At 43.2% G+C, this 144179-nt stretch overlaps 6 protein-coding genes across 12 annotated transcripts in view; 5 read left to right on the top strand and 1 right to left on the bottom strand.

The window, feature by feature from the left end:
- The window catches only part of pard3ba (par-3 family cell polarity regulator beta a), a 136398-nt gene extending 125022 nt beyond the window's left edge, over nucleotides 1-11376 (bottom strand). Inside the window, exons 1-3 of the mRNA XM_070930426.1 lie at nucleotides 11260-11376; nucleotides 10955-10957; nucleotides 3874-3975 (exon numbers count right to left, since the gene is read on the bottom strand). Coding sequence (XP_070786527.1) covers nucleotides 3874-3975; nucleotides 10955-10957; nucleotides 11260-11376 — 222 coding nt within the window. The remainder of the gene's footprint in view (nucleotides 1-3873; nucleotides 3976-10954; nucleotides 10958-11259) is intronic.
- A 23969-nt stretch (nucleotides 11377-35345) lies between these two features.
- On the top strand, nucleotides 35346-40597 carry LOC139306691 (zona pellucida sperm-binding protein 3-like). Its single transcript, XM_070930637.1, has 11 exons — nucleotides 35346-35795; nucleotides 35869-35974; nucleotides 36401-36519; nucleotides 36602-36720; nucleotides 37277-37380; nucleotides 38061-38238; nucleotides 38488-38605; nucleotides 39370-39461; nucleotides 39624-39718; nucleotides 40179-40328; nucleotides 40470-40597. The coding sequence occupies exons 1-11, from the start codon at nucleotides 35346-35348 to the stop codon at nucleotides 40595-40597; spliced, it is 1659 nt and encodes a 552-aa protein (XP_070786738.1).
- Nucleotides 40598-55175: 14578 nt separating this feature from the next.
- On the top strand, nucleotides 55176-105861 carry LOC139306896 (muscleblind-like protein 2a). 7 transcript variants are annotated; one of them, XM_070930860.1, is made up of 10 exons: nucleotides 55176-55381; nucleotides 64855-65765; nucleotides 87624-87788; nucleotides 88672-88875; nucleotides 90765-91025; nucleotides 94214-94267; nucleotides 94709-94859; nucleotides 96574-96609; nucleotides 97806-97858; nucleotides 101973-102117. In XM_070930860.1, exons 2-10 carry the CDS (start codon nucleotides 65592-65594, stop codon nucleotides 101985-101987), a joined length of 1113 nt encoding a protein of 370 aa, XP_070786961.1. In that variant the 5' UTR covers nucleotides 55176-55381; nucleotides 64855-65591; the 3' UTR covers nucleotides 101988-102117. The 7 variants fall into 7 exon arrangements, with proteins under 7 accessions (XP_070786961.1, XP_070786959.1, XP_070786958.1 ...); XM_070930858.1 differs by having other exon boundaries at nucleotides 97764-97858; XM_070930857.1 differs by lacking the exon at nucleotides 97806-97858 and having other exon boundaries at nucleotides 101973-105861.
- Nucleotides 105862-107018: 1157 nt separating this feature from the next.
- Nucleotides 107019-117229, top strand: LOC139306451 (ras-related protein Rap-2a-like). The gene is made up of 2 exons (XM_070930309.1): nucleotides 107019-107649; nucleotides 115991-117229. Exons 1-2 carry the CDS (start codon nucleotides 107336-107338, stop codon nucleotides 116226-116228), a joined length of 552 nt encoding a protein of 183 aa, XP_070786410.1. The 5' UTR covers nucleotides 107019-107335; the 3' UTR covers nucleotides 116229-117229.
- A 1367-nt stretch (nucleotides 117230-118596) lies between these two features.
- mrpl39 (mitochondrial ribosomal protein L39) lies at nucleotides 118597-125391 on the top strand. The gene is made up of 10 exons (XM_070930308.1): nucleotides 118597-118766; nucleotides 119253-119459; nucleotides 119671-119810; nucleotides 120986-121085; nucleotides 121342-121409; nucleotides 121805-121917; nucleotides 122091-122156; nucleotides 122302-122455; nucleotides 122910-122957; nucleotides 125261-125391. Exons 1-10 carry the CDS (start codon nucleotides 118730-118732, stop codon nucleotides 125309-125311), a joined length of 984 nt encoding a protein of 327 aa, XP_070786409.1. The 5' UTR covers nucleotides 118597-118729; the 3' UTR covers nucleotides 125312-125391.
- A 2762-nt stretch (nucleotides 125392-128153) lies between these two features.
- Nucleotides 128154-140163, top strand: jam2a (junctional adhesion molecule 2a). The gene is made up of 13 exons (XM_070930740.1): nucleotides 128154-128202; nucleotides 132445-132510; nucleotides 132690-132800; nucleotides 134067-134216; nucleotides 134324-134511; nucleotides 134607-134709; nucleotides 135165-135272; nucleotides 135397-135412; nucleotides 137403-137474; nucleotides 138060-138093; nucleotides 138318-138398; nucleotides 138771-138875; nucleotides 139813-140163. Exons 1-11 carry the CDS (start codon nucleotides 128154-128156, stop codon nucleotides 138354-138356), a joined length of 936 nt encoding a protein of 311 aa, XP_070786841.1. The 3' UTR covers nucleotides 138357-138398; nucleotides 138771-138875; nucleotides 139813-140163.
- The last annotated feature ends 4016 nt before the right edge of the window (nucleotides 140164-144179 follow it).

Raw genomic sequence — 144179 nt, 5'->3', positions numbered from 1 at the left:
CATGACACATTTCCATGCAAGCGATTCATTTTTCCAGCACTGCGTCCTCCACTGTGACATGCAAGCCGAAGAGATGGGTGATGGGAGATGGCCTCGTAATCAAGCTTTGACATTTCAGATGGAGATCAGCTGGGATATGCACCCTTACCATTTACATTCCAGCAACCAGAGACTGCACAGGAGGTTCACGGCTGCCTTGTAGGCGCAGTGATTAAAAAGGGCTAATTAAAGAGAGATGGAGGAAATCATTCCATTTTTTTTTTTTACATTAAATTTCCCATGAAATTAGATTTCTCGTTTGGCTACATGGGATGTAAGGTTGAGATTTTTATGTGTTTTTTCCCCCCTCGAAAACGAGGCCCGTGCGGAGTAATGTATATGTGTGTCTGTGCACATGGAATGAGGAGTGACAGTCCACTTATGAGGAGACGTTATGCTCCCTGAGTTTAATTCCAATTCTGGAGGAGATCGGCGTGACAAGAGAGGACACTCACACATGTTGAACATTCAAATTTCAGCTGCATGTGGCTGAAGGAGAGGAACAATGAGAAGGTCTCCTAATGAAGCATTTCGTTTCATTTATGTCACTATGCAGCATTCTGAAGCAAAAACTCTGTTCACTACACAACAAAGTCTCTCCAATGAACACAGGAAACAGCAGCAGCCATGTATAATATGGCATATATGTGGGGGGGGGACCTAGTGTACAGCTAGTATGTTAATGGCATGCTGGCATTGGACAGCCTGCCTGACAGCTCCTGTGTGCCGCGGAGACATATGGGAGTAATGGCTGCGGCTAATGTAGGATCCCAAAGGACTGTGAAGGGGAGAGAATGACAGTTCTGGAAGCGGTAAAGAGGCGAATGTGTAGAGGTAAAGCACTACATCTGTTAATAACAGCTTTTGAAAATAGGGAGAGGGAGGGGATGGAGGAGCGGGGGTGAGATGGGGAAAGAGGAAAGGAAAGGAAGGTAAAAGTCAAACAACAGATGGAAATTTTTGGCAGATTGAATTCCAAATACTTCATCACACGGACGCAAAAATCCAGCCGATCCAATATTTCCAATGACGGTTGACAATTTTCTATCGTCTCATGACCCTATCCTCATGTTGCCCGACCCTACAACCACATAGTCCATGATGCGCGTGAAAAAAGCAGAGACGGACTGATAGAGGATAAAGAGGATAAAGCAGGTTAACTAGTAAACTGCAGCCATTTGACCAAAACGGCGTGACAAAAGAGGAAGAGACGGAAAAGCTCTTACGTCTGCCACCATTAACAAAGTAGTGAGGTTTCTGACAGGTCAATGATTCTAACCGCCATGCCTCCAACTGTCATCTGAAAGCTGCAGGGCACACATAACACACCCACAGTAAAGGGTCAAAGAGGAGGAGAGATTCAGAGTATAATTGACTGAACCAAGACCTGCAGTGCGCTCTTTATACTGTGGTCTTTTGTGTCTGTGAGTGTGTACTGTGTATATGTGGTCACACCTAAGCCAACACCCCATGGCCTTCTTCACATTCATCAGATTGATATTAATATTCATGAGGAGGCTGGTGGCCGGTGTCTCGAGATGGGGTGCTAATGAACTGAGTGTGTGTGCGTGTTGGTGTGTACGTGTGTGCGCGCATGTTACAGATGCAGGGGGCAGAACTGTAATCAAATCACAGCCGCCCCCTCATCTCCGCCCTCATCAACCACCAGTGGCGCTCCTTCCGTACACGCTAATGCTAACATGCTACACTACACGCCTGCCTGTGGTTCGGCGCAGGCGGTAGGGACAGCAGATATGTGTGTGCGTGAGTGTGTGTGTTGAATAATGGTCGGGGGCTGGTCCAGATAAAGAGGTCTGGACTTGCGGCTAAGCTAACCACTAGGCGTACAAATAGCTTACCATTATCTCTCATTAGCATCCGTGGCTAACACAGGGCCCATGCTGTGCGGTGGAGGGCCCTCACAATGGGACCACTTCTGTATGATTGATGGTGAAACAGCGTCGGCCACAATAACAGAACAAAAAAGAGAAGCACTAAAGATAGAATCTGTTGGCGGCGGCGAGGTAATACAAACGTAGACAAACAAAAGGAAGTCAGACTAATCAAGAATGCCAGGCACAGCTCATTAATCTATGAGAGCCGACACTGTTTGGGGGCCCGGAGATAAGTCGGATGACTGGCACTTTATGAAAATCACGTGCGCTCGTCCTATTCCGTCTGCTATCTTTTCATCAGCAGCAAAAACAAAAGGATAAAATGAGAAGTGAGATGAAAGCGGGGAGGGCGTTTGGAGAATTGGGTGAAAGCTGAGAGAGTTAAGAAACAAAAGGTAAATAGGACAGTTCCTGCACGGTGCAGGTTCTAGTGAAGCGTTTGCTCAGCAGAGCCTGTAATCACAGAAAGAACCACAGCTAGGAAAAGAGAGCCGACGTCAGGGTAACTTGTTAGTGAAAGAATTTGATCAAATGCTGGAGCGGGATTTGATCTGTGACACTTCCATCATCACTCTGACTCGGGTGCTGAGAGAAAGCAGGTTTAGGTTGGGAAATGAGTCATTAAAATCTATGACTCACTCTCTTATGCACAAATAAGACGCAGATCTTATGATTACAATTCCATCCTCCCAGAAAATGAAGCCTCTGTTCTCTGTGATTGCAAAAACTTTTTTTCTTTTTCCTCCGTTGAAGATTCCCACTGAGTTTACACATCTATTATTTAATTGTGTCCCCTTTTTCACAAAGAGTATTTTGCCAAACTTGCAGTCCTACATGCACATGACACAGTGCATAAACGCGCACACACACACACACACACACACTATTGTTAATGCAGCTTAAAACACCAATTGTTATTGCGTGGTACAGGGTCGGCTGAATATTCCATTTCCATTTAATTTGGCCTTCTTGCTGACTAAGTGTTGATAATTCATCATTCGTCTGGGCCCAGGGCTTATGAATATGGATGTCGGGCAGTTTATTAGCACATCTTAGGAATGCATTATGGGAAATTAGCAAGAGGAATGAAATTTGCTCTTTATAGAAATTGGGCCACTGTCTGTTTGTGTGTGTGTGTGTGTGTGTGTGTGTGTGTGTATAAAATGCAGTGAACTTCAACTCCCAACCCAATTCTGTGAAGTTGCATCACTGCTGTTTCAGAGAACTTCCCTCTTCACATGGCTGATTTGTTTTAAATCTGAAATGGCGTCCTTTCATCTGTCTCAGTAAAAATGAACATGACAGCTAAATCACACGGCACCGTCACCACTCCTATTTCTTCGCTTTCTGAAGAACGGCAGGGAAGGAGCGAAGGGAAGAGGAGAGGAGGAAATACGTCCACTTCCTTACCAAGCTCTTATGCAGCGAATGAAGATGCCAACAAATCCAATCAGAGTTTGTTTTCTTTGGTCAGAACCATAGCAGAAAAACTCATTTTGTCAGATTTGGTGTTTCGCTGGTTTAGACTCCAAACAACCAGTGACAAGCTAACCAAGGTTTGGATTTACAAATACCTTGTTTATTGGACATCCTGTCATCCTGCCAGGCTGGAGACTTTACGAAGAGAGTCAAAATAAATCCACTACCAGACTCTAAGCACGGCTAAGGATGACGGATTCTCTGCTGTAATTTACTGTACCTCTCACCAGGTAAGAACAATCAAGAAATAGCTTGCCATTCGCATCAAGGCTCATTTTGTTATGCTAAGCTGTCCAACCATGAGGGACCGCTGTCTATCAAATGTCAACATGTCTATGTGCTGAAGGGGGGACAAGAACAAGGACAGGACAAACCACTGGGAGCCTAGATGAACCAAATGCAGAAATATAACAAGGCACAGCACACCATACATACACCCTGTGCATCGACTCATCCTCACCTTGTCTCTGTCTTCCACTAGATCACTCAGCAGGTCGTCCATGTCCAGGATCCCTCCTTCAATGTACTCCAGGTGGTGGGTCTTCACTGCCCTCCCTCCATGCTGGACACAAAGACACCAGTAAGCAAAAATTAGAAATTCACATTAGGGCTAGACTATAAACTGAACCTAAATTGACTCATAATCCCTAATTGAAATCAATTGTTAGAATCCTGCACAATTAAACTGCGAATAGCATCTGAGTGGGAGTTTCAACCAATCAGCTTACAGTCTAGTTCAGATGTACAGAATCTTTAACTGTCATACTGTAATTAATTAGAACGTGAGGCAACCATAATGTCACCAAAATAAACAAGCTGAACAATGAAAAGACATTTTTCACAAAAGGTTCTATAAACATAAAATGTCCAGAGGGGGCTAACTAGCAGCCACTGCAGTGCAATAGAGGGAACAAAGCCAACAACTATACATACCATATATTCAAAGTATGGGAGGCATATAAGCCGTTTCATGAGATACAATAGCTACATTTGTAGAGCAATGCTTACAATAACTGCCATAGGCTGCCTGGCCAAATGAAGAAGACATCCCGGTTGTGTGTACACTGTACAGTAACAAGGCCCACCCCAACACTGGCCATGTGCTAAAGATTCTTCTCTATTGGGGAAGTCTGGCAGCATTTTCCCCTGTAAGATTATTTTATAATAACCATAGGTTTTAGAAAGATCTACACCCCACATTTGCTTCTTTCTTAAATTTACACTATTTTGATGACCTGGAACAAACAGTAAAAAAAAAACAACATTTTCCTATACTGTTTATATTGAGGTATCTGTCCTTTAACATCCTGCTAGTTGTTGGCATCCTGATGGAAGGTGATTTTTGCTTTAGTGTGATTAAGTAGGCATACCTCCACTCCTACTACAAACATACAGTATCATGAAATACTTGATTTACGTAATTCACTCAGGCTTCTGCACATTTTTAATTTCAAACTTTTCTGTCTTTTACAGACCTTTGTTTGAAGATTTTAGTGTGTAAAGTACAGTAAAACTCAACTTGGCCATTTTATTCCACTATGAATTCCACAGCAACAAATGTAAACCAATACTGACAGTCAGTCAACAAAAGAAGCATGTGTATATCCAGACACAACAGCAGGCTTCCCAGTTTGTTTGGCAGGTACAGTAGGAACAGATGACCTACATTACACTGTACATGCACAACACTGGGTTTACACAGTACAGTTTGTACAGCAGAATGAGGTGGGGGAGGAGAGGAAAACTTTTCCAGTTTCACTGGTCTGTGGGGAACAGTGGTGGGCACATTCCAGGCCGGTTTCACTGTCACCATGAAGACAGAGGTCAGAGTGAACACACCCCACAGAGCAGGAACTACTCCGAGCCTGGCGCTCCATCCATTGACAAAGGGAACAAGGACTTTTGACTAAGCTGCAATCTGAAATCTGTGTGCTATTTACACAACAAAATGAACAGAGAAGTACACGAACAATAGCATCTTCCCCTTTTTGTGACCAGTACACAGAGTTTATTGTGGTGATGCAGATCTCCAAGAGAAAGTGCATCTGTGGACCATTTCAGACGAGGCGGAGGATGAATTGCGTAAATTATGAATACAAAGTGAAACAGAATGTAATCCCGACCTCCTGGATGGTTTAAATTTAGTCTTGTTAAATAAATATCTGCTATTTTTTCTATTAAACGTAATTTCTAGACTAAGAAAAGAAATCTTGACGAGCCTTATCGTTCCTAACAATGTGTGCAGTAAAAAATGGCCCATTAGGAACTGCCCATACCAATAAGCAATCTGTCAAGAGCAACACAAGACTACATTACCAGCCAAATTAACAGCTATAGGCTATAAGCCCCGGAGGCTGGAATGAGTTTGGCTGAGACCCAGCGAGCGGCTTCTGCTGTATCACTGAGCCCCGTCGTGAATGGGCTCGTTCTTGCTCCGCTGCATCCGAATGTGAATTACAGGGCACACACACACAAAAAAAAGAGGGTGTCTGCCTTTCACAATGGGCCAAGTCCATTCTCTTAAAACAAATGGCTGGGAGAGCCTGGGATTTCAATCACAGGAATAAAGCCAGAACCTCCCTTTCTTCAGAAGTGCCCATAATACCAGCGCCAGAGCTGTGAGAGATGGAGCGAGCAGAGCAATCTGCAACAACAACTAGCGTACAAAAATACATCGCAGTTTGCAACAGCATTGTGTGATATGCAAACAGGCATGCAATCCGATGATCCAGAGCCCAGAGAAGTCTGTCACTGTGAAAAATAGTTGTACCAACATAAGAATATGAGTGAGGCCTCACAAAGAAAGACTACGGATCTTCATTATACAGAATAACTTACATAGTAACTCACAGGAGGAATCTAGCAAGTGGACCTTAAGTAAAGATTGTTATTAATTATGTTCATTATTGCTTTCACTTGTCACAGAAAGAAGACAGTGTGACTGACCTGAGACACATACTGGATGTAAAAAGTCAGACAACTAGCCTGATGGTTCAAAAGTTCAAAACTCAAATTCAGAAGTTTAGAATTCTAACCCAAATAAAATGCATGCTGGGAATAATGTGTCTAAACAACTTCATTTGATGAGTTAAGTTGGACATTAAGTTAACTAATAATTGCCAATACAGACATATATAACTTCACAATTGGTTGAGTTTTATTTGAGAATGTTTACTATCGGGCAGCACATGTGGGATGGAGATGTTGAAACCAGCGGAGTATACAGCTGTAGCAGACACGTCAGGGCAAAAGCATTTACACCTCGCCAGAAAAACCGCTCCAACCTGAACGACTGCCGGCATTCTTCTGCCTCTCGCTGATACTGTTTATATGTGTGTGAGAGAGTGTGTGTGTAAGACAGCAACAGCAAAGGCAAGGAAAGACGGTAATTGGCTCTTTTGCACTGACATCACCAGCATTAAGACACACGTCTAAATGAAATAAGTGTGATTTTCGGGGCAAGGGGTTAATCCCCATCAGTGGATTAGAGCACAACAATGCCTTAGTGTTAATTAGCATCACCTCTGCAGGCCGTGCTTAAACACACCTGGCGTACTTGTGCTTCCGTTTCCTCAGCCAAAACACAAGGCTCGAGGAAACACACTTCCCTCTCTTTCTACCTGGTGATGAAAAGGGATGAATGTATGACACTTCAGAGGGAAAGTGATCTATAGAGAGGAGAGAGGGGGGTAAAAAAAACTCTTCTGAAGTCCCTCATTGTCAATCCCTGGTAATTCCCCTTTGTATCCTGAACTCTTCCCATGAAATAAAAAAACAAAAGGAGTCGGGAGTCAGTCAGTCAACAGCGGAGGAGAATTACCGTGACAGTTAGAGGAGTAAATTCCCTGCAAATTACACCATTAAGTCCCCCACCATTTAAAGCGATATATCTCTCTCTACACCCCACCCCCCACCCCCCTCTCTGGTGAGCAAACACGACACCAGTCGAGAGCGGTGGAGTGCTGGGGCGATTAGTGAAGCTAAATTCAGTGAGGCTGCAGCGGTGGTGGTGGTGGTGGTGGTTTTGGGGGTGCTATTTCACACTTTGATCCTCAGAAGAATGTGTAATTACACACATGCAGGAAGACGGTGTGGATTTAGCCGTGACAAAAAAGAAAAGGTCTTTAATGAACGTGTCAATAAGGAGGTGTCTTCGAGTCGGATCCGTCGGTGCGAGTGAGAGGACGGAAAAAGGAAAGCTGTAAAGAGCTTTCGCTCTGAAGGAAGAAGACAGCCAGAATGGAGACAGCTTGACCTTTGCCTCCATTCTGCTGTAATCAAGGGCCAAACTTACCCCATGTAGTCAAATGGTGACACTTTACTTTAACCGTCCGCATTCAGCATTTAGAAGCAGTAAAATATCAGAAGTGGTATATAACAAATGGTTGATAAGGCACTGTTATGTGTACAGTATAATGCCTTAATACATGCTTTATTACAGTTAAAGTTATTTTTCTTTATTTTACTTAGATGATCAGTTATTTACAGAGGGACTTGAAGGACTTGTAATTTCAAAATATCAAAATTACTGCTGTTTATGAACCATTTATTTATTGTTTATATACTGCTTATAAATGCTCAAATTGCTTTTAAAGATGAATGACAAATTTGATCTATTTTATTTTCTCCTGAAAAAGCTGGTAGGGTGGCACAACGACAGAAAAACAGACGTCTCTGTAACTGAAAACTGATACAGAATCACATGCTTCATCACTGCTTTGTACTGCCGTGATGTCTGGGATATCAAAGTTTAAAGTCACATGCCAGCGGGCATCTGTCCTGCTACAGTGCCCTTCAGCTAAACAGTGAACACCTTCTAGCCTCAGGATGTTGCTCTGTAGCTACAGTTACTTGAACTGGGGGAGCATTTTCCTTCAGGGATTGACAGAGTTAACACGATATCCGCAATCCAATGACACAAACAACCTAAGGAAGAGAAGCAGGTTTGAACAGTTACATTAAACTTTAATAATGCCTTTTGCATACCTGAGTTTTACGCACATACCAACGCACACTGGACAACTCCTCTCACTCCTACATACTTGAGAGGGAGAGCAAAGTGTTTTCAGCTTGTTTAGTGAGCTGTCAGGTGTCAGCACAGACACAGGTATAGGGGCTGTAATCTGAACCGAACCTGCACAGACTAACCATGACACGGAGAGAGACAGCTACAGTGCCTGGGCTGTCTCCCCTGAGAACTCACAACACCCACAGTCTCCATGCTGGTCCCCCAGGCTATAGTCCTATACTAATACAGTGATCGAGAAAAACAAAGGTCAGTCAGCTGTTATTGAGACTCTTCACTCCTGCCGGTTCCAGTGGCTCAAGCGTGACAATTTGCTGTTTAAAATCTTCCGATTTTGTACAGTCAGTTGGATACAACAAGTCATTTCAGACATCAGTTTGGGAAATACTGATGGCATTTTATAGACTAAACATCTAATTGAAAAACGTGAAAATAGTTGTTCGCAGCCCTAGAAGAGATTAAGGATGGATGACAGTTGGAGGCAAGTTAAGATTTAATTTGAAAAGAAACAAATATATCGACTGTAACATGTAAATCTTAACACCTTAGGTGCAAATCTTTACACAACTCCCACAAGCTTGTACTTCCATAATCACACGCCACAATAGCAGTGATTGAACAATGTGTGGAAACTATATGGGGAAATCTTTTATCACCATCACGACAGCACGTACACTGATATTTTACAAATCGCACTGTATAACGAGCAGCAATGTTCTGTGTGCAGTTTGTTAGAGGCTCTGTGGGTTAACAGAACTGTTTTCTCAACAGCAGAGATGAAAGCTGCTGAACACGTACAGAGTCACAGCTGAGATCACATTAAAACAAACTGCTAATTAAGAAGGTCTACAGTGCATGCCATTACTGCAATGCTCAGTGAGACTTTGCAGGATCCTGTTCGCAATGCACACGCTACAAACCAACACACACACACACACACCCTCAGTGATTAAACCCAGGTTTTTGACACTGTCCCTGCTGTCAGCGGTGAGGCCGGAGAGTGGAGAAATGTGCGGTTAACGTGGGCGCTAAGTGGACTCTGCTGGCAGGAGCAGCCAGCTCATCCGGTCACATCTATTCGGTCCTCTCTGGCAGCTACAGAGCTGGACTGTCCTCATGATGATCTGCCTCTGTTAGGAGAAGGCAACAGACTGCTGAGTCAGCGTCTAGCAGCGGCTCCTAATTAACATGCTCTGTGAGAAGCAATCAGGGGCCCGGTGCATTCTAATCACACACTCACATTTAGCCTTCTTCAGCTTGTGCACCGCAGCGTGACTCGCTGAGAATCAACAGGGGCCGCTGGGCGGAGTGGGCATGGTTGTGGCTGTCAGCGAAGCACAGACATGACGGCTCAGGGGACACCGAGCAAGATGAGCTCCTCTATGTGTGTGTGTGTGTGTGTGTGTGGCCATCTAGGTGTTTGTGCGTGCTCCTTCACTGAGTGGAAGCAATCCATCCAGCCATCCAGCCACCCAATCGGTCCTTCCATCCCTGCTTCCACGGCCTCTCGCATCTCCACATGCCAGCCTCTCGCCTCGCCGAGGGGGAGGGTGCGTGGGCGGGCTGCAGAGAGGGACCAGCCAACCGATAAGACCGGGGGCCTGTCACCAATCCTAATCCCCAATCACTCACAGGACAAAGCCTCCTGTCCGCGGCGCACATCCCTGACTGCGGCCACATTGAGGACATCAAACAGTAAACTTCCACCTGCCCGCGGAGATACCAGGGCTTTAACAGGGAGCCATTGTACAGGTAGACAGCCGAAGCCGCAGCCAGCGCCATTTACATCCACACAGAGACGAAACACACATCAGCACCCTATCATGCTGGGACAGCATGCACACACAAAGCTGCTGATTAATAAAAAGGTCAGTTCGGCAGAATGATTTATGTTCAAGTGATTGCAACCTCAGGGAGCAGAAAGCTGGGGGTTTGTATCTTTGTGTATACGAGGGACATTCAAAACAACACAGGAAAACTACACCAGTGGTTCCTTAAGTCTTATTACACCATTAGTTATTATCAGTTAGGTTTGGGATGTTCAGTGCATGCCAGGGGATATTTTCTGATGATATGTTGAGTTTTGGTTTCTCCACATGTGGCAGTCACACCCCTTTCCCATAATCCAAAATGTCCTGTAGCTGCATTGCATTCTGGTCTATTGAGGCAAGTTGGTCTATTTTCTGCCATTGGTCTTATATTAACTGAACCGTTAAGTTTACCACTTATGTCTCTGCAGCACCAAAAGAAAGTAGAACCATAAATAAAACACATTACAATTAGCTGTGTGTTGTGTGTGTCACCTTTTAAATGTTTAAGGTGGATTCATCCTTCGATAAAAGGAGGTTTCAGCAAAATAAGTTTTATTGTTGTTTTTTCAGTGAGAGCCGCCACAAGGAGAAGCTGTATGAGGATGTTACGATGAAGAGTTGAAGGCTTCCCACTTGTAGCCTCTCCTGCCACAGCATAAGTCAGCAACAACAAAACAACTCAAACTGAATGATGATACTTGTACTTGCTTGACAAGTTCAGTAAACCAAACTCAACAGACAAAAACAACAAAATAAACAAACAAACAAAATGAATCATTGGCTCAATGCAAAGAATATGACTTCTTCTGTCTCATTTTCACTAGTAGCTATCTCCAATGTTGTGATAATCATAGCTACAGCATAGTCACGTGACACACACCTCAGCCAGGTTATGGGAGCTAACTCCAACACAAAATGTCAAGCATGAGCGGAATGAAACAACATTTTCTGTGGGCACAATTACTGCCGAGGACCTGAAAGTATAAGCGACGGTTTTAGGCGGCTTTACCTGCTCCAAAATCCTGTGGTATCTCCGCGTGGCTTGGTCGATTAAATCTCGGACGGTCCATCCAACTTTACAGGGAACCACAACTGCGGTGTCCCTGAACGTTACTGTAACTTTCATATTAGCCGTAAGTTCAAATGTTTCTTTTTATTAAATAGTGTAGAAATGAATCCAAGTTTCGGTTGTCTCTCGCCCCGGAGCTGCTCCCTGTTTGAGACGAAGAAAGTGGCACCTGTCCGTCGAAACCGGAGCTACAGGTGTCTCGGGTCAGGATGAAATCACGGTGAAGTCACTGCCCGCCTTTACCGAGCGACGCTGGTGTGAGAAACCTCGGGTGACATCTTCTTTTCAGCCAAGCCGTCATATAAGTTGGAGAAAGGCAGAAACTACAGCCGCGGAGAGTGAGTTTCTGTCATGTTGAGCTGTCGGCTGATACACCCAATCAATACAAAGTGAGCGAGGAACCCGGAAGAAATCACAGCGACTCTGGTACTCCAGGAAATTACATTCCCACTGCACCACTCCAATAATACTGTATTTAAGTGAACTGCTTTATTAATGTATGTAATTAAAGCGATATTATTTATATTCGTATTGAAAGCAGTTTCAAAAGTTTTATATGTTTCATATAGTTTAAATAGAAACAAATGTTCGACATTTTTCATTAAATGAAACTAAAAGACTTTTTTTTTGTACCTGCTTTTTCCTATGTTCCCTCAGTCAGTATTGATGGTTGTATATTTTTATATTTTAGATAAACGTAATTTTACATATAAAAATGGGAATACAAGTTGTGTGGAATCAGTGCAAATTTGAATCTTTTTTAATTCACTGACTTGGAAAATACATATATTATTATTATTATTATTATTACATTATATAAATAATTTTTAATAGGTCATAGTTTGACATTGACGGTGGTCATTCTCATCCATATGGAGGAGGCTTACTTTTACTTTTAACACTTTAAGTTATATCATGTGTGTCTACATGCTCCTGTAGAGTCATATTATTATATAGGACAGACAGAAGGACTATTAGGTAAACTGTCCACATGAATTTGCAGAGAAATGCATTAGTGAAACTCCTTCCCTACACTAATCCCCCTGCACACACACACAGACCACCACACCTCTACTCACACACACATCACACATAATAATTACCTAACCGTTATTGTCTGTCATTTTGTGTCATTAGGTGTGTTGTGAAATTGCCTTTATGGATATTAATGGCCGCTGACACGCTCCCGTGCCTTATTCCCTCGCATTGTTTGGTATTGCTCTCGGGAATTTCCTCCCCATCAAATCAGAAAGCCACCATGGCAGATGGATTCATAATTGGGACAAGCAATTATTTCCACTGCCACTGTAATTCATCCGAAATGTTCGGAACAATGACGGGCTGACAGCCCTCTTTGCCTCTTGTTTCATCTCACTCCTATCGTCCCCAATAAACAAGGTGAGCATGGGGGGGGGGGGGGGGGGGGTGCAAGGAGTGAGGACAGAGAGCAAATAGAGAGATGGAAAGAAAGAGATGATCTCTAATTATCAAATCCTACAGTGACTGCGTCCTTCGTCCATTATCCCTGGGCTCTGGTTTTTAGGAGAAAACATCATTTCATACCTGGTTTAACGCAGTGTTTGCAGATCCGCTGAGAGTTTATGATGCTGGTTATGTTCCCCCAGTGTGATTATGGCAGCTGCTGACTCATCAGTTGCTGCGACTTTGTTGTTGCCAGCACTTGGCTGCACTCATACTCAGTCAGCAGAGGAACATGTGTGTTTCCATACAACATTAAAACCCTGTGAGCTGGGGAAATTAGACATAAGGCTGTGTGGTGTTAGTGTTTTATTTGAGAGAGGATCAGTTTTTCTTTATTCAAGGAGGACACCCTGCCTTGCCTTTGTCCCTATTGTTAAGACTCTCGCTCAGTTGTTGTTGTTGTTGGATAAGAAATCGGCGCTCTTTAACTTTCCAAATTCACCTGTTGGCCTGTTCCAGGTTCTCAGAGCTCCACTTGGCAACTTTGCACTCCGGCTGCTGTAAGTGGCGATGAGAGATTGCTGGTTGAAATTTTTGAAAGTTTGGAGGACTTCATTACCCAGAAATCATGTAAAGTGGCAGCAGAAAACTGCACACTTCTCTGACCTAAGTGTAGTCTTTGTAACAGCAGGTGTGGAGAGATTTTTGGATGATGTTGTCTTGATTGTGAATGGAGTGCCTCTGCAGTGCTTTGTAGACACACAAGAACACACTGCACTTTTATTGCAATCAGGGTTATTCTGATGCACCCATGCACTTTTTGTATGATTGTGGCACAAACTGTTTTATTGTTTTGTTTTTGTTCCCTGATCCAGGCAAAGCAAAGTCTCATCTCAGAACAATATTCAAAACTCTTGACCATATCACACAGCCTTCTGACCTGTGTAGTAGAGTTCAGTATAGGTCATGGTAATGACTGACTCCTGGTCGATGTTGTCTGATGTTCATAGAAAGCACACTGAGTTTAGAATATCATAGATATGTTTTAAAATGCTGTTATTGCAAAGAAGTTGTACATACTGTAGCCATGCGGTACATTTCTCAAAAGACCACATGCGGGATTGCTGCATAGAGAAGCTTTTCTGTTTGTTCAAGGTGTCTCCTACCTATCTGCACAGTTCCCAGTTGAGTTTATGTTAGAGAAAAACAATATGACATGACAGAGGCCTCAGTCTGTGTTCATGTTGTTGCATGTGAAAAGAACATGTGTCAGTGTCAGAAATGGTGAGTGTTGTAACACACAGGCAGGGAGAGTTTGATTCTATCTATTCCCACATGAGGAAGGAAAGGAGCTGCTGTCTGACCTGAGAGCAGACAAGTTTGACGACAATTCTGTTTGCACAACATTACCGCTGTCGATTGATGACTCTGTGATGTCACTTCCTCTATTAATAGAGCGGTATGCGCTTTACTAAGCCTCCACCTGTGGTGGTGTTGAGCAATAGGTGTTGCAAAAGCAGGGCAGAGAGTAAAAGAGTTTGTTGCTGTTGTTCATCAGAATTGAAAAAGGTTTACAGTCATCTCTGAGCAACAACGCTGTTACAAAGTGCATACTGTATGTGTTCGAACGGTCTATCAAGCCTTTCTTTTGAGTCCTTTCAATCTTATCCTCGTCTGGAAGTAAGGCGTGCAAGCCAAAGTGTTGGCCGTCAATAAAAGCCCAGTGATGGTTTTTGTTGTTTTGTTCGTCTCTCTGAGTGCAATTTACAGGGTTGGGTTGTCTGGGTCGATAGCCGTGTTGATTTGCTTTCAGTCTTCAAGCAGTGCCCCTTTTCTAAAGAGCAAAATTGACATGTTCTCAGCAGCAGTGCCACCACCCCTGTGTTTTAGCTCAGTGTGAGACTGAAGCCGGTCAATAGCTGAGACTTGCTTCACTTCCTGCTGCGCTGCTTACAATTACAGGCCCTGAATCAGTTGCAAGGATTACTCATAAAAACCTGCCCTCGCTCTCCATGAGTGTGAGTGAGTGTGTGTGTGTGTGTGTGTGTGTGTGTGCGCAAGCAGGGCAGGAGAGATAGTGTTCGCAATCACAAAATATGACTTTCATTCAGCACGAGGATTTCATTTCAGACCTCAGGTATAATATTCATGCTGCAAAATTGCATTTCTTTTGTGTGTGACTGCTGAAAAGCTCCAATCGAATAGCTGAAGGCGCTCGCCTGTGAATTACAAGTGTTGCCAAAGTTACCCGAATTGTTGTCTGGAATTATCACAGTTATTCAAAGGAAAACAGCTATCACCAGGCGCTATGATCTATGGACACACAGAGGTGCATATTGTACTTTGGAGCTTAAACTTCTACAATTTAGGAGGATCTTTGTGAAGCACTGCTGGCAGTCCACGTCCTTATGGATTTAAAAAAAAAAGACTGCAGGTACAGCATAAAGGAGTGAACTGAGAAGTTTACAGGATTGTAAATGTAAGAGGAAGTTGGACTCTTTGATGTTCTCGACACCTATAAACCCACATGGTGAATGTATGGGTATATTGTTACAGCTACAGACAATGCAGACAGGCGTACACAGTTTGAGTAGATACAGTATAATCACTCCTGTCCTCACGGTCAGAGGAGTTTGTCTGCAGCCTGCTGGCAGCGATCTCTTTGACCCCTTTCATATTGGACAAGTGACCCAGGAAATACTCTGCTTTCAGTGTTAACCCCGGTCGGCAGAACTCGTGGCCAAAATCAGGGCTCAGTGCCGGGTCAAGCTCAGTTCAGCTGAGTGTTTAACCAGTCTGGAGAGCACTGCTGTGCACAATGTTTAACACAGAACACTATCGTACGGGCTTTAAAAGGAAGAGTCTTACACCATTTGATATCATTAGTGGGGTGTTAAATGCATTTCAGGACTTAATTTGTATCCTCTTTACCTTAATCCTCAGGAATTGTGCCTGAAGTGTTTCAACTTGGTCTTCAGCTGGCCTATGTGTAACTCCTTGTGCACTAGGTGCCTTACTTTATCTTACATGTGGATATTTTATATGGCGTATTTCATCCATTTGATTTGTATGAGTTGCTCTTCTTCTTCTGACATTTACAATAAAACATGTAAGAGTTCATCCTTTCAGTCCAAGTTTACGCTGCATGACTTACTGCATGTAGCTCTTGGAAACATCCAACTGGATATCTTATAAAACCTTCCCACATAGAACTTCCACCTTTTATGCAGAGGGACCTCCTGTGTGAGATAAAGGCAGACAATAGAGAAACACTTATCAGGGTTTTATTTTGTGGAGTTCAATTCCACGTGAAATGTTTGGAAAGTCCATAGAAAGACAGGAACCTAACAAAATGTGCATTGTAGCTCATATTTTCTTCTTTGTAATAAATTCTTTTGAGTCTTTGGAATGCTGTTAAACCAGGAAGTCCTATTCTGCCATTGCAAACATTGAAAACTTCAAAATAAGAGCCCTAGCTAGATTCCCAAAATGTCAAAATGATGTTCAGTTGCATGTCACCATCCCTCTCAACACATTGGAAACGTCTGTGATCTATCTGCTGTGTGTGTGTGTGTGTGTGTGTGCGCGTGTGTGTGACATTTTTGGAGCGAGGACACAAAACCCTTGGCAGTTGAATGACATGCATTTATTTGAAGAAACGCATCCTTTTCTTTGATCGAAACACTCCAGGAAAGCTGTTGTCGGAGTGCCAGAGGACTGACTGGCTGAATGTATCTTGTTACGCAAGCGGATGAGTGAGGTTTTCTGTTAATCATTGACTTTTTGGAGCAGCTCCATTGGAAAGGAACCATGGGATGAGTTATTATGTCATCAGCGGCATAAAAGATCATAGAGCAGGTGAAGAAAAAGGAAATCAGGCTACAGTCGATCGCAGTCAGAGGCAGAATGTGGATTTGTCGATTACATCAACGCGTCTGCACATATTTTCACGCTCTTTTCAAGGGAGGAGCATATTTTCTCACTTCTCTCAGCGAGGAAGCCACAAAGGGGAAGTCATCCCATCTTTGACTGTTGCACACGCCTAATTAGACTAATTAGATTTTTCTCAGCTGAAGACTGGAGTTTAACAAGACACGACTCTCGCCCTTTGCACCATGCTCCTTGATGGGTGAGAATGAGACTTTATATATTCACTAGGCAGGTAGCACATCACACACTCCCTCTCTCTCTCACACACACACACACACCCCTTAATGGATCAAATTAGCGCTCTGGCACATAAACCCTGTTTTCCACCCGTTCTTTCACCCCCTCGCTTGTTCTCACTCCGCTTTCTTCTCTTTTTTTCTCCTCGTTTCCTTCTGTCGGAGACAATCGCCGGGTAATTAAAATCTACATTGAGACAAAAGTTGCTTTAATTTAAGTTCATTATACCATGTCAGTCTCTGGCTTCGCAGGAGATCTTTTTTAGAAATCCGCTGCCTTGAAACCATGGCAACTGCCGCATAACCTCATTTTCCGCCTAATCACAGCGAGAGAGGCTGCTAAACATCGATTTGGACAATTATGGGGGGCTACATTTGCAACAAAAGCAAACAAGGCAGAGGCAATGGTTGGGAAAGGTGAAGTGGGGAGGGGGCGCCGGGTGAGACTTAAGTGCTTACAGGAGGGGAAACGAAAGAGAGAGCAGAGCAGAGGGGGCAGCGTGGTGAGGCTACATATCTAGATAGTCTAAAATGGCACCTTTTCCTCTGTCTGCAGCTCCTAAATGTTCCAGTGATGTCATTCTTTTCAATCTGACTGACATCCTGTGGCTCATCTACACGGCTCCGCCTCATGAACTTTTCTTCTGTGCTTGTTCAACGCGGTAATTTGACCATGAGCACATTTCTATTTGCTGAAGGCACCATCCCAGTCTCATCGTTTATCACCATTTGTCTCCACGGTCATCTACTGTGCAACCAGGATTACATACCGTAGTTTATGTGTTGCTGCCATAGACAGTGATGTCACCCATTGGTTTGTGGACTGGCATTTAGGCTGTCGCCATCTTGTTTTTCTGGAACCAGAAGTGACCATAGTTGGACGAGAGGGTGGAGCTGGGGATCCCGAAGACAACATGCATGCCCACCTACACCAGCAACCTGACTGCACCTGCCTCCTGGCTACACCATGCAAAGTAGCTGCTAAGTTAGCTTGTAAATGTACTTATCAGAAAAAATGACCAGCCGACTCCAAGAGTGTCTTTTAGTACAACCTAACGCCGCTATCCTGGCACCATAATTTACAAAATGAACATCATGCTGTATTGAAGAAGACTTGAAACTAGTGATTGAGACCATAAAGTTTTTCTTTAAAGATTTCTTTTTGCAACCAGTGGAGTCGCCCCCTGCTGCCCACTAGAAAGAATGCAGGTTTAATGCAATTCCACATTGGCTTCACTTCTCAGACCCGGAGGTTGGTGCTTGGTTTCTGCTTTTAAAGCTCATCCAAGCTTACCATGTGAGGTATCTAGCTGTGGAGACAGTATGTATGGCTACATTACCACACAGGTACAGTACATGGAGCGTGTATTTTTGTGATTTGGGTGAACTTACCCTTTAAACCTGGCCTGTTAGCCCATGATAAAAGGCTTCAAGCAAGCAAACAACCTGGGTTAAATTACAAGCAGGAGGGGCCATCTGATTGGTTGTGGCCTCAAAGGTCAAAGAGTCAAAAAGTTGAGGAAGGCTTTACTGTAATAACACGACCTCATTACAGGGTATCATTACCTTTCCAGCAGGGTCAGGCGTTTGTTTTGGCTGACCTGGCTTCAAAGGGACACGACCCCCCCCCCCCCCTCGGGTCAAAGTGTGGGGATTCTGGGTAATGGTGATTATGACTGGGTTCATATTGAGAAGAACAAAGTGCTGCTGTGTTGTCTCTGTGCATGCATAGGTATGCGAGGGCGCCGTCATCGCAACTCTTCCCTGCATGTGCCGGCGGAGATGGAAGGACTAATGACAATCCATCGACCAAACACACTCAATTAAGTTATGCAAATGCCTAATTGCAAATGCATAGCGGTCCTGCCTCATCACTTAACCCTTGGTAACCTGTTTAAAGGTTTCCATACCAGCTTACAGTTTGGCTCGCAAGATGGATTCGTCTGGGGCATTCAATAGTGGATGAATAAAGGGTGGGTTTGATGGGAAGATAGCGTGGGAAGGAAGGAGGGTGTGTGTGTGTGTGTGTTATTGCATGTACATGTGCAGGGGAAAAGAAGAAAAGAGAGATCAAAATTGCCCCTCTGCCAATCAAAAAACCCAATTATCATCCTCAATCAGCACTGGAAAGACACAAAGAGCCGCTCTCGTACAATGGCTCAGTGGTCTAGACCAGAACAATTACTGCATAATTAGTTCATCAGACAATCCCAGATTGATCCAACTTTGATTTGCATGCAGACACGGGCTGGAAAAAAGCCTGGCTTTGAGCATCCACAAGACGCTCCCATCATGCCGACCAAAGCTCAGGCTGTGCTGGCGACTGAAAAATAGTTAGAAGTGTCGGAGAGAGGAGCAGTTCAACAAGGCAGAAATGACACAGTGAGAAAAAGTGTCTCGGTCGAAAAAATTGAGCTCCATCACCCTGTTAGACACGTTATTGGAACTTTTGCACTGCCTCGTACTTTTGGGGAAAGATGGAGGATCAGGGAGTGGAGAAATGACTTTTGTGTCCCTTCAGCGAGCACAGTGTGGAGTGATGAAACTCTTTTTAACCCAAATGCCCTTAATCTGAATCTTCCTCCATAAGTGAACATTTTGGTGATGAGAGCGTCTCTCCCGTCATTACTGGGCAGACTCAGTGCATGATTGCGAGACAGAGGGTGATATTCACTTGACCCTTCACTGGGCCTGATTCTATAGAGGTGGAGGCGCTCGGTGTGGTGGAAGGAGCCCCGATCAATGACAAGGTGGATGTGGAAGGAGAAGAAAGTGGTCTGAACTTGTCACGGGGAAAGCGCCACACTGCGTTTCTTTCAAAATCGCGGCTCGATCACTTTCTGGGAGAGAAAAGGCGCCCTGCTTTCTGCAGACTGTGAATAGACTGTGATTGCCTGTGATACAAAGGGACGAGGGTACAGGTAATGACTGTGTGGTTTTGACAGACACCACCCAGCAGCAGCTACATAGCTAGCTGCTCCGCCATTTGATTAGGGATAACCGTTGCCAAGGCGACCACAGTAGTTGATTGGCGCCCTGCTTTTTTTTGGGGGGGGGCGGGTGATTTACATACAGCATTTTCCTGATTCTGGGGAAAGTACAATTTAATGGCTAAAAGGCTCATACACTGTGAACCTTATTTAACGGAGCAGAGGTGAATCCAGAATGAACATAGTGATTCAACTTAAAAGTGAAATTGTGCCGAATAAAACATTAAATGGGTGTGTTAATATCTTGAGACAATTTTTGATTACAACAATCTCATCCTGGACCTTCTTTTCAGAGCCGAATCTGTTTTAATTTAAAAATGTGGTACAGACAGGAAAAGATCTTGGTCAAATATTAAAAAAGGAAACAAGTCCTGTCTTGCGCTTCAAGTCACTGTTGACTTTTTCAGTATTTAACCAAGGCCACGATCTTAACCTAAACCATAAAAATGATTTAGTTGCTATGAGCAGGGGAAAAAAAGTGTTTTGCAGATTTGCAACTATTCAGATTCATTCATGGAGACATCTCCTAATGATTTCAAGTGGATTCATTGGGTGATTCCAGTAGTTTTGGGCTCATTGCATTAAATGTGACCCTATTTCAGTCGACAGAAATGTGAATAAAGGATTCAGTATCCCTCCACCAGAATTTTGTTCTCAGCAGCGTGGAGAGGGCTTTGAAACAACATTTAGATCATCATATTGGGAAATAAAATTTAAAAACCAAATAAATGAAATATGAAAAATCCCAAGTACAGACCTGCTTCTTTTCCCAAAGTCAAGTCTCTAATCCCAGGCCCATGTATCCCCATTAATTCAACAATATACTGTCTTGTATCTTTTTTTTTCTCATCTTGCTAAATCCAGACTACACTTTCCCAAGGAATAGTATAAATATGGATCGAGTAACACAGTCAGAGCATGGAAATAAACCCGCGCTGTCTCGGCTCTCAGGTCGATCGCGGGGCTAAGTCCAGGCTTACAGCTGCTTCATCTAGACTACACCAAGGTTGAGGATGAAAGGAAGAGCTATTTCTGTCCAGCTCTCCTTTGTAATTAGGGAGGAATCCATACAGCAAAGTTCCTCAACCAAGTCTACAATTCCGCCGAACCATAATTCACTTAATTACTCAGAGACGCCTCTTTGATTCAGTCAATATCAAAAAGAGCTTTTCTGGAGGAGAGGTAGGGAATGATAGTAATTTTGAGGCAGTTTGGCTCCCATTCGCTGCTGTGAGGAGCCCTGCTTTTTTTCCCTTGTGAGCAATAAACTGATTATAGATGAGAGGTTGTCAGATATGTCTGTTGTGCCTTTTTCACTCGATGACAGAGTGATTTTTAAAGTGAGGACTTCGGTAAAAGTACACTTTAAATCCCATAATAGTAGAAATAGCTATATTGATCCCGTCTTTCTGCCTGCTTAATATCCTTCAGCCATTGTGTAGCTCCCTGAGATGGGAGCAATTAACTTTAAATTCATTTGATTCAGAAGGTACATTGGAAATAAAATTCAGACCGCTTCAGAGTGTGATAATGCTTTTACAGAAAAATACACCAAGTTCTTGAAACCAAGCTGAAAGTGGATTTCACCCAACACACACAAAAATAAATCCCATGACAACTCCGCCGGAGTTAGGTGAACCTTAGGGATTTGTAAGACCTCTATAGGATCCTTGAGGCGACAAAAGGCGGGATGCCACTTACCTGCTGGAAACCCTGCAAGTATTTTTTCCCCCTAACCAGGGAGGGAAAACGCCAGGCCTTTACTTGAAAGCCTCTCTCTGCAGGGCTGAGATTAGAGGACATTCCTCTCTGTTTCCACTCGTGTAGGGAGCGAGTCAGTGGTCACCACCGCCCTGATGTAACACGCGGTCTCCAGCGTCTTTGAAGTGGCTGGATAAGCCGGCCTTGGACGCGGGCGAGTTCAAAAGGGCCCACGGAGGGATTTTGAAACAGAGGAAGGAATCCGGCTCTTCCTCAGATCATTTCCAGCCTCATTTCCCACCGTGTCAGCGAACACTCGCAGAGGGGGGAGAAAGAAAAAATCCTGGAAGGTTTGGAGGCGACTGAGTGACTCAGACATTTGGGTTGCTTCATTCTGGGAGGGCAGACAGAGAAAGGAAGGAGAGACAAACCTCTGAACAGTTTCTGCATTTTGACATCTTTGTGTCTTCGAATCAGAAAGATTTACAGTTAGTGAGCAAAAACGTGGTGAGTAAAAGGTTATGATATCCAACAGAAATGACGGCCAAAACTATGAATATAAAGAGTGTACAGCCACGCTCGCAGCTCTATGAGGTTGTACTTTGAGCTAAATGTTAACATCAGCATGCAAATATGGTTGTAATGACAATGCTATAATGCTAATGTAGCAGGTATAATTCTTATGATGTTCACCATCTTATTTTAGCATGTTAGCATGCTAATATTTGTTAATTATCACGAAACACAAATTACACTAATGTTAACCTCATGGTTGTGCCAAAGCAAAAGTCAGAAGATCACCAAAGTCATTAGGATTCATCCTTTGAGAACCATGAACTTCGTACAAAATGTTTATAGCATATGTTGAAAAATTTAACTGGATAAGTGGAAATTCTGAGATTACCAAAGTCAGGAGGAGACATCCTGTGGGGGCCATGGATGTGAGCACAAAAGTTCATGGCAATCCATTCAGTAGTTGAGATATTTCACTCGAGACCGAAGTGGTGCCACAAAGTTAAAAACCATGAATTTCCAAAGAGGACAAATCTGACTCTGACCTTGACCTCAGGGAGACGGGAAGTCATCAGCCATGTTTCCAGCTCTGCACAAGCTTGACAGGCTTTTGGCTCTGGATTGAAAATAGTCTTCTGTTTCCCTTCAAAGGTAAAAAAAGAAAAACATGTCCTGTATGTGCTGCATATCACAAAAAGGCTAGTGAAACATTCAAACCCAGGAGACCTACGTGCACATGGCTGCCAAAAGTGAAAATTCTACATGTCTTGTGTCATTGTACTCACGTTTCACTGTAATTCAGCTTGACATGGTATCTTTGGAAGCTTCAGGATCTTGACTAGAATTCAAAATGAAGTTCAGCGGGTTTGAAGAAAGCTTGGCTGCTCACCACGTGCTTGAACGACGGACCCACCGGTGGATCTGTGTGGGCTGAAGAGGTTAAGCCGCAGCTGAGCTGGCAGTTCTTCTCTGCTGGAAACTAAACATTACAATAATCACACAAGTGTTATTTTTGGGAAGGTTTAGGCACATGAATAATGTGCAAGCCCTGGTTAAAGCTCCGGTTCATACCGCAGTCAGGACAATGATTGTATCTGTGATGAAGAATGGGCTTGTGATTTACAGTTCAGGTATTGTATCAACCACAGAGGCATGGGTTATTATTTAAAGAAGCAGTCTCCTTTTAGATAAAGTTGAGATACAGCACTTTCTATGGACAAATCTCCTACAGTTGTCATCCATTAAACAAACAGTAATAAAGTACTTTTAAAGGGCCAGTTCAAGAAAAACAAACAAACCTACTACTTACCTCTAATGTGTTATCCACAGATGTAATTTTTGAACAGTTTTAAACATTTGGTACAGGAAGTTCACTCCAGTATACTTTCTTCACATAAGTACACCCCCAGTAATTACTGTCAAATGATCCCAATACACTCCAATTAGGTCTACATCAGAGCACGTGCCGAAAGTGAACTCTAACGTGCGAGTTCCATCTGGAAAGTTTTGGCAGTGTGGGTGAGTGTCGGCGGCACAGTGAACGCTAATGACAAACCAGAGCTGGAAGAGCCTCCTGTGTCATTCAGAGCTCTCGTTTGGGCGCATTAAGGTTTCCTCGTATTACAGCGACACTGATTTGCTAGCTGACAAAAATTCACAGTCGTCAGATGGAAATGAGAAGGCTGCTTTTGTTCACTGTCTGTGTGAAATCAAAGGCAGATCACCACTAATTTCCCTGCTGGCTCTAATGCTCAATGACATTTAATATAAATATGTTGCACTGCAGCTTTTACTTGTACTTATATTTAAGAATACACAGGTTAGAGTTTGTAATAAGGATGGAGCATTATGAACGCATTGATATTTGTGGAGTTACAGCCCAGAATATATTACTTTTTTGACACTTGGTTGCACCGATGCTTTAAACAACAGGGATTTCTGCTCCTTTCCTATTAATTCCTGCTCAGAAATAGCGTGAAGCATGAAGCAAAGTAACAGTAACATTAACAGCACATTTCAAGATATATGTTGGGGGGGGGGGGGGGGTAGAAGTGAGTGACATTAAGTTCCTGTGGCTGCTGTGGCCAACAAGTTGCAAATCCAAGTTGCCCTGAGCTGGCTGCCCCTAAGCAAAAAACCTGCTCCAGGTGAGGTCTGATCCCTCAGTGTTGCTCTAGTGGTTAGCACACCACACACTGACCACCTGCACCAGTGGAGCTTGTACTGTGCTTTTATGCATTTTAGACAGCATACATTTCGTCCTCTCCACAGCCTCTCTGTGCTGCTCTTCACTGGCCTGTCAAATTGCCTGTTGCAGGAAAAGATGGTGGAGCCTGAGCTTCTTTAAAGATTTTTTTTTTTAAAAACACGGACAAAAAAGAACCCGCAGGTTGTCTGTCCATGTCTAAGTGACAGGTGTCCAAGCCCGAGTGTGTGCGTATGTGTGTGTGTGTCTGGTCAGACGACAGATCCTGCTAATCCTGTCCATCCCAGAGGACAGGCAGTGTGACTGGGTAATTGGCCACTGACTGGGCAAGACCACTCTGGAGGCACTGCTTATTGAACCACTGTCAGAGAGAGGGAGAGAGAGAGAGAGAGAGAGAGAGAGAGAGGGACAGAGGCATAACGAGACTGGAGAGGGATGGAGGAAGAAGATGGAAAGAAAGAGAGGACAAAATCAAGAGAATATACGAGGGGGGCAAACAGGAGTGATACAGATTGAAATAAATAAAGAAGGAACAGGAAGGAGGGATGGAGAGAGCGTGGGTGGGTGGACGAGGTGGAGGAGAGAGAAAAAGAATAAAAGTCAGAGTGAAGAGTAGAGAATTTTAGAGTGACCCTGAAGCCACCGTTCCCTCTTCTCTCAGCTGAAATGTGACACTTTCATGATTACACTGGACCCCCTCTTTTTGGGAGGGCTGGCTTAATCTTAAAAGGATGAGCGGGTGAGGGGAAGCAAGGCATGGGGGAGAGTAGGAAGAGAGGCATGGTAATGGAAGTCTAGGTTAATACTTCCCTCCTCCAGCTGGCCACCTAACAAATTGCCTTGTAAAAGCAGAAGCGATGGATAAATAAAGAATGGAATAAAAAAAAGTATATCCCTCCAGCAAATTGGCTGTCATTGGATTATCCCCTATAAAGCAGGATTTGTGTGTGTGTGTGTGTGTGTGTGTGGGTAGACATTGGGGTATATGTGTGACCACCTTCTTGCATCACATAGATGTTGTGTGTGTGTGTGTGTGTGTGTGTGTGTGTGTGTGTGTGTGTGTGTATGTGTTAAGAGATGGCTTGGTAGTATCAGGCCCAGGCAGAAAGGGTAGAAGGCGAGAAAGGATTGGATGAGCGATCATTGCTTCATCGGCTCCATTAAACACACCAATGGCCTGTAAATCAGGCTGTCACAGCAACACACATAAACACACACACACACACATCCACAAGGCCCAGTGACGGGTGACATCATGATATCAGCGAGTTGACAAAGTTATATGCCAGCAAGTTTAAGTTGTATTTACAATTTATATTGTTGTTTTTATATATTTTATATATAAAAAAGTATAGGATACGACCTCAGCTAGTTTGCAGCCCCTGTGTCTACATATATCTTTTATAAGATTATACATGTATTGTAAAAAATGAAAACATACACAACTAAGTGCCATAAAAGTAGATAAAATCCTAATGAGGACTACACGACTACATCCCTGCTCGTTCTTAAGGTTTAGGAAAGTGTAAGTTAAGGCTGCAGCCGGCAGACGTGGAGCGACATAAACATTTACCTGGAGTCCACCATCCACCCTCCTGTTTGCTGTGCTGTGGTCTTACAAACTAATAACAGATAGAATAACAACCGGGTTTAGGCACTTTAACGTTTGGTGACATTTAGGCAACTACAAATATTCGCCACATTTTTGAGATAGGCCTTTGACATAATTACATAAGAAATCCTTCAGCATGAGTCATTGAACCCAGAACTTTCCACCGAACCATGCCATGCCGCTACCTGAGAGTTTTTGGTAATGTGTCCTCCACTGGGAACATATAGTCCCTCCAAAAACAGAGAAACAGAGAGAGAAAAAGGCCGGTGAAAACATTAAAAGATAAGAGAACGATCAAGAAAAAAAGAGTATGGGAGGTCGTCGAGTGGTCAGAGGGGGAACATGTTGTCCGAGCAGGAAAATCAATAAGCGCTTGAGAGTCAACAGCGCGTGGGTGGTCAATGGCATGATCCAAGCTCATTAGCACAGCATTTGACTTGAGTGTGTGACCTTATACCCGACCGTCCCACTCGTACAGATTTTGGCCTGTAAGCTGAAACTTCTGACAGATAATGAGCTATGCAGAAATTGCTCAGTTGAGCGGACTCATCTGTTAATTAAGGCCGTTTTTTGACACACTCGACTGCAGTATAGCAAATCAAACTTGACAGGACTTCAAAGAAAACAGGAAAAACAAACATCGTCGTCATTACATTACAGTGAATCAAGCAAAACTGAAGCTCAGTCATTACTCGGGTTTATTCAGTATCGCTTCAGGGTGGAGATTTACTTTGTTTTTCTGTTGCTCCTCTCCAATATCCTTCGGAGGAAAAGCGATATTCTGTCAAACAAAGAAATGTCCCTGTCAGTTTTACATCCTTCCTTACAGTCATTTAAAATTAAATTAAAATGACTGATGGCAACCAATCAATGGTGGTAATTTCGGCAAATGATGCAGCACAGTTTCAAACTGTAGTAAAGTATTGATTCAGCTGCAGCCCGCAGTAAGCCATTTATCTTCCATTAAAAACAATCTCTTGTAATTACCTTAAACTGCTTTTTAGTATCATGGAAGGGGAAATTAGCTGGAGCTACTGTGTGCAACAAATTACACGTCATTAAAATAAAATATATTAATGTATGCACTCATCTTGGGCTCCTGGAGGTTTTGAATAAAATACAGTAATGTATGCACTCATTTGGAATTCCCTGAGGTTCTTCTTGATCACAGCAATCATAAAGATTTGACTGTTGGGCTGCAGCGTGTCTTAGTTAAAGCCCTGCACTCAAAGCTGCAGCAGGAACCTGCCCCACTGAAGTGTCCTTGAGCATGACACTCAAATGCAGTTTATACCTGTCACCTTGTGCATTTAAGTTCGTACCTGCAAACTCTGTTTTGAAAGTTCATTCAGTACAGCCTCACGAAGCCGCTAGCATTTGTTCTGTTCTAGAGCGGAGGAGGCCGTCACTTGAAACTGTTTAGTCCTAATGCACAATGTATGAAAACAGCGGTAAATAAATTCCTCGTCAAACAAAGATCTGTCAGCTCCTGGTTTGACCTCTTGATGCCTTCAGAAAGTGCCGCCTGCCTCAGAGGCGTCTGGCTCTCTGATAAACTCAAGTCATTTAAATTCAGCTCAGTTCAAAATGTTGTTCTGTAACGAGGCCACTTGGTTTGCTTTGAAGACAGATTTACAGTGAGAACCTATAATCAAAGTGTGTGTCAAATCACCACAATATAAAACGACTGCTGATAAGACCCCGCATGGGGGATAATTACAAAACAAGTCTCATGGTGTCAATATAAAGTTCTTATATAAGCATGAGGAGTCTTTTTGTGTTGCGGTAATGAGTCCCTTGTTGTTTAAAGAATCAGTTCAAACTGCCTTTAAGTGGTTGACCTGTGCAGATGAGAACGCCATCAGCCTCTTCGCAGCAATCTCATCACCGCTGCATCCTAATATCGATTCAGCTGTCCAACATCTTCTGACCAACATGTGAATTATGCTTCAGGCTGGATTTCTGCTTTGATAAGGAAATCACAGACTCTCTGATGACCACTACGGGTGCCCCCGGCCGGTTCGAGGTAGAGGCTGAGATCTTCTGACAAGGTTAACAGATGATCAGTAAAGAGTGGCTCCCCGTGGCCCCCCTGCTCCTTCCTTCCTTCCTTCCCCCTCAGTTTCAATCAATACCTGTTAACAAAAGCTCTGCGGGGCTCCTCTCCACTCTCTGCACTCTTATTCATATTTCAGGATGTTATTAGAGCGTGCAGCGAAATGTCAAGATCTTTACAAGGTAAATATCTCTCCGAATGTCACAGGGAGAGTCGAGGGGGGGTGAAACTACTTTTCCTCTCCGCTCTGTTTTTCACTGTCAGACCTGCGAGCTGCCGACATTAGGGCAAGAATGATTTCTCTGCCAGCGGCTATTTCACAAAGTCGTTTGTTTCTGCCGTGTTGTCAATGATCATATTGGCGTGGGTGTTTGCATTTTAATGCTGGCTGCACAGGCGGAGCTGCTAGTTTTTAATGCCAGGAAGGGACCTTTAAGATAAATACAAGGAATATCAGCTGGTCAGACAGCGGGGGAGAGAAGTGTAACTGTGTGAAATGTTGGTGCACGTATGCCATAATGCTTTTCCACATGGCTACTACAATTGCCCGAGGACAACTTCCTCCTTGCAGCGCCTTTGTTGACCTCAGCTGCCACAGTGGCAGAAATGAACACCTCGAGGCCGCCTCTTTCCCATCTACACACTGCCTCGCACAAGTCTTTCTCGTCTCTGCAGCCGGTAAATCAAGTGGATGACGGTCGTGTCTGGCAAAATATAGATCTGATCAAAGGGCTGTGATGGGAATGGCCAGCCTGCAGGTAGGGAAGCATTCATAGCAAGTTCAGAGGCTCAGATTTAGAGCTCATTTCAAGTCGTGTGAGGCGGGCTCAGCTGCACGAGAGGCCTGTTGATCAGACGACGATAAGAGCCGGACTCTGGCGAGACATGCCTTCATCTCTTCTCTGTTTTACACATCAGCAGTGACAACAACAATAGCCTCACCCAGGACATGAAATGTGTATTTCTACCGGGGATCATGTCTATTTTTGAGTTGTTTGTTGTTGGGTTTTTTTTTCCTTGCCGAACATCTGTGTGATGCTCCCGAGCGACAGCTTCGCCCGCCTGATCAGCGGAGCGGAAAGACAAGGAGGAGATGGAGAGAGATAGAGAGAGAGAAATGGTGGCGTTTCAGGTGATGACAACATCCTAGTCAACCTCTGGGATTGTGGGTAATGAGGCTCTCATGGGAAAGCTGGGCGCTGTTGCCAGCTTGGTGATGTCACAGTGCCAAGATGAACAAGCACAATCAAAGATTCATTTGACAGGAAGCAAGGAAGCACAAGAGTGCGGTTGTTGCTGTTTCCATCACATCTCTCCTTCCTCTCTTCTTCGTCGGTGACAACACGAGTGGCGACAGCTCCTGACTGACCTCATTCGTCGCCTCTGTAAGGAAGTTGTCGTCTTTTTTCAACATCTGACAACCTCTCGTCACATGTACCAGCTGCTTTTCCCACCGCAGCTTTTCACTTTTTGCCACACACACACACACACACGCAGGCCATCCGGGTAATTGCGAGGTACGGCTAACAAAGCGACCTCTCTCTTTTTATTTACCTCTCAGCTTGTTGACAGCACAGACGAGTTCTGTCTACTCGCACAGATGAATGTTTTTCATGCATAATCACTGTCTAATATTGTAACTGCTCTCATTTCACTTATAGCACCTGGTGCGTCAAAGGATGCAATTGTTCACGGTAATTGCAGGAACCTTTGCGCCAGAGAAAATCTCCCAATTATTCTGTCCATTTAACTCCTTACCTCAGATCCTAAACTGATCCTTTTGGCATCTTCGAGGCGTTCACTCGCTGGGCTGCTGTGGTTTGGAATAAACCGTGCCGTTCTGTCTCCTCCGGCTTTGTGCCGAAGAGCGCTAAGCAGGGATGAGGAAGAGCCGAACTTCAAGAAGCAGAACAACACTCATTTTCCCCCATCACCCTGCACTTACTGGGTTGTACTTTGGGTTTGTTCTTCTCTAAGCTGCTGCAGCCTCAAGCAAGGACTGTGCGGGAACTTTTGGTCCCACAGTGCCACCTATTGATGAAAACAAGTTCAAGAAATCACAGCAAGATATGCAGGAGGTCATTGAAGCCCAGCATTGTCTTTTTCAAGCTTTTGATATCCAAATTAGCCTGGTTAATATTTTATACGCTTGCCACACAAAGTCAATTCTTGCACTATTTCCTGTCTAGAGTTAAGAAAGAGGTTTTATCCACAAAACAAAGAAAAACAAGACATTCAATTCCGCCTTTAAATCTGTCCCGATTTGCTGTAAAATGGCAGAATTAAGTTATTTAGCCCATTTTACCAAGAAAACTAGCCAATTTGTCTGCGATGAAAATGTTCAAATGTTGGCGAGGTCACCAGAGGAGGACTTTAAAGGAAAAAAGGGGGAGTTGGGTCAGAGCAAAGCAGAACAAAACTATTAAATCTTTCATCATTTCCCCCTCTCCTGTAACCTTGTTGCACTGGTGGAGCTGAGGTCTAGACATCATGGAAAGACAATAGCCATCCATCATGTCCGATTATGCCGTTTAGATGTAATTGCAAACCCTTAAGGATTGTTCCTCCATCCTCATCCCTGCACACATAGACATGCACGTGCACTCACGTACCACACGGCGAGCACACAAACACACACACCTGCAGGGGAAAGAAAGGGTAGAATATCATGGTTGGTTCTGCAGACAGAGAGAGAGAGAGAGACAGAGAGCAGGCAGCCACCTCCATACACATTTCACAGACAATCAAATTAGAGCTGGCGTTCAATACATCACTGACAAATTGTTTATTAAACAAAAGGCTTGAATTGCAGCATAACTGAGAAAGATTCAAGCGAGGAGAGAGAAGCGGGGGCCGCGAGACTTTTATTTGTGTGACTGTGCACACGTATTATGTGCCCATGTAAGGAAGACAGGTTTTCACGTTACCCTCAAACACACCATTTATGTCCTTTTCTACGACAGCAGCCCCAGCTATCATTTTAAAACTGTGAGCATATAAACACTAGAATAAAACAATGTCAATGAGGTCCCGAGTGGAGCATGGCACTGGCACTGTTAGTGTATGATTCCCAACGGGGCCACCCACGTTCAAAGTGGCACTGTAAAGCACTTTGGTTAAAAGCGCCCGCCATATGGTATGTTAATGTGCTCCGATCATTTGTTTCCTGCCATCTCCTGCTTTTAACAGAGAGGAACCCACAGGTCATATAGAGGCAGAATTCAGACATCTTATTATAGAACAGGCATGTTGAAGTGGAGAAACTCCACCCAGAAGAGGTTGATGTGTGCTGAGATGCCCGTCATACACACATTTAGCATTTCATACTTCATATTCTGAAAAGGCATCACAGTGGAGATCTGAAAAGAAGTAGCTTTCTCCCTCATGGAGTATAGTCAGCTTCGCTGCTGTTGCAATAAATTCCAAAGGCAACAAAAAAAATGCAGTTTGAAAATAATGCTATTTATAACACAGATCGGAGCTGTGAGGAGGTAATAGAGAGGATTATGCTGCATGGTAACTCAGAGGAAAAGGATTCACAGGAAAAGTGTCAGAAAGTATAAAAACATATGATCTCAACATGGTTTTCCACAAAAAAGTTAAATTGCCTTGTTAAAAAATTCTTCCATTCTAATATTATATATATTTTTTTTTATTATAATTATATCTATTTATTCTCCATCATTAAAATGCTCATTTCAAAAGTCTCCTACCTGACCGCACCGTGACTTGAAGTAAAGAACTCAATTCATGTGATAACAAGTGGCTGTATATTAGATTAGTATTACAGATTTATGCAGCGTTAAGTAGACGTTATAGCACAATAGAAGTTAATCTTCCAAGTGGAGCATCAAGATGTGGATCAGATTCAAACATTACTCAAGGTGACGCCATATCCCTCTGCTTTGTCAGTGAATTTACTACTTTAAATTTCCCCTCTGTATGAAATGTGTTATATAAATAAAGTTGCCTTTGAAATTTTGGCACAACGATAAAAAGTTCGACTCAGTTCCCTTCGTTCGTACCAAAGAGCCGCTGAAAAGAATCAGAGGGAAACATCAATACTTGACAGAGACTTTGGGGCCCATGATGTAGGGCAGTAGGAGGTTAAAGGTCAGCTCCCCATTCTCCAACCGCTGCATTGTTCCTGTAGAGGGGGGGGCGATGACACCTGTCAATCAACCCACGCTGAAGACCTTTATACCACGACAAAGGCGGTTGGCGGGCTATTGAGCGAGACGTCGATCCCCTCATGAGAAATGTCATGGATGTTGTGATAAAAATGAGGTCGGCGTGTGAGGAGAGAGTGTTATTTGGCTGATGTCAAAGCCCGCCACTGGAGCAGGAGTGTGTTTGTGTCATTGTGGCCTCGCCGTGTCACCGCGGCTTTTTTGCTAAATGATACATCAACTGTTATTGCACTGCCGGGAGATCATTATCCCACTGGAGTGTGTGGAAGCGATGTGCAGATGTGTGCGTGGCTTTGTGTGTGGTCGGTAGGTGACGTGGTGTGATGCATGTCTTTAATAACAGTCCATTAGCTCTCTGCATGTGTGTTTGTGTGTGTCTCCTTTGTATATGGGCTAGTGCCTGTGCCTAGGCGTGCTTGTGTGTGTTTGTGCATGTTCCCGTGTGTGTGGACACAGAATGTGTGCAGACGTGTTGGAAATGGCCTCTGACGGGCCGTGAATCAGATCTCAGCGTGCTGTTATTTCATGTTGCTCCCACCGGGACGGGCCGAGCACCAGCCGGGCTGCTGTCTGTTATCCCTCACCCCGAGGTTCACTGACCCCAACCATATTTTTCTCCTTTCCCTTCTTTGTTTTCACTCTCTCTTCCCTTCCCCCTCATACTGCGACTCCTTCCTTCTTTCCTTCTCACACCTATTCTCCCTTTTTCATCTCCTGCTTCACCCTCTTGACAGATGCACACATTTGCTTGATAGTTTTAAGCAGTGGCACCACAACTGATGCCAGCGCCTGAAAACACATGCCAGTACATGTTGGAAGGCAAAATTTCCCTCAGAAATATCTCCCTGTCCCACGCAAATCTATTCGCTGACAAAACGCATAGAAAATTCGCTGATCTTGAACGCTGCTCGCCCACCACAACAGCAGGCTATAACTAATCCATCTCCCACTACATGTTTTTAATGAGCCTCCATAACCGTTATCCGTATGCTGCAGTGCGGCGCCGGCCAAATCGAGCTGTTTCCATGACTTTGTGCTGTCAGCAGAACGTGACAAGGGACGCGTGTGTGTACATATGTGTGTGTTACTGTCACTGAGCATCTGCGGCGTCGGTGTGCCATCCTGGTTGACGATTTTCCATCTGGTAGAAGTTGGATGTGTGTGTGTTTATTGTCTAAATAGAGGATCGGCCTATTTACCTGCATCATCCTGCCCTTGTCTCAAAACGCACCAGGATTATTGGAAACAGAAGCTGATGGGAGTGGCAGCAGTGTGTGTGTGTGTGTGTGTGTGTGTGCGTGTAGAGGTAGAAGCTGCCAGGCCCCTTTCAGAAGCCCCCACGGGGGCCACATTAGGGCCCTCCGGGGGCCAAATTAGAGGCAGCTAACCAAGTTAGAGATCGGCAGCAGAGGGGGCCTGACTGGCAGGGATGGACTGATTTCACTCCAGCCCCCTGAACTAACACACACACACACACACACACACACCTCCTCTCTTTGTTTTGCCGCTGATCAGCAAAAGATAAAAGCCAGTTCCTGACAATAGCAGCCTCTCTGTTGGGGAGTCTGCAGGGAGAACCTGACAGAGAGGAAGAGCTATAATGTATTCCTGTAGGTCAGCCTGGATTAGTGTGTCTGTATCAGGGGGAAGTGATTTAAAGTCATTTAGCATTTAGAACGGGAGTTTCTTTAAATTAAATCTTATTATTATTTTTTTTTTTTATCCATATGTTCTTACTGGGAAAAGGATGGCTGTGGATGATGAGAAATGTTGATTTACTTTAGAGACGTCTGTCTGGATCTTTTTATAGAATAAGGCTGCCAATATTTATATTTATCTTATTGTCAACAAATCCCACGAAAAGACTGAAGCTAACAATGAATTAATGAAATGAATAACAACTGTTAGCCAAACGCTGATATATCGTATTCCTCTGTGCCATGGAGCGCCATTGTTGTCCGAAAACTATTAAAACACATCAATGAGCCACACTGTTGCAGTCACATGTTCCTTTATTATCAGGGACACACACACTAGTTTATTTTGAGTTAATCCCACATCCACTGTCCTGCTGCTGTAAATACTCAAAAGCACCAAATGTGTATTAATCTGTGGCTGAAAATAGTCCCCAACAAATACATTGTTGATAACAATAAAGTATATCTAGCTACATACAATTATATCATACTGAATTATAAAAAGTGTATAAAAAGATGCACGTAACATCTAGAGTATTTACATTTGATGTAATAGAGCTGTCAAATACTGTAACTCCAGTGCCAGAACAAGCACGTCTAGAATCCACAGTATAATCTCATATAGTGTAGAAAACTTTTCTTTCTAAATTTAAAGAAATTTAAGTCGAATTTTTGTAGCGAAAAAAAGAGTTTAAGAGTTTAAACAGACCCTAAAGCATCGCTGTGCTGTCGTTACTGAATGTCTCACCTCTGCAAGATTTACATATGTCAACATGTGATTGACAGGCTCGCTGGTACAGGTTCAAGACACGCCCCCTGCTTCCTGTCTCATTTCACATACACACACAGTCTCGCAGAGGATGATCATAAATCTCAGCTTTATGAGCAGCTCGGGCTGAACTCTGCCGACTGCTGACCGCATCGCCTTGACATTCAAGACCACGCAGCTAAAAGAAGAACCCGGGGTTCCAACTCCCTGAGAACGTTGATTGATTTGCCTCGTGGGGGCAGTGAACGCCACTCACTGTTAGGGTCACGATTGTTTCTGTTTCTAAAAGTCTTCATTACCATCACGATTCGCCTTTAAAAAATTTAGAGAACGCACAATATTTCATGTCTTTTCGTGGTTTTCATCACTAGAAGTGCACACATGATTACTTTCATTAAATAATTTCTTTATGAAATGACTCTTTGACATAATCACAGGGTTGAAGCTGACTAAACTGGCTGTAAATGTGACCTTTGGAGTGCACAGCCAGGCAGCTATCATCTAATCTGCAGGTCTATTTAGTGGAAAGGAGGAGCGGAAAGGAAAGCTTCACAGTGAATCCTCCAGGCTGGATTCCAATCAAGTCATTAGAAGTAGGTGGAGCCGGAGCCAAGTTCCCACAACTTGGTTTTGGTCAAAAGACAAAAGCAGCAGAGCTCTCTGAAAACACCCAACAACTCAGGGGTTTTGTGTGATAAGTTGTGATGGGGTTCAGAGAGGCGGCTTTGTTAGGGTTTGTGCTTCTCCTCTCAGGTGCAGATCTTTGTGCTGCCACACAGAACTGGTTTAACTTTAGCACCAATGAGACCCTGAACCAAATCCCACAACAGCAAGTGACAACAAGCCTACAGCTGCCAAGATCACCGCAGACAGCAGATCATCAGTCAAACCGGACGGAGCACAGCGATCCCGTCCATCCTCCCGTCAGCTACCGGCTCAGGAGCTTCCGGCTCAGGAACCCAGCTGTCGCCAAACACAAACCACTCCAGCCTCTTGTGGAGCTGACGCAAACTCTTCAAAACCTGCAGAGATCGGAGGGCAGAAAGCTGACCTCAGAGCAGCTGGAGCTGAGGGAAACTGTCCAAGCTCAAGAGTTGTTAAAGTTGCCCATTAGAGGCCCAGATCTGAACCCACCTGTCAAGCAGGAATCAAAGGTACTTTAACAACCTTTGTAGAACTTCTGCACCATTTTAAGATCAGTGTCATTAAACGTGAGTGATATTGTAGGTGCTGATGCTGGTGTTTGAGCAGCGGGTGCCTGTGCCAGCTGCCAGCGTGGCAGTGCGCTGTGGCGAAGGAGAGGTCACCATCGAGGTCAAGCAGAACTTCTTAGGTAATGGCTGCCGGTTACTTGTTTGAATTGATCGTTCGGGGGGGGGGTGGGGGGTTTGTCCACAGTGGCATCGGCACAGGCCCATTTAACATGCCTCCTGCTCTGATGGCCAGGTTAGAGGCCCGAATTTGGAAATTGAATGGAGCGGTGAAGATGGGACACTCAGTGCTGATTACTGTAAATGGCACAGACGATGGACTCGGCGATCAATATTACGTTTCCGTATTTCTTCACTCCGAGAAGCAGATTTCTGCATGGCCATTCGGAGCTCAAATGCTGACTTTACAGTGATACATTAAGAAACCTTTTTATTTGTCCTGTGGCTGAACCTCCTCTTTGCCGTGAGTGTTATTGACTGGACCAGGAAAAGAAATGGCTTCGGCTAATGGTCCTGGTTTTAAGCTGTGCTTTCCTCTTTGTTCTTAGGAAACGGTCAGTTGATCCGTGCAAGTGATCTGACCTTAGGAGGCTGCGCTGCACGAGACGCCGCTGACAGCATCCTACAGTTCCAGACGGAGTTACAGGGCTGCGGCAGCACAATGACGGTGTGTGGCTTTCTGCCTCCTGTAGTGTCCGTCCACTCTTGTGTGTTTTGAAGTCGCTGTAGCTGCTTTGTGTTTCCCTCAGATGACTGAAGAGGCCCTCATCTACTCCTTTTCTCTGACGTATTCCCCAACACCCATTGGCAACACCTTCATTTTAAAGACCAACCCTGCTGAGGTGGTAATTGAATGCCACTATCGAAGGTAAAGCCTCATTATTCGGCATTTTCCCCCTCCAATTCTCTCCCTGCTGTTACACAGATTATTCAGGACATCTGCAGGTGTTAGTCTTACAAAGCATGGAATTCACTTTCCACAAAAAGTAACTTTATTTACAAAGGTCTTAGATATTTGTCCTTGCTTGCCATAGGCAGCAACGTTACTTCTAAAATGTTTCAGTGTGTTGTTGCAGGCTGTTGAGCAGTGAGCACCATCAGACCTGTAGCCACTACTGTCACCACTGCTGCTAGCTACAGCAGCTACTGTAGGAGGTTCATTGTCTCATATGGGCAAAAACCATGGAATCATTAGGGAAGTACTGAAAAAAAGTGATAAAATAAAAAACAATTCTAGGCCATATCATCTCTGCCGGTTATTGGTATTAAAAAGGTCTTTAAAGTCTTGACTTTAACCCTGTTGTCATCATGTTTACCTGTCTCTCTCCTCCTGTCTTTCCTTGTGAGTGAGGTTCACATCCTCCCTCCTCGATGAGCTTCTCTCTCCAGTGACATGCCCGTCCTTCCTGTAATTGTCCTCACAGGAGGCATTACGTGAGCAGCCACGCCGTGAGGCCTACCTGGAAGCCGTTCGCCTCCAACATGTTGGCAGAGCAGCAGCTGCACTTCTCCCTGCGTCTCATGACAGGTGGGGCCACATCAGAAAAAGAACCGACAAACTTAGAGCTGATGTTGTTCTGCAGTCAAAACTTTGATTTGCGCCAGACGGTTTGGCTAATTTCCCCTGCGACGGGTGTAATTGCAATCACTCAAGGCCTTTGCAGACTTCGCTGTGTCTGTTTAAAGATGCTAAACAGTGTCTTGATAAACAGGAGTGAAACTTTTTGATGCATGGTGATGAGCTGAAATTACATGCCTTGTAGGCTGCAGCTGACCCAACGGGGTCACTCACACAATACAGTGATCAATAAGCAGCTGATTATGTTTTCTAATTAATTCCAAGCTGCAGATAGTGACGGCAGCAAATTGTGATTCATCTTAAAAGTCAGCCTCACAGAACTCTCTCCTGTGATTTACTTATTGTAAAATGTGCATGTCTGTATAAAGGAAATTATGAAAGTTTTAAACTAGTTTTTGCCGGCACAGACCCTCATCTGTTTCTTATCCAGGTTAATGATGATGCTACATCTGTAATTCATTTATTACTTCTTTTAAAGAACTTTTCTCTAATTGTTACAGTACCTGCTGCTGCACTGACCCGCTCTCCCCCCCGGGCATTATTTCAGTTTGATCTAATCAGATTGGTGGCCCCGGCATTACTTATATTACACTTATATATTATATTTCTCTTCTTCTGTATTTGATTAGAGGACTGGCAGTCACAGAGGCCTTCCAGTGTCTACTTCCTGAGTGATGTGATGCACATCGAGGCGGCGGTCCTCCAGGGTCACCATGTTCCGCAGAGGGTCTATGTGGACAGCTGCGTGGCCACCATGAACCCCGACCCCAACTCTCAACCCAGATACCCCTTTGTCAACAACCACGGGTGAGAAGCGGTGGTGAGAAGCTGCACAGTTCATGTGAACAAGCCAGAATCTGATGCCAAATATAAACATTCAGGTGGTTTTATTTGTCTAAAAGAAGTCAGCAAGTCATAATACTCACGATTTAGATTTGAAGGATACAGTTGCATATCATACTGTACCTATTAAGAGCACTTGTTGTCCTGTGAGGAGTTGGAATGGCCCTCCATTTCTGTGTTTATGAATCCTGTGCCTGTATGTTGCCATATAAGGTGTTTAACTGATGCTAAGCTGACAGGAGCCAGGTCTTACTTCATGCAGAGGAGCCAGGAGGATAAACTTCATTTCCAGCTGAAAGCCTTCAGGTTCCTCCAAGATCACAGGAATTCAGTAAGTACAGCTAGTGCGAGATGTGTTTATACAGTTAAGAAGCACTGATCATGTATCATATAGTCAGACATTTGACTTTTCAGGCCCTTTTTTTTTTCTCCCCTGCGTTTGCTTCCATTTTCTGTTCGAGCTGCAGGGAGGTGTGTCTCGATGTGACGAGCTAACTTGCGCCAGCCAAGGTGTCACTTTAGCATTTATTTTCAGCTGTTCTGTTAGTCTCTTACATGCTAAGTTGGCACATAATGTATACATTTAGTAGGTGTTGTTTGAAGGCCATAACACTCTCATGTTGCTATCTGTGCTTACCTCAAATACTTTCCAGCTGAGGAAATGAATAGCCCTCTCAGGTAACATTAAACTCAGCAACTATAAAAAGGTCAGGCCAGGACGGCGCTGAGCTATAAATGAAAGCCAGTATCAACAAACAATGTGACATACGACACCAAGTTATACACTATATATTATAAGTTTTCACACCAAAAGCAGCAGAATTGAATCTGGTGTGAGCGGTTTCAACTCTCAAGATCTCAGATTTCAGGATACTGTATTTCTCCCGTAAATGCCAACGTCTGAGCAATTCCAAAAAAAACATGCGTGTGCAAATGTTGCAAGTTTCAATAGCACACATGTTGGGTCTACCAATGAGAACATCTTGGAAGGATTTTAATTAGTGGGGGTGCAATATTTTGATTAGCAGTAATCCACGTTTAATACTGCGCATACTGAATATCAGTGTCTTTTACTGTCCTGTAACTTCCTCACAGCTCTACATCACGTGTCATCTGAGAGCAACAAGAGTCTCCGTTCCCATCGACTCGCAACACAAAGCGTGTTCATTCTTAACTGAAGCGAACAGGTCAGTTCCAGAGATAATTCAGTGAAACATAACAAATGAGTTTCTGTTTCTGTTTATTTTATACACACAGACATTCACCCCTTTTCCACATTACCATGACTCTAATGCTATAAAGAGATTTATTCAGCCTCTGTAACAGAATAGATTTTTGGCTCTGGACAGATGGGTGGCATCAGGTGGAGACAATAAGGTGTGTAGCTGCTGTGAGACCAGCTGCAGCAAGCGGAGACAGACAAGAAGTCTTGCAGCAGATGCTGGTACAGTTTACGGACGCAACACTACATTACACTCCGATGAATCCTGAACACTTGACACTGGCCCAGGGGAGGAATTCTGATACCATCTCCAGCGTTGTCATAACAAAGCATCCACATATGCAATGTTTCAGTAGAAAGATATCACAAAAGGTTCTAAAGTAGCAAGCCTCACCCACTCATATTAGAAATGAACCAGAATCATTGCTAGCAACAAGGAGTGAACTATAATCAGCCACAGACTAACAGACAAGCAGAGCTTCCACCCATATTTAGACAAGCTAACTTGCTTTCACTTGGCACACATGCTGTTTGTGCATCTTTGGAGGATTGATTCTGAGCTAATCTCTTTTAATTGTCCAACCAATCAGTCGTAGCGTGAATGGTTGAATCAGCTGGTTAAATGTGCAAAGTAGATTTGTTTTTTTTCCCCCCCTCAATCCTCCCAATATTGGACTTGCAGGGCTTCCTCCAGAGGTGCACTGGGAGGGGACGGCCGCTCTGGGCCCCATCCTACTGGAGGAGAACATCCTGCAAGAGGAGCTGACTGAGCTGGCTGAGCTTTTTCCAGAGCCGGCCTCTCTGCTCCAAACTCAGGAAGTGACTCGAGCAGGTGAAGTGGTTTTCACACGTATAACAACCTAACTGGAAAATGCATACAAATTCACCTTTTCTGCTCTCGTCTCTTAATCACTAATGCTAAGTGTTGTAACTAATGGAGCCGATAATGTTTGTCTTCATCCTTCCTCCTCAGCCTCCTATTCCCCAATAGCCCTCCTGTGTGGAGTGGGTGCAGCGCTGGCTGTGGTGTTGCTAATTTTCATGGGGGCCGTCATTTGCAGTAGACTACGCAAGCCAACTGGACATGCTGTGTGTACCTGATTTAAGACAATAAAATATTTATCACCAAGTCTTATTTTAACTTTTTCTTTCTCTTGAGCCGAGACAGAGGAACATGGGTTTGTTTTTTCTGTTTTTCACCATCCTTAAATCTCAAGAAACAAGCACACATTAATCTGACAGTTTTTCTGCTTTTGAGAATTGTTTTTAGTGTTAAACTTACAGTATTTCTCTGCAGGACACGGCTTTACTTGGTTGCTTCTGTGCAGTATGTGGCTCAGGTGCCTCTGCACTGTACTCCAGGTCAAGTGTTATAAACTTGCCAGGGTTAAAAGGGGTTAGGCTGTAGTGTCCAGCCTTGCAGAAAACAACCTGGCCATAAAATGTATGCTGTGTACACAATGAGGGACTGTATATTGCTCTATCAATCAGCTAGCTTTAATACCAGGCAGGGTTTTTGCACTGTTTTTGATGCATGAGGCAAGAAATGAATGTCTTGCTGAATATGGTTATGGTTATGGTTTTCATAATGTGCAGGGGCGTGTCCAGAACATTTTAAATGGGGTCCAGGTGGGGGTGGCCGGTGAGCGACCTTTATGTACACATAGTGTGAATATACAAATACTGTACAAAGACAAAAGGCGAGTGTGCAAGCTATGAATTGACCCAAAGTGCCGGCCTTTATGTTTAATTCATGCATGGATGATTTGTGTGGTTAATTTTTAGGGAGCCTGCAGCTAGTCCAGCCATTGGCCTGATCTCGGGGAGATAATTTAATACACACCATTACAACTAAGCTGCCATGTAATTCACCGGAACTGCGTGAGATTTTTCCATCTTTGTACCAATCCACATTTAGAATAAAGAAAACCGTCAAAAAAAAAAAAAAAAGGAAAAGAAATGAAAAGCAGCGCTATTGGCTCCATGCTGTGAGGTAAAATATAAAATACCATCTCAGTAACAATAGTCATATTTTAGCTTCAGGCCATTTTCGGCTTTTCCCTTTAATTCGCCCCCTCCAGCTTTCTGCCAGTGGTGGCGTATTCGTGAAATGGGGCTCATCATGAACTGTTGCTCACAAGCCCAGGAAGACGAATAGACATAATTAAAAAGCCCATAAAGGCGAGAGCAGGGGCTTTTATTACAGTAATATGTGAAGGCCTTGGTTTAATGGGGTGTTTGTTCCCGTGTGCAGGGCTGATGGCTGCGCTAGTTTACTGCTGGAGCGATGCTGACCCCCCCCCCCTCCATCTCCAACACACCAGGGGCTAATAAAAAGCCATACCTAACGATGCACCAGCAGGACGCATGACAGCGACAAGCGTGCACACTCAGAGACACAGCGATAGACACGCACCCACAAGCCTCTCCCTAAAAGGAAGCATTGAGGATGTGGGGAAAGGATCTTATAGAGAGGAACAAAGAGACGAGAACAATGAAATGAAATGATCAGCTGTTAAAATGCTTTACTGATGAGGAAGCATGATTTTCTCAACACCCACTAAACACATTTGACTGCATTAATTGATTATTTTGGCCACTTTGGGGCAGCAGAACAAGCTATAAAGACAACATTGACATACTGTCACCTTATAAAGAAAGTTTACTCATCTAGCAGCCAGGGAGCAACATTAGCATTCATTTGGAGTCTTGTTTCATGGCCACCTGATAAATGTAAGTCCAATATGCACTTTCTTTTGGCTCTGTTTTGCTCTCCACAAACTCCTGAGAGAAATATGGGTTTTTAGCTGCTAAGTGCTCCACTATGCTAACCACAAGTTGCTAACTTTGTCTGTCAGCTGGTGGTGCAGGGCGGCGTAGTGTACAGTCTGAAAACAGCTGCCTGCTGTGGTGGCTGGACCCAATGTTGACAAGAACAGTGGAACCAAAACTTTAAAGTTGCAAGCAGTAAAACCAAAACAATGAGCTGAAAGCTGCTAAAACGCCCTGTAGAGCTGATAATTCTCTGTGGGTTTGTCACTAGTAACCGCTTTCACATTACACATAGTTATTTGACCCACTGTTACTATAAAAAGCTGCAGCTTTAAAGCTACAAGCTAGCTTATATGCTAATTTCACATATTGGAAGTCTCAGTCAGAGGCAAGCATTTGAAGAGATGGCACCAAAAAACACAGAACCAGTAAAAGTTAATGATGGTTAACAACAACCAGACTGACTTGTGTACACTAAAGCATACTGAGGGAACAGGCGTATCACTTCTTGTCAGCGCAGCCGGCCAAATCCTCTCTACACTCCTGCTTAATGTGCACCAAAAACATTCCCAGCACAATTTGATATCTTTCTGGAGGGGTGATGCTTGTTTTCTTTACACCCTGACTTTGGTAAGCAGGCTGCTAAGACAAGTGTGTTGGGGTTTTTTTTTTACAAACAAAACTCACCTGCAGCTTTAAGAGGAGTCAAGAGAGTGTAAAAGGTGTTATTGTGTTGTTATGGCCGCAGAGGATGATCATCAACATCATCATCATCATCATCATCATACTGAGTGACTGTCGCCCGCCCACAGATGTCTAACGGTTATGGCGGCATGGACCCAAGTTGACAAGCAAAATGGCAGAGACTCCTGAATCAGCCATTTTCCCCAACAGGATGTGTGACCCTGAGGGCACACACACAGAGCACACATGCGCCTTTACTCTCATGCACACACACGCAGGCGGGCCATCAAAAGTAATGGTGTGTGTCCAGTGGCAGGCAGGGAGAGTCCTCTCATGTCTGGCAGCCATAACAATATTATTGCTGCATAGAGCGTGCTTGGGAATATTGTTCCACACCATTGGTATGCTGCAGACGTCCACCTGTATCACACACGGGTGGTGATGACAGAAATCGGCATTAACACCAGACTTGCTGGTTGATGCTTTTGACAAGAAACCACAACATGTGGGTTCCTCCTCGAGACAAGAAAACGGCAGTTATTTTCAACTGGAGAGAGGATTTACATGCTATTTTCCCCCAACAAACAGACACAGGTGATCATTATCAAAGAGATGCCGCTGTGTTATTACTCCGAGCCTTTGAAACTCAAGGCAACTCTATAATTTACTAGAGATACTATCTGACATAAAACATTCACTCCTTTGAATTCAAATAAATATCAAACGCTGTTTAATTTAAGCCGTGGATGCCCATTGTGTTATTATACACCTGTACAGATTCCAATATTACATCTGGATCTGGTCTAGAGGAGGCACGTGCACACAAACATGCACGCAGCCTCTGTCCAGGCCCATAATTAACCCTCTTAATTAAGGGAGAAAAAAAAGTTGCTAACGAAGGAAATGGATTTAATTAGCCTGGTCTTAGCCCAGGCACATGTGCACGCCGTAAAGCACCACACGTGCACCCACACGCGCACACACAAAACAATTAAGCCTCTTTTATCCTGGCTAATGGCTTCAGTGACTCAGAGCCTTTCTCATTAAGACTATCAATAATATGCTGATTACATGCATCCAGCGGTCTCCTTTATCGGGGCACAAAGGGACGAGTGTGTGTCTCGGAGGTTTCAGGGGTGGGGCAGTCTGTCTGCGCTACGTTATCTGCTAAAATAGACGTTTGGATTGTTTGGCTGGAGAAGCTAAAAGAGGCCTCGCTTTTGCCATGTCTTTATTTTCTGCAGCTTATCTTATCACCCACGTGCGTCTTTCACAGGGAGGAAATGCCCATGAAGTTGTACTGCTGAGGGCTTTATTGGGGCGAGATAATAGATTGAGGAGTGATGGCGACTGTTGGGCTGTAGATCTGTCTGCTTGTCTGACTGTCAGCCACCAACCCCTGCTGGCTTTCAGTCAAATAAGTTCCTGTTTGCCCATGGAACTGTTGCTCTGTCATCTGTGTTTCAATATCGTTTAATCATATTCAAGCACATATGTTGCTTATATTTCACATTTAACATTATCAAAATTGACAAGCAGTCCTGTAAGTTAGATTCAGGTACAGTCCCGGAAAGACATCCTCATTAAAGTCAATAAAGTTACCAATGAAGAACTTTTGTATCTATACATCACTACCTTTTAGTGTCTAGTTACCTGTCTTTCTCTTCTCCACCCCATACGTTGAGGTGTGTGTAAGTGTGTGTTGTAGACAGAGATAGTAAAGTGAGATAGACAGGCGTCTGCCACACAGGCAGGAAGACAATAGGTCTGGGCTTTGACCTTCAGTCTCTTCCTGTTGTAACAGACACTGGCGTCCCTCCCAGAGGAGGAGAGAGGAAAGCGGTGGCTTGACCTGCAGAGCCACACCTTCACCCCCCCCCCCCGACTCCATCCCTAAACATCCCCAATGGGGGCTGTCATGCTCCCTCTGATCTCCACTGTTTTCCACTTGATGCTATTGTGAGATTTGTTTTTCATCCAAGTTGTAAGGGTCTCATGTGGCCACCTATGGAGCTAACAGACGGACCTTTGTTTGGTTCCCAGCCTCCTTTTTTACATCTTGAGTACAAAATCACAACAGATTGTGATAGATAGAGCATATTGTGATGATTTGAACACTTCCAAAAAGTTGTCTGACTCACAAGGGTAAAATGGTGAAAATGTATGCGACAAAGGCCGAGATATTCCGACTTTTAGCCGCTAGTTTGGATCCTTCTCCCTCCTACATTTACACATAATGCAACCAAAATCATAAACATGAAAGCTCAGTCTTGGAAATAGTAGTCTGACAAAAAATATCAACTGAAGTCCACTTGCTGGCTTTTTCTGAAACATCTTCAAGCTCCAAATCTGCTGATGAAGACCATGTGATGCAGTTGAGAGTTCTGGGGGCAAAAAGTGGACCTTGAGGTAAGATCAGTGTTATTTTCACAGATTTGCAAAGCTCCTCCAAAGCCACAGATGACATTATACGGCTGTTTTCACCTTTAGTGAGTGACCTTTATGTGTAAAATTGGCAGAGGTTCCCTTTAATATTGCGATTCTGACTTCAGCCATATTGCCCAGCCCGTCATGTAGGTGTTAAATAAATCATTGCAAAGTAATAAACAGGAAAAGGTAGGGGTTGCCTATTTACATGTAGCTATAATAGAATGTGTTACTTGGTGTGGGACTAATGCATTAGAAAGGAGAACGAATCTGAGCCAGTCTTCATGAAAAAAGCTTTTAAAAAGCTTGTAATCCATTGATTTGTTTCAATAAGCAGGATTACAAACTTTGGCCTTAAAATATGACACCGCAGCCTGCATGCAGACCTCAGGATGTCAATGTGCTACCTCTGGATGACCTTTCAGAGCCAAAGATTGCAAAATAGAAAGAGCTCAGGAAGGATTTATTCACTGAAACCTTTTCTTAAAGTTGTGTTGTTCCAAAGCAGCATTCTTCTGTAGATGTGCCACATGAGCCAAGTGCAACAGCTCCCAAAATGAAAATAAAGTATTTCTTGGAGGCCTGCGTTCCCATGGATCCCCATCAGCTGTGCCAACAGCCTCTCCGGCCCAAACACCCACGGTACGAGATAAATAAATCACCATGCTGGGAAGCATCTGCACCAGGGAAGTTAACGCGGATGTGACTTACTGTAGAACAGATGTCATCTCTGACTGAAATAACATCAGATCCATCCCATAGTGAACCCAACACCTTCCTTTTAACCACCGGGAGGATAACCACAACAAAAGGCCCCCCTTCCGTTTATTCCCGCTTTAGATGTGGGGTTTTTTCAGTAGACAATGGTTCAAAATATTCTGGCCTTCGTGTTTGATGTGGACTTTTTTTTTCTTCTGCTGTTTTTTATGTGCTTTAACAGGAATGTGCTGAACAATGTTTGACCGCAGCTCTCAGGTGCACGAAGGAGGAACAAGGCCGCAGACAAAAGGGATCAGAGAAATGAAGAAACTCACACCTCTCATTTGTGGATTCTAATATACACATATTTGTCCTACAGACCACGACCTTTAATCCTGATTGGCACACTGAAAGTGGATGAACACACGGCACACACAAACACCTTCCTTTATCATTCAAAGTGCACCAGAGCTATCAACCTGAATAAATAAATGCCCTTCTTATCTCACACTGCAAAACTGGATAAGCGCTCCCACCGGGTCTGGCTGGAGGAAGCCGTCAGCACCTCTATTTTGGTTTGCCTTCGCCTCATACAGAGACAGAATCCTGTTTTTCTCTCCAATCCATCCTCCTGGTTTTCAATCCCCCGGAGAGTCGTTTCCCTCCATGTGCGTGAGACATATGCGTCCCGCCACACCGTCCATACATGATCCCTCTTTCCTGCTTATCTTCGGGCCTGGGCCTATATCTTTCAGCAGTTGATAAATCCGCGGCGCTGCAGAAATTTCCGGGGGTTAGGAGGGAAGAAAAGAAAACAGGATTTTCCACGTTGTCAGCCTTTAAACCTGTTTGCGAGATATATTTGCCGTTACTCGTCTCCACACCATTGCCTTCCTATATCACACCCATGTCTGTTTTGGCACCTGTAGCTGCTGTGAACAGAAGAGCCTAGTTTTATCTGTAGCCCATATTTCAAGAACCTAGATCTCGCTATTATGGATTTATAATGTTTTTGTGTATTGGATTTAGTTTATCTAAAAACAAGATTCTGGACTTATAAATAATGCAAAATAAGAAATGTATATGCTACATCATGCTAAATTCCTACATCTCTGTTGGATAATAACTGCCATTCTACTGACATGATTTCTAGTCTACACAGGGTGAGACCAATTTGTCAAAAATAATGGCTGTTACCCTTTGATGATGTGTGCCTCCAGAAAGTCTCTATTCTACAGGTTTTTTCCATTCATCAAAAGAAACCAAATAAAACTCACCAAAGGGAGGCAATAGCCGACAGTGTGTAGTTCAGCTCTCCTGCAGAGCAACATTGCCACCTGCAGCAAATAGAAGTCAATAAACTACTTAAAGGGACATTCACATGGCTTGTCAGGCATGATCAATCAAAGGCAGAAAAAGTCTTTGGAAGGATATGAGGAGATTTTTTTAACCTGATCCAAGTGGAGTGTGTGGAGATCCAACTTTTGTCTAAATAGTATACAAACAAACAGAATAAGTATATATTTTTGAAAACCACACCAGCGTCTTTTGACCTCCAAGCATGATGCAGAGTAGACCTCCTGCAAGTCACATGTCCCCATGAAGCAACTGTTTTTCTTTTCTTACCTGTCACTGTGCCTGTCATTTTCTCTATTGCCTGTATGCAAGTTAGATCCATCTATCCATTATTGTGCTGCTAGTCGTGTATGTGTCAGTGAATGACGTGTTTCACTATGACTGTGTGAGATGGAGGCCATTCCCTTTGCTATGCTGCACTCGTGTGGAGGTCTAGGGTAGGACATGTGATGAAATGGATGGGGTGCCTGGGTTAGAGAGGGCTCATGTTGTTTAATGTTTGTGCTTTTGTTAGCTATGCTTCTATGTGTCCCTTTTTATGGCTTTCAGGGCCCCTGGGTGTCAAGTTCATTCAGATGGTGGACAGAGGCTTTGCAGGAGTGAAAGCTAAGATTCAGATTAGAGCACATTTAGTTTACTCATCATGAGCAGTACAACACATCTGTATGTTATCTTCTGTGGCTCTAGAGGGAGCTTTCCAAAGTTAGAAAAAATAACCCTGATGATGCCATCAGTCTAATGAAAGATGCTACTGAGTTTGACCGTGCAATTGCTTGATGTAGATTCGGTTGTTGAGGTACAATAGTATATCTACGTGTTAATCAGCTTTTCTCTGGTTGACTTCAGTGTGGAGCGTATGTGTAACCTCTCTGTCATACAACCTTACATTAAAACAAATGGAATACCTGCAATCATTGTATTAATAAATGAAAAAGCTTTACTTTTCACTTCCCAGAGCAGTCAATATACGTTGGACCATAAAGCTCTTGTAAATATGTGACATTAATTTGCATTTACATGAACTCTCAAAAAGGTGTCAACTAAACTTACAGGTGCAGTTTACGGCACTACTCCACTAGATGGCGCAGTCAAACCATTATTGGAGTTCAGCAACTTCAATGGGTGTCAGCTTTAGTAATACTGATACACTGCTGAACACTTAATAGAATAAAAATAGACAATTTAGCAGAATAATTAAGTCAGAGGATTTTTAATACATGCGTATTTGCATATCTCTGAGCTAGAGATGCTTTTATTGGCAGAAAGAACCAACTTAACCTTTACTTCCCAATAAATTATCTGGAAATAGCAACATATTATTATTTTTCAGCATATTATATTCTGCGTTGGCGGGCCTTACATGACTGTATCTGATCTGGGTTTTAGTCAGAACTGTGCTGATAGTTCGGAGGTCAAGGCATGTGCATGTGTGTGTGTGCACGCGCAAGGGTGTGCTGGCAAGGTACTTAATTGATTTAGCCACTGGCACACCGCTCGGGCACAAGCACACACTCACTGATCCTCCGCCCACTCTCATCCATAAATACATTTCCACTGCAAATCACACAGCAAATAAATCACCATGGTTACAGTAATATGATAATTGCTGTACTTGAAGGAGGCTCTGACTGATGATGCTTGCAAGGCCACTTAGAAATCGATAATTACAGAGAAAATATGGCCTGCGTGATTCATTTAGCAGCAGAATGAATGTGTGAATTCCTGTTTGATCCGCTGAGCAGGACGGAGTGCAGAAAGCAGAGCGAGTAGATGTGAATATCAGGAAATAAGAATGAAGTGAGTGTGACCGTGTGTGTGTGTGTATCTCTTGCTCTTCTCAGCTCACATAATCACTGTATTGTTGTTTCTGAGGCCTCCATGTCACTGTTATCTACATCATGTCATCATCTTTTTAGAAGCTGCTTTCCAAGCCAGACTTCACTGAAAAGTGTCTCAATTTAAGGTCACTGATCATTTTCAAAATCCTCACTTTGTGATCTTGTTTTAAAATGTAGTAAGATCAGACGAATGATCTCAGTTATGTGCTTGTGATTTGAGGGAATTTAAACACTGGATTATCAATTGGGCAAGCAGGCTGCTCAAGGCCCCCTGATTCTCAGGGGCCGAGAGGGCTCCAGGGTTACCTTGTGGTAATTAGTTCTTAGTGATTTAATTAACTCAAAGTTGTTTTATTATATGAACCAAAAACTAATTATAAACTAAAATGTATACAGGGAGTGGGAGAAATAGAGGGTCAACAGGGACCTACAGCTAATTTTTTCCCCGAGGCCCCTAGTGGGCCAATTCAGCCCTGATTTCAGTGCAACTTGTTGTTTATTTTAAATTTTTTTATTTAATTTTGTACAGTGAAATAACAATGTGAAAAGTACAAAACGTTGACATAAAAGATGACACTCACACAAGAGAATTACAGTGGTATAGATAAAGGAAGCGAACAGTGAAGTGTTACATTGACCGGGGAATTGTTGTGCATGTGAATGGCAGGACTGTGTTTGTGTGTATGCGTGACAGTGTGTTATGTGTACATTGAGAAATTTGTTGCAGACCACCTGAACGTACCATTAGCTTCAAAACGGATGAAATTGGAAAATGGAAAATGTTCCAATTTAGTCCCTTTCTAACACTATATTCATGTGAATCTTTCATCACGCATGCTTAAAAAGATGTAAATTCTTGTATTAAAATGGAAAATTCCTATTACAGAACGAGACAGAAAGACGTAACCAGGGCCAGACCTAGACAGAGGCGGGGCGTCCATGGTTTGTTACACAGTCTAGGAGGTCAGCATCTCTTCGCTAATGGAGGGGGTTGCCTGCTCTTCTATGAGGCATTGGAAGTGTCCTTGTAACCTGCTGCAGCAGCCAGCTGCATTAATATTTCAAGCTGATGGGTCGCCTTGAGATAGGTTATTATTGTCTCTTACACTGAGAAAAACACATGCACACCAACATTTTGTCTCATTGTTGCCTCCAACATCCTTCACATATACAGAAACAGAATAACATGTCATCACAGGCAAAATCCATCCACACATCAGCTTGTCAGAGTGCAAAGTACTTAATTACTACCTCCTAATTCACTCTGTGTTTATGAGTGTTTGTGTGTGTGAGAGAGAAACAGAGAGCGAGTGTGTGTGTGTGTGTGTGTGTGTGTGTGTGTGTGTGTGTGTGTGTGAACATAATTAGCTGACTTCTCTCTGATCCTTAATGCATTATTGAATATTTCAAAGGAGTCTCAATCCTTTGGGCTAAGTGACTGCCAAGTCGGGATCACAGGGCGGGTTCGGCCGTGATGAAGGGCGGTTCAGCCATTAAGGAGTCTGGACCGAGCTGCTGACCTTGTGTGAACCAGGAGCTCATGAATAATATAAATTCCTTTACTGTATTTGGAAGCACTTTGGACTGTGGGGGGGGGGGGGGGGTTGCTGATGACGCCACATTGATTGTCGGTCGCGCAATTTCAGGGAACAAGTAAATTCAATTTTAGTGGTGAATAATGGCTTGTGGAAAATAGACGATTTATTTGAAATTCCTGATGGAGAACAACAGTCAGAGTCTCTTTTACGTTGCCGATGAACTCCACGCACCACAACCTTGACAAGACAATAGCTGTGTTGTCATGGTAATATGCCATTTCTCCTGACATTTCCAAGATTTTCATCTCTCACAATTACTGCCAGTCTGTTTTCTTGTCTGAAATGCCACCATTCATTATTAGATGTACTCTGCTGCTGTGGGACGGGATCTTACAATTATGAAATACTTAAAACACGAGACGGTTGTAGTAAAAATGAAATCCTAATTCTGTTGGGCTGAATAATGATGAAGTATTTTGATATTATCTTTCATTATTCCTGTGAGTTTGCAAGGGAGGTATCTAATTGAAAAAGTAGTCCAAACAAAGGATTAATAGTACTCCATTATACCTAGTTCTGACACTTTATCTTAGGCCCTTGGTTAACAACAGTCTGCTTCTACAGACTGGAACACACATTTCCAAAACACTGGCTAATGTATGTCTTTCCTATAATCTACACACTATATTTTGGTCATAAACTCACACAAAAGGAGCATCTATCATCGGTATATTTTATGGATCTACGTGCCAGGGTTGACGTTTTAAATATGAGCCACTGTTCAATCTATCAGTCTAACTAAGGTTTGGTTTTTGTATGGATTAAACGAACAACATATACCATGTTAATAAGTTAGCTTCAGAGGTGCTGGTAGGTGGAATTTGTTACCTTTGAACAGAGCCCGGCTAACTGTTTCCCCCTGTTTCCAGTCTTTATGCTAAGCTAAGCTAATGGATTTCTATCTATCCCTTTAACTCAAGGTTAACTTACCAGCTTTTCCACTACTTTCAACCACATCTCACAAGCTGATAATACTGACATACTTTTATTATAATGAAGTATTTACACATTGTACTTAAGTAAAGGATCTGACACAGACTGAGTGGAAATTCTTATATCTGAACAACAGACAAATTATTAAACGATTGCAGCACGTCTGTAGAGAGTCAGATGTTTCCGTTTCTTTTGAATCGACTCACATATGATTCAATATAGATTTTACAGTATCTTCCTTTATGCTGAAATGAATCCTGCAGGAATGGATGAAGCATTATGAACATACAGCTGCAGCACATGATTTATGGCGATGCTATAACTAGTCTTTCCTCAGCGGACAAATGAGTCTGTCTCAAAATGGATCCTCTCAGCGTTGTGAATAAGCTCTCCCGGTGCCGTGTGCACGCATTTGGGGATCAGTTTGTTTAATGACAGTGGGACCGTCTTCAATCCATCATTACTTAGGCCTTGTGATTAGTAAAATGCTCATCAAAGTCATAGTGGGAGTAAAATGCCCAGGTGGTCTCCCTACAATCAATCAAATTGAACCACAATGAAGGTGCACACACACAAACACACACACACAAACACACACATTCACTCCCTCTGCTGAGCTTTGTGTCAGCCATAAGCTCTTTCCATTAAACCTGCGCTGCATTAAGCATTTGGGTTAAAAGCTTTCATAATCAGGTGCGTTCTCATTTAGTGTGCAGAGATTTCCAAGATCAATACTGTCCTTGACGTGAGAGCTTTGCCCACTTGTGTGTAGGTGTGCGTGTGGGTGTGCATGTGTGTGTGCAGAAGGACCTCAGAGTCAGAGCTTTGGCCCTAGTGTGTGTATGTGTATATGTGTTCATGTAGTTGCCTGTCTGAGTGTGTGTTTACTGTCTTCTGTCTGCGGGGGAAAACTGTTTCCTACTGTGATCTCTTCATTCTGTGTTTGAGTAACAGTGGTTTTCTGTAGATACTGCGGTTGTTTTTCTGCCTGACACCCCCTCAGTTGATCCCGAGGTCCACTCTACAGACTCCTACTGCAACAAATGCAGAGTCAAAACTCATTAATGAGCACAGCGCACACACAGACATCTGCTTTGGTTCGCTTTTCTTTGCTCGTGTGTGAATGTTTGAAATGCAGTTTGTGCTTGAATGTGTAAATGGCCTTTTCTTCTTAACGTTGCTGTTGAGGTGTGTTTGTTCTGTATATAAATCAACTTGTTTTTAAGAGTTGTTATGAATCCAGTGATGTTGTCTTTGCAGAAGAAGAGGGATCTATCTGTCCTTCAAAATAATGCCACCTGTTTCCAGATAAACCTTTTAAAAATGATGCCCAAAAGAATGCTGCTCACACTCAAAACACTGTCTTCAGACTAAATGGCTTCGTCTTGTATAAAACAGGGAGGAAAAAAATGAGACAAATGTTTCAACCCTACGCCTACCTCGGTGCATCAACCTCAAACAACTGTCTTGTTAAATTGATATTTTTTTGCAGCGTGTACTGTATGTATGTGTGTGTTTTTTAGTGTGTGAGCCCAGTGTGTGCTTGTGCGCTTGCTTGTAAGTGTGTGGGCGTTCAGGGACTTTTAGAGAAGTATGCCGGCAGCAGCGTTTTTGCAAATGCCTCCTCTGCATTGAGATCAATACGTTAGGCCTTGGGGGGATGAGCTTGACCCATGTGAGCAGTTTTTCATAATCACTTACATCTTGAAAATACTGTTTTCTCCCATAGTGGTGCTGCTTTGAATGTGTTGTATTTTAGTTTTCCACTCTCTATACTCGGATGAAAAACATGCCATATGGACAGATAAAAAAAATGAATAATGGCTCTGACATTTTTCAATTAAATGCTGAAAAGAACATGAGCAGCCTGGGACAACATCAGCATTAAAAGCAAAAATAAAGAGACCTTTACTGTCGGTCTGCCTGAGATAATGTTTAGTAAACTTGAACTTGCCTCCAGTGTGATGCATGTCAAGTGTCACATGATGAATTATGCTGCGAGTCTGACACACAAGGCGGTAACATATGTCACCAGTCTGACCCCAGATAGATTCTCTGTCTTTGAATTTCAACATGATAAATGTTAAATTGAACCCATAAATTCCTGTGCTTCAGACAACTGTTGTTTTCTTTATGAAACATTACAGTTAACGTCAATCCATTGCCGACTAATAACGTCTTCATCCCTGACACTGCCAAAGGCCTGTGTCCTGACAAACTGTGATGCCTTAATTCCCAGTAGCATTCCACTGAAGCAGGCCTTGGCCCTGACAGAGCAGTCTGTGATGGCTATGTTCATTGTTCATGTGCTCAATAGGCAGCACATGGCGTGGGCAGCAGTCAGTGGGGCTAAATTTGTGCCTCTCTGCTCATTCCGGGGATATTTGTGACTTGCTCCTTGTTGACTCGTTGCGCTTCTTGCTGACAACGGGTCTCTGTGTGTCACAGACTGCTAAATCCAGCCAGCTGTATGCAATTAGGCTGCAAAATGCTGGGGACGTGTGTGCTCCTCTGCAAAGCATCAAGTGGTGACGATGTGCTGATTTAGAGTCTATGATCAGCTGAAAAATCAAATGAAATGGCTTTCATGCTGTCATTTTTTCTGCTAGATTTATTTTGGTTTGGACAAGTTTGAAATAGTAATAACAACATTTAACAGGTCAAGACATCACCATCTATATCACGTTATGTTATAAGAACAAGACATATCCTTTGCATAATGGCTGATTTAGGTTGTCACAACAGAAATCTAGATGTCTAATCAGGAAAATAATTTTAGCCAAATCAATAAATAAATAAATTAAAATGATAAAAAAAAATACATATACATTTTCAATAATTATCTGAAAAGGTTACTTCGTCAAATAAAAGTGTGTATTTATGGGGATTAACACAGTATCTCACAGAATTAATTGCAGTAGGTTTTGTCACATGTTTTTAATGTTTCCATCTTGACGACGGCAGACTACTTTGACAGACAGACAGGCACTGGTTCATAAATCAGTGGCCACATCTTTTTCCCCAGGGAGATTCACTGTTGTTTCCTAGGTAACAAGCACCCCCCTCCCTTTCCCCTTGGTTCCTCTGGACTGTACCACCTCTACTGTAGGGTGGGAATTGTGTTGTTTATCGAATAGAACTACATGTCCGTGTTTAAATTGATCAACATGTACCAGTGCATTACAATTATGCACCACCTGTGTTTCAGTTGCAGCTCATAATATCTCAAATAGTTATAATAAATGCGTTATTCATGTTTCGACCTTTGCACTAACTCCCCCTAGCGAGGCACATTCAACATTTCATCGAACTGTCAAAATCGCTTGTTGCTTCCTATCCTAGCCTTAAAAGTAGTTAGCGAGCTAGCGTGTAGCGAGTGATAGCTTACTTCTGCCTTTCTCTGAAATATATTTCGAAAGGGAAAAAGTTTGCTGCTAAAAAGAAAAGTCTCAGTCGAAGAACATTTTTGCCGTCCTGTTCCGAACATTGGGTCCTGTTCCAACCGAAATAGCGCTCTCGAGAAGCGGCGGCGGCGGCGACGGCTGAAGTGCAGCTGGATGTGACAGGTTCGTCATCAGGTAAGCTGCAGGTAGTTAGCTTAGCAGCTAGCGCCCTTTGGCTGTGGCATTGTTTTTACACACTTGTTACGGCGTTATGGTGAACATAGCGGCTTGTTGGACAGTAGAGGTGGCTAAAAATGATTCTAATGATGCTACTCCACTATCATAAACATCATGCGCTGATGTCTGGATTGCTATGCTAGCTCATAATCACTGCCCAGATAGCTAATGAAAACAAGTGAAAGCAGCTTCATAAGAACAGATTAAATCAGCATGCATTACGTCGTAGTGGTGCCTGTGTGTATCTCCTGCACGGTTCAATGTAATGCTTTCTGGGACATGCTATTAGTGAAGTAGCTAATGACTATAACGAAATCACTCGGGGATAGGTTTGATAATAATTCATTTATTGTTGATACCATCTATGTTAGACAGTCACCAGTGTTAAACAATGACGTTGTTGTCATTGTCACTAGTTGCACCCATATTCCAGTTTACAACGAACTAACTATTGTATGCTATTACTTTCAGATGTAAATGTACAAACACAATAAATGTAATGGCACCTTGATTAATGGATTGTTAGATTTAATTGCTGTGTACAAGAAGTTCTAATGAGACGTAAGTGGAGGCACATTTTAATCTACTGCAGGTTAGCTGAGCAAGCGCCTTCACACCTGGGTGAGGTTAACAAGTTGTGATCGGGCTAGCAGCTAGGTCATGTACAGTAATTGGTACTTCTTAAAATACAAATTCACATCTCAGAACAGAATTGCACCAAATGGAAGCATGGTGCAGAGAGGAGGCAGGTATTGAGTTCTAATGAGCTATCAGTATAACAATGGAAAAAAGCCTTTGGCTTGCTATTTGTATGAAATATATTGTGTTCATTAAGGCTATTACGGCAATGATACACTTGAGTAAGACATAGCAATCCACAGTGTGCTATGATTGTTTGGAAATGAGCTTGGTATAATCAGCAGTATGAAAAATTGGTCAATAACGTTATATAGGGTCAAATTAGCATCAGATACATTTTTGCAAAAATATAAAACATTTATCCTTGTGCCAGTAAGAATTTTAATGTCGTGAAACCAGCACTTCCTGGTTGATTCTGATCGTATTTTTCTCTCTTTGTTTTTGAACACAGTCTCAATGCACAGCCTTGAACTTGCTCCAAAACACACTGGCTGACCACTTGCCGATGCATCCATTAGGCATTTGTTTATTCTCAATCATCATGTGGACTTGGTGTGTGACAGACTCACCAGAATGGGTTTCAAGCGGAAGGAAGCCGCTTGATATTTGATTACGGCTAATAATAGAAAAAGACAGCTGCCTTTTCATTGATCTGTCTTCGGTGCCCTATTTCTAAGCCCAGCTTTTTTTTTCCTCTGTCGTTGAACTATCCAGTAGTAATAACAGAATACAATGTTCTGTGCTGGGGAGCATTTTCAAACACAGTTTTAACCCATCAATCTTCATTTGCTGTAATTAGCCATTGTTTCAGAATACTCCTTTTGTATTTAGAAATGAAGCCGCTTTGGGCCTCAGAATCTGGTTGTGTGTGAGTGAGCCAAGCCATTTGGGGTCAAACAGGACAGGGATAATAAGAGGGGAGGGGATACCATGTGGGAAGGAAGTGGCTCAGCTTGTTTGTCTGCCAGGCTTTTGTTTGTTTTCCTGTCGGACAAATCTGTTTAGGAGGTAGGCTGCCGGTGGAAATTAGCTACAAGCAGGGCTTGTTATACAGTTATTGACAGTTATTCAGTAATGTGGTTATTGAGAAGTTGGTTGCTGCCAAATGACAAATTGATAAGCTTCATCAGTAATGGTGTAGCAGGCTGGCTTGTACAACTGTTGTTTTTCTAGATGAATCTTAACATATCGAGTTGTTTTTTGTTCTTTACATACCAGTCAAGTTTCATCCTGTAGTAATATACAGTTGTTGCCATCTATGAGCATTCCTGCTCCTCAAATCTCTGTTTACATGATATAGCATAGTGAGACTACATTCATGGAAGGTGTAAGGTGACGCTTTTGCTTTTGACAAAGGCTGATATCCCCCGCCTTCCTGTTCGTGCCTCATGTAATGGCAGAGTGATGGCTGTGTTATTTCATTACAGGTGCCCTTATGCTTAAGATGACGTCAGTATTCAGTACCTATTTGCTGAGGTAGACAATTTTTCATACGAGAGAGATGAATCCCTCCAACACCCATTTCCCCAAAAAACATTTGACAGATCTATTTCCTGTGGAACATCAGATTATATGTAGCTATTAAAGGATAATCAGACAGTAAATAGGTTTGTTTATCATGGAACTGTAAAGCGTGTTTAGCCTCATCGATGTCAACGAAACACCCAGGCTGCCGCGTCATTCACAGCCTTTGTACGAGACAGAGGCAGAGAGAGAGAGAGAGAGAGCGAGACAGACACAGGGAGAGACAGAGACACAGAGAGACAGACGGTACAGCTGTTCTATTGAATCTGGATCGAAAAGTCATGAAGCTGGATCTCTGACTCATCAGTTCTGTGACGCTCCGGTTTCACGGCTCATATGATGCCAACCAGCATGTCATCAGCTGGGTGGAGGGGAGAGGAATGGTGGGGGAGGAGACAGATCACAGTCACCACCAATTTTTTTTTCCCAAGCAAATTCTAATGCAATAACAATAACAGAAATGTTCACTACTGTGCAATTTTCCAGTCCGGTAAACTCAGGAATTAAATGAAATAGAGCTTGAAAGATAGCTTTGAGAAATGGGGAAAACATACCAGTGAGGGATGAGGAGAGGTCGGGAGGGAGAGAGAAAAGAGATGTGTAAGAGAAGGGGAGGAGAGGAGTGTCTGGATGGTGGGGTAGATGACTTTAGAGGACGGATGCTGAGAGGAGGTAAAGGAAAGTCATGAGGGGGAGGAGGTGCAGTGCTCTTGTTTCCTGGGGGGATGGTGTTAAATGTGATGATAGAACATAGACAAGGACAGGGCTGATCTTCATTATGCGACTGCAGCAACTCTTTGATTATTGCTTACTGGTATTGCTTTGTTGTATGAGAAACAAGTCTAGACTTTATATTGTTGAGCTTGTTTCCTATTAGAAAACAATTCTGGTGGTGCTGATTTGACCACCAGGAGTAGGATGGGCCAAGAATAAATAATGTGACAGCTCTTGAGTAGGGCATGAAATTGGGGAAATACCTTTTAAGATCAGCATTCAGAGGTTGTTACTGTAAGCACAGTTTTCGCCCCATCACTTAGTGTACTCTGTTCCAATTGAGAGGCACAGAAAGCTGTGATTCACAGTAGCTGCCCTACTATTGGCTGGAGCTCTTAAGGGGCAGGGCCTTGCCACAGGCTGGTGGGCAGGAAGAGGCTGGCTTTAGGGGTGTGTGTGTGTGGGGGGGGGGGGGTTGGCTGGAAGTGTTTCAGCCAGATAGTTGGAGTAGACACTCTTCTGCTTCCTGCCTGCCTGCCTGCCTCGCTCGCTTGCTCCGTGGCTGAGAGAGAGAGAGAGAGAGAGACATCGAGAGAAAATCCCTGTCTAGGCATGGACCTCCGGCTGCAGCACTCGGCAGCTCGCGAGGAATGACAACAGTTCACATGGTCATTAACTCCAGTCGCTGAGGCTGAAGGGAGAGCTGTACTGAAGCTCAGTGTCACAGAAGCAGCGGGTGCCTCCTATGTTCGGGACAGCAGACAGACAGAGGCACACAGCAGAGAGCTACGGGACACAGTGAAACGAGGTGGGAAAGAACCGTCATATTGGCTGGCTTTTTCTTTTTTTCTTTTTTCTTTTTTTTTTTTAAAGATTTCTTTCGGGAGTTTGCTGCAGTGTGCTGCATACCAGTCTGGGTGGGGAGGGAGGAGAGGGAATGTTTTATCTGTGCGAGAGAAAGAGTGCGAGGCTGGAAATGAGGGAAGAAAGGGGAAGGAAATAGAGTGTGTGGGATAAATGCACTGGAGCACTGGGAGCTTGCAGCCAGGCAGTAACTACCCTTATTGCAGTTTTCAGCACTATAATGGACTTTCTCTTTTGACTCCTGAGGGAGAGGCATTATCACAGCAGTTGACTTGCCCCTTCCTCAGTGCAAATGTCAGGAGCTCTCTTTTGCCACATGGGCTACATATTTTTCACTCTGGAGGAAAACTTGTCATGTTGTGTGGCATCTGCCGTGTCAGTGCTTCCTTTGTGTTGTTCTCACAAAGTTTTTCTCGTAACTCTTGTGTGTGCAAATGATTCACGTAACAAGGACAAAGATTGTTTGTTCAGAACAGGGTCTTATGTTTTGATATATTTATGTATGTAGACACAATTAGGTGATGGCCTGAATAAGCTGGAACTTCACAGTTCTAATAAGGCCCACATCATAATTAACCTTTTGAGTTAGATGGGGCACGGTTGACGTGTCCCTAGCTTTCCACTGTCTATCTAGATTTAGTTGTGCGCTAGACGCTGGCCCTGGTGCGGTCAAGTTGTGGACATCATCGCCTGCATGGAAAAGGCCAGGGTGGTGTCATAATGTCTGGCAGTGGATCAAGGGGAAGTGGGTGTTTTCTAAAATGGAACATCAGTTCAGCCCTTCCTGTTGAGAAAATAATGGGATCAGTCTCAGACAAGCACCAAGACCTAACTGCAAGACCCTGTCAGCCAGAAATCGCCTTTCTCTGAATTGACCCTCGTGCAAATTGCACCTCGCGATGGTATTAAAAGGATTTAGTAGTTGGTAGGTTTTTCAGACATCTTCTGCATGAAAGAAGGAGACTGATTGCTCTGTGACACGAGGGTGAGATTGCTGAATCATCCAGCTCTTATGTTTTCAAGTGCTGTAATTTGAAGGCTTAAGATTTCCATTCATTCGATGTGTTTCACTTAATAATTCCATGTACAAGAGCTTTAATCTAACCTCGTATTTTCTATCCTTGATTCTATATTAAGTGTCAGTGGAACTTGCAGTAGGTACAGACTTTTAGATCAAGTAAGCTTGGGTATCCTGTTAATCATCATGATTATCTGAACAGCAGTGTTCACCTCTGGCTGCCAACTATACTGTAATTAGCTGATGACTTGCCTGAGTCCCATGGCTAAGCAGGGAAAAGACAAGAACACTTGCACAGTAAACAAGTCCATTTACTGAGTGTCAGGTTTGATATCAATCCCAGATACTAACACTCGCTCTGATGGAAAAGGTACATCATGTGGTCTGTGTTACGAACTGGGCCACTGATCAAGAGAGAAAAGCCCAGTCCCATATCATGAGCAGGGCCATTCGGGTCACTGTGGTTTAGCTAAGGCTATTATGATATGGGGCACACCTATCTGCTGACTCTGTGAAATGCTTCTTGTGTTGCCTCCGAACAGTAGCTTAGTCCTGGTATAGCCTCTGCTGAGCTCACTCACCCGTCCTTATCGCTAATGGTATTTGATGATATTGAACTCAAGGAGCTGTAGCTTATGCCAAAGACAATTTCATAAGCATCATAACATCCATAGTATTAAATACGAATTAGGCTGCAGGGTATATCCCTGCTCTGATCCTCTCTGGAAGATGCAAAGGAACATTTTGCAAGCCAACAAGCTGATGATGTCACACTGAAAGCTCAGTTGGGTTTGTTAGGGATAGAGGACATTTTGATAAAACCTGTGCTATACTCACTCATTTTCCATTACTCACTGGAAAGTGAACATTTTCCTATTTCCCCTCTACAATGAGGCCCTCTCTCCACAGCCTTGAAAAACATTGACCACTTGTTCCTCTTGGCCATGCAAATGACCATAGAACCAGCATAAAATGGTAATAAATGGAAATGCAGCCACTCAGGTACGCAGCTCATGTGCTTGTCTGTCACAGTCATTTGTATATCTGCTTTATTTTGCTGGCAACACCTGGCTGATGCCACAGTAAACGTTGTCACAAGGCTTATGACCAATGGAAACCAGGTAGCTTATCGTCTCTGCTGAACAAATACAAGCAGCTGAGATAAACTGCGCTGCACAGACAGAGCGCACAGATACCAGACTAATGGGTTACATGCATGGTATTCAGAGGTCAAGCCAATGACTTTCACTCGAGACGCCCCAGTCCCGCTGACTCTCATTCAATTAAGCAGACTGACCAAGATAATGCCCCTGCCAGCTGGCCTTAGTAAGCGTCAGTAATCCATAAAGTCTAGTACTGTGGTGCTTTTCTTCACATCACTGCCCTGCTTTATCGGGTCACCCTATCTGTCCACTGTTTGTACTGAGGACACAGAGGGGACAAAGCCTCCTTGCAGGAACTCAGGAACTAAAGATAAACGGGATATACTCTGATGTGCAGGATTGGCTCTTCAGGTTTTGTTTAAAATGTGATCCTGAATAGCTGAAAACATAAGGGATGACACTATCATCCATTTCATTACAATAACATGACAAGTCCTTGACTCAGACTCTATCTCTGTTACATGTTAATCTTCAAATTTTTGTCCCTGGAAGGACACTGCAGAAACAGAACCTGGTTCAGTCATGCAGGTGTACAGGAGGGCTAATCTCTGAGGTCAAAACATTGGGTGCTGTGTGGTCCCTTCCTACCTGCTGACCATCTGTCTTTCCCTCCCTTTATATAATAGCATTGTGGTTGAAGCACAACCGCTAAGCTCAGCGTAAACTAAGCCAGGCTGCATGTACTGTAGGTGTAATGCACTAGCAGAAGCTAAGCTAGCCTAAGCCAAGCCAGAGGCACACTGTCCAAGGACACGTTAAACCAGACTAAACCAAAACTGCATTCACTGCCTCTGAGCCCAGCTAGAGTTTTCCAAAGCAGTCATTACTGCAAAGCATTTTTATTCCACTGTGTTTGAGTTTCTCATGCTCTTAAGATGGGATGTTGTTAAGACAAAGGTAGCAGTTTCCCCCCAGGATGACAGTTTGCTTTCCAGCAGGGGATTTGGTATGTTTAAAGACTGTAAGAGGGCTCTGTTGTCTCTGCTAAACACAGGCTAGCATCAGCAAACATGCTAAGGCAGCATCATTTCACTATTACACATCCGTCTCTTTAAAGCTAGTTTGGTATAGCACATGCAACACATTGCAAATTATAAATGGTTATGTCCTCAGTTTGCAGTACACTTATCTGCATCTTATTTTCACTGTTGATAAGTCTAATCTCTTGACTTTTTAAAGATTTTTTTTTCTTGGCAGAAACACAGAAAGTATTGATGTCATAATATAATTTGTGTTCTTACTTTGATAATTCACTGAAAGATTGAATTGATTACCAAAATTGTAATTTGTAATTGTAATTATAATTGTTTAATCAGTTGTCTATGCAGTTAAGCCTAGTCTCAATGCGGATTGTGCTTGGACAGCAGTTAAATTCCCTTGACAAATTGCACAAACATACAATACAGTATGGGAACAGACTTGCAGTCATGTTCCTGCATGATCTTTATTGTGCCATTATCCACATGAGGGTCTTTTTCATCTTCAGTCCTCCCCTTTTGTTTTGAATATCTTTCATGACAAACATTGTTTGAATGTCGCCTGCTGAGTCCCCTGTGAGCTTTTCAGATGACCCCAACCACCCTTGTCCACACTGTCTGCCTACTCAATTTTATGAACGCTTTCAGGGCTGTTCCTCCACAAAAATAAAAATGCTCCATCATTTGAGGCCAAGTCATTTTTCACAGGGAAATGGCACCATCGTCCCTTCACACATTCTGACAAAGTAGGTTAGCTTGATCACAGACTTCTTATGGCTTCTAAAAATAAGAAGGGATTAATTGTTAAAGGTCAGATCTGACATGATTCTTACCTGACTTTCTCTTCTGCAGCGATTGGCTCTCTCCCTGGGGAGATGGTGTGAAATTAAATCCTGCCTTGGAGAGTGGAGCCTGGGCGTCAGTACGATCGGGCGAGGTAGCTTCTCATCTCATTTCACATGATCAGCACTAAAGTGGGACAATATGATTAGCTAGACAATGGTCTGGATTCAGGCTTGGAACAGTATAGTGTTTCAAAGGGAAGCATCTTTCTGTTACTAGTTGTATAAGGAGAATTTACCTATCTTTGTAACCAGCAAAAAAAGAAATCAAGCACAGTCTGGAAGTCTTCGTTTTGGATATATGGTGGTCTCATCCTCATGGTCTTTTTGACTTTCTCTCTTTCATATACCAGACTTTAAACAAAACTACAAACAGAATTCAGAAGTCTCTAATTAGAGAGACCAAGATCAGCTAACAGACAAAGACAAAGGATGATGTTAAGGTCTACACAAAAATATGGGGCTTAACCCAAATCTGACAAGACCTGAAGGATTGTACACCTGTACAGCCAACTGTCTCAGGGTTTCTATCTATGAAGGGAATTTGTGAAGGGATTTCTTCTTTCCTTTAACAGTAGTATAGATGGTTTGAGTACAAGTCTCAACTTGCCTTCATTAACGCCAAGTGGAGCTTGTCATATGCCTTTAGAGGTTGTTTAAGATACTGTTCTCACAGTATTTAACATATTTTGCTCCTGGTCTTGTCTGTTTTCCATGGATATGGTTAGAACAGTAAAGGGGGAATCTTTTAACCAGAGCTATAGGTTTTTTTTACAACCCTTCTCCTCCCTCAGTCTGGTGTCCTCAGCCCCCTTTCCCTGCCCCCAGTTAGCAGAAAAACATTTCCAGATGTGCCAAGAAAAGAGCTCCCTGCGCAGTAGCGTAGTAATGGATTTTGTACTCTCAAGCTAAAGGTAACTTCCTCAGATTGTTGCTCCATCAATTGTTCCTCGTCTATCCCTAGACAACAAACAGACACAGGGACCAGCGCCTTTACAGGACGAGGCAGGGAGCACACACTCACATTCCCCCCATGAATGTAAATTGACAGGCTGCTGTCAATGAGCCGGTATCTAATTTGGACGGTGGGAGACCAGTGAATATTGCAGGACACTGGGCAGCGTCATAATCGTGTCTGGCAGTGGCATATGCATCTGTCTCGGCCCCTCTGTGGCTGCTGGATGGCTGCCCGGAATAGTGCTGCGCTGCGCGGTTTTCTATTGGCTCCACCATCCCGCCGTGCATGGCTCTACAGGGCGGGTTGGACCCTGGGGCTTTTTTCTATCTCTTCTATGACTCGATGCTCTTGTCCACTGTCTCATAGCACAGAGGCTTTTGCCATTCACCGCTTTGTATGCAATATGTTGGAGACCTAGTGGGCTTGTAGTCACCCTGTACAATGGCACACGGCAGTGATTGGGGGACTTAAACTCAAGTGGCTTCTGAATAACCTCACAACTGCCTTTTCTCTGGTTCAGCAGCCCCGTACCCGTTAGAGCTAGCACCCATCTGGGTCAACATGCACACAAATTCAGATTGACATGCATACACAAACACTGTTAGCGCCTGTTGAGGCCTGTTAGATAAAGAGTTGCCCATCATATTTAGCAAGCCATTTTGTCACTCTGAAACAACCTCACTGTTTGTTTCACGTCTCTCTCTGTCTGTCTCTTTCTGTTGTCCTTTTCAGATCACTGACAGAAAGTGCCTTGTGAGACAACATTCCTTCCTGAAGAAGATCCCTGGATGTTTCTGAAGAGCTCCAGATTTTTCCTTCTGCAGTCGTGACAGTACATAGCTCAGCCACAAACAACCCTGATCTTTTTATTTGTCCTTACCTGAGCTCAGTGTGAATGAACCCCAAGTGGTGAAGAGGTGGACTGCACTGCTGGCCAAGGTGCCAAAACTCAGAGAGAGTAGGTACTGAAGACTTTTAAACAATAGAGAGCCACAAACTTTGTGTTGCCCCAAACCATTGCATCTCAAAATAGCACCCCTTTTGCTCCCCAACATCCCCCCTTGCACTGATTTCATCACTTATACAAAGGACATTTTGGGGACATTGGCACAACCAGTAGAGCTTGGCTCTGAGCATGCCCCCTCTGCCTTGTCAGAGGTCTGCACCTGAGACTTACTGATTGATGAACAATTAGCTGTTTGACTGACAAACTTCACAACAGCAGCGCAGTCCCATGCTCCAGTCACAGAGACTTTGCCAGTCCATTACCTCCACTTTCCTGTCTGCAAGGACAAACCTCATCCGCTGAGCTGAAGCAGATCATTTATAGCTACATGTTCCATCAGTTTTAGTTGTTGTGTGTTTTATTTTTTTTACTGGAACACTCTGAAACACCTCCTCAGAGGATACCCTCCTCCTTAATCCAAGTGGCTCCACTCCACCCCAGCTCCACAGCCAGTGCTGCTGACATGGCTCTAAACATTGCCTCGATACGGGACACAAAATGGCTGACCCTGGAAGTGTGCCGGCAGTTTCAGAGAGGGACTTGTTCACGCAGCGATGAGGAATGCAAATTTGCCCACCCACCCAAAAGCTGTCAGGTGGAGAATGGGAGGGTGATTGCCTGCTTTGACTCGTTAAAGGTAAGGACTTTTAAATACAGTAGGTAACTGCTGTATTCTGTTGGGATTTTAAGAATTTTACTCTACCCCTATTCCTTTTTTCCCTAGAGATCTATACCTATATACCTATTTGGACCTTTTGAAGAAGTTAATTTGAATGCCTGGCATACAGGTAACACTGCAGAAATCATCATGGATTCTACCGGTTTATTTATTTCTCTTTACACAACCTCATGGAACTGTCACAGGATGTAAAGCAAATATGAATAATTGGATTACATCCCTGCAGTACCAATATAGCATCTGACGTAAAGTGTTACAGCTTTGTGGTTCGTAATGGTCGGTGGGTGTAGGTTGTCTACTCAAATTAGCATGTGTGTCAGGTCTCCATGCTGCGCTGCAGTTAGCAGACCAGCCTGACCTATGAAGCTAAAGGCCAGAGAGGTCTGTTGTCATGTTCACCGTCACCACAGGTGTGTGTGTGAGATTTTGTGTGTGTGTGTGTGTGTGTGTGTGTGTGGGTGTGTGTGTTTTTATACGTTAAGTTCTTCTAATATTACCATGCCTTGTCCATCATCTTTACTTGCGGGTGAACATCTGATCGCCTTAAGTCATTCCGGGGCTTCTATTCCTGGGTGCATGTCAGCTGCCACACACAACCAACCAACAACATAAACAGCCAGAGCTTGTTTTATAATGTTTGGTTCTCACAGATCCAAGAAGATGTATAAGTATTGCATTTTCAAGATGTGGCTAGTCTTATTTTTTGTTAACTTGAGACCAAAATCTCAATTTTAAATGGATATAATTGTTATTATTGACTACATTTGATTAATTAGGCCTGTAGTTTATTTGTTGACCCCTTTGTTATATTTGTTATGTTCAATAATTATTGCACAGTTTGTTTTTTCTTAATGTTAGATAGTGCTACATTAGCTTAACACAAGGCACTTTGAAAGTCTCCCCAATTATAACAAGGTTGCTTCACACAAGCCCCCACATGCTGCAAATAAGATGACTGCGTTCAAGAGCAACCCATTATTTTCATGCTGTGGGGAGAAAAAAAACAACAAAAAAAACCAGATGTGACAATGATAAATAGCCAAAGAAACTAGAGCAGAACACTGGAACTGTGAGGAGTTTTTTTCTTTTTTAAGTGTGAACTGTAGCTGCGTTTCACATATACAGCAGTGCAGTAGAGAGTGCATGTCACATTTTTCAAGGTTGTTGACGAGGTCAGTGACAAAGGAGACTACATTCACACAATGCAAAGAGCTGTCTTCATTTTCCTTTAACTATTGTTAAACTTTCCACACTTTCAAATTTTTCGTACATAAAATCTATTAAGGTCTTTGGAGTGTGTGAAAGCCCTCTTCATTACAAGTTTCTCATGGTCAATTATTTATGTGGCACTATGAAAACAAGCTGCCTTTATGGTGCTATCAGCTGCTTTCTTGGCTAAGTCTTAGCTCATGCTGAGGCTCGCTGGGTTATTGCTTGCAGCCAGTCATTGAGTGACATTCCTTCCCGGCTGCCAGGTTCTTGCGAGCTGTTATGCCGTTGTGGTTTAATGAGCAAACAGCTGACTCAAATCAGGATCGATTTGTTGCTGAACCATGCAAGGGAAGGCCTGACATGGATCCTCTGCACATGACATGATTTTGCTGTCCCTTGAAAACTCCAACCAGTCATCTCTGACTGAGGAAACTAAATGACCGGAGCACTCAACCTTACACTAGTGCCACCTTTCATTTACACTATTCTCAATGACGTTTCCTCTAAAACATACTGGCTTTGAGGCAATCCACTGGCAATTCATGTATCATCTGTACTGTAATGTACAGAATGAAGGAAAAGCCTGTGCCTGCAGTGTGCACTCATGTCTCTCAGAGGCAGCTGTAAAGCCTAGAAGTTATTTATCCTGTAACCCTTGTTCTCTGATAACATGAATGAGGTATCTCACTATAAGAAATGCTCTCTGCAAGGGATACTTGACCACAGTGGACAAAAGGGTCATCTTCCTGTCGTCTGACATGAAGTGTTCTGACACTCCTCTAATGGATTTGAGAAGGAGGTCTTTGGTAGCCTCTTGAACATTACCATGGCAATTTCACAGCTGTTGTCAGCATCATCTGTTAAGCAACAGAGTCCATCTTATCTACCCAGCACTACTGGGGGGTGGGGATGACTTGATGTAATCTATGGGCACCTCCGACAGGTGACTGGTTGAAAGGCTAACCTGGTGGGCGGTGTTACGTGGTGGCAGACGAGCATGGTGCACAGTAGTCCTTCCTCCACTTGCTTGTTCAACAGTTGTTCCCGGCCAGATGTGAAATTATCCATTTTACATGTATAAATGTATAGACAGATCTATCTCTTTCTCTTTCTCTCTCCCTCTCTCCCTCCCCCTCTTTTCACCATACAGCCCAGTGACAAAACGAGAATACAGGATTCTCTGTACTTTAAACTCCAACTCGCCCCCTCTCTCTCACAAAGACTCTCCCCGTGACAGCTAAGAGAATGAATGCTTTATTATGCATTAGGAAATGTGTTTCGCTCCACGGCAGGCTGACTTCCACTCCATTACGCCCGTATCGTCTTCCTGGGTCTTCTCGTCCAATAGGGTTATCATGCCAGGGTTGTGTGCTGCCAGGCGCGACTTGGCCAATGATCAGAGCGGCCCTTTTCATAAACACGTGAAAGGTACGGCTCAGGAGAGGAGTAGAGTAGGAGGTGTAACTCTGTTGTTGCACTTGTCAGGCAGTGGTAGGCAAGCATGCCAACTCAGTGGAGAATTTGACTGTTCTGGTTGTTTTGTCTGGTTGGTAAAAACACTCCTGCGATGACAATGGCTCGATGGTTGAACTCCCTTATTGCTAAATCTTGTCGCCCATTGCCAAAATGCAATCATTTGTTTCTTGTCTTTGCACCCAGGTTTATTTTAGATGTGTTTTGACATGATTTATAATCTTGATCCAGAGATCAAGAAGTTGTAATATAATTTGTATTTAAACTGTGCCAAGCAGAGCCACATAATCACGAGGCTTATTATTTTTTTTGGCCTGTGATTTATTAGTTGTTTGGCTGCACAAAAATATATTGTAGATGATAAATTTTAGGTAAATCTTTAGTAAATTATAGGTGTCTCTGACTGGCAATCATCTTCTACAACGCAGATTTTAAAAGCTGTTATTAATTTTAAACACAATGCAGTGGGACTAGTCAGAAAGGTTGCTGCCATTGCTCGTGGCAAGCAATAGAGAACAGATAAGTGCCTCATATAATTTTGCTGGGTATAAATGACATTTGAAAGTATAATTCAGTTATTGCTCTTGTGGGTGCATCCAGCCTTATAGATGAGACCTGGAGAACAGCCAGGCCTTTCAGATTTCTGATCAGGCAGTGAAGGCGGACGCCAAGGATATGGACAGGTGTTGTGGGGTTTGGGAGCAGCCAGACAGTGGCCACTTGCACAAGTTCCATTCATCTGGAGCAGAGTAATGACCTGGGAAGACACCGGCGACAGAAATAAAAATGGTTTTGCATTTTCTGCTTTGCATTGGATGAATGACGACGAGGAATCATTCCTGCGAGTTTTGCTCCTGCTTTCTCCGTCATAAAGCTTGCAGCATCCCGACTCCACTGCGTTGCTCGCAGCATTTCTATAGTGTATATATAGTGTAATGTCTCGGGGATTATTTTTTGTCCTCCTGCTCTACACTGTGGGCTTCAGAAATAGTCTCTCTATGCTACATTTGTCATCTCTCAAAATAGGACAGACTGCTTCATCTGTGTCCAACTATAGCTGTATTCACATTTGGTTGGTAGACATGATATATCTTACCAGGTATCATTCATTTCCATTGAGACATGACGTGAACATTTGACAGGAATAGCAGTGGGAAATGTTCAGATATGTCAACACTTTTTTTTTATTCACACATGTTAATGGAGCGTGTCACAGTTCAGCTCTTCTCTTTAAATCCAGAATAATCCAAATCAAGAGTGTTATTCTGTTTATTTTGTGACTTTCCCACACATTTGAGGTTTGTCTCTGCTTTATCTTTTGAATTAGGAAAATTCCATCAAAACTAAACATGTGCAGACAGGTTTGGTGGCTGCGCAATGTGGCATTTAAATGTGTCAGATTGTAGTTGTTTAAACAGTGTTGCAACAGGTAGATGATTTAAACACGTGAAGACACATCGCCATTAGTTAATCAAACAAAGGACATGATAAATGTCATACAGTTGTGCTTGCAGAGCAAAATGGCATTGACGCTATAGCTCAGCAAACACAGCTCAGGTTTGTGAAGGCTCATGTGTAATAACTGATATCTCACCATTAAAACAGTATTTCTGTAGCTGCTGCACATCGTTTTGAACCACAAGTAAAATCAAGCAGACTGGACTCTGACAGTCTAAATCTGTTCCCTTGAGAGATTGAAACATCATCCATATTTGGGCCTACTTTAACATCATTCACTGCAGAAGGTGAGAGATAATCAATACAGGCAGCACTGCTTCTCCAGCAGTGTCACAAACGATGTGTCATGGTTGAAGCCATTTCCTTTAAGCTCTTTGATACTTGTTGCGCCGTGACCATGGAAACCATGACAAAGTGGCAGCAGGGAGGAGGGGGCCGTAGGAAATGAGTGAGAATACCTACATAACGGGGTAAATGCAGTCACACCAGTCATGTGATGATGTCACATTGGCTGTGCCTCTGACAGTAGCCTTTTGTTGAGTTCTCTGCTTTTCCACTTTTTTCTCTGTAGTGCTGTCTCTGACCGTCCTGACTGGGTCATATTTCTTCCCTCTGCAGTAAAAGACTATTCATGTCCAAAGCGTTTGTCTCAATTTGTTTTTGACTGCTTGTCGTTGCACAAATATGACATAACACATGTAGGCAGATTTCAAATAAAGCAGACTAAAAATAAGCAGCTCATGGAGAGATTGTTATTTAAACACCTATTTTTCCATACTGCAGAAATTGTATTTCACGCATACATACTAGAGAGTATTTTTAGCTGTGTCAAGGTGTCTACTTTGGAAAACACAAGGCCTTCAAGCCTTTACACAGCAGATCAGATGCCTGATAACATGATCTGTTCTGAAGATTTTCTTCCCCACATTTTTCTTTTTTGTACCAGTAAATTTTTTCCAGGTGACCTCCACGCCTGACTGAGCCTCAATAGTCTGAGAGGTGGGGGGTATAGTCTGGTGCATCCTGGCGCTATCATGTTTCGTCAAGTTGCGGTTTTCAAAAAGAAAGTTGTGAAGCAGGAGAAACAATAGAAGCTACTTTCAGGTGTGTGGAGGGTTTTCTCATTTGTGTCGCAGACTCGCCGCAGTCCTCCCTGGGGGTGAGGTGCCCTGGTTTCCCTCACTTAGTAAGAACATCTTAATCCGGACTCTGCTTCCAAAGAGCAGAAGTGTTTTTCGGGGGCGTGGGATGGCTGAAACAGGTAAATAAAGAAGCGAGGGAACTGGGAAAGAAGGGAAGGTGTTAATATTTGAATAGCTAAGAGGATAAAGGCAGGAGTGAAGAAATCAAGGCAGGAGGAAGTGACAGGTCAGCCAGGCAGGGAACCAGAGCAACCAATTATCAAAGATTTTTATTAAGGTTCAGTAGGAAAGTGCCTGCGACATTGAGTTAATCTGTTACTCCACAGCTACCAGTCCAGACAGTGAAACTTAAACACACGGTTACAACGTTTTTTCCAAGAGATTCCTCTGACTTAACTGTAACTTCCTCCCTCTGGGCTTATTGCATTTGCATTTTTTGGGGATCTTTAGGAAGCTTCAGTGAACATGAACTTTATGCACATGGCCTCAACCCCCCCTCTCCTCTCTTGTTTTAAAAGATGGGCTCGGCTGCATTCCTCAGCGTAATCCTCTCGAACCGGGCCACACCCTGGGCAGAGCAAACATGCGGAGGGGAATGCATGCAGCGCAGCGGGAGTTGGTGTTCCCCAAGGGTCATTCACACAGACACAATGAGGCACTGACTTGAGCTTAACGTGGGGCTGCAGTGGACGCGGCATGCTTTGATGAGCCCCTAGGAGACCCCCACCCCACAGCGTTCCTTAAACAGGCCTCCCCGTACGCAGACACATGCACGCACACTCGCTGTCTTCCCAGTGCAAACCATGCCAAATTTCATTTGATCGATGTGATTTCACCCCCTACACCCCACCGCCCCAGTCTAGCTGATCTGAAAAAAAAGTTCCAAAGATAGGAAGAGATAAGAGGGAGGGAGGGAGGAGGAAGTCAGATCAGCTCTCTGTTCAAGTCTCATGACCCATGTCCAGTTAGTCAGTCAGTACTATGTAGTGAAGGAGACCACAAAACGTAACATTTTCATGTTAGTGTTGTCTATTTGACAGGACATATGTTAATCATGTGTGTGTGGTAATTAGGTTCATAGTCCTGTGATGTAACATTTCATGTTCGTGTCGTCAATTTGAATACATTTATTTTACTTGGGATAAATATTTACAAAGGTTATTAATGTTGCTACAGACTTACAGCATTGCACTGCGCCACTGTTGATCAGAGAAGTTGATACAGTAGGGTACATGCTGGCATTTTAATTGGGCCACTGCTCTGACCCACATCTGTGTGTCAGTGTGTGTGTGAGAGAGAGAGAGTGCTGTGATCCCCACATTTCACTATCTCCCTCTGGGTGTAGCTGCAGAACTGGATGAAGCCAACTCTAGACACTAGTATTCTAAGAATAATCAGACGTTACAGGAAATGAGTAAAATGCAGTGCCACTGTAATACTTGTGGACTCCACAAAATCAGTTCTATATTTCTTGTTTCCTGCTTTTGAACTGCTTTATGAGTCCTGTTGCTTCTGCTGGTTTACCATTTTTAGACTCATTTTTGGTAGCAAAGCTAGCAGCAGGGAATTTTGTTGAACAATGTTGCCCTTTAATGTGGGCAGCCAAACTAAAAATAAAAACACGGAGATGACTGAGAATAGATAGGCAGTTTTGTGTCTAATATCAAGTGAATATCAGAAAGAGGAAAACGAGTGTCAAACTCAGGCATGAGTTAGACCTAACATATTACTTTAACGCTTCTTCCATACTACTATTGATAATAATAATAATAATATTATCAATGTGACTCATGTCATTTGAGTCAAAATATTGGTGTAGTTACAGATCCCTGCCCTTTGTATTCAGGCTGTATTGCTTGGAGACACCACAGCAGTCCTATATTGCGATTCAGGCCATACATATGGAGGGCGACCTGCCTACTCTCTATACCACTCTGCTTATACACAGCCTTTGTTATATCATATAATGGAGCTCTACTTTTGAACTTGAACTCCATTATGTCTTCTCTATAAAACAGAAAATGTATGGCACTACTGCCGGACATGTCAGATTGAATAGTAGGTGTTCGTCACCCAATGAGCCGCCTGCAACATGATGGAGAGACTGAGCACTGAAAATCTGCCCATCTGCTGTACCAGTGTCTCACCTGGTCTCAATCCACCCACTACCTCTGAGTCATCCTCTTTTTCCATCTCTCTCTGCTGCCCACAGTGCTGATAAAGTACTAGATTCTCTGCAAAAAAGAGTTTTCTGTGTGTGTGTGTAAAAAACCCCCAGCAACTTAAATCAGTACTGCAGAATCAATGCCATCCTCACATTTGGTGATTTCAAAGCCAGCTGGACTCAAACTCCCTTACTGCTGCAGTAGTCGTTGCTGTTGTGAGCACCTCTGCAGTAAAGCTAAAGGCAGATCTATGGCGAGTCAGGCAGAAGGCTTGCTGCGTGACCTTTAGTATTGGTCTCATTAATTATTGATATGTAGTTTCATCATCACTCATCAGAGACAGACTAGAATATAATTCCTACTGAGAGTAGCATTTATTTGTCTGCTTTCTTCAGCCGAATCTTCAACATTATTTCATTTAAAAATGCATATCATGCTTGAAAAAAAAAAATCAATATTATGTTTTTTTTTCCTGGAAAGGAAAAGCTAGCCACAGTATGTTCCTTGTATTGCCAGTATACTGAAGCATATGGTGTTTGCTGTGGCCCACATTAAACACAGAAATTAATCGTTGCTCAGGAAATGTGTTGACTGCTCCCCGAGGCTTCTTTTAATTTTCCTGTGATTATAAAATGGACAAACTCACAAAGACACGGGGCTAAGATGCTTACCACCTCCACCTCTCTCTCTCTCTCTCTCTCACACACACACACACACACCTCGGGAGCTACAAACAGTTAGACAGACAGGCCCAGCTGTCTCCCAGGGGCCAGCCTTTATAATGAGACAGAGATCTTCTTAATTGGCTCCATCTAATGAGGCAACAGAAATGCAATCTTTAGGGGCCCTACACCAGAATGGGTTCCCTCCACTTTTTTGTCTAAATGACTATGGGTTTGTGTCAAACAAGCTGTTGTGAACCAGGCCTAGCATGACATCCCAATCCCATGTGAAGATGTGTCAGCGCAGGAAATGTCTAAGCTTATGTATTGGTATGTTAGTATCAAAATTATTCTGCGTTAATAAAGCGAGGAGTACAAACTGTGCTGACAGTGATTGACATGGGCCTGCCTTCTAAAAAAGCATGTTAAAGTGACAATGGAGTGTTCCCTGTGCAAACTCCTTCTCCTAAAAGTGTTCTCGTTCTGACTCATATCCCATTCGGGTTGACGACTGGCAGTGATGGACTGCGCTGCAAAAGCAGAGCCTGCCATAATTTCTTGTGAGATGCTCCCTATGCTGTGCTGCAAATAGTGATGAGCTGAATGGAGACCACCATCTCAAAACCTTAGAAGCTGGTGCTTTCGTCCTGCACACTGGCTTTAAATTCGAATTTGCATCACCCGACATAATGAAGAAGAGCTTCATTTACCTCATTAGAATGAGGATGTGCATTGAATCAGAGTGATAAAATAATGTAGGTGTGCCTCTGTTTGGTCTAAAATGGCTGATTACCCAAAGCAATCCTGCCATTCCAGTCAGGTTACTGTAGACAATTTATTCAAGCCCAATCTAACTTTCCTCAGAAACATCAGGTTTAATAGGCTGGAGTATAGCTGCTCCAAATTGGGGTATGAGGATGAAAGTCTTGGAGTCAGTGTAAATGACTGTTGTATTAGTGAATGAAAGGCTTACAGCTGTCTAGTTAGAGGGAGAGCTGGGTATTGTAAGTGTTTTCATACCAACACACGCTCTGCTAATTCCGATTTGATTCTGGTTCTTAAATGATGCTTTATTGATGCCTCTTTTGTTCAGCTGAGCTCAGTATAAATTCCCACAACAACAATAAAACTTGATTTCTATTATTAAAGCTTCAATCCAGTTTATTGCTACTTGAGTCTTATTTCCGTAGTTTTTTTTGTCACTCCTTTGGGAATAATAACATTGTACTCTCCAAGTTTATTTCTGAGATCTGGGAATGTGGTGACGTGACTACAAAGAATAAGAATACAAGCTGTCAAAGCTTTTGAATATCTTTTGATACCCCAAAACATGCATGGTAATGTGTACTATTCTAGTAGGGATAGTCTTGTAATACCCAGTGCAAGCTAGAGGTATCATTTGTATCCCACCCTTTCCCCTCACCCCTACCACACAGGGTGGCCATACCATAAAGGTCAACTTTGGGTCATCGCGGCATATCTGTGTGTTTGTGTGTGTGTGTGTGCGTGTGCGTGTTTGGGCACACGGGGGCCATGCAAAGTTCATGGACGAAAGTGAGATGGCCAATTTCACACCCAGCAGATGCCTCCACCAGTGACCTGCGGCGACAGGTGGGGGACACTAATTGGCAGCACGCACCGTCACAGAGTAGGGTGAACCCATGGTGGGTGAGGGATTGAAGGAGGGAGGGGAGGATGAGACGGAAAGAGAAGTGGCACCAGTGGGGGGCATGAATTGGCACCACATTTGCTGTTGCAAGGTTTAATGATCGCATGTCTCAAGCACACACAGTACTGGTACCAATGTATTCATGCTTTCTTTTTTACCAAAAAAGGCAGTTCATGGTTGATAAACAAACAGATGTTGCCACTGAAAACTACTCTCTAATCCCATTCTGTTTGCGTTTCCTCTCTTTCTGACTCATTGACTCCACAGAGCCATGGCTCACCGTTGACAAAACAGGAAAAAGAGCAGGGTGATGACATGGGTGAATAGTGAGATCAATATGTTTACCTGCATCTGACGATTTTAAGATAAAAAAACATGCTGCAGCTCAAAGGCTGTTTGAGTCACTGTACCCTGGTTTATTGATCTCATCTCTTTGAACAAAGGGCACTCATTACTTTAACCAAGCATACGCACTCGTAAGCCCTCTCTACCTCAGTGTTCCCAGTCTTATGAGGACTGTTTTCATCATCTCCATGTGGGCTTAGAGTCTCCTCAGCCCAGAGGAGAGAGCTTCCTCAGAGGCCTCATCATCACAACCAACAAACAACATGCCGATCCGGGCAATGCTGCACCTTATTCCACTTTTGGTTGCATTATATAGCAAAATGAAATTGCACAAGCCTCTGTTTGAAAGCTATAGACATTTGTGGTTTCCCATTTATTACCAGGTCTTTGCTGTATGATGTATGTGATTAGTTAGTCAGTATGACTTGTTTCTCTCATGATGGATACAGGTTTATTAATAACTGAGGCATTATATCCCGAATATGATCAAAGACAAGGTAAGATTCATAAGTGGAGTACTAGTGTGCTTCTGAATACTTACTGGAGGAACTGGGCTCTCCAGTTTCTCTGTAGCTTGAATTATAAAACTATGCCTCTCAACTTTTTTTGTCAGCAACCAAAGCTTTAATCTCCAAACTGGAGAGTAAGCATCCACGCAACATTTCTGCCCCTATCTGCTGAGTGTGTTAGAAAGAGGCTTTGATGAATAGATCTGCTCTCTCCCTTCCATCTCATTATCCTCCTTTATCTGTTTTATGGATTTACACAACTCCTCAACAATCAATCAATAGTGTCAGTGGGGAAAGAAGATGTAGGCTAGCCTTTTTTTTTCTCAAATTGTTTGTTTAATTTCTCTTATTAGCATTTGTAGCGGGTTTGTGTTATTTTTAGGACGTGGCAGAGTAGTAGCAGCTTTGATCACTCGAGAGTGAAATTGAGGTATCTATTAACAAATTTAAAATTAGGAAATTGAAATAAGGCCTACTGGCTTTCTGCTGTTTCCTCTTGGGGCAGTGGCACAGTTCTTCTCAAACTAGGGCATCAACATCATGTAACCTATTTCTATGAAATCTTTCATTGGCATGGCTAGTTGAAGTTCCAGTCGGCTATAGGACTGCTGTCATATCAGTGCAAAGCTGACGAGATCTGTCTTCTCAGCATAGGGAAACGACAGCTTGTCAAAAGCAGGCTAATGCCTCAGTCTTTTAGCTGTGACTCACCTATCAACAGACTGAGAGGTGGCATTGTCATAGCTGAGCCTTTCTTGAGGGTGTGTATTTGTAGAAGTGTGTATGTGAGACAGTTGCTTCACTTCAAATGTGCTGTGTGGATGCGAGTGAGCACATGCAGGCATGAGTGTTTGTGTGTGTACCTGTCAACTACATGCCTGTGTTCTTGCATGTGTGTGTGTGTGTGCGCGCACAGATTAGAGGAGCTCTGGAGGGTGGGTTTCATGTCTCAGCAGGTCACAGATGATCAGATTAACTGAAGCAGGGCTCCAGCCTCCAGCTGGATTAGCAGCAGGGAACTGGACTCTGCAGGTGCCTCACAACGGTGCCGCTGCAGCCGCACTTTGACCATCACCTCCCCAAAAAACGGTTACAACTGACGACACATGCAAATCCAGCGTGGGTAGTTACCACAGGCCTGATAACCTTAATTTGTGGCTGGTACTTTTAAATTGCCTGTTCCTTTTTTTTCTACTGCACGACTACATGAAAGCGCCTTTGTTGGAATCCTTCAACCGCTGTGACAGATGAACAAAAACTTGTTTCATAACCTGCACAAAGTATATATCACAGCTCTTAAAGGAATACTATCCATACTCTGCAGACAATTTATGTTCACTAGTACAGAAAACCACCATAGAGCGTAGTGAATACTGGCTCATTAGAGTGCCCTCTCAATTGATTGCAGTGGACTTTTCAATGTTTTTTTGATTGAGGCTATAGTAAAGAATAAATCATGTTCTTTCTCTCTCTTCTCTTTCACGTACAATCAGCCTGGTATTCAGTACCAACGCTAACATCATGGCCTTGGTGTAACATTTACAAATAGCACGGCTCTAATTATCACTTTGAGTATAGACAAACAGCTTTCACATCTCCTGGAACCGCCTGAGCTGCAGTGTGAGCTAGCTGATCACTAGCCAGTGCTGCATAGTGACAACAACTAGCATGTGATTTTCAGCTGATGCACAACACGGCAACTATTCCGAAGCGTCACCACAATGACTTGCAAGGAAACAATGTGAGCCAAAGGAAAGACTGATGAAATGCCAAAATGGTGGTAGGTTAAAATAAATGGTCACGGTTCGGTTGCTTAAGACGGGCATGGACACATGATCAGCACAGACAGCCTTTATCACACATGTCACATGGAGGTGGGAGTGTTTGCTTTTGGGGTAAACATTATTTATCCCACTCTCCCCCTGTCTGAGTGTATCTCCTTCTAGCTCTCCTCCTCTCTCTCTCCTTGGGTAATCTCAGGCGTGTCAGCAGCAGTACAACTCCTCCATTTGTGGGATTACAGCTGGTGAAACAAAGGCACTTAATTACTGCTGAGGCAACACAGTCTTACGTCTGTACGTGTGTGTGTGTGTGTGTGTGTGCGCACGCGTGCGTGCGTGTGAAAAAAGAAAGCAGACTATTGTTTCTAAATTACCTGGTCTTTGTCCTTTGCACTAAGGGTACTTTCTTGTTTGCATTCACTCACATTACCACTAATTGTACTGCAGTCTAATAGCCAGGCCAAATATACCTGATCACAACACAATCAGAGCTGAAAAGGATTTGGGAGCCAGGATACCTCTACAGTTTTACATTTAAATGACTTTTTCACTGTTTACCATTGATTCACGTACTCCATTACCAGCCCAAATGTAAGCAAAAAGCCTTTGGCTATCATTTCATAATGGATTTTCAGTGTTTCCTGCTGTCCTGGAGCCTCACTGCTTCAAACAGATCCATTAGTCCAAACGGATCCATTAGAGCCCCAAAACAAAACAGGATCCTTAAGAGGGAGCATTCTCTGTTTTTTAAAGGATGAAGGGAAGCCCTGTCCATGTGCATCCAGTGCCTCGATACTCTACCGGGTGCTAGGATCACTGGTTCTGCTGTAGTGCCTGTCTTGTTGGTGTCTTATAGCTGGGGGCTTTCACAGAGGTGGCTTCCTTGTGAGCTGTTACAGGCTGACCCATAACCAGCTGTTAGTGCCCCTGGAAAAGAGACTCTTTCGGGCCAAACTGAGAAAGAAAGACTGGCGTTGTGAAGAAGCAGAAAAACTCTTTTCTTTATTCACGCCCTAGAAAAAGGCAAAACGTGCAGCAAATTGTGGTCAAACTGAAATGTTAAGATTGAAACTTCCTGGAACCAATCACTCCAGGATCAGTTCCAGTAGTCCCTGCAAGCCAAGAGATGCTCTTATTTGGGTATTTATAGCCTCAAATAGGAATACCTGGAAACAAAACGCCCCGCCAAAGGATGAGCATGTGCCTCGCATATTTATCAACAATGCAAATGACATCGCATCATGGCAGGATGTAAATGCCACACGGCGAGGACAAGGCGCTGAGGGAGAAAGAAAAGATAGAGATATGAGGAAACATTGAGAGACAAGGACAAAGAGCAAGCGCCTGTCCACCCCCCTGCCTTCGCTGGTCAGCGGCGATACAACAGGTTCTTCAGCTATGCTCTAAGGGGATTACACATATCACAGGCTTCATGTCAGAAAAATTAGTGTCAGTTTCTCACAGCGGCCCTCCTCCTCTCAAGCTGAGAAGGACAATCGGATAAACGGGGAGGGAGAAGACTTTGTTGTAGTTTCTCTGTAGGACACAGCCATCCAAAGATTTACTGTACCAGCCAAATCACTAGAAACAAAACCTGTGGGTATTTTACTGTAAGTCTCTCCCTTTGAGGAATTTGTTGTGTTTTTTCAGCTTCACTCTCATTTCACAGCCCATTTTTCTGACCTTTGGGGGGCCTCCACAGCCTTGACGGTGCGTTCAGCCGTCACAAGTAGCCACTTTCTGTCTTGTGCTGACCCTACATCTTTTAAGCTCCTCCCTGATTGTTTTTTTTTCTGCATTGTAGTCAGCCAATACTGCCAGCCACGCTGCCATTGATTACGTCACTGAACGCTGCGTTAGCATCAGAAAGACATCATGAGGGCTCCGATATGTAAAAAGCCTAAAGGAGGATAAAGCCTCCCCAGCTTCTCTGTGCTGCTGGAGGAAAGGGGGGCTTAATGGAGAAACGCATGCACACACACACATCCCAGATTCCCAAGATTCTGCACTAATTCATCGATATTGTTTCTGGGTTTGAAGTGTTGATGGGGGAAAGAAAAGCAATGGCTCATTTCGAGTGTATCCATCTTGGATAAGCACTAGATCCCTTATTAAGGGCGATTGGATCCACAGGAATGTAATCTAGTCGCCTTTACGAGGACATTTACAGCTCCTCTGTCGGCTGCAGTCTATAGGCGGCCACTCTCTGTCTCCAGCAGGCCCGAGGATAGAGCGCCCATTGAGGGCAAAATGCAAATGTTACAGTGGTGAAAGGGGGGGGGCACAACTGAAGCGCTATTCTGCAGAGGGGGTGGAAGACTGGCCCTCTGTGTCTGTGCCACCCACAGACACACAACAGTCATCACTCTGACCATTCAGCCGGGCTGATGAAGGAGGCGGGGGGTCGGAGAAAGGGTTTCTGCCACTGATGAAGATGGCAGCATAAAGCCCAGGCAGGGGACGCTAATGCCAGTTCTTCATGGACCATTTGGGCCAGTTTTCCCTGTAAATGTGTTATAATCTGGGGGGCTACCTATCTTTCTCAGGGCTAGTTCTAAGAGTTGTTGCAGTTAAATATTGGCTCTTGTTTTAATGTATTGCTGTAATTGCAGTAGTATTTATCATAGGAATAATGCTTTTGATTTTGCCTTCTGTCAGATTGCTCATGCTTTAAAGGAAATATCACAGCCTGAATCATGCTCTCACAGGGTACACGAGACATACTCCCTGTCCGTCTGTGTCTGGTTAACATTATTAACATATTCATTCTTAAAATGTCGTCTGCGGAAAGTGGAAAAACAACCAGACATCCAGACATTGAAAACATTATTAGAGGGAACAGAATTACTACAAGGAAGTGGGTCACAGGCAGTTCACAATGTATATGGTCAGAGGATGAATGTTTTCCCTGAAAGTGTTTTTCTGCAGTCTGCTTAGCCCTGTTGTAGCACGATGGTTATGTTGTGTTTGGGCAGGAGAAATGTTGGAAATGTTGTACCCTCCTCAGCACTCTGTCAGTGTTTGGGTGAATTGGGCTTTTTGTGTTTTTTGTTCTCATGACAGTGTGTTTACTGTGGTAAAGGTTTGCCTTGTTTTTTCTCTCCCCCTCTCTCTTTGCTAAAGGTTTGTCAGCTGAACATTGTGTGCCCATGTCTGATTTGGAGCGTGATCAGTGGAATACTGAAAAAAATTAGTTTTCTTTCTTTTTGATGCCACTCATTACAACAAGGATAAACAGTTTAGGGTTACAAAATAGCATATTTTCATTAAAGATTCATTTGGTTTTTTTTAATTAATCTATTACAAATATCAGAAAACAGAGAAAAATGCCCATCAAAATGTTTCTTCAAATTGCTCGTTTTAGCTGACCAACACCTCAAATTGCATATATTTTCAACTATTTTCAAATAGAGAAAAGCATCAAATCCTCACAATTGAGAGGCTGGAAACAGCCAATATATGTCATTTTTCTGCATTAATTACTCAAAAGACTGATTGATTTTGAAAAAGGTTGTTGATTATTTTCTGTCGATGGACTAATTGACTAACATTAATGGACTAACGGACATTTATCAGCAGAAAAAGGTTACATTCACATACCAGCAGTCAATATCACATGTCACTATAAAAGCCTCTGGACAGTGTTCAAGGAAAACTTTGTGCCATTGATGCCAGAATGGATTTCCAGAAGTAATTAATGGGCCCTAATTGCAAGAACTGAAAACAATTGAAGGAGCCTCAATGGATTAAGTCAGTGTAATCCTAATCTGTTTATGAAATTAGTGGCCTTCATCCCCCCTGGATCAACCCTAATATGGAACACATTTTTCTTGACATTACTACTGTATCGAAACTTGGCAAACAATAAGTGCTATCTTGTTCGCGATGGCTGTCGGGATTTCAAGAACGTGCCAGCAGTAACGTCTCTTGGATAGCGGATCTATTTCAAGGGAAAACAACCGATAATTTATCTTTGATCTCCCCTTCATTGTTGTTCCTTTTTCATTGCGACGCAAGGAGATAATTATCCAATCTGAATCAAAGCAGCTATTAGTGTATCCCAAAGCACGGATCATAGCATTTCATACACACAAGGGCAACGGTGCAGCATATAATGAGAGGTTGCCATGTGAGCGACCCTGCTGAAAGGTATAATTTCACCGTGTAGCTATGGCTACACACCGGCGGCTGGCGCGTGAATCACAGAGGTGCCTTGGTGCTTTCAAAGATCCTTTTCATAGACGGCTGCTCGGAGGCAATGCCCGCGATGAATGGATTTCTGCTCTGCTCCGAGTGGGTGGCTTAGACAGAAGACACAGTGTGTGTGTCTCTCTGTGTGGGTGTGTGTGTGTGTTTGCGTGTGTCTGCCGCCCTCTCAAAAAGATAAAGGTCTGAAACCAGATGATGGCACAGCATTGTCATCAGCCACGCATGCTGCTTTTCAGCACCGTCATCGTCGTGTCGGTGGACCGCCTCACTGCTTAACCCACGAGCCATAAACACTCCTCTTTTTTAGATGTGATGCAGTGCTGCCTTTCAACAAAGCTTACCTCATCCTATGTGCTTTGAATCCCTAAGTGTGGCAAACTGCAGCCTGGACCCCTCAGTGATGATCATTAGTATTAATCGCACACTCAAATGTACTGTAATTGCTATGTATAGCCATCACTACGCAGTTCTTGCAGTTGGCCTTACCATGTTTTATTAAAGCGATTACTTCTGCCATCAAGCAGATGTTAGATTTTCACCCTTACTTGGAGTTAATCAGAGAGACGTGACGTGGGTGAAAGCTTTTTAACTGCTGTGCACAGTACCAATAAATTAACACCTCCCTTAGTTTAATGAATGCATCATAATATGTGTGTGGGGGTGTGTGCGTTTTGATCAACATTGTTCCTTGTTGACAGCTGTGAATGCCTGGGTGTCTTATCCAGGATAGGATTAGCCCAAAATATAGCCTTGGACTACCTGACCTCAGTTGAAATTCCTCTAAACGAACTGATCTCCTCTTTTGTGTGCAACCTAATGTTTTAATACCCCCAAAGGATATCAGCCATTTTCATGTCCTTTAACCATATTTATAGCAAATCCATATCCTCTTCACTATTAGGCACTGAGACTTCCAGGAATCTAAGCTAGAAAAAGACACCATGAATAACACTGGATGTACAGAACGTGACACTTTTACATGTTAAAAGTAAGGCCATGTTCACACCGACATTAGCACTGAGTCTAAAAATGAATTGCAAGTGAAGGGCTTACTCTTAACCTCACAATATTTAAGAGGAATAAAATGATTGTCACAATAATAACCTTCCAAAGTTGTAAAGTTCTGTTTCATAGTATTACAAAGCGCTGTTTAGTGTTTCCTTGTCTGATCTGGCATCTTCAAACTCATCTATCACTCAAACCGGACATCCTGGATCATATTTCACCTTTTCATCTGTGTCTGCAGCAACTGTGGATCTATTAAGAAAACTGGGTGTTTCAAGATGGCGTCCATTCATTCCAATAATAGTTGCAGTGCTGATTGTGGAAGTTTGGTAACAAAATACCCCAGCCAATATAGATCCTTGTGTTGTTTTAACGCAGTGCTATTTACAGCCTGAACGCCCGCTAACCTTTGACGCATTAACTCTCTTATTTCCACAGTAACCTTTCTCCCCCAATTCACTGGGTTATACCCAGATAAATCAAAAATGATAGCTGCAACATCAATACTAACTTTAATGTTTGGCAGTTGCAACAAACAAGACGAAACACTAAGTAGGATGTCATCATTCCTGCCTTAAACAGCATTGTAGATATGTGGATATGGGTGGAGATGGATATTCTTCTTCATCAGTCCGCACATTCAATAATTTACTGCAAATAATGAATGTTTACGTAATTGAATGCTGCACTGAATTCTTTTCACCGTCTTTTCTAAATAGTGTTGGAAATTCCATTACCATGACAGCCCTAGCCAAGGTACTTAATTTATTTGCTTTCTCCACCTCCAAACTAGACAAAAAGGAAGACAGAAGAAAAATCAAACCTAATTTATGCAAAGACCAAGCACAATGCCGTGATAGATCATGAATGCATCAGTGAGAAAGGGCTCTCAAACAAAGTTTGACAGGATGAAAGGAGACGGTTTTACGAGTCCAAGGCCTGCACTTAGTGCGACAGCACTTGTACGTAATGAAACACTCTCCCAAGTAGCTTCGCCACCATTTACCTCATCACTTTAAATGGGAAATAATGATGAGCATTTGCGAAAAGCATGTGTCACTCACAGGCTATAGATGAACTGAATGTGCAGCAAAATGGGAGTTAATGGCTTCACCGTAAGTCCACATAACTGAAAGGGAGTGGTGGTGTGTGTTTGCATGTGTTGTGTGCACGCGGCTTTATTTGTGTCCGTCTGTGATCTCTGTAGGGTGCGATGGTGATGCTGTGCTTCCCTGCAGACTCAGTTTTGGGATGCCGTCCAGAGCTCAGCTTCAGCACCAGCTCCCTCTCTCACACACACACACACAGAGTCACACCCGCCCACATAGTTTCTCCTGCACACACACATGCACTGTTACACCTGCCTACGCATTCTCTCTCGTGGATGCAGATACACAAGACACACACATTCAGAACGAGCACACACTCCTTTTCCCAGTCTCGGTGGTGGTGCATAAGGCTCCAATTAGTTCGGACACCTCTGAGGTTTTTGGTTGTGGGGTTCAGCGCTAAAGTTATTCCTCTGGTCTGGACAGGGCTTAACAGAACTGTGTGTTTGTATGCAGCAGTGTGTTTATCTGTGTGCTTGTATGCCTGTGCCGGTGGGTGTGTGGGCGGCGCTTGTTGTGATCGTGTGATTTAGTATGCATATGTGTGGGCAGGTGTGATTTTGTGCATGTGAACTGTGGAGGAGGGAGGAGTATCAGTGGCTCGCCGCAGCTTTAACACCTGGGTGTGGAGGTCACTCCCATCTGACTCATGACTGTCATCGTCGCAGAGCTGCCCCGGGGTCTCTGTGAACCTGTTGTCTGACAGGCAAAACCTTAATTCAGATCTTTGTGCGTTTATTAACATGAAAATAAAAATGACAAAGAAGCCCATAATGTCGACAGACTTAATATTCTCTGTGGCAGCTTGAAATCAGTGGAAAGCAAAGTAATTGTAACAATACCAACAGTGTGTTTGATGCTCTGTGGGGTGTCTTTAATATCTGTCAGGAAGAAAAGGATAGCCAGGTTTTTATTAGTTTTTCCTTTGATGAGACTTGAAGATTACTGGTTATTTACACTGGGAGCCAGGCTTCTACCGTGAGCTGTGCTTGATTAAAAGTTCCTCTCTGTTTGACTGCATATCTAATGTAGAAAAGCAAAGCTCTGTGTGGCTATATAGCCTTGAACAGGTAGAGTCGCTACTTCAAATCCCTGCAGCATGGTGAGTGACACTCTGGGCTTTCAAGTCTTTGTGGTAACAGAAACAATCCATATTGTGCTTTTATTCATTTGCATCAAGACCCATGGGATGTGTTCCAGTTATGCACTTAGAATAGTATAAGAATAATGTATTATTTTATTGATTTTTTTTCTCTTGCTCTTTCCAGATCTCAGGCTCACAAAACCAAATATCACATTTCTTTACCATAACCATCCATATCAATAGTGTGTGTTTTCTAAACATATTTACACAGAATAAAAACACATACAAAGAAACAAAAGTAGCATGGAGATGATGTCCAAGGGCCACGTACAGGTATTGGTATTTTGGTGTTTTCAGATGCTAAAATTAGCTAATACAGCATAACTGGGCAAGGCAACATTATCTGTATAGCCCCTGTCAAATACAGGCAATTCAAAGTGTTTTATATAAGACAAAGAAATGCATTAGAACAACATTAAAAAAGAAAAACAAAATGTGAGAAAATAAATTTGTCAAAGCAAAACGCACAGGTGTAATTAATAACATTAACAATGGCTCTGTTCCATCATGTTTCCCAGTAAGCCATGCCAGTCAGACAGCATGCACAATACCAGGACCTTGGAACTGACACATCTAAATGAATGCAGCCATTATTGAAGTTATTAATTCCAGCTCTGCTTTTCCTGTTATGACAGGAAAATAGTTCTTTCAAACACGACAGTCATGTCAGGATAGTGATACATTATCAATATATCCTCTCTACTTCATCGCCAGTTTCTCAAATCAGTGACTCTCTCTGGCCACTTGTTATTTTGTATGTTTGATTCAGGACTTAAATTGGTGTTTGAGTACAGCACTTGAGTAATTAAACTGAGTCATAGCTCATCACCGTGTGGACACTACGCAGAGCTGTCATATTTCCTTATGAGAGGAAATTAGAGAAATGATTGTGCGGCTGTTGTGACTCGTTCACGTCATGGAGTAAAGGGTGTGTTTGGACCTCTGATTCTAATTTAGCTTCACTTCCCTCTGCCCTCCTTCACATTCACCAAGACGTGCCATGTCATGTCCTCTCCTTGTGTCTTCTTGGCCTCTTCCCTGTTAACTCCTCTTTCTACCCTTCACTATACTCTGCCCACATCTTTTCCACCACCACCACCTTTTCCTCACCTTTACTTTCCATCTTCCCCACCATCTCTTTTCCCACTACTGTATTCTACCCTTCACTATGTTGCTCCCTCCTGACCTCTCTCCTCTCTTCCACCCACTCTGCTCGCAATAAGCACTGCAATGAGGATCCATATTGGATTATTGTGTTTGCCATTAGCCTCTGGGTTGACAGTGTAATTGCCTTCATCCACCAGGGTCTCTCTGTAAGCCTGACCCTGCCAACCCTGCATTTACATTTCCACCGAGAATACTGGATGACCTGTCTGTCAAAAAGCTACAGAGATTTAGTCATGATGGCTAGATAGCTGGAATCAGAACTAGAGCCCTAGTCTTTGTTTGCAGATCCTCATTTCCGTGTCTGCACTCAATACTGGCTAGTCCTTGTGTCCAGGGTGCAGGCAGGACCAAGACCTGCCAGGGTTAACAAGCTAGCAAGTCAGAAACTGGTAATCATCTTTCATAACAATGTTTCTACTCAGAGCCGAGAGCTACCTGCTACCCCCACCGGATAAGCACAAACATTCCTCAATGCATAGCTCTCACTATTGAAAACAATGTTTCACACTCTCCAAGTATGAATATGTATGCTGCCTTCAAGCACTTGATGTTTTGGAGTCTGTGTCAAAACCAATGCCCACATTTCTGCCACGTCCTCAGGCAGACACACAACCTGTTCATCGTCAGGTTTATTATCAAAAGATAGCTGCTTTTCACTTCATTCTGTTGATCAGAGACTTGAAGTTTTCAAACTGTTAATGACCTTGTTTCTCTCTCTCTCTCTCTCTCTCTCTCTCTCTTCCATCTACTTTGTTTTCCCGCTCAGGGCCGTTGCACGCGAGAGAACTGCAAATACCTCCACCCACCTGCTCACCTGAAGACCCAGTTGGAGATCAACGGGCGAAATAACCTGATCCAGCAGAAGACAGCAGCCGCCATGTTGGCTCAACAGATGCAGTTCATGATCCCCGGCACCACCATGCAACCTGTGGTCAGTGTTGACCGCTGTGGGAATTTACAGCATCATTTATATAATTGATTTACTTAGAAAGTTGGTGCAAAATGTTGCCTACATTATTTTGACCTGTATGCCAATATATGGTCTTCATGGTCACCAGCTTTATCTTATCTTATTGATACAGCCTGGTTTTTAGATACTTAACTATTATCCTTCCTCTCAGATTACCCTGTGTGCAGATCACATGTCAGACTAGAAAGATCATGAACTTGTTCTCACAGTAGTTATGCCCTTGAGCAAAGCACAAAACTCAACCCAACCACTCTCTGTGAGTTGCTCTGCAGTCAGCACTAGACTGTGGTTGCACTGGGCAGCTGCCAGGTGCGAACATGTTCAGCTGCATCAATGTAAAAGGCTGGGTGTAGCTGAAAAAGAACATGCTTGCTCAGCAAAATCTTCTCAGGATATATAGAGGTTAAAAAAAACTCAAACTCTTCTCTTGTTTCTACCCCCCCCCCCCTTCCCCTCCTCCTCCTCCCCTCGCCTCCACTCTCTCCACTTTTTCTCTGAAACCTATTCTTCTCTGTTCCCCTGGCTCTCTCTCTACCTGTCACCCCCTCTCCCCAACTCACCTCTCATCTTTCTCACCCACCACTCTGCACAGCTGCGCCTCTGTTCATTTGTCTCTTGTGCCTCTTTCCTCTAACTTCTCTTCTCTTTCACCCATCACTTCCTCTCTACATCCATCATTTTACATTTTTGCCATTCAACCATTTCTTTCGTCCCCGTCTAGCATTTTAATAAACAATTACAAAAATAGCTAAAACAAGAAAAGAAAAGAGGACAGAATATCTTCAAGAGCAGTCACGACAACAAAGACATAATATTCAAATAAGTGTTTTCTCTCCATCTACAGCAGACGTTTCCAGTCAGCCAGGGCCTGGGCTCCAGCGCAGGTTTGAGCTACACACCCTACCTGACTCCCATGTCCCACAGCATGGGCCTGGTACCCACAGACATCCTGCCCAGCACCCCCGTTATCGTCCCCGGCAGCCCGCCCGTCTCCATGACCGGCGGCTCCTCCTCCAACCAGAAACTGCTGCGTACCGACAAGCTGGAGGTGACCCACCCAATCACATCCTCCCTCTCTCACACAAGACGCACATGACAGCTAATCATAGCTAATGTTGTCTTTGAGGTCATGAAGTATAATTATGGTCACATCTTACTGTGATTATGGATGTGAAAGAGATGCAATAGTTACGTGGTGCTAATAAGTATCATTTATGGCTTCAGAGCATTTACAGGCCGACCTCTAGGTATTATGGTGTTGATATAATAATCACAAATACATGTGTAACGTCTGAAAAGATTCTCTACATACTGTGCAGCGAGTACAGGAAAGAAAACACTATGAAGTACCGACTACATCCTTGGTTATCACAGAAGTTGGCAACAAATAAAATACAGCGATATGGGAATTCTTAGCAGCGTTAAAAAACACATCTTTAACCTTTGAATTAACTTTTTGAATGCTACTACTTGTTGTATATACTGCCTAAGACCTTTTGCCCTTTCAGCAATCTGTTTCATCGTAACTTAAATAAATACATTTTGAAGTTGCCTTTGAATAAACCCAAATAAACAAATCAGGTTTGTAAAAAGTCAGATTTTTACAGAAACTGAAATTGTTTCACTGTATTCAAATAATGAAATCTCACATCATGCAACATATTGTGTCACAATTTCAAAGGCCTGGTGAAAACTGCAGTAATTGTTTTTACCACCAAGTACCAACAAAACAACACTATCAGGCTCTTTACCTCTGCATTGTCCTCGAGTACAAGTTAAGGAACATCTGATTGTATTACCCCCTTCTGAAATGATTAAGGCTTTTATCAGAAACATGATTTGAAAAAAGAAGAGATAGTGTGAGATGAGAGTGATTTCAATTGGAATTTGCTCAACACAAACTGGTACTTGCTAGACGGCCACAGTTAGACTGGGAACATTACAACAACTTCAGCCATCTCCATCTGCCCCCTGGCAAACAGCTCTGAATGAGAATAGCTCGGTGATTGTGAAAGAGTGCATAAAGGGGAGGTTTTTTTTTCCACTACATTTATAAAGATAAACAATAATCTCCCTAAGACCTGGAGGTGATGCGTAGGTGTGTGCCTGTATGTGTTTTTCTCCAGGAGTGCTATCACTTAGCAACTGAATGAAGTTGGCTCTAATGAAACAGTATCCCTCTGAGACACTCCCACACAAAGCCAGCATGTGTGTGGACACGTGTGTGTGTGTGTGTGTGTGTGTGTGTGTGTGTGTGTACACTCTGTATGTCTCAGTCCCAGAGCACAAGTCAAAAGCAGATCCCCCTGTGATTATGATCAGGCCTCTGAACAGTTGAACACTGACTGGTTCAGTGATTCTGCAATCATTTGGGTTTTGCACACATTGCAGTGTAGTTACATGGTGTTAAGGCCTTTTCACACCAAGTCCAAAACTAATTTATCATCTGTATTAAAAATAAAAGGTTGGTGCAAGTCTGGTGCAGCAGAATACCTTTGAACACTCCACCTCCTGTGCTGTGGGTTAGACGAAGAACAGCATACCCTTCATATGTTTGTACTGTTTTTCTTTCCTGCTTCTGCCTGCTTTCAATATCATGTAGTATCTTTTAACATCTTTTTATTTGTTTTTTGTACTAAAATGTGGTACTTGGTGTAAAAAGGCCTTAAGGCTTGTTGTCCCTACCATGCCGTATTTGAATATGTATCAAGATTCTCATTTTCAAAACAGTCTGACAACAAAATGTCAAATACTATAAAGATTTTGATGCCTGAGTTACTAATGTTTCCCAAAATGTACTGAAACTGAAAGTATTCACAGTTTGTGTGTGTGTCTGTGTGTATTTCTTTGTTTTCTCCTTTTGCATGCATACGTGTGTGTGTGTGTGTGTGTGTGTGTCTATCTGTGTGTTCGCCCACCCGACTCTCCTGCTCCCAGGTTTGCCGCGAGTTCCAGCGGGGCAACTGCGCTCGTGGGGAGACGGATTGCCGCTTTGCCCACCCGAGCGACAGCCCCATGATCGACACCAGCGACAACACGGTCACCGTCTGCATGGACTACATCAAGAGCCGCTGCTCCCGCGAGAAGTGCAAGTACTTCCACCCCCCGGCCCACCTGCAGGCCAAGATTAAGGCCGCCCAACACCAGGCCAACCAGACAGCTGTGGCCGCGCAAGCCGCCGCCACAGCTGCAGCCATGGTGAGAGCACAGCACCACAGCCTACCTACTGTAACCCGTGCCTATACAGTGGTAGAGCAGGAGACACACATACTTGTCCTTGTAGTAAGTAAACAAATCTCTCAAGGCTTGTTTAGAGAAATTATAAAGCAAGAGCTTGTAAGGATGGATGGGACAATTAGACTATTTTATAACACTTTACACTCTTTACAATAAGAGCTGTCATTATAATATCCAGGGAGGCTTTTATATGGTACCAAATAAACAAGTTATTATTGTAGGTTTTATGGTTGTTGAAGAGCAAGTAAACCCAATATATTCAGTATTATTCACATTCATATTAGCACAGGGGTTCTGGTTCAAAGCTGCTGTGCCTAGGTACTGCTACCTGAAACACAGGTTGTTTCAATTGCAGAGAGATTGTTGTAATATCCAGGAAAACAGACTGTAACTGATCGAACACAGCCCAACACTTTCTATGATACACTTTGTGCCAATTAAAATACACGTAACCACACAGGCTCAGGGAATACATGTGACGTTATTACAAATCATCTTGGCTTACACATGCTGCTGATGATGACACCCACAGTAACATAAAATGTGGAGCACTGCTTTATTACTGTATAAAACATACCTACCTCTGCTGGTTCATTCTAGTGGACTCCAGTGTACAATTCACTAACAATAGTCATCCCGAAGTGAGGCCGTTGTATACAATAAACAGGGTTTAGTGAGACCTAAACGCATCAGTATAATGCCGCAAGAACAATCTGTTATTATCTCACTGCAGTCTGCTTTTATTTTCCAATGCCCTTGGTTCATACAGAGACAATGTGCTGGCTCACCCCCCACCCCATCCCACCTCCCCCCTGCTCTCAATGATAAGTGCGGCTCTCTGCAGATCAGTGCAAATTGAATCAGGGAGGGATGAGGCTGTAGCCTCACGGGTGGGGGTTTACCCTCCTCTGCCTTTAGTTGGAAAAATCCCCCAACAGGCGGAGGAAGAGACAGCAAGATAGACAGAAATGCAGGCAGACAGGCAGTTGGAAGAGTTTGGCAGTGTGTCTTGGCTGTGCCCCACCCTCCCCCAGGCTCTGAGTGGCTTCTTTTGAATGGTTCTTTGGCTGCTGCACTCGCACACCTTGTACTGCGCCAGTGTGCTGACTGACTTCTTTCCTCCATGGCATGGGCATGCTTTACGCGATGCACATACCTCTCTCATTGGCTGGCTCCATTGCTGCTTGTTCTCCCTGTCCTTCCTCCATTAAGTCCACAGTGTGGACGATAAGGCGACCGTGACTTCAGGTTAGTTTGGTTTGTGCACACTGTAGAAGCTGCATGAAAGCAACGAGGAATTGAAACACGCTTAAAGAAAAGAGAGCTACAACCTGATATTGACCTGTCAGCGCTGTTTTCTGTACACCAAATAGCTTAGCTCAACAACGTCCCCATCAGGTACACAATACTTCGTCAAACCAGAAGATTTAGTGTAGCTTGCTAGTGCATTTTCCTTACAATCCTGTGTTCCTCACATGCCCCAGTTTATCAACTTTATGACCCAATTCCCAATTCACCATCAGCAGTTACAAGCTGTGCTAGAGGTGAGCAGGGTTAACCTAAGGACAATGAGTTGTTTAGTCAGCACCTTTAATCCAATTTTCTTTTAGCCTTTAGCCTAAGCACTTATATTGAAGCAGAGACCCATAAAACCTATACTGCTGCACTGCTGCAAATAGGTAATATCATTATCCATAATTCACTTTTTTTAAAAATCCAAAGCAAATAGGCTAAAGTGTACTGTAGATAAGGTTACACATTAACTAATGCAGTTACAGTAAGACGATCCTATTATCGAGATTATGTTGTTTTACTGTGCCACATTATGTGTTGCTTGCCATGCTGTGACCTTCTCCCTCATTGCAAGTCGAATGCGGTCATCTTTTGCTTTTCATGTCACTTTGATAGACCATCTTCCATTCGAACTAACCACAGTGTTGAAGTCTGTTAACACTACAGTGCATCAGCAATGAGTTGTCGCTCTTTAATAGGGTACACAGTATATTGTTATATACTATTAGAAAATCCACATACATGAAGCAAGAGGCTTGTGCATGGACCCCTTAAGTGCTGTGCTCATCACATCCATGTCATCTTTTTTTCCCTCTCAGCAGTGACATCAAATGTAAGGACGTTTTTTAATAAATTAACAAAAGCAATAACTTAAATTAAAACAATTTATTATTACCTCGTTAGGTTGGCTTCATACTAATATTAGACACACTAGGCTTTAAGATATTTGTTGTATCCAGGAGGAATGTAAGAATAAACAGAGCTCCACATTCTGTGATTGAACTTTGCCTCACATTGTGTCACCTCCCCAAGTTCATCAGTCACACTAACAAGCCACATGCGCTCATGATGCAGATTTAGTTTGAGGATTTGTCTCTTATCTCAAGCACTAGACCTGAATCGACGACTTATTGTTGCTGCCGCACAGGGTGACAGCACTTCAACACCATCTTGCTAGTAATACTGTTTACCTGTAGTTTAAAACCTGCCTACAATCCAGTTGTGATGGCAGAGTTCAATAATTTGAGGGGCTTTGACTAGAGCTCACTCACATCCCAATCTGTTGTGGGTGTTTTAGATGTTTCTCAGGCCCAAAACCGCCTCCCATCATCAAATAGAGTACTCCAGGAGCACTGTAATTATTGTGTGTGTAGGACTGTAGAGAGCCTGTGTTCAGATCTCACATAAAGTGTCAGTCCAGTATTTATAGTCTGAATCAGTTGTGTTTACTGCATTTTCTTCTTGCGTAGATAAAAAAAAAGGTTGATTTACTTGTTCAGAAATAGTTGACGTTACTACTAAATGCTTTCCCAGTAGTTTTGAAGTACATCATAGAATCTTGCTTTTTTAACCAAAGGTTATTGTAGATGCTTTTTTTTTGCTTTGGTACTAATTCAAAAAGTAGCAATGTTTCTTTAAAGTAAACAAAACAATTTTTTGTTTATGTGCATGCCTATTGTTTTGTATGTGGTATACTTGCATTCAGATTATTTTTGTTTTTGTTTTTTTCCTTCTCACCTATCCACAATGCAATGCTGTCCCCCATGACGCACCTCTGCTTGCTGTTACCTGTATGTTAATACGCTTGAATCCCATTGGCCCACTGCCATCATGTGCTCGCTGCCTGCTAATTAAAGACTCAGTCGACTGCCAAAGCAATGAAGCGACCCCTCGAGGCAACTGTAGACCTGGTACTTTGACCTTTCACCTTTTGCTTTGCATGTAGCTTCTTTAATTGTACTGTAGCCACTCACAAAATTTAAGTTGGCTCTTTTGTTTTTTGTGAAACCCTGTAAGAGACTTTTAAAGTATACATTTGTATCATTTATAAGCACCAGTGGCAATTCTAGTTTGTACTGTACATTTATTAAAATGAACAACTACAATGTAATGTTAAATTCCAGTTATCACACTGTTTTCTTTAATGTGTTGTTGATTGCCTTGCTATGGTGTAGTTTCTCATTGTCCTTGTGATAGTTACAGCAAGTTTCCATTTTTGCCTTGTTGTGCTGTGCATAGACAAATAACAGAATTGCAAATATCAGTGTTGACTTGCGTAAGTATACAGTTCAAATCTACTGTGCTTCTGTTGTGTGCGTGTGTGTGTGCGTGTGTGTGTTTTGGGTGGATAGGCGTTCCCCCACGGCGTCCTCCAGCCCCTACCAAAGAGACAAGCGCTTGAGAAGAGCAACGGAGCCAGCTCCCTGTTCAACCCCAGTGTTTTGCACTACCAGCAGGCGCTGGCCAACGCACAGCTCCAGCAGCCCCATTTCTTTCCCACAGGTAAGAGCTCCCAGTCGACACACACATGCAAATAGAAGCACTCAGGTATGCAGAGCATGCAAGCACACACAGCACATACAGTCACTGAATGTGCCCAGCTAACCTTCTACCCACCATGCTAAAGTGAGGGCACCTCTCATGACCAGTCACGTCTGTTTACACCTGTATTTCCTTTTGTGATGGTGTGTGCTAATGTTTCAGCTATTCACGGTGCTGTCCCTTAACTTTGATCTAGTGCCTGCCAATATAAACATGTACCTGCTGCCAAGTCGGAGGGCAACGCAGGCTTTAATCAGAGCAATAAAAGTTATGATATATTACCACTTTACTAACGCCCAAGCATACAAAAGAGCAAAACAAGCCCAGTTGTTTCCAACACAAAGGCTCTGTAATTGTGTTTAGAAAAACTATCAGCCTTTTAAAGGAAGTAATAACTTTGACAACAATATTGAAAAAACTAATTTCAATTTCAAATTTCCCCAACTTAATTCAAGTCTGCTCCTTTATTCCTCTTCAGTTCTCTCTCTGTCTGCTCCTCTCATAGAAGCTAACAGTAGCTTAAACCCCCTGAGGTCACCCGCTAAATGAGTTAACTGCAGTTAATATGCTAGCCTGTAGCCTGTAGCCACACTGAGTCATGAGGATGAGCCTCCCATCCCTCACTCTTCTTTCTACCTGCTCTTTTTGTTTTCCGTGTGGTGTGAGACACCTGACAGCCCCGCACCCCCCCTCCCTCTGTATCTGTGTGTGGGAAGTAGCCCTGGGTTAAAGTCGTGTTTATAAATTCAAAACAGTTACACAGTCACAGGAGATATTTGAAGTGTACTGTAATATTAATAGTTATCTGAATGGTTCTGATGCAGTAAACCTATCGTCATTTTATCCAAACCTGGATGGACGCCTGTGCACATCATTGTACTGACACTGCATGCTGTTCGGCTCTATTACCTCTTTAGTTTTAGTCTCTCTAGTATTTAGTCTTCTTCTTCTAGAAATTACTTATTTAGATTTTATTTGATTATTTCTCCTCTAAGTTTTTATAAAATATATATACACTTGTATATATATAAATATAGATAGTTGCAGCTATTTAATTGGGGTAAATTAAATATATAAAGAGTCTTCTTTTTTAGATTTAATCAAATGTGGAAAGATGAGCATGGCTGCTTGTGGATCAGCAGAAAAATCTCTATAAACAGCTGGATATCAGACATAAGCACGGTCAAGTCAAGTCAATTTTATTGATATATCCCGTTATCACAAATTTGTGACAGTGGGCTCTACAAGCTGTACAACAAATGACACCCTCTGTCCTTAAATCTGAGATACGGAAAATAAAACTCCAGCAAATAAAAAAGGACAAACAGTGTGACAATTATAAAAAAATAAAGTACAGAAATATAATATTGTGTAAGTGTGATCCTGATTCTTCACATCTGCAAACAATAACTAATAAACATATTAAACCAGCTTTGCAAAATGCTGAACTTGGCCACAGCTTCATGTCCTTCCTCTGCTTGCTACTGTTAACTGCAATCATAACTGGGTGACAGCACCACTGTAGCAGTAGCATCTGAGCTGAGTGAAGTCTTCAAGCTTTTTTTTTTGTCTTGTCTAACCTTGTTGTTCTCCTCCCTCAATTAACCCATTTATTTCCTCCTCTCTCTCCCTCCCTCTCTCTCCCTCTCTGTCTCTCTCTGCATGAACACAACAGGGTCAGTCTTGTGCATGACTCCTGCTAGCAGTCTTGGTAGGTCCTGACCTTCCCTTTGCTCTCACACACACTGTTTGATATATATATATATACACACACGAGTGGGGGGAGGTCGGAGTGGGATGAGTGGGCAATAACTGCAGCCCTTGCAGGTGAGACAAAAGGTCATCGCCTCATCGCATCACCTGTTGTGGCGGTGATGAAACTTTTTTAAATGTGCTCTAGGAAATGTTCAAACTGTCCACTTCTTTAGGCTGATATGAAACATATGTCCATTTTGTATCACTTGAAAGAGTTGTGACTCTCAGTTCTTGTTTCTTCACTGACTTTCTCGCTAATGACTTGTTTAAGATTAGAAATGGTAGTGTATAAAATACTGCAGAACCGATCTGTTCTTAAGCTGTAGGATAGCGACTTGTCTGTTTGCTGTGCTGTGTTGATCAGGAAATTTAAATCAGTTTCCCAGAGAAATTATTTCAGCCACATAACTGGAGCATTTGTCTCCGCTAAAAGGGGATGGGAATTACAAAAAGTCCCAGTCGGCTAACCAGCAGGTCCTGCATTAGTAAATGGAAAAATGATTACTAGGAATAATTAATTTTTTTATCATAACAATGCAACATTGCATGTTTTTGGCATTGCGCAATGAAGTAGCAACCTGGGTTTTTCCCGCATCTTCCTGCTGTTCAACTTGTCAGCCCTTATGGATTTAAAAAATAAAATTCCCATCCCTGCTGCCAACAATGTCATTGATTCATTGTAATTAGTGTCTTGTGCCTCTCAAATTTCTCTGGGAAAAACAGCAAACTGATTTTCCGTATAAATTTCCTTATTTGTGATTGTAATCAGCTTCTCTCCTCTTGTTTTTTTTGTTTTGTTTGTTATTTTTTTCTCCCATGCTCTCTTTTTTCTTTCTTTCTGTCCTCCTTTGCTTTGCATTGTGAATGGTTGCATGCCATCTGCCGGTGTAACCCTAACGATGGCTTGCTGGCTCTCTGTAACATCTGCCACCACCACCACCACCACCACCATCAACAACAACAACAACAAACGATACCGTCGACACACACACATCACAACGGTTGCCATGGTTACCATAATGCTCCACCTACCTGTCCATTGCTACCACCTCCTTCCCTCTCCCCCCATTCCTCCTCCTCCCTCTCCCTTTTCCCACCCTCAAAACAAAGTCCCAATGATGTACAGTGCTACGCCTGCTACTGTCTCTGCAGCAACAACTCCTGCCACAAGTGTCCCCTACGCAGCAACAGCACCAGCCAATCAGGTTTGCTCCTTTTAAAGCTTTCTTTCATCAGTCCCTGGAGCTCTGAATAAGTACTGCCTTATAATAACGAGCTGCAATAACCTGCAGCTGAGCCTGAGCCCACGCCCAGCCCTTCCCCATCCATCCATCTGCCTGCACTGGGTGAGCTCACAGTGGCATGAGAGCCTGTGAGTGGGTCTATTCTAGAGAATCTAAAGCAGAGGGGCTACCTGAGCGAGCCGGTGCCAGCGCACTGTATCCTATTTCTTGTAAAACGCCGTGCACAGCCCCATTAGGCACTTCAACAAGCACTTCTTCAGAGCTCCCACATTTGCAAAGTAGTAGTTGTGTTGTGTTGCACTACTTCCTGGTTTTGTTCTGCATGTTCTGTTTTAAGTTTTATTTTCCACTTTTCTTGTTGTTGTCAAATAAGCCTCTCCATCTGCAGTAGGGGGCATCATCTGTACTGCTTGTGTGCTATGCAAACACACACATTCAAGCAAATACATGCAGGCAATCTCTGCAGCACTTACAGCTGGTTACAGCCGCCACGTTGGATTTTTTTCCCTGTTTCTACTCGTCTCAGTTTCACCTTTTTACCTTTTCTCTGGTCGCGGGATTAAAGGGAGAATAAATCATGTGAGGAAACAGTTACAGGCGGCGCTTCTCAGGGTGAGACAGACACAAGAAAAATGATCACAGAAGTCTGTCTAAAAATGGCCTCTGATCGGCGGCTCTCCTGTTGCTGTGTGTCAGCAGGAGCCAGGGAAGCAGGGCCAGGTTTGAATGCCAGAGTGACGCATGTGTGCCCCATTTTAAACCTGGAAATTTCAGCACAATGCTGGCACTCTGGCCTGACGCAGCTGGCAATCATTTACTGGTACTTCAGTATAGTGGTGCCTTGAGGTCACATAGATGAAAAGTGTTCCACATGTAGAACTGTCCCTTAGTACCTGTTTAATCGAAGTGCAAATAAACGTATAATGTAACTTTAAACACATTATTATTGTTAGTACTGACCAGTACTAGTAGTAGGGACAATATCCTAACTTTCCATCTCTTTTTGTACCACTTCTTCTCACTAATCGTTCTTGTTTTCTTTGGTCTTGCTGCCTTAATGTACAGAGAAAACATATAAATACCAATTTAAGTTAGAGAATAAAGATCAGTTATTTTTAAATAAAACAATTTTAGAAAAATTAAGTCTCTAAAATCAGTTCCTATATCCCATCTGGAATGAAAAAAATGAGAATGGAAGCTCTCAGTGTAAACAATAAAATCACAGATTAATTAAAAAAAAAAAAAGTAATATCTCTGAGTTGCCCCATCCATCATTAACCAAGGATCCGGCCCCCAGTACCTTGTGCTTTATTGCCCCTCATAGGCCAGCAGTGTGTGCACTTCCTGTGAGTCACCGTCTCTTCCTGTAATTGGCATGCAGCAGCAGTAGCAGCAGGAAGCAGAGCTGCTCTTTAAAGATGCATGTGGGACAAGGAGCCGGAGAAACACTGACGTCAGCCAGCACTGTCTGTCTCCTTCTGTCCCCCTCTGTTTCTCTCCCACTCCCTCCACTCCTCCCCGCCCTGCATAAAGATCCCTCCAGCTAGGACACAGTTAACACTTATAATCACCAGCTGTATACTGCATACAGTACACGTTTCGTTTACTACAGTCACCCCCATGGTATGGTTTTTCAGACATAAACACCAGATTATGATAAAAAAAAATATTAGGGGCACCTGCTGCCGACGTCACTGAAAAACAACCTGTCAGTCCTGAACTGTGAGCTGCAAATCCTGAGTTTGTACCAATGCTAGCTGCTTAGCATCAGCCATTAGCATCTCCTTATTTGTTATGTGGCTTTCTATACCTATATCCTGGGCCAAGACAATCTGGACAGAACTTAGTGAGGAGAATTAAATGATCGTGTACCTTCCTTCTGTCTCGAGCTAAAAGAACTAAACATTGCAAGATGAATGTGCTGATTACCTCAGATGTAAATAAAACAAGATAAATAGTGAGTAATATTCATGCATACAGGGACAGGATGTTGCAGACATGTTGAGAGGTTCAGAGTCTGGTCAACTCGTGACCCTCTGGACTGTCATTGTGACATGACAAGCAGTAACCAATCACATCATTCCATGTTCCAGCTTATATTAACCATGTGCTAACAGTGCTGGGGTCTCTGGTAACGTCACTGCTCTTGCTGGAGATTGTGATGTTGCAGTGCCCCCTGCTGTCTGAATATGGCATTACATCACATCCTGTACTTCACAGGCTGTGTGTGATCCCTCTGGCTGCTGAGCTGATGGGAAGATAACTTGTTGAAATTAAATAGAATTAGAGATTGTTACATTGAGCAGCTCTCCGGCTAGAGGACCAGGGTTCAATCTCTCACTTCCCTGTGGAGGGAACCTGTCATTCTTATTCTTACGTTTATGCAAATGAACAGACTGGGTCACTAAGATCCAATGCAATTAGAATAATAATCTACATCAGTTCAAACCTCCACCATGATTATATAACACACACAAATCTAAGACAGTAGGACCTGCAAACAATCCTTTGTGTTTGTTTTTACCCACTTGCAGTATCAGACGGGTGGGGTGCACCATCCTATCTGGCTGATCCCACCCATCTGGCACCCAATAATGTTTTCCTCTTTCCATACTGCGCTATGGAGCAGGCTCTCCTCTCAGCCCGTGCACATCACACGCTCTCCACCTGCGGTGACCTGCTGTGATGTGTGATGTGACCAGTGGCTTCTGTCCTCTGCTGGCTGTCTATTGTCTATTAACAAGCACCATGCGGCTTTGTTTTGTGTTGGCTCACTGCCAGTGGCGACCACATGATGGCAGCCAGCAGCTCTTCTACCTGTCTTCCCTGTCTAGAGACAATATCTCCCTCTTTCTCTCTTTGTCATGTGTTGAGTCCGTCTTTAGCTCCTAAAGAGAGAATACATGCAGAGGTGACCCGACCTGGGTCAAATGCTATTTGCAAGTAATTAGAAGCTTTTGCTCTTATCTGCATGAAACACCAGGCAGGTGGGGTAACCACAACTCAACAACTAAGACGGACAAGTCCTATTCATTGACAAATATATATCTGTGATTGTCTCAACATTCTTGTTGTGGTACACGCCACCCACCTGATGCCGAAACGTCTCAGAATGCTTCAACAAAGTACAAACAGGGCCGTGCACAGAGTCGTCCGATCACCTCTATAGGCAGAAGTCTTTATACTTGTTCCAAATCAAGAGGTGTTGGTGGTGAGAAGCCGTCATAGCCTCCCACTGTCTTCTCTCTCCAAAAACTCTGTCTTTTGCACCTCTTCGTAGTCTCAACGCAGCATATTGTATAAATGGTACACACTTTGTTATGTGAAGAATGAAAAAAGAGAACTTAAAGGCGTTTTCAAACCTGCGTTATGACTCTGGTTCATTTTTTTCCCTCTTGGTACGATTCGTTTGGGCAGATCTGAACACAGCAGTCATACTCGGGTGCCCAAAACAACCGCACCAAGATCCTTTAGAGGAAGTGGTTTCTGTCCGGTTACAAAATAATTCTGAAGTGGTTTGTTTGTGGTGGGAACATGATTTGACCTCGATCTGACCCAAGTTTGAGCTAAATGTCTCCTGTAGCCACTTGTGAAATAGCTGCTAGCAGCCAGCGGGAGAATTAATTGAGGTCTGACCTGGACTGTCAACAAAGTACGTTGCCTTGTTGATATTTGGACAGACCTTCTTCCTGTGTTTACTTTCTCGCTCCCGCCCCAGACACACGTAACCAATCAGCAGAGTGAACGTTGTCTTGTGGTTCGATGATCCAAAAAGCACTTTGTTTGAAGCACACTGAGACCTTAAGTAGGCAAGAAAAAAGGCACATACTGTTTGACCCAGATCTGAAGGAGACACCAAGCACAATAAAAGCATCAATTCTATGTACTTATGTTGTTACATATATTCTGATGTTTATATCATCAAAATCAGTTGAAGTGTCACTGTCACACACTCTGTACTGAGCCATGGCAATACAGATTATGTACACAGTGTATTACTTTACATTATACACTCTCTTACAGGGAAACTAAAGGTTTTGTTCTCTCCTTCCTTTTCTCTCTGTCTCTCCTCCAGATAATCCTGAAGTAGGCATCAGGAAGGGAATGGAGTGTCACGAAGCTGCACTAGGAAACCCAAAACAGCCCCTGTGTAAATACTACCTTACCTCTCCCATAGAGGTCCAGCAACCTGCATGCTAAGAGTGTAACACTTCAATTTAACCGTAAGAACTGCAGTGCCGGTGTAACACACACACACACACAAAAAAAAAATATATATATACTGTATGTATTGCTAGAAAAAAAACTATTAACATGAAAAAGTCAAAAATATTCTTATGTATAGTACCACATACATAGCAGACACACTATAGAGGTCATTTTAACAACTGTTCACCCAAAGTACCGTGGATCCCCTCTCTTTCATATTTATTCTAAAAACCGCTGCACAATGTTCATCCCTTTGGTTAGTAAAAAAAAAAAAAAAAAGATGATTGATTTGCACTATAAGAGAAATATAGTGCTTAATGATGAAGTGGAAAACAGGAAGAGTCACAGAAAAACCCGTGCACAACCACACCGACGCACTCTGTGCTTTCAAGAGGGGTTTTTCGTCTCGCCGACTTTGCTTTCCTCTCCACAAAGTTGAATGTCCTCGGGGCAGACAGGCTCATGTTTTCTTAATGTGACTGTCCCTGCGAGCTGTGACCCTCACCTGCCCCAGATGCCATGATGAAGCCCCCCCCCCCCCGCCAACTTTTCATCTCCGGAAACATCTTGCCAAAGTCGCGGCTTGGTAGAGGTCGGTGGAATCAACCTGCCGGAAAACAGAGCCACATGTTAACACCCTGATAAATTCTTTTTCTTTCTTTTGCCATTGCGAAAGCTGCTCAGAACGCACCCTTTATTTGTTTCGGTGCTGGGTTCAGTTCTTTGTTCGGGAGGTGTGGCGGGATAGATTGTGCACGGAGTTTTGCATGTAGTCGGGACTGGGGAAGACAGTGCCCAGTGTTGACAGAAGATAGTCGTGGCCATTACCGAAAAGCCTAAAGGCTCGGGTCTGTGCCAAGGGCTCAACAAAGCTTGAGGGTTTCGTTCCAGACATACCAAGCCTTGTGTGTGTGTGTGTATGTGTGTTCGTATCTGGAGACGGATGGTCTGCCGGCAGACTGGGACTTGAAGCGAGGTCTAGCGGGTGATGACAACACCGGGCCTGGTAGGAGAGGATTTTGGGGGGTGGGTGAGGGACTTAAGTGCTAAGACTAAACAAAAAAAAAAAACGGTGCATTTGACGATGCTCGTCAAGCAAAAGATGACTTGAACTTCGACTGGAGGGCTATCTGTGACCGTCGGTTGTCCTGTCCAACCCTACTATCACCGATAATCCTGTTCCATTTTAGAAAACTGTAGAAGTGCCTAAAAAATGCTCATCAACAACACATGCATCCAGAGTGTATCACTAAATGTCACAGACACGACACACTGGCCGTCAGAAGCTACATGGACCTTTTCGGGAAAGACATCACATTTTGCGTTACTGGAAACGTTTTTCCAGTAACCGTTCATTAACATCACAAGTGACTTTATCGAAAAACAAAAGAAGTTAAAAGAAACGACAAATCAAAAATAGCTTTGTAGAATGTTTGGTGACTTTCATGGTGTACCATCGTTTCTTACCATGGTTTGAGTAGTTTACATGAGGAACGTGAGTGAGAAAAAACATGTATTGTAAACTGTGTAATGTATGTAAAGTGTCTCTTATTTTGAGAGTTTATATTCATGGTTCTAGAAATGTATTCAAAGTTATTTAAAATTTGTGTTGTGTCTATTATCAAGGTATGTTTGACACTCCCCAAACCCTCCACCATCTCCACCTTCACCCAGAACAATCATTTGTCTTGCAGATCATAAATTGTTTATTATTTCAGACCAACCCTCTCTTTATTTTTTTTTTGCTTTTTATGAATAGCGTGTTTTAACTCATGATACTAAATCTAATTTCCCATTTTTTCAAAAATTCTGATGTAATTTCATGGTGCTTGATTAACATTGACAATCCACAATCATACCTTGGGACAAGAGCGCTCCACTCTGGTTTCACACTTGGGTTTCATTCACTCTGATTGTCTTCACATGCATTATGATTTGTATGTAAAATTTGTGGAAGGTGGTAAAAGTTCTATTTTGTTGTAATTTATCTTATGTTACTCTTGGTCAAAATTTTAGTCAAAAACAATGTTGTTAACTATTCTATTTTGAAATGAATGTAATTTATTGAGCTGTGCTACATTCTGCACGGTTGGTCATTTCAAGGTCTAACCTGTCAGGTCAGCGAATGAGAAGTCGCACACGTCTGTGGGGTGGGGTTTTAAAAGTCAGCCCACCAATAGGAAGCTACTGGATCTTTCTTGCCTTCTCATTGATAAAAAGATCACGGTGTTGCAGTAATGAGCATAGTTATAGAGTTGCTTGTGTTGTTGGAAAAAAAAATGTTTATTGTATAGATGACATTTTACCAAAAAAAAGAGAAGAAAATTTCAAAAAAGATGTACTTTTCACTCTAGTATAATAGTATTTCATAACAATATTAAGTTGTTGCTGTGGCAACCAAATGTTGCAATTACTAAAGTTCGGTATTTTTGTAAATTACATTGTTAAGTTGATTTTCTGTTTCTTTTTTGCTAGAACACTGTACACAAGGTAGATTGTAAAGAAGATATGAACATTTCTTATCCTTCACTGAGATTATGACAATGACCTAATATTTTCATTAGCAAATAACAGCCTCTATAGTGCTGTGACTGTAACACTTAAATAGATTTAAAGTCATCAATGTTACATAGATTATATATAAATATATATATATAAGAACTAAATAATCTATAAATTAATAAGATGTACAACTCTTCCCCTGACAAAGGACCTTTAGGTTCCACACTGAGACATTTTATTCGAGGCGTATGTATCACTAGAGTTAAGGATTGCACTTTTCATATTGTTTAAGGATGTGATCTGTTTTTCATTTCCTTTCCAGGGTTTAGAGGTTTCTGCCCCCTGCTAGTACAGTAAATCTGCTGATCAATCAGAAGCAGATACTACCGGCGAATAACTTTAATTCAACATGTTGCATGAGGAAACACTATTTTCTTTTCTTACTAAATGATAACGTACTGAATGTTTCTAGTGGAAAAAAAAAGTCTGTACACAAAATATCCTCATTTGGTGACCCCGCAATGCCCTTGTGTATGGATCCTCTTGAGATGTAATGTTTTTTTTGAAATGTGTTGGCAATGATTGACTGATGGTAAAAAGAAAAAAATGTAAGCACTTTCTGAGCAGTTGGTCAACTGAGCAGACTCAGCTTATCCAAACACTTTGCCTTATCTTGAGTCCATCGTGCTTAAGGTTTTATGTTTTTAAGAGCTCTTAAATTTAATTAAAGAGACTTGAACGGGTCTCTCATCTCAAATCCCTTTTCAGTTTCATTTCAAATATGTATCTTTATATGGAAAATCATTTTTTTAAGTTTTTAATGTGCGCTTCACAAGGCCAAAAGGGGGGGACTGCAACAGAGTGAACAGTCACTGATCTTTACTCTGGTCTCCTGAACCTGTAGTGACATCTTTGTTGTCCCATTGCCTTACAATGGAACTGTTTGGAGCTTGTTATTTCCAGCTTTAGCCAGCAGAGGGCGCCACACTGGAGACTGCAGGTCATATGAGTTGTGACTGCATGTGCCATCATTGTTGCAGTGTACCCCACCAACAAAGTAATAACAGAAAGATAAATTGACAAGAAGACCCTCATCAGATTTATAGTTTCAATGTAATCATTTTTAAATGTATTCTTTTTGCATATATTTTGTGCTATTTTATGTTTCTATAGTCAAATGTTTCTTTGGTTCCAGCAAGATAGTGTAAAATCTATTGAAAGAAAGAAATAAAGAAAATCAAATCAAAATCAAAGGATTTATTGTTTTTGTCTGGATCTCTTCTTTGTGTCATGTAACGGTCCTGAGAGAAGAATCTCCATTTTACTGAAACATGCATTAGACTCATTTCAGTGACCCCAGTAAGGCATGTACTGTACTGTAGACCAGTAAGGCTGAACGCCCTTTGACTGAGATGTCTGTTGTCCCTTTCAACGACCCCTGTCGGTCCCTGAAGTCCACTTTGTGAACCACTGACATAAAAGTAAACAAACAAATTAGAACAGCACTGAAGGTTGTGGCAGCTTTTAGGTTCCACAAATACACAAAGGCAAGATGTTAACTTGCTGCTCTCACTGAAGTAGGTCTGAGCCGGCCAGAGTTGCATCTTTTCCCCAGATGAGAAACATAATGATGAGGCCTCGGACTGGGACAAGCTTACTCTTATTTGTTGTTTTCTATGTCATTTCCTGTTACTGCAGTGGAGCGTTTTCTGAAGGTAAGAAAAATCTTATGAGGGGTCATTAATACCACTATTGTACAGGCTGTAGTTGTTAAAAAATGTATTGCTACATACATATTACAAAAAAATATTACATTTGATAACAATCAGAACACCAGATACCAACTTAAAGGGGAGCACCCTGCTGGAGTGGACATTCCTACGTTTTTGTGCCTAAACCTAAACCAAACTTAGAAATGACATTTATTTGCAACAGACATTTATGGAGGGCACTGAGCAACACAGGTGTCAGATCAGAAAACGCATATATTGTTGAACTCTGGAGTTGTAACGGCTTTGTCTTTCCAGACTGGTATCTTAATTGATCCATGTTTTGTTTTTTATTTTGATCCAAAAATGAGGGCAAATGGCAGTTTGCTTACAATAAAAAAGCTCCTATGACAGCATACCAAAAACAAGAGGGTTTAATACCACAATTTCCCTCTCCCATCTTTGTCACTAACATCCCCGTCTTCCTCTCCTCCTCCCACTGGTTCTCTCTTGTGGCACTAATCACCCCCTATATCTTCCAGGAAGTAGCCACATGCAGTGGATGCACCGACTCCAGAGGCGTGGATTCCCAGCACTCCCGTCTTCTGAAGGATAAATAGGCTCTTCGCCTTTAAGCCGACTGGACCCCACTGTGCAGAGATATGTGGTGTTAGCCTCCTGTTTTGTCGGGCACATAAAAAGATGTGCAGTCTAGTTGTTTCTAATAATAGCCGATCTTATTTGTGCCACACCGACGCCTTATTGCATTATGGATGCCTCCGGACTGGTGTCCCTGCAAGATAGCGTGGGAATATCTCAGTAGAGGCTGTGGCTGTGCGTCCCGGGGCTAAATGCTCCAGCATCTCCTCCGTCTGCCCGCCTGTCGCCGCAACAGCATCTCGTTTGCCGTAAGCTACTGTGTCATGGCTGTTGCGTGAGTCCGGGCTGCGGTGCGGTGCGTGGGGATGCGCTTGTGTTGTCCGCTGCTGTAGACTTTATTTCGCTCCTCAGCAGCGCTATGCGGGAGTATAAGGTGGTGGTGCTCGGCAGCGGCGGGGTGGGGAAGTCCGCGCTGACGGTCCAGTTTGTCACCGGGACATTCATAGAGAAGTACGACCCGACCATTGAAGATTTCTACAGGAAGGAGATCGAGGTGGACTCCTCTCCGTCGGTGCTGGAGATCCTCGACACGGCCGGCACCGAGCAGTTCGCCTCAATGAGGGACCTTTACATCAGGAACGGCCAGGGCTTCATTCTGGTCTACAGTCTGGTCAACCAGCAAAGTTTTCAGGACATAAAGCCCATGAGAGACCAGATCATCAGGGTGAAACGGTGAGACACTGTCCACTTTATTATATCTATGTTAAACCACCATTGCCTTATAAATATATTCTGATGCAGTAGGCCAGAGGTTATTAAATATGTCTTAGGCCCCTTAAAGAGTCACATCCCAGGGATAAGGACACCAAAGGCTGGTTGTGTATGTGGGAGGGATAGTTATAATTAACATAATCATTCCTTAACATTCCCAAATTGATTTATAGTGAAATAAAACACTATTCTGTACCTCAGTGCCCCCTGGAACCTCCCAAAGGCCCCTAAAAGTCCATGAATCCCACTCCAAGAACCACCAAAAAATGTAGGAGTTTTTTTTTTTTTTTACAATTAGGCCCAGGAATCACCTCAAACTTGCATCCTCTCCGCTCCCTCCTCTTCCTCTCCGCCTGCCTGAGAAGCTGCAACCAGCTCATATGTTCCTCATAAGAGCCCAGCTGCAGCTCACCTGCCGTACATCAACCCGCTGAACTCTCGCTGCGGGTTGATATTCCTCTGTCTCTCACACATGACTAACTCTGGATGGCTTTGATAAGTTCAGTCCATTACTCAACAAATCCACTGAGCTCATCTCGTGGCCGGGACAGAGAGAGAGAGAGAGAGAGTGGAAGGAAAAACTGGGATCTTTCCTTTTGGTAGTGACATATTGGTGTTTTTGGCTCAGAGCCTCCATTTGTTTAATGACACTGACAGACTACAGCTAAGGCTGCAGTCTGCAAGTTCAGAATCTGTTTGGTTTTTAGTTAGCAAAAGCTGAACAGTTGAATGGTTTTGGTGCCATGTCAAGACACACGACTGACAAAGGTAGCTGAAGGATATTTGGAACTGAGACATCTGTGTCAGGGATCTATGCTGCAGTTATGATCCTTGATTTCAGTTTTACTTCACGATGTTAAAGGTTAAAAACAGTTAATGAGTCCTGCTGAGGCCCCATGTCGCGTGCCATCCCTCTTTTCTTCTCCCTGTAATGTCCGCTACCAAAATAACGGCAAAAATATTTAAAATAAAACACCCAAAAGGTGAAATTTAAGTACTAAAGAGCTCATGTTGAGATATAAGGTTTGGTTTTCTGTAAGATTATAGATGAGTCATTTTAGGGGATTTGTTTGAGGACATGCCCTTCTGGGCCCCACAATGGGGGACTACCAACAGGACCCCAAACTCACAGGGCCTCAAAGTGTCTAGAACAAAATGTATTAGTATGAGTAGTGTTAGTATTATATGAGTATGAGTATGTTGCACAACGAGATGACCAAAGTACACAACTACTGCCTGAAGTCTCTCCAAACTTGTGAAAGATTTTAAGGGATTATTCCATTTTATTTGCGTAGTTTTATTCGTAAGTAGTTGAAAGTTGAACCAGGTCGGGCAGTTTGGGAATAAACCTGTCTGTTAACTATGAAGGTGCCGCCAGGAGACGGTTAGCTTAGCTTAGCACGAAGACTTAAAGCAGGGGGAAACTGCTAGCCTGGCTCTGTTCAAAGAGCTTCGCAGCACCTCTAAAGCTCACTAATTACCGTCCTCTTAACCTGCAGGCTGGCTGTCCGTGTGAAAGGGATCTGAGATCAGGACCAGACCTGTGGTTGTAATACTGGTCACTCAGGGAAAAAACACTGTAGCAGAAGGAATGATAGGCTGACCACAGAGCAGACAGACCCATTCAAGTTTGCCATCAGTGAAATAGCACTGACGAAGCATCACACACAGGGCCGTGACACATTCATTCGTCTGACTGCATATTGTGTAATAATAATCTATAATTTAACCTGTGTAGTTTGGTGCAGTGCTTTCCTCCTCCATCCCCGGAGTGAACTGAATGCTCCTGTGGCGCAGACGTCACAGGCCGGGTGGAGGCAGGAGAGCGTCACAGCTGACGAGGCGCAGCAGGGACGAGTGCGTGAGGGAACTCCTTTGAAATGAAAAATATAATGACGGATAAAACTGTGCTCTGCCGCCACCCGATGCAGCTGCCTACGCTGTCCTCGAGTGTATATCTATAAATATTTCATACTTTTATTTCACACTGCTCTGGGTTTGAAGTAGGGATTGCTACTGTGTGTGCAAAACTGCAAATAAGTACAAAAACGCACAGTGGCCAAAACCCATGTTATCCGAGTACATACAGACGTTGGGTTGATGGTGGTGTGAAGGTAACTAGACGGCTAAAACACTTGATTAACTTTGTTAGTTGATCCACAGAAAATTAAATTACATTATTATTATTTATTCATTTTCAGCTTCTCTAGTTTGAGCATTTGCTGCTTTTCTCTGTTACTAATCGTAAATTGAGTTTTGGACTGTTTTGAATACGTCACCTTTGGGTTCTTGGAAATTGGTAGGGCTGTTTTTATTGCATTATATCTGTGTCTCATTTCTGAGCGTGCAATGGGACATTCTGAGCACAGAAAAATAGTTTTTCATGGACATAAATCATATTATGTCGAAAAATTATTACCCCCCCCCCCCCAAATTCACTGCACTGTATGCTCTCAAGAGAAAGCATGAGTCAGTCTTGTCATAAGACAGGCGATGTCATTCAGGAAAAATGGAGGAATAATCAAAACAAAGTAGCAGCGCAATCATACAAAAATGAACGAAAGTGTGTTTAAATCCAGGTTGTGTCCAAATGTTTATGTACAAGCACTTTATTACACTGTGAGCTGTTGAAGGTGACTGTTGGGGAACCAGATCATTGCTCCGTGCAGACACATGCATGTAATTTCACCGTCAGCTCAGCTGGTCCATTTAAACGAATGCAGACATCAACTGGGCGTCCATCTTTAACAAAACAAGCAACACAGTCAGCTCCTGGTCTCCATTAGCTGTCTCCAGGAGATCGGCCTCCCTCCACCCAAACTTCTTGCTGAGCCAGCAGCAGCAGCAGCAGCAACAAGCACCACGCAGAGATATAGTATGTGCCCACTCACCAGAACTTAATGGGATTGTGTTGGGTTGGAAGCCAAGAAGACATCAGGCCTCCATTAGGGAGTCATATAAAGCAGAATGCTTATGCAGGGCTCCTGGGGGGGGGCATGGGAAGGCAGTGAGATGCTATATGTTATTGCTCTGTGTGGTGCAGGTGCCGCGACGCCGCGGTCTCTTGCTGCGATATTCCTGCAGTCCACGTATCACTTTCATTGTGTTGACTTACACACATACCACTCTCACGCCTGTACTGTAAATATTTAATTGGAGCCAGGGACCAGTTAGCTTAGCTTAGCATAAAGACTTCAAACAGGGGGAAACAGCTAGCCTGGTGCTGTTCAAAGGTAGCAAAATCTAGGTTAAAATAGAGGCTAGATGTCCTGTTTCCGTCTTTTATGCTAAGCTAACCAGCTGCCCTCCGTACAGACATGGGAGTGGTATCATTCCTCTCATCTGACTCTCAGCAAAAAAGTTACCCCACTTGTTTCCCATCCAAACTGTGTCCCAAGTTTAATTGACTTTAATTCACACACTGAAAAAGTTATTAATTGTTTAACTCAACATGTAATGCAACACTTTGAATAGTGTAGCGCAGCTGATATGAGCTTAATAGAATAGGACTGCAACGACCCAAGTGGCTCATTTCTTCTTCCTCTTTAAATAAATCTGCTTTTCATTATGTTTGTTTAGAATTGATGCATATTTTAGCTAGAACACACCATCTCTGACATACTTCTCCCTCTGTAGACTGTAGCACCTCACAGACTAACCAAATAAACCCCATGTCAGTTGCTCTCTGTGGAAACAACATCTGGGTGTAGCCCTCCTCACAATCTAATAATCTCCTCGCTCTCATGTGAAGATTTATCGTTCTGCCGGCCCATGAGGAGGAAGCACGTTCAAAGCGCCCGTGCTGCGTCTTCACGCTGCACTGATGCTGTGTCTAATAGCAGGAGGTGAGTATCACGCGCCGCTGAGTGGGACTAGGGTGGAGAGCCCAAAACTACGTATCCCAGGGGGCACTTTGGTGTAGGTACAAAGTAACTTCCTGACCTCAGGCTTTTAGTGTCTGCCATCATGAAGGGGAGAGTTGTTAAAGCAGCCGGCTCGGTTTAAAATGTGAGTCAAGGAGAGCCAGCAGTAAAGTGCTCATTGTTGGTGTGTTAGTCTGTGGAAAGTGCTGGGACTTAACATATTTACTCCGCTATGCTTGCATGAGTGTTTTCACCATTCTCTGCCATTTATCACATTCAGAGCTGACTGAAAACACATCTTTCATCGTTCTAATCCAATCTAATATAAACTAAGACAGCCAAGAAATGGCCACTTGGAACCCCTACAGTTGAATATGTCACTGAGTTACAAATAGTTCAACCAAAGAGAGATGTTCCTTTTCCAGATTTGTCTTAGAGTCCTGAAATCTCAATAAAAAAAATCAAAAATAGTTTGTTTTTCCTAGCTTGCTCATCATCTTGCAGCCCCTCTGATTCATGTTGTGACCCCTTAGGAAGACATTACGCCGCATTGATCTGTATCTGGGATTCCCCACATTTAGATGATTATCTCTTTCAACTGAAAAACAGACATTAGGTTGTGATTCCAGATCCTAAGGGAATGTTTAGTGTTTCGGTATAACAGGAAACTGACAGGGAGGTTTACAGAGGACTGAACGGGCTGTATTTTCTGCTCAACTGTATCAGCCCGCACTCTTACATTGTCGTCATTACAGCCTGGTTCTGTCAGCTAGCAAACATGGATGTAAACAATGCAGGTTTCAAATGTTTAAAGTCCCTATAACTCCACAGGGCACCCGTAAGTTAAATGTTCAGAGCACTAGCTACTGCAGCGCACGCGTCAAATGAAAATGAAATGAAATGAAAAATAACCCCCCTGTCAAAGTGAAGGATCAAACTGAGGACAGTAAATATGGAGGAAGCCAAAACCCTCAAAGATATTTTATCCTCCACCAGAAAATAAGAGTATCTAGAGGAGCCGGGCTGCATCATTAAGGATGGAAATGAAGCTTAGGGTTTCATCATAAAAAAAAAAAAGAAAGACTCTGAAGACCGTCTCCATCTGCTGTGCAGGCCCTCTCTTTGTCTGTTTATCACAGGAATGTTTGCGGTTGTGTTTCCTTGCTTTCTTCTTCATGTCGTGTGTAGAAACATTAACTATGGAAGCGTAATTCTCCAGCAGTAACACCCTTTGGGAGTTACCACACTATAGGTTCTGTGATTTTCTCTCTGTCCGGTCCTACCAGCAGATGCATGCGTCGGGCTGGCTGTCACACACTGTGGCTGCTCCAGCTGCTAATTAACTGCAGATGCAGAGAGCAAAGAGACGGCTGCAGGGTTGGAGGGCTTCACATCGGAGATGCCTGACTGTTCTTTTGTAATTTGCATGTGTGTTTGCCGGTGCTGTGGGGCTCGTAAGAAAACGGGTAAGTGAAGTCACTGTAGCTATTTAGCACAGCAGGTAGCCTTAATAAGGCTGTTGTACCCTGAGGCTAAGTGGAAAATGTAGAGTCCATCTTTTGTTTGTGAGTTATAAACACTGATTCTCCGTGTGGGAGAGTTTGTTGGCCCCCCACCCCCCACCCAACAGTTAGTATAACACCCTGCGGAGGCAAATGGCTGTAACAAGTTTTTGTGAGTTGTAAAGGTCAAATGTGCATCAGCAAAAGTTATTCAAGATTCCACATCCGTTCACGAGGATGCAGCATTTCAACCGGTGGCTTTTCACAAATGGACGCGCAGATGATGGTTTCAAAACACTGGAGCTCTGCACTCAGTCTCCAAGTGTCATTCTGAAAGCTTTTAAAAGCAATAGTGTAGAAATCAATACGATCTTAACAGCCATATCTCCGTATGATTTCATAAGCTGTCAGCCACCTGCCGTTGCCTGTTCCATAAATCTCTCCCACTGCATTTTGAAAACAAAAAGCTGCGTTTCACACAGCTGGTAGGTCCAGCCAAGCCACCCGAACACATTCCAACTGTGCTGATAATTCCCATAATGCATGGCTGCCAACTCTTGTGCTGGACCAGGAACAAGTTAGCAATGTTTGTGATGCTCCCCTGCTTTGTACTCATAGAGTATGTAGAGTAGAGGAACTTCAGCACAGACTTGTACTGTGAGTAGAGATGGTTCTGAGTTAGCTAGCACCACTGTAATGTACTCCAATGTAACCCTAAACATTGACTGACATATTCTTCAACAATACATGATCTCCGCCACGGGGGCAACTTTTTGTTCATGCTGTGTTGAGCAGTTTCAGTTTCTCCTCATCTGGCGAGGGAGGGAGCGGCAGTTTGATGCCGCAACAAACAATCTCTACACAAACTCCACACCCGTCCCGACCCCACCCTCGAGAAGATGGCTCTCCCTGTGTCTTTGTAGTTATATATAGAGTTTCTCCTGCGAGGCTGTCAGATTGCATTTGTCTGTGTGGTGCTCTCCTTGTTCACACTTCACACCCTCTAGACTCCTGCTTTCCAAACACACGAGGCGCGAGATGCTTGTCCTGCTGAGGTCAGCTGCTGTTTGTATGTGTGCTGTGTGTGTGTGTGTGTGTGTGTGTTGTACAGTGCAGTGGCTGTGGGGGGGAAATGTCAAGCTGCAAGGGAAGTCTTTGGTATTTGAGCCTTTCTGAGTTTTCTCTGCTTGACAGTTTTAAAGCATGTTTGTCGACAAATCATGATGAAAATGCCGACATTATTTGGAATCGTTTCCCATTTGCACAATTGGGAAGCTTTTTTCCTCTCTTGTGAATTCCCCTGGGAGATCGGAGGTCAAGCTCGGCCACAGAGCAGCACCCTTGTAGGGTCTCACTGTCTAGCTGAAGGACACTTCAGCAGGTCCAGCAGGTGTTCAAGTGCCCCCCCCCACCTCCTCACCTCTCCACACTCATTTCCTCCGGCTCTCTGGCCCTCTTCAGCTCAGTGAGACGTTTGCCAGCTCTTTTCCACGCCTCAGCTCTTCTCCCAGCTGAGCGGTGTGGCAGCAGGCCACCAATTTGTAGATAAGAGCTCATTTCTCAATAGCACCAGCAGATCAATAAGTGGAATGCACTTAGGAATGACTGATGGTTGAGGCTATTAGGTGGTCTGCGCCATTACCTATTGTGAGAATATATACCCTCTGTAATTGACATCCTCTAGATATTTAATTGACGAAAACATGAAGGGCGTCTAACTGAAATGAAATATCTAGTACTTCAACAAACTCTTTGTAGAGTAACAACCTTGGTGTACTAACATGTCCGTTGACACAAAGTCGAAAGCGCACTATTGTCCAAAATATCATTGTATGTTGCAGCATTAAAGCTGCAATAACTGATTTCTGATTCTGGGCGGCAGAAACTAGTAGCGAACACAACGCTGTCTGTTTTTGGTCTCCACCAACTCCTGATGGAAACATCTGGCTCTCCAGCAGATAAATGCTCCGCTATGATCACCAGCTAGTTGCTAACTGTCTCACTAACTTTGTCTGTCTGGGACGAGGGACCCCTTTCACATAGAAGTAGATCCATTGTTCATTTAGAAATATTGTTTACAGACTTTAATATTTCCCTTAATTGGAAGTAATTGGCCCAAACCATGAAAACGGATACTGAACATGATATTTTGCTGTAAAACTCTCCATGTCAATTGATACACTGTTTTAAATGAAGGGACACACAAGAGCTGAAGCTAAATATTAAGTAGCAAATAGTTGTTTCCAAGTTATGAGGCCAATGCTCATGTGAGAGCAGCACATTAGCTTTATTCAATTATTCAATAACCCACACCATTACTCTCCCCAGCCTGGTTTCCTTGTATTGATGGCTCAGAGGGAAGAGGACTGGGATTGTCAGCCACACGCTGGGGAAGAAAGCTTTTGATCCGTTAAGACATGCTTAGTGCATGATGGAAATGATGCGGAGTGGAGAGCTAACGATTTTAAACAAGAACTGGAAGCCATTAAATGTGCAGCTTGCATGCTATGCAAAAGCATATATAATGTATCCAGGAATAAATAGAGCATCACAGCGTTCAAAACAGGCAGTTATTTTTTTTCCATGATGACAGTCTCCTAATGGGACCGCCTACTGATATTAGACACCCGGGGAGTGATGGAGGCCTCCTGGGAAGCTGGAACTGAATGTAGTTGTGTTTATCCCTCTCCCCTCGCTTCATTGTGCATTGTTCAAAACCCTTATTGTTTCAGCATCCAACAAATACAGTATGTAGGCCAACAATGCGCACACACACATGCTGTCACTGAGTTTAGTCTCTCGTTCCCTCCCGCGTTCTCCCTTAGGTATAAGGAAGTTCCTGTAGTCTCAGTCTGCAACAAAACACACCCAGCGGAGGAGAAAGCAGCACATTTCAGATGCACACTCCTCTGTTATTACTTTCTCTCTCATTTCCAGGTATCAGCAGGTGCCGGTGGTGCTGGTGGGTAACAAGGTGGACCTGGAGGAGGAGAGGGAAGTGTCCCCCAGCGAGGGGCAGGCGCTGGCCGAGGACTGGGGCTGCCCCTTCATGGAGACGTCGGCCAAGAGCAAGACCATGGTGGACGAGCTGTTCGCTGAGATCGTGAGGCAGATGGACTTCTGCCCTCTGCCGGACCGGAGAGAGACCTGCTGCCCCGCCTGCAGCGTGCAGTAGCGGCCGATCAGTCTGCCGGAGGGGTGATGGATGGGAGGATGATTAGAAATTAGAATGCAAATGAGTTCATGTCATGTAGATTGAAGATGGAGGGGGTTTAAAGGAAAAATCCACTCTTTCTAAAACTATTTCCACCTGCTTTCTGTATCTAGCAGTTTAGGGTTGTGCTCTGGTCCACAGGCATTCTGGGAAATGTAGGAAATCACTGAATGAAGCAGTCAAAGCAGGTGAAGGGGAAATTTGATTTCAACATTCATCACTCCTCGGACACAGGGTGGATTTTCCCTTGAAAGAAAAAAAAACAACACTTGACCTCCCACATTCACCACCGACCTCCTTTCGGGGTTCCCCAAAAGCAGCACGGTGCCAAAACCGTCTTAAAAGCCATCGACACAGAGGATCATAGTGCTAAATGCTTTTGGGAAACCAGCCACAGGTCCAAGCAGGGATGGCAGTGTGCTCAGCCGTTTTATTGGTCCTGTTTTCTTCTGCTTGTGTTTTTTCTTTTTGCACTTTTGGGACTCTTTTGACAGTGCAAGACCAATCACCAAGTATCTGATCGGATGTCAAGTAACACCACTGTGAAGGAGTCATACTGGAGGTCAATTTTACAGCAGGCCCGCCTAACTATGAATGAATGAACAGATGAATGAATGTCTCAAAAGGAAACCGCACCTTTGGGGAAATTCACCCAGAAGATCCCAAATGTTGACATACTGTGGACGACGTGTGCATGACGTCGTACTGTCACGCTGACATTGAGTACAATCAATCTCACCCAAAGAGACAGTATCAATCAACCAACTGATCAATCAATCAATCAGTCGTGAAAATGTACGGACACTTAACACCTTACAGATGATACAAATGCCTTGTTACATTGTATGAAGTGAACATCAGTGTCAGTGTATAGTTCATTTATCTTAAGTCACATCAGATATGTTAGTGGTTCAATGTGAGAAACACATATTTTCAACAAAAAATAAAACTTTATGCACAAATGTGTCGTGTGTATTTATTGTTGAATCATTTATGGTAAAGAAACATTCAATATTTCTTTATTTGTGTGTCATTTACAACTGAAGTTACCTCTCTCCTTTTACTTAAGCCTACAGAGGTCATAAGATTTGCACTCATTGTGAAAACAACCTTTCAGCTTTCCTATTTACCATTATCTGGCTTCCATCTTGGCCTGCGTCGAGATGATTTATGATGTTTTGGTCTTGCGGCTGCGTTCCCTGGCCCGGCGTCCTGCTGCTCCTGCTGCTGCCATTAGTGCCAACACTTACTGCTGATTCTGGTCCTGAAAAATCCAACAAGCATTTGTCAAATTCTGAGTACCATTAGAGTCCATTAGAGGATGAAATTGGGGACATGTGAGTCTTTAGAGCCAAGATCATAACTTTGGATTCCATCCAATCAGCATAAGAGCAAACCGTCTTTCAACACTCGGGAAACAGAAACTGAGGTAATTCAGAAATAAATTGAAGAGGGAATGGGACACCATAAATATCAAAATTTTAGTACAAATGCCTATAGGAATATAAGTATTACACAGAGATATATTATGTTGTTAGGGGCTGTCTTGATGAAAATGGTGCTGATAGAGAACATAATTTATTTCACTGTCTACAGAACACAATAATTATTGCTGGGTTTCCTTTAAATAAGTCCCATTGAAATGACTACCAACAGCGACATCTGCTGTTATAAACTGGAACAGCACTCTAGGTCGCACGGACCTTTCCAGCAACTGACTTCCGTCCCTCCCCAGGAGTCGAAACCGCCCACTATACTACCAGCACGTACTGATTTAGCCAAAATGTAGCATGTAGTATGCATTATGCAAACAAAAGCAAAATATGCAGCATGTCAAAAACACCCGGATGTCGTACTGATTCGGAACAAACCTCCAGTATGCATCGGACCAGTCTACCTCACCTACTATGTCCCACAATGCAAAGCGCTGGCAGTGGTTTGTCATTAACGTAAACTTTCACTTATTTCACCTTAGCAGTCTACAAAAATCTGTTTCTGAACAAATTCGAGGCGAGAAATAAACAACACAGTTACTGAATCGTCACTCATAGTAGATCTACAAGGCCTCATTTGAAGGTTTGTTCCGACTTTCGTGATGATTGTTACTTCCGCTTTCCAAAGCCGGAAAGCGACTAAGTCTGGCCGGGCATCTTTTCCACCAGAAGTGTCTACACGATTTTATTTTGTATTTTGTGTGCATTTCCTGTGGAGCCGCCCTGAGAGCGGAGCATGCACCGGAAGCGACCTTACAAAGGACGCCTGCAGACAAACCGTCAGACCCCCTCGTTCCTCCTCGGACCCAATTATTCGTTGCACACAGAACAGGCATGGCGTCCTCAGAGAGTGTTTTTGGCGTCCTTCAGTCAGAGTCATAACTAACAGACATTTAAACATTCGCTCTTATTATTATAAATTATTTTAAGTTGTTTTTTTCTTATGTAGCTGTAGAAATATTCTTCACAATGGCGACCAGGACCGTGTGTCAAGTTCTCCAGCGCCGTAAGTATCTGCTAGCTAACGTTATCAGGGTAGCATTAGCATGGATGTTAGCTAAGTTGTAGTTTCATATTGCAGCTGAGTCTGGATAAATAACGTTAGACCTTTTCACAGCAGACATTTTGACTTGATACAGCAACACAAGTAAATGTGTAATTAATATTAACGATAGCTCTGTTCCACTAAATGTAACTAAGTTAAGCTAACATTATTCCTATGAGTACAGGAGTGGATGGCAGCCATACACCTGCTATGCTTTTTCTGCCACAACATGTTAAAATGTCTGCTGCGAATAAGGTCTATTATGAAGAAGGGTTGATATAACACAAGTGGTGTAGAGGTTTGTCAAGATACTAAGTTGTGTTAGTATGTTTGTATTACGTTAAACTCAAGTTGGCAGACTCGTGTAATACGCTGCGGTAATTTCGGTTAGCTTGTTTGGGGCCTGGTAAGCATCCATCCATCCATCCATCCTCCCCCCCTCCACAGGCTTTGCATCGGCCGTGGCGGCTGTTCGTCCACCGGCCGCTGATGTCCGCAGCCAGCGCAACGCTGTCTTCTCCCGAGAGCAGGCCAGGCAGAGAGGCCTGTACCCCCGCATCGAGAAGATAGAGGTCTCCATGCAAGGCCCGAGCCTGGATGGTACACTGCTCATCATGAACAGAGGAATGTCAACGCCACTGAGCTGTGCCAGACGTGAGTGAAAGCACTGTATAAAGAAAACAACTTGGAATCTTTTATTTGAATTTTCCCCAGAGTTAACCCTTCTTGGAACAATTTTTAAAGTCAGGTCAGCCTTTCCTGTAAATTCACAATCTGTGAGAACCGAAACACCTCAGCTTTATTTGCATGTATTAATAATGCGTTGCTACATGTTTGACTAAAGATGAACTCCTGTTTTCCTTAGACTTGACGGAGCATCATGTGACCAACTCAGTACTGGCCCTGGTGGATGGGGAACCATGGCCTCTCCACCAGCCCCTCACAAACTCCTGCTCACTCACTCTGCTCACATTCAAAGACAGTGACCCTACACTGGTCAACCAGGTACTTCAACAGTTCAAAAATGTTTCATTTAATAGTGTTTGTGATTGTTTTGGACCTTAAGCATCTCCTGCTTTTTTGGGTAACTGATATGTATGTTAGACTTTCTTCCATTAGTATATTTCAATACGTGGTAGTGTTTTTATAGATTGCACGGCCATTTTGCAGTAGGTCCAGTTTTAGTGAGACTTCTTACTCCACTATTACATGTCTGACCTTTTTAAAGGATAGGTTCATATTTATGGTCTATCTTAATATAATACTCACATGTCCATATGTACATTGAAATAGTTATTGGGTGCTGTAATTGTTCCTCTTGTACATAAGGGCCAATAACGGGATCCCTTCCCATTGTGCTTCTAATGTGATGGGAGACAGAATTCACAGCCTCTGTCTGTGTAAAAATGTGTTCATAATTTCCGCCAAAGATAACATGAAGCTTTTTGCTGTCTGAGTTATCCAAGTCGTGTAGGTATCTTCTAAAGATTTGGTGTCTGCTTGTCTGCAAAGTCCTGGTAGAGGAATAATAACACATAGAGGGGACTTTGGATCACAGTGACTAACTTTGGAACTTCTTGATTTGGTTAACTCAAACTGCAGCATGTCATATTTGATTTGCTTTAGAATGCAGTTTTGCACAGAGGACTGTGGATTTTGTCCTGCTCACCTACATCGAAACAGGAGGCACAATTACAGCAACCAATAACTCTTTCAGTGTACATATGGGCATGTGAGTAGTGTGTGAAGATAGACTTGGAAGGAATTGCCATTTCGGGTAATAAAGTGCTCTTACTTTGTCATGGAGATTTACAGCTAAATGAGAAATGTCTGTATCCTGTGGAAATGTACTTGACAGACACTGAATTCGGCCCATCTGGAGTGGTATATGACAGTTTCTCTGTATCCAAATGTATATGAATTCATTTGAAGGTGTTAAAGCCGCCATCTGCACTATACATTCACATGATGTGAACAGGAACTGTGTGACTAAGGCATCTTTCCATCTGTATATAATATACTTTACACACTGATTACACAAAACGTTATGGACTTCTTCCTTTAAAAGCTTCCAAAATCCTTCTGTCATCCTTTTTAATCTACATGTCTCTGTGATCAGTGTAAATGTAAAATCAGTAAGTGATCTAATGAAAGGTTTGTGTCCCCTTGTTTCCCCTCAGGCCTATTGGCGTTCCTGCGCTGCCTTGCTAGGCCAGGTGCTGGAGACTGCGTTCAAGGATGACTTTACTGTGGAGCTGCTCAGCACAGCAGAGGTGCCAGGTAGAGGGGCTTCTCTTTATTTCTCCCCTGACCAGCTATCAGATGCTGTATCTTTGGTCAGTAAGTCAGTGAGGGTCCTGCGCTACACTGCCAGGAATGCTTTGAGTCAGAATTGAAAGGCTCAGTTAGATGCAGTGTTTGGTCTTTGCCTGCTGTCAGACATCCAATAGACCATAATTAAAACAGCGATATTTGTTATATTTATGTAAAACAATTATTTAGGCTCATTAAACATAATTCCTGTGTTTCCCTGCAGTCACTTCAGGGGCTTTCTGCTGTGATGTGGTTCTCGACCCTCAGCTGGACTCATGGACTCCCTCTGAGGTGGGTGTGTATGTATGTGTGTGTGATAAAAAGCACAGTAAAGCTTCTGCAGTCATTATTAAGCAAAGTGTCTGTTTCCATCAGCCAGTGCATGAGCTTCCCTTTAAGATGTACATGTATTTGAAATGCATATAAATAAATAATAAATATACATTTTAGTCTTTATTTAGTAGGAGTATGAGAGAAAGATGGACAGCTGGTGATGCATTAGTGTGCATTTTTATTATCACCTTTTGAAGTGAAGCCTCCATTTGTCACCAGCAGTTGCAGGGGAGGAGTGATTCAGAGCTATTATTTGTTGCTTTGTGCCTTGGATTACAGACCTTCTGTATCTCTTACTGTACCTGATCCTTTGTGAGTGTTTGTAAACCAACATGGCTGTTTTTCCTCTCCAGGAGTCGTTGCGGTCTCTGACCCGAGGGGCCCAGCAGCTGATCCACCAGGACCTGGCCTGGGAGCCTTTGGAGGTTGTGCCGTCTGTGGCGCTGGAGGTCTTCTCACACAGCAGGTAAACTGACCCCTGCTCAGTACTATCTGCCACTGTTTTGTATGCTTTTTCTCGCTCCATACCTGTCCTTCTTGTGTCTCTTTGTTTCCTGTCCCTGCCTGGTCCCTCTCCAGTAAACTCATAAACACATAATGACTGTTGTTGTTGTTGAGCTTTTTCTCTGTCTCTCCCAGGTGTAAACAGGAAGAAGTGGAACAGAAGGCGGCACAAAATCCCAAAGGCACAGTGATGCTCTACAGGTGATTTTTTCATGCACACATTTTGGTTTAAACCTTAATTTCCTGCCTACATGTTTCCAGTGTTGACAGTTCCATGTCACATTATGAATATCAAGGATGGTATGTAATATGTACATCTCCCATAATTGTTTACCTTTTTTTGAAGATGTGGTGACCATGTGCTGCTGAGTGCTGGCCCCCTGGTGGCCAGGACAGGCCTGTGCTCCCAGTATGAGGTGACGGCCCTCCACAGCCTCGGACAGGGACCCTGGGGTCTCCACCGTCGCACACAGGGCCTCTCCCTGCCTCTGCAGCTGCAGGTAGGGACGTGTGTGTGGAATATAATGACTTAAATACACTGCAGACATCCAGAAAGCTCAGTTGAGGACTCTGTGATTGTTTTTTTTTTTTCATTTTTTTTTTGTTAAATGTAACTTTTGTGATCACTCGATGATTAAAACCTGCATGCGAGACAGTTCGTTAGTTGTATTTTAAAATCTTGATTAGTGTCACCTGACCACTATTGACACCTTCACCTCAGGCAATGACAGGTTTCAGTGTCAATTAATTTTAGTCAGTCATGTCAGTCTGCAGAGGTTTCCCTCAATTATTGATAAAACCGGCGTTGCCATGGAACATATCATATATGACATTTAGTTGCTCTTCTAATATCGAAGCTTGTCCTGTGTAATAGCACAGAAGTGTATGGCGCAGTCAAAGTACTTTCTGGGTGTCTACATGTGCCTGCTAGTCACGTTGTGCTCCTCTCTGCAGGCTCACCACACAGTATGGAGGAAACTGAGGCAGCGGGCAGAGAAACTGGTAAGAACAACAATTATCACACGGTCATCCAACAGCAGTGACATCAAAGCTGAAGCACTGAGGCCAGCTCAGAGAAGGAGGTCTGTTAGTGTTTTGGGGTAGTTGTCTGGTCTAGATGTTGGATACTTGTCCAAATTACCGCCTGTTCCACATTCAGCCAGCTTGCTCCCTGGCTGAAGCCATCACTTCAGATTTCACAAAGTAGCCAGAGGATAGGATTTAACACTGCTATTTTTATTGCTTTTCATTTGTATTTTGGCAAAAAGCCGAGAGAGGAGACGCAGTGTGGGCTGTAGTGTTCAGGAAAAAGCAGGTCTCATCCTCCTCACGAGGGACAAACCGCTGTTTTCTGAACTCCACATCAAAGAATCAGACGCTAACTGGAGATCCAAGGAAGAAGTATTTTTAAATCTCTCAAAGTTCAAGGCTCTTTATTGTAGACGTTGTACATCGTGACTCTCCGATGGATGCAAAGTTGAATCCACTCTGTCTGAGCATAACCAAGTTTGACTCCAGCACTAAAGGAGAAGCATAAATTCTTCAAATTCAATCTAGGCTACGAGTTAATTTTGGATGGAGCCATCTAGGCGAAATATATTTTGCTGCAGCCTTTCTGGCATTCTCTGTGCATCACTGATTGCGTAATGAAAAGAAAAAAAAGATGTACTCGTTAATAGACACACTTGATTTGGCAACTGATGACATACTGTGCTCTGTGGCCTACATTTTTTTCACAGAGATTGGTTTATTGAGGGAATTGAAGTAGCACTTTATTAAAGACAAAAGTATGAGCGTCAGAGTTGGACCGACATTCAAAGTGGAGGATATTTGGATCACTTCTTTCTGGAGTTTTTACAAGCACAGGATTAGCATGCAGAGCTGCTGCAGGAGCTGCAGGACATCAGTTTTATGGTCTTAGAGGACACTTCCATATTATCACCTGACGCACTAATGTTTGCTGTTTTGAGTGTGCATATGATATGTGTATAGAGGGCAGACGTCCTGTCCTTTTTGTCCCACTTGTTAACAGAGCATCACTACCACTAATCAGTACAGGAGCTATAAACTGAAACAGGCCTTCTGAAGGACGTTCGTGCTGCAGAATATTCAGTATGTGTCGACCTAATGCACATGATATCCTTCCCTGCAACAGCTCATTCAAAAAATGTTTGGTAACGCTTTAGATGATGCTCGCAAATTACAGCGTAATAGGTAGGTAGTTAAGTATTTCATTAGTACCCCCTATGTACACAATATTTACACTTGTCTTTATTTTATGTGAATATTGTAAATAGTGGTAATTATGTCCTCATGTCCCCCCATGTGTTCACTACTCTTATTTCAACTTGGGCCTTATTTTTGTTGTCTTGGCCATTACTTCTGTCAGTTATGATTACATAAAACTCTCTAAAGCAATTGTGGAGAGATCTGGGAGCACGGCCATATTTCTGCAACAAAGTCCATCTGGGCAGTCAGACAATTAGACAGGTTGTAAACAAGCTTGCAGTTTAGCCAGATTATCTAAACCACTTTATTTGGAAGTAAAATGTTGCTAATAATCCCTCACTGCACAGGAAAGCTGTGTGTGCAAAGTATGGTGAGCAGAGTAGGTCAAAGTTGAACCTGACTTAAAACTGTTTTCTGACAGTCCACCTTTGTTTTCTCCTCTGAATAAGTTTGGAAGTTAATTACAGACAAAATCTTTGACGTTTGAGTTGGATTAGATGTTTCAGAGTGGATGCATGTGTTAAGCATTGGATTACATACATTATAAGTTTTTCCCCTGAAAGCCTAGATCCAGGTGGACAAAATAACAGGAACACCTTACAGTCCAATGCAACCCTGTACAGTAGCCCTACAATACAACTTTTTACGAGACTGTTTTAAAGAGATATTGTTCCATCTTTATATTTTAAGGCTGTGGCGTTGTAACACGTTATATTGTAAAGTTGAAAGGTTTGTGTTATTTTGCCCACCTTCTGTATGTGCTACCATACAGAACTTGCCAGAAACAGGTCCATAAACGCAGCGAGGCGTGGGCGGGCGCGTTTTGTGAGCCGGCTGCAGGCAGTAGGGAAGCATGTCCCCCGTCTGCCTCCAGCTGGCGCTCAAAACATGGCCGCCCACGCTGCAAACAGATGCCTCCACACCCCTCCAACATCTCCGCAGAAACGTCCTTTTAAAGATAATTTTTAGGTCATTTCTACTTTATTAAACCTTCAGCAAAGACAGAAATCAGGATGTAACAGTTATTTGAAGTAACTGTTAACATCGTTAACGTTTTTTTTTTTTTTGTTGTACAGGTTGAGGTGTCAAGACCTGAAGAAGTGACTCCACCTCCGACCAGCCAGTAACGACCTGTGTAACCTTCCACACACACACATACACAGACATGTACCTGATTGTATTATTTGTTCAATAAATGTGTAAAAACCATAAAGATAACTCCACTTATCTCTTTCTTCTGAAATCGCCACATGTTGAAGTGAATGGTTTCCTGTGACCCACGTTGTCGTACAAAACACAAGCGTCATTCTTGTGTCGTGTGTGTTGAGAGGGCGAGCTGCTTGAGTTTATAACTGTTGAGCTGATTGCGGGCGTGTAGGAGTGAGAATGGAAATGTGTGGATGTGCGTTTGGGTGTGTGTCAGCAGTTTGCTTAACAACACAGTGTGTGTGTGTGTGTGTGTGTATTGGCTGAAGGTCAGGCAGCAGTGCAGCTGTTGTTGTCTATCACTCGTCAAACAGGTGGCTATCAATCCTCAGAGTGTGTTCGGAGTCAAGTGTGAAAAAGTGTGAGCAAGCCAGAGGATTGGAGCCATGAGGCACTTTCTTTTTTGTCTTTCCCAGGATTCCAGGCGTTTTGACACATTAGACAACGCTGCTGGTTTCTGCCAGAAATGGAATCACAGGCTAATATAGTTGGGTACCACTTTCCAATGAGACACCTTATTATAGAAGCTTTAAGTTACTGGTTAATAATTATTAATGGCTTATATCTCATAAATGAAGCATTAGTAAATAAGTACAGTTTTTTGTTTTGACAATGTTAAAGTAATTTTTGAGTTTGTGACGAGACAGAACATATTAATTAGTGAGCTTTAGAGGTGCTGGTAGATGTATTTTTGAACTTTTGGAGTTATGCTAAGCTAATCGACTCTCATGTCCAGGTCAGTACACAGATATGAGAGTGCTGTCAATCTTCTCATCTAACTCACGGCAAGAAAGCAAATAAGCTCCACACATGTGGAACTATTCCTTTTGTAAAACATTAGTCACAACTTATAATAACTTCAAGGAAGTCTAATTAGAAAGTGGCACCACTAGGTTTTAATATCACGGTGCTGAAAGCCCACCATTTGTGTAATAGTACAGGTGGCTACTGACAGCTGGTAAGGTTTTAAGACCACCAATGATAAAAGAAAATTGAGTGGCTCCCTTCCCCAGACTGTTCACCCCTCCCCCCTCCCCCATTGTACATTACAGATTTGACATTCGAGTCTCTGCCACTGTGCGAGTCTTTGGACAAACAAGGAACGTAAAAGACCGGTAGCATAAAGCCCCCTTCATGTTCAGCAGGCTTCTTCCGTCCTTTTATCCCTGCATTTAATCACACTCCAACTGTATCAGTCACCATCAGGAGGCGGCTGAAGATTGACCAAAGCCTCAGGGCCAGAAAAGTTAGCCACTGTGCAGCTGTTGCTCCCACTCAAGCATCCTACTACCGCCACCACCACTACCCCCCACGCCAACACACACTGACAATGTGTGAGACACACCCAAGGACATATGCCTCGGTCTTGGAGCTTGTCACACCACCAGCACCAATTGAGATGTTTGAATCGCTGCCCTGAATTCCTCGCCGCTGTAGCGCTCGAGATGTTTAGGAACGACTGCTGTGCCTGCGCCGCCGCTGCTCAAACATGATTAAATTTGAATAGCTACTAAAACACTCTGGAATAATGCATTCCTAGAAATGAATTCATAATGTGTTTCTGTTCTCCATTTTATGCTGAAGAGCAATATGAGGTCATTTGATTTTATAGTGGAAGGGCTGACTGAAAGCAATGAAAGTGTTGAGGCGGAGTCCTAATATTGGCCAGTCTGGACACTTGCTTAGTCAACAGTAATTCACTGGGGATCATTGATCGGATCAAATGTGGAGTTCGTGTTCCCGAAAGTCATTCACTTTTTTAGTTCCAACTCCAAACTTTGACTGCAACCTGTCGTCAAAAAATCGCTAATCTCATTTATGACGTTTTTATTAATGCCCTACTTTAATAAGGCAACGTTGTACTCTGTCTATTAATCATTTATAGATAGGTATAAGTATAACCATACCTAAGAATAAATGTAGGGTTGCCAGGTTGTGAAAAAGGCTTTTGCTGGTGTTTAGAAGGTCATTATTAATGTTGGTAATCCATTAATAAATGTTGTTAGTTAATGGATCTTGGTCCAGATCTTCTTCTCTAGAAGGTAAGGGCTCGTATAGTCCATATATCATATCAGTCAACGGGGTTTTTCGCAACCTGGCAACCCAACAGGAAATCAGACTGTTTCTGTTTTGAGGGATTTGGATTAAAATGTTTCATATGTAGCTTCCAAATAAATCTGTGAGCTTAAAAAAACGTTCGGGTCAAACCGGGTCCCAGTCGGACTAAGGTATGATGCGTGCCACACCTCGCTGCCCAACCCAGCAGACTGCCGTTATGTGGTCGCTTGGTAGTGCAGTGCGCCTCTTGGACACGGCGCTGCGCTCTCGGCGCTCCGCCGCTCTGCTCGTCTGAAAGCACACCCCGCCCTCCCTCCACCTCCACCTCCATCTCCACCTCCACCAGCGCCGAAACCGCACAGCAAGACGAGAGGACGTTCATCCGCGTCTGTGATCGTAACCGAGGCACGCCGCTCCCAGCCACACTCCCCCAGCCAGGACACCGGCGCCTCTGACCGATCGGTCCCGGAGGTGCGTCCCGCTCATCCGCCCGCTTTAAAGAAGCTCCGCGCCGTGTCGCTCCTTTCCGTTCCGTTCCGCGCCGGGCCGGTCCGCTCGCTTCCCCACTGGAGAGCAGTTTATTCCCTGGAAGCTGAATGAATTATTGGAGAGTTGTGAACAAGTGCGAGAAGAAAGCTGAGGCTCAGAATCTGCCTCCTCGCTCCGTCCAGGGAAGACCAGACTCAGCCAGAGTTGTGGACGATAATGGAGGGGACGTCCCTGTATCTTCCTATTGTTATTTTACTGATGCAATGTAAGTGGCAAACGGAAACTATTCACTGAGAAGAACTAAGCGTTTCTCTACTCCTCTCCAGGAGACAACGCTCAGGAGTCACATGAGTAATAGCAGCTTTAGTGTATTTTTACTGTTGTTGTTAAACAAAAAATAGACTTAAAATCATACAAGTGACACATGGAGAGACACTTTTTCTTGTTTTTCAAAAAAGTGCTTTTATTAAGTGACTTTTCTTGAGATCAGTTGTATTATGTCTCACAGTTGTTTAAAACGAGATATATTCGTCTGAAAACATGGCTTTGCATTGGAATGATTAGTGGCAGAATTATTCATTTTAAAGTTAAATATAAAAACTAAAGAAATTGGCATTTTTTTCTTATTTTGTGTGTGTTACCAGCTGTTCCCTGTTTTGTGATTTGGCAGTTTAGTTAAAGCCCCTCTGTGAGAGTGGGCTGTGGTGACGATGCAGCCAGACTGGGTTCCTACAAGTTGGCCCTAAAGTTGTACTTGGCGGTGTGCCACCTAAGGGTGTGGGCGGCGTGGTGGTGGCGGGTGGGCACCCGTGTTGGCAGAAGAGGTGGTGGATCCGTGCATGAGGTCAGAGGGTTGGATGACCACCAGAAGCTTCAAACTGTTTTTCCTCATGACGAGGTGTTTTCATAGCAGGGATGTTACCAGGAGACTGAACAAATCAGGAAAATACAAGTGGAAATTAAAACGCAAGAAAACCTGTTTCTTTAAATTGCAAAAAAAAAAACTTCCCGTGACGATGATGATGCGTGGAAACCTGTGTGATATACAGGAAAAAGAGAAAGCAGTAAAAGTGCTGTTAGGACTCCAGGGGAGCAGCAGCAGTTTGAGATAGATGTGATGAGACAGTGAGAGTGAGTGACGCATATTTTACTCTGTGTTGTCCACATTTTGCCACCTGTCAGGCCACCGGGTCACGAGTTCACAAGAGGTGTGTGTGTGTCCTGTCCCGCTGTGGACAACCTGACACAAATCAGTCATCATCTGGAGCACTGATAGATGTCAACATCAAATCTGCCTCAGCTCTGTTGAACGCTTTGGAGTGTATTGTTTTAAAAGAAAAAAAAAAAAACTCCAGGAGGAAATGTTTTGGGTGGGTCTCTGTGGCAAGAGACCCCCCACCCCCCTCCCTCCGACTGACTGAGACAGCTGTTGCTCACAGGGTTACAGTCATACAGAGAGGCTTTGTTCAGATGGTGAACACACGCACACACAGTCCTCACCCTGTTTTTCTCTGCACCCCCCACAGCCTTGAAACGTGTGTGCACCGTCCACATTCACGTTATCTATATCACACAGCCGGACAGGATATGTCCTGCGAGTCCGTGTCCCTTCCTCTCTCATTTGTTCCCCGTTAATTTGAATAAGTGCCTTAATTATTGCTGCGCCATGCCTTTGACCTCGGCACGGCCGTGGCAACACCCACCCCCAGTCTCTGTAACACTCTGTATGGACCACGTAATGAGAGTAAAGCTGCGTGCCAAGGAGCGAGCGTGCCATCTTTCTATTTTTGCCCAGGCAAGGGGTGGCAGTCCCTCTGTGAGTTTAAGCTGTCGCAGTGTTTGGTTGATGTTAATGCCACGCACGAGGTGTGTGTGTGTGTGTGTGTGTGTGTAAGCTTGTCTGTGTAGACGCCTTTGTGTTGATGTGCTTCAGAGCCACAACAGATCCTTTGCAGATGCATTTTAATTACCACAGTGGCTACATCTGATGCCATATTTGGAGGACCATCAGAGACCTGCTGCTGGGAAGCACATGAAAAAACTTTATTCAACAATTTTCTGACACCTATTTCAGTTTGTGCTCCATGCTCATTAAAATGATCCTTGTGGTGGAGCAAATCTAGTCAAACTGAAGCTATACGACTTGATAAGGCCACACATTTAGCTAGCCACTGCTCGGCTCAACAGCGGCCCAAGTCTGCTGGCAGCCGTATATGGACCAGATCTGACTCATGATTGGTCCTCAAAGTCAAGGGTTAGGGCTTCCGTTTCGTACCAGCCTCTCAACAATAGTTAGATCAATTCATGCCTTTACTGGGCAAAACAGCCAAAAGAGCTGCACGTGAGCAACAGTGAAGTGACATCCAGTGCTCAGTGTGTCAACTTTTGGCATGCTAGCAGACATTTGTCTCTAAACGTGACTTCTATGTTACATTATCCACCATGCAATCGTGAAATGATCCGAGCAGGCCATGTGTTCATTGTCTGCCTCAACGCCTTCGTGGTTAATTGAGGCCATTGAAGCTGACAGTGTTCATAGTAGTGGAGGCACGACACAGGGGCAGTGGGACCTCACATGCAAGAGCCTCTTTGCTCATTTTTTGATGTGTGTGTGTGTGTGTGTGTGTGTGTGTGTGTGTGTGTGTGTGCGGGCATGTTGTCAGCCCTGCTTCATTTCTTCCTTCTCAAAGAGACACCCTTCAAGGTGGCGGCAGGCCTGGTCTCACACTATGTGACAAGAGCTTCTCCCATTCACAGTCCTACTGTCTGAGAGGATCTCCCTCGCCTTCAATCCCACTCTCTTTTATTCATGCTTCTGCAGGTCTCTGGTCCCCTCCTCCTCCACCAACCTCCACCCGTCCACCCTCCCCTCCACCTCACTCTCCTCCACTCCACTTCATTTGTATTCTATTCTTAGTGCCGCTCATCTCTCCTTTTGTCGTTCCTTCTCGTCCCTTTTTTAATCTCATTGTATCGCCCTCCCTCGTCTTGTTCATCCTTTAGTGAGACAATGCTCCTCAGAGGGTGTCGAGGTACGCAAGCCAAGGCTACGATGATAATCCTGTTACACTGCCGCAAGTCAACACATGGCAAAGTGAGGCGAAGTAGCTGGAGCGTCTGGAGGGAGAGAGTGCTGTTTGGATTCACTTGGCTCAAAGTTTGGCCAAGTGAAGCTGGTGTAAATTGAGCCAACTTCAGGAAAAAGCTTTTATGAGTGCGCGTTATGCCGCATTTGGCAGATGACATTATTATTGTATAGGCTGTTGTTTATTTAAAAGATAATTTAAAAATAGCTGTTGTCATGGAAATTAGAGTGAGTGAGACCTTTTGGGGCTGCATAGAAACTCTTTTGGTATGGCCGTCCAACATGGCCACCTTCCTGTTCTGTTCCACGCTTCCTGCCTTTTGTCTCAGCGCGGCCCTCCATTCTTCCATGTCACCCCTCCCTTCACCTCTCATAGAGAACACTTTTCATTGTAATCCAGTAACAATGGGCCCTCACAGGAATTTACTGACAAACAGGAAACTGCACAACAGACAGTAATAAGTTATACGTGTTTTTTGAGTTTAGAATAGTGAGATTTGAATCTGCACATGTGGTGACATTTGCAGAAACAATGGCAGGAAAAGTAAATGTGTGTGTGTGTGAGAGAGAGAGAGTGTGTTTCCTGGCCCAAGTGAAGCTTTCAAGAATATGTGAAGGTGACATCTTCGTTAACGCCAAATTAGTAGTTTTTCATAGCCCTTAATGTTCTGAGTAAGTACCCCAGAGGCCCATCCAACATTTATCATGTAATTTCAAAAATGCATGGCCTTCAGGATAAAGATCTTTTTTTTCCCTTTTCTTAATTTGCAGACTTGTGGGAGATGTTATGGCCGTGCAGCAGCAGTAGTGTGCATGCTTCTAACCGCTTTCTCCCTCTGGTAACCTTCACCAGCATTGAACCTGTATTTAACAACAGGACGACGAGACAATAATCCGCCCCAGTAAACCAATCAGCACACAGGAAAGGCAGTCTCCCACTTCCTCTTCCTGTTTGGATGCCGGGTGTCAGTGACACACAGACGGCCGGGGAAACAAACAAGGACAGTGTGCCAACCGGTTCTTTCTAATGCCCGCCCTATACATCGGGTTAATCTGGACAAGCCTCTCATGAGATGCTTGGCGACCTTGTCCTAACCTGCGCTTAAGTAAACATACGGCCGGCTGCTCCTTAACCCTGCAGGATTAAAGCGGAGGAGGGAGTAATCCTACCCTTACCTCCAACTTCCTGGAGAAAAACTCAAGTCTGCTGTGTTTGCCTCAGACAGTAGAGTAACAGAGACCAAAGTCAGCCATTAAGCATTCTCCTCTTGCAGTTGGCGGGCAGCGTGGAGCACTTTACCCAATTCACCTTGCCCCCTAATGGATGGCAAGCAATATTGCGTTCTGAACTGCTCTCGCTCCCATTTTTTTTTCATCTCCCACTCTCCCTCCCCTCCTCTTCTTCTTCTCCACCCCCACCAGGTTCCCCCTCCACTCCTGTCACCGTGTCGACCAACAGACACAAGGTGGAGGTGCGCGAGTTCTCAGGTGAGGCAGAAATAGCAGCTTTTCTTTTTTACCCTCCAGAGTTGCTGCTTTATCAGATTCTCTCTTGACAGAATAAACAGTAGAGCTGTAAATAGACCAAGCAGTTTTTAAAAATGCCACTGATTGAAGACTTTGCTGTTCTGCCATAAATATCTCACGGTCACATTTCTCTTTTTCAGATGCGGTGCTGTCCTGCATGTTCCGCACAGAGAAGGACCAGAACCCGCGCATCGAGTGGAAGAAGAAGGGAAAAGGTGTCTCCTTCGTGTACTTTGATGGACATTTCAAAGGTGAGAATGCAGCCTGTTGCTCTTTATCCCCTGGGTGACAAACAGGGCACTCGTTTTAATCAGCTTGCAGTACCAGCTGGAAGGGGTTTGCCACACAGGATGAGGAAAAAAAAAACACCACCCGGAGACAGTGAGACAGGAATGATGGATAAACTGTAGAGATATTTTAAGCCCAGTCTATGTGTCAGTGGTGTCAAGGCATGAAATTTTAACCTGTCCTTGATTCCTCTGCTTTGTGGTTTAGGATTAGATGGGTGAAAGAAATAATAAATCACAGTAGCTTTCACCCAGACAGTCTCTTTCACAGACAGCGTAGTTAGCCTGACTGTTTTCTTTAATATGTCGAGGCTTTGAGATGCCTCTGACCAGTCGCCGCCTCTTCATCTGTAGCTCTACTTCACAGCTGAAGTTAGTTTAAAAGAGTTACGGTTTGCACAATGTCAGGACATTTCTTAGAAAGAGCTGCCTTACAAGTGTCTTGTAAGTTCATGAAAAGTCATGCCACTGAAACCGACTCTTCCACCCACTGACTGGATTATCTGTTTAAGGGGGCAACAAATTAGCTGTAAATGCACCCTGTAACCTTGTGGGTCAGGGTTATCTGTAAACAAGTTGACTAACCTAACCTTTGCTGCTCTGAGCCCCTGAAACTCTGCACTTCCTGCAGCTGCTTCACAGTAAAAGACAACCACTTCTCTTTGCTGGAAGGCTTTTAGTGTGAAGTAGCTGTTGAGTTTACATCACGTGCAACATTTTTCTCTCCCAAATTTTCTCAAACAAAAATATGATATTGGTTTATAAAGTAAAATAGGCGTGGTCATAATGTATTTTTTAATTAGTTATTTTTGTATTTGTATTTATTTCACTCATACTACAGTGGTTTGATTTAATATTTGGTGATGAATCAATGAATAAAATATAAACAAATCAACCAATGCTGGCCACAGAATGGATACAGTATCTTAAGCCTGCAATAACTACTTTTATTTTTGCATTATCATTCATGTGGAGTTGTTTGACTACGTGACCAATATAAGTCCAATATTCACTGTCTTTTAGCTCTGGTTTTGGTCTCTACCATCTCTGAAAGGAACTGTCTGGCTCTTTAGCTGCTAAATGCTCCACTATGATCCGAATGTAACGTCTCATATTTAGGTGGCAGCAATGTAAATGATGGATTAAAACACGCACATAGTGGCTTTAGCCCGCAGCCAGGGAAGACCTTTCCTCTTACTGACCTTCCTGACCTTCTGTCCTTTCTCTCAGGTCCCTTCGAGGGCAGGGCAACCATTGAAGCGGCCACGGTGACGCTGCAGAGGGTGACCCAGGAGGATGCTGGGGAGTACCGTTGTGAGATCAGCGCTCCCCTTGACTCTGTCAACCTGGGCGAGACCAACGTCACGCTCAAAGTCCTGGGTACGACCCAAAGAGAATCCATGACTTAAAAATGGCTAAAATGTTGAGAAGATTGGCTTGTGTTTCCAGGTTTTGCTTTAACTAACTTCCCTTGTCCTGCCCTCCAGTGCCCCCACACACTCCGTCCTGCGAAATCCCCAGTGGGGCAGTGACGGGCTCAGTGGTGCAGCTGCGTTGTAGAGACCAGCAGAGCATCCCGCCTGCTACATACTCCTGGTTCAAGGACAGCCAGCCGATCAGCCCTCCCCGCCTTGCCAACGCCACCTATCTAATCAACTCACACACAGGAATACTGGTGAGTGTGTGTGTCTGCAGATAAGGGAAACAGGGAAGGATGTTGAACCCGTCATCATAAAAGTTTTCTTCTCCCCCTCTCTGTCTCCTCTGCAGGAGTTTAAAGCTGTAGCCAAAGAGGACACAGGCCGATACAGCTGCCTGGCTTCAAACGGAGTGGGACCGCCCAAGATGTGCGAGGGCAAGCACATGACGATAGGTGTGTGTGTGTGTGTGTGTGTGTGTGTGTTTCCACACTTTATCCTGCCTCTTCCCCCACACCTTTCAGCACAGGATAAAATCAGGGATGCAGTGGAGAGGAACAGCCCACCACACATATTTCACCCTGCTTCTAATATCTGAAACATCTTTACAAAATAGACATTTGAAGGGCTACTTTATGCATTTTGGGACAAATTTACACAATGTAAAGTTATGCTATTTTGTCAGAAAGGTCTTCAGCTTGCTAATAAATTATACAATATACTGTAGGTTAATGTAGGCAACCGTTTAATGCACTTAATAAATTAGAGGAAATATTATTGGAGTACAGGAAAAGGCGTTAGACAGCCTTCCTGTTTATGTTAATGTTTGGAGACTTTATGATTACTACTATTTACAGCTGCCTCTGTAAAACAGACCATAACTCAAGTCTTCGTTCCCTCTCGCCTCCAGAGGACGTCAACGTCTCAGCCGTGGTGGCGGCGGTGGTGGTGATCTGCCTGGTCATCGTGGTCTGTGGATGCGGGGGATTCCTCTTACACCGCAACGGCTTCTTCAGCCGTGAGTTTGTCTCTTCAGTTCAGTCGTTCTTTCGATCTAATGAGCTTCCAATTAATAGAGATATTGTTTTATTGTGACATCCGCTCTGTTTTGTCTTACATGGTGTTCCTGACTCGTCCATCAGCAGGACACAGAGGAAGGTAAGAGCTCTGTGATTGCATTAACATTGATGTGAACAAACACAGGCTAATACCCTACACACTGAAGATTGAGGAGGTGGGCGGGGGGGATGGGTGGATGAGTGAGTGGGTTGTTGTTGCACTTAGTGTCTGTATGCCGAGTCAGGACTGTATAGAGTGACAGCTGTGACAGTGTGTGTCTATAAGTGTGTGAGCCACAGCCGTGCCTGTGTTTCTACTCACGCAGTGATTGGCGGCAGCAGATGTAAAAACCATGGGAAAAGGTTGTTGTTTTAAATTGATTGCCGCTTCCAGGCAGATGTACATCTGTTGGAATCATGTCAGAATGTAACAAGACAGATGATGTAAAAAAAAAAAAAAAAAATGCAGACAATTAAAGGAGGAGAAATAATCAGGGCAACATAATTATGGAATAATTACTGGCTGTTAATCAGCAAGGAGGGAAATATTGGCAGTGGAAAGAATTGCAAGCAATTAAACTGATTGGATGGGTAATTTGAAATGGATTATTTAGATATTGAGGAGATTGAGGAATGAGACGGTGGCAGAGCAGAGGGCTGTTAGTGCACTGCAGTTACACACAATAACAGGGTTGTCCTGCAAACACACCAGAGTGGGTGTTAGGACGTTTTGCTGCTTGACTGGCTGTTCGGCCTGAAACCACAGAGACATAAATGCATGTCCTCGTGTGACTGGCCTAACTCGCTTGACTTTATGTTATTTGATTACTGGCTTGTTACTGCGGCCGTGTTTGATGGAGAGCTCTCCTTGAAGCTGATGCGGAAGCTCTTTTGTCTAGGTTAAAGTCTGATGCTTATCCCACTGAGCTAACTGGAGCTGTCAGTGTCAACTTTCCTATTTATAGAACAGGCTTCTTCACAAAGACTCAAAGGCAATGTGACAAGATATCTGATGCACCAATATTAGGCACAAGTTAGAGTAGGAATGCAGATCTGGGATTTAGCTCTGCCTTTCAGAGCAAAGTGGTTAGATGGATGTTCCGGTTGATGGTGGTTGTGATAAAGAAGGAGACTTTTGGCTGTTTGTCACTGAGATTGACGCGAGTGAAGTCTTGTTTTAGTTTTTAGGATCTTCAAAGTGTCCTTGAACAAAACACATAGCTGTCAATGTACGCTGATGGTTATATTACATACATGTAGCTCCCTCAGCTGGCATTTCAGACAGATATTGAAACATTCTTTTAATGAGGAAACAGCTGTTTTCTTTGCAAAAACTTATAATGAATTAATCATTTAAATTTAACACTGATAGTGATGATTTTCTAACTTATTTACTTATGCTGTTTTGTAATAAAAGTAGGATATGTTGCTTTAATGGATAAATATAGATCTATAGGGGGCCTAAACTGGAGCCTTGGGGAACAACATAAACACTTACTGTAACCTTGTATTTATTCTTAAGTGGGCATTTTATGTGTGGGTGTTATGTGTGTTGCTCAAGGACACTTCCACAGCTGTATCACAAACCTGACAGAGGCAGTAGAAAAGAGTCATGGGGTTGAGACTTTCTTTATTGGGGTGTTGGATTGCTGCATGTGATTGGCTCACCACTTGACCTCCTCGCTCCAGCATTTCGTTCAACTCTGCTGCATCATGATTGGCTGCATGTCTGTACAGAATTGCCGCTAATATATGAAATATTCAATCATTCATAAAGGTGTGCTTGAAAATAGCCTGTAATGTAGTTTTATTTTGTAATTTAAAGGTGGTAACCCTAGTTCCATGAACTTGCGCCTGTAATTTCTGTTTGGAAAATGTGTATATGCAGGTCATTGCTTGCTCAAAAAATAAACCTGCAATGACCTGAATTACAGGTACAAGTTCACAGAACTAGGGTTACATCGTCAAACCTGTTTTCAAGCTCACCTTGATGAATGATTTAATAAACTCCATAAAAGCATGGTGTGCAGTGTGAGTTCGAAATGACTCCTGTTGATCCTTTGTAAAGTCAACACACTGACCCCCTACAGGTCATTTTGGATCTCCCAGTGTCATGGTGCAGCCCACATCAGCAGCCAAACCTTGCACAGAACTGAGGACATGTGAGTGTGACCCTTAGGCCGACAGACAGATATGGAAGCAACTAACAGCCGTAATCATTTCAATCTGACACGCAACTGAATGCCTGAATGTGAAATGTAACCATGACTGAATACTTAAAAGGAATAGTTTGACATTTTGGTAAATATGCTTGTGCCACGGTCCCGAATGAGTCTGCGCTGGTTCCCTGACAGGCCTGAGCGTATTTATCAAAATGTCAAACTATTCCTTTGAGTATTCAGTCATGATTACATTCCACATTTAGGTATTCAGTTGTGTATACAATTCAAAGGATTTCGGCCTCTTTTTGCTTCCACAGGCAGACCAGCAGAGGACCCATAGACTTGTATTTGCTAGTACAGTCAGTCGCCAGTTTGTTAGGTACATTTTTAGTCCTGCTCAGTCGTTGAGAGTTCAGAGTCAGACTTTCCTTTTTACCCAATGGGAGGTTTGCCATGTATGATGATGTGCATTATTTATGCAGGGCAAGATATGACTCAGGATACAGCTGTCCGCCTCGAGTGTCTTCTCTTCTTTGTGACTGTGTCAAACTGTCCGATGTGCTTACCCATGTCTTTGTCTTTCAGGTCCAATGTCAACTACATCCCTCCGCCCCAAGAAGTAAGTGTTTTTGTCCTCTTCCTCCCTGCATCTCACCCCCCTCTCCCTCTCATGTTGGGCTCTGAGCGCTAACATGAGCAAAGCGCTGACTTAAGCACGAGCAGCTCACACTTACCTAATGAACATTTCTGTGTTTTTGATTGAAATCACGTCACGAGAGCCATAATTCTGAAATGAGTGCAAGTCAATACTTAAATATGTCTTTTTTGTCCTGTGTCCCTCAGCCCCAGGACTTTAAACACACCCAGTCATTCATGCTCTGAGAAGCTGGCCTTCCTTTGAGAACACACCACCGTCGTGATAAGGTGCCAACACTGGACTCTCTGATTTCTTTTCTCTCTGGACTCTGAACGAGCTCTTGATCTTCCAACACATGCTAATTTCAATCTTCATCCTCTACCACTCCTGTTTGGTTGGGTTATGACGAGCTAGGCTCCTTCTTACTCTCTTGCTTTGCTGTGTGGGTGACGTTTTTCTGCTCTTATGGGATTAAGTACGGTTTCATGGCACTCTGCTCCCCCCTGGTGGTTAGATGTTGATGCTGAATGATCCAGGGACTAGCAGAGCTTTCCACACACTTTGTTTCTCCCCTCTGCAGGCCAATCGTTTTAACTACCTTTGTTTTCTTTTACCAAAGACTGACCGTTTAATTTAAAGGGATTTGTTTGCTTTGACAGATTTAATCATCACAAGGGACTTCTGCTTTAAGCCATAGTTTTTAAATCTACTTAAACATGAATGCAGTTTACCTCAGCATCTATGGAGGACCAGTCACAGAAAGGGTAAGAAAACATTTAATTAATTAATAGCTAATTGTACAAGAAAAATAGGCATTAATAAATTAGTTTACAAATTAATGTATTAATCTATAAATAACTAGACTAAATCACAAAGTAATTCATTATTTGACATTTTAATGTGCATTACAAAGAGGAATTATAAAATAATTTACAAATTAAATATTAATAATCAATAAATAGTTCAAATTAAGCAGGGATTTACAAAAACAACATAAGACAGTTAATAAGTACATCATTTAAAAATGCATCAATTCATTCATGAATTCATTGAAAATACCGTTTAAAAAGAGAAATAAATAACTGGATTCACAAATTGAGTGTCCCTCACCTGACATGTCATATGCAGACGTATGATATGGCTGTGGGAAGGAGAAGGTGGTGGAGGAAGAACTGTTACATCCTATGACTAATTTGCATTGTTTCACCTGGTGAAAGACAGTGTCACAGAAAGGCTAAATGACTAAGCAAATGCAACAGCTAATAAGAAAAGGTCTGATCTGTATACTTAATGCAATTTGAATCCAGTTATTCATTTCTCTTTGTAAACTGTACTTTCAAATAGATTTTTAAATTCTATTATTTATTCATGAATTCATTAATGTATTTTTAAATGATGTACTTACTGATTGTTTTTTGTAAGTCCCTTTTTAATTTGAACTCTTTGATTGGATTAATATTTCATTTGTAAATTACCTTTATAATTCCTTTGTATTGTGCATTAAAATATCAAATGAATGACTTTGTAACTTAAACTATTTATAGATTAATACATTTGTTTGTAAATTAACTTATAAATGCCTATCTTTATTGTACAACTAGTTATTAATTAATGAAATGTTGTATTACTATTTCTGTGACTCTTGTTGTCCTCCATAAGCATCTGCCAATGTTTCTTCTTCTGTAACACTGGGGCCTCCAGCTTCCCAAGGGCCACACAAGATCCTAGTAACAACATGGAACCAGGAGAACAGGAAGCCACTCCAGCCAATTATACTGAGACCAACCCCATTCCATCCTAATGTGCCTGCATGGTCTTTTTATATATATATAAATATATATATCTATATATATACCTTGTGCCTTTTTAATTTGTCTGTCATATTTATCTATGAATCACAGTTTTTTGTAAAGAACTTGCCTTACTTTTCTGTCTTTATATTTTTGTGCCACTGTTTATCAATGTTTATCAAAATGAGTGTCTGTTTTTAGACTGTGTGTGTGTGTGTGTGTGTGTGTGTGTGTGTGTGTGAATGGATTGTTCAGAGTTTTATTTGAATGGTGTTAAAGTAATAAAAATGTTTTTCTATTCAAAACCACACTTGCTGTCATTTTTGTGATCACAATTACACAGTAAATTGACACATCACAGTAAAAGTCATGCATTGTGTTCATCACTTTAATGTTCCAGCTAATTTTAATTACTTTATACACTGATGTAGATCAATATAGTTTGATCTCAACCTATAATAATACATTATGTTTTGTATTTTTGTTTATTAAGCTGCAAAGTAACTAAAGTTATCTAATAAATGTAGTGGAGTAGAAGTTTAAAGTAGTAGAAAATGGAAAATACACAGTGATGTATTGAAGTGAAGTATTTCCAGTAACACTTCATATTAAAAGGTACACATATTCACCATTAATCAGTTTCTGTGCCTGTGCTCCCATCCTTGTCACCTCTAGGCAAGATGGTCGACTGCAGTAAGTGGGGAGAGTGCTGAGCTAGCTGGATAAGTGGGACTAAAGCATGCTAATTTAGCTAACAGGGGCCTCTGAGGCTAAGTGTGTTAGCTTTAGCTGGACAAATGCTTAGTTCAGTATGCAAACTGACATCATTTACAAGTCAATGAAAGAACTCCACATTTAATCGTACTTTTTATACGTTTAAATTGATTGATATCAAATTGTGCACGATACAGAGAAAAATAAATAATAATAATAATAATATAAAAGCTCCTTCTGTTTTGATGTTAGTGTTTCCTGAGTCCTCTGCAGGAACAAGTGTTTACATACAAACCATCATAATTCATGTGATACATTATAGTCAACAAGTTTTCTGCACTAAAAGCCTCGATTTTCAAAATAAGAAAAAAATCTTTAGATTGATAGCAATGACAATAAACGGGAGTGTTACGGCATGAAATGAAAGGAAGTAGTGCTCTTCACGATTAACCCCCCCCCCCCACACACACACACACACACACAAACACTGCAACCACTGGGAGTCCCTTTTTTAATGGGCTCAATATTGGTCTTAATTTAGATGATTTTCTATTGAAGCTACGTGATGTTTAAAGTGAGTCTTGAGCATCATTTAATACGTTGCATATGTTTTGCACAAATTCAATCTCACGTATTTAGTATCTCTCCTCCTCCTCCTCCCTCCTTCTCTGCCTCCTCCCTCTGCTTCCTTCTCTCCCTCCTCCTCCTCCTCCTCTCTCCTCCTCCTCTCTCCTCCTCCTCCTCCTCCTCCCTCCACTCTTCACAGCGGCAGCACAGCTGGAGCAGCAGTTCACCTACAACAGCGACGCCATCACATGGAAAAAGACTCTCCCGGAGGCCCGAGCTCTGGAGCTCCTCAAGACCCTCCTGTCCAAGTAGGGAACTGCTTCCACTCTACACGTTATTGATCACCTGATTATTGATTATCAATTAGGAATTTGGTCTCACCCTCAAAAAATAATGTTTTCTGTCTGTCGTAGTCTTGGAATCAAAATGTACCAAACAATAATGTGTGTGTGTGTGTGTGTGCAGCTCTCTGGTTGTAGAGAGTTAGCCCTGCATGCCCGCCCACCCACAGAGAATCAGATTTCCTGTGGCGCTCTGTTGTACATTTGGGAGGAATGAGTCTCTCACTGAAGGTGCTCTTGTGCCTGACCAGTCCGTCATGGAGAGGATGTGAGACATTACACATAACATTACGCGTAACATTTTTTTATACAAAACTTCATTCACATTTTTTAAGTTTAACCTGTGTATAACCGACTTCCAGCAGCAGAGCCCACGGACGCAGAGACGTCGACGCTGTGGTGAGTACCGAACCCGGAACCAACTCTGCCTTTAATGTAAGATCCATGATGCAAAAATGGTGAGGCAAATATGCTCCTAATGAGACCATTTCCTCAGTAAGAGAGACGGTTTATTTGTAGAGTCATGTTGCTGGGGGGTCATTTTAACTTGAACTAGTAAATATATATAAAACTTTCTCAGTTGTTACGTTGTTACCCCCCAGCCCCCCAGCCCCCCCGGGATCAATAAAGTATTTCTGATTCTGACTCAACCTGAGCTTTTCGTTTGTTCATTCGCCGTGGTTTCCATGAAGGCGATGAAACAGTGGGAGTGCTGAAGCAACTCAACCACTTGATGAGTTGTTTTTACTCTTGAAGAAAGTTGCTGCTGATTGTATGAAAAGCAGAAATCAAATGTCCTGTTACTGGAGACGATCCTGTGGACATTTGAGGTCCAACAGCCAGAGGAAAGAATGAAACAAAGAAACAAAGAGCTCAAGGTGTCTTGTGGTGGCTCAGGCTGTTAGAGCCTGACTGGTGTTTTGAGGCTGTGGGTTCAATCCCTGCTTTTATCTCAGACTTCTTAAGTCGGAAGTCTAAAGGGAAAAGTGAAAAGCTCTAAGAGAGAGCATTCAAGTATCTGAAGTCAAATAGCTTAGTCTGTTGGGACAGTGATTAGGAGGTCTGAGGTTGTAGGTTCAACTCTTATGAAACTCGTGAGTGAATTTTAAAGTCCAACACCCCAAAGTGAAGAAATAAAAGCACCCGGAGAACATATCCGAATGCGAAGGGGACTTGGTGGCGTGGTGGGTTCGCTTGCAGCTGCAAGATTCTAGCGGTGGCAATGTGTGGTTCGAATCCCGCCCGTGGCTGATAACTGGAGCATCACTTGGTTGGTGGTGGGCAACACGGGCGGTGGGTGAGGGAGGGGGCCGTGTCCCCTCCCGAGGTCTCGGGAGAGAGAAGCAGGGGGTTATGGGAAAGGTGGGAGGGCTTTAGTTACATTATAAATGTGCTTTGCAACAATTACACTGACAGTCAGCCATTTTATGAGGACTGGAGCACATGCTACAAACGTTTGGGTGAGTGCCATCGCATTTCAATCAATTTAAATGTGCAAAGAAATGACATTCCATGTAGTGCTTTCATCAACTTGCATATTATGTCAGTATGCATACTGAACTAACCACAAATTGCATTTAAATAATTTAGCATGCTTTAATCCCACATGTTCTATTATTCTGCTAATGCTAACATCAGATGCTACTTTAAATACAAACAGTCTGTCAACATTGAAAACATTCTGCCGTGGTTTAGCGTGTACCTGTTGACCATTGTCAAAGAAAAGTGTCACATGCAGCCAGTTGATTGATAACAAGATTAACGTTTAGTTAAGAGTCAATAAGTTTGAAAAACGGCAGTCAACGAGCCCAGGGCCTCTGAGTCTTAGCATGTTAGCTTGAGCCAAACAATAGAACATGTGGGATTGAAGCATGCCAATTTAACAGCTGAATGCAATTCCTGGTTAGTTCGGAATGCGTGCGGACATAACGTGCAAGTTAATGAAAGAGCTACACATTCAATCTCATTTCTTTACACATTCAAATTGATTGAAATGCAATCGCACTCACCCCAAACGTTTGTGGCACGTGCTCCCGTCCTCCTCACGTCCTGGCAAAATGGCCGACTGTCAAACCAGAAGTGGAAGAATCCATGTCAATTTATACAAGGGGAAGCCTGGACTGTACCAAGTGGGCCAGAGTACAGAGGGGGGTGTTTGGTCTATTTTAATGTTACTTTTTTGGTTTTGTTATTGGAATGTGAAGTCAACACACTGTACATACGGATTAATTAAAGGAAAAGTGACTTTACAAATGTAAACACTTTGTGAAATACAGGCCATTTGTTCCCTTTCAGTCAGAGTCACTCACCTCCAGGCCCTCCAGCTCACTCTGTTCATTCTGCAGCCTGGACAGAAAACACCAACATTTACAAAACACATTAACCCTTCAACACGAGTGTGTCGCAGGAGACACGTTTGCGCAAGCGCACTTTGGATTACGACAACGGTTTCTGAAAGCTGAGACGTTGCGCTTTACAGCCAGGTTTACAGCCAGGTTTACAGCCTCGAAATGTCCGCCTGGACTTTTTTGCTTTTGTTATTTTGACTGAGAGGTGCGAGTGAAATTACCGTAATGACACCACATTGGCAGTGAAGCGCAACGTCTCAGCTTTCGGAAACTGTTGGAATTTTTCCGATAGCACAAACCGTGACGTA

The sequence above is a fragment of the Enoplosus armatus genome, chromosome 24, assembly GCF_043641665.1.
Source record: "Enoplosus armatus isolate fEnoArm2 chromosome 24, fEnoArm2.hap1, whole genome shotgun sequence".
In the NCBI taxonomy this organism is placed as follows: domain Eukaryota; kingdom Metazoa; phylum Chordata; class Actinopteri; order Centrarchiformes; family Enoplosidae; genus Enoplosus; species Enoplosus armatus.
This window is presented reverse-complemented; position numbering and strand designations above follow the sequence as displayed.

Excerpts from the sequence above, each read along its gene's own strand:
- LOC139306691 (XM_070930637.1), top strand. The coding sequence starts at position 35,346 with ATGGGGTTCAGAGAGGCGGCTTTGTTAGGGTTTGTGCTTCTCCTCTCA. Across the intron at positions 37,381-38,060 it reads CTCCCTGCGTCTCATGACAG|AGGACTGGCAGTCACAGAGG; the intron begins GTGGGGCCACAT and ends GTATTTGATTAG. Across the intron at positions 39,462-39,623 it reads TTCTTAACTGAAGCGAACAG|ATGGGTGGCATCAGGTGGAG; the intron begins GTCAGTTCCAGA and ends GGCTCTGGACAG.
- LOC139306896 (XM_070930857.1), top strand. The coding sequence starts at position 65,592 with ATGGCTCTAAACATTGCCTCGATACGGGACACAAAATGGCTGACCCTG. Across the intron at positions 91,026-94,213 it reads CCGCCACAGCTGCAGCCATG|ACTCAGTCGACTGCCAAAGC; the intron begins GTGAGAGCACAG and ends TGCTAATTAAAG. Across the intron at positions 96,610-101,972 it reads GACTCCTGCTAGCAGTCTTG|ATAATCCTGAAGTAGGCATC; the intron begins GTAGGTCCTGAC and ends TCTCTCCTCCAG.
- LOC139306451 (XM_070930309.1), top strand. The coding sequence starts at position 107,336 with ATGCGGGAGTATAAGGTGGTGGTGCTCGGCAGCGGCGGGGTGGGGAAG. Across the intron at positions 107,650-115,990 it reads CAGATCATCAGGGTGAAACG|GTATCAGCAGGTGCCGGTGG; the intron begins GTGAGACACTGT and ends TCTCATTTCCAG.
- mrpl39 (XM_070930308.1), top strand. The coding sequence starts at position 118,730 with ATGGCGACCAGGACCGTGTGTCAAGTTCTCCAGCGCC. Across the intron at positions 119,811-120,985 it reads ACCCTACACTGGTCAACCAG|GCCTATTGGCGTTCCTGCGC; the intron begins GTACTTCAACAG and ends GTTTCCCCTCAG. Across the intron at positions 121,410-121,804 it reads ACTCATGGACTCCCTCTGAG|GAGTCGTTGCGGTCTCTGAC; the intron begins GTGGGTGTGTAT and ends TTTCCTCTCCAG.
- jam2a (XM_070930740.1), top strand. The coding sequence starts at position 128,154 with ATGGAGGGGACGTCCCTGTATCTTCCTATTGTTATTTTACTGATGCAA. Across the intron at positions 128,203-132,444 it reads TGTTATTTTACTGATGCAAT|GTTCCCCCTCCACTCCTGTC; the intron begins GTAAGTGGCAAA and ends CACCCCCACCAG. Across the intron at positions 134,512-134,606 it reads ACTCACACACAGGAATACTG|GAGTTTAAAGCTGTAGCCAA; the intron begins GTGAGTGTGTGT and ends TCTCCTCTGCAG.